We start from the raw sequence: 143,669 nt of genomic DNA, 5'->3' as shown, positions 1-143,669 counted from the left end.
TAGGGGTTCTGATAAGAACATTAATTTCTCACAGTATGCTCACATTTTAAGAGTATTGTTCATTCTACATTTACAGAAATAGAAAATGTGTAGCCTGTTACCTGCAAGTATTGTGTGAGATTTTGCATTGCACAGGCACTGATTTTCCTTTAGAAAGGGGAATGAACAGTCTGTAGTGGCTGAGAGCCTTCTCTGTGGTAGCCCCCTGATTGTGGAATGCTCTCTCTTGTGAGGTCTGCCAGGCACCAACTTTGTCTTCTTTTTGATGTCAGGTGAAGACTTGCATCTGCTCCCTGACATTTGATGGCATTTGACTTTTACTGGTTATTGGCATGTTTAAGCATTTTAACTCTTTCTGTATTTCAATCCCATTGGCTTTTTTAGGGAGATATGTCTAGTAAGTGTAATAAATAAAAAGAAAAAAGATGATCATAGTGGCAGGGCAAAAGCTTGTCTAATGCTGGGATGGAGGTTGTAGGCTCCTTTTAAAAGCCGGGACCTCTCTTTGTTCCTGTGTTTCACTTACCCACTGGTAGCAGCCATTTTTCTGCCTTTATACTTCAGTAGCAAAATTGCTAAGTGACCCATGGTATTTAGGAAGTGTGGACACACCAAGTTGCTAGGCCTCTCAGAATTTAGTGATTGCCTGAATCAGTTCAGGCCAGACAAGGTTCTGATTAATGGCCCATGACCCACCAGTCACAGCTCAGACCATGTATCATGGCTTGGCACATGTTTGACAGAGTCTTGGTTTTGCACGTACAGGCAGGCAGTCGAAACAGGCGGTCTGAGGGTTGGAGTAGACTGCCACATTGCAGATCATGGATTATGTTTGTTTGTTTGTTACATTAATGGCCTGCCTTTTTTCCTTTCAAGGAACTCAAGGTGGCTTACATAATTCCGCTCCTCTCAATCTTATTCCCACAACAACAACAACCCTGTGGGGTAGGTTAGGCTGAGAGTCTGTGACTGGCCCAAAGTCACCCAGTTGGCTCCATGGCTGAGCAGGGACTAGAACCCAAATTGCTTGCATCCTGGTCCCACATTCTTAACTACTACCATTTTATCCTGAGGTGCCCCAAATGATTTCTTCTGCATTTAAATAATCTACCTGGAGATGGAAGGCATTCGGACAATCTGGAGTCTGTGTTCTTTATGGTCTCCAGGAATAAGTGGTAATGCTTTTCCAGGACTGTACCACTTGAGGCTGCAGGTGGGGTTGCATTTCAGAACTGTCCATCTTGAGAGATGGAAATTTAGCATGTAACAGGAAGGCGAGGTTGCATCTTTCTCCTTAATGTGCATTTTTCTTTGCTTAGAGGGATGTCCCTTCCCTATTACCAGAGAAGAGCATTCAAGCATGCTCCCTACCCACTGCTTATTGAAATGGTGCAGCCCAGAAAAATCTTTACCATTTGTTTCTGCTGACTGCATAAACTGGCTCCTTGTCAATTCCTCTCCACCACATCAAAATACTCTGTACCAGCCCATGAGCTTCACAATTTAATCCCTTTATTGATTAGTCTACAATAGCCAGATTATATTATAATTTGCATATAGCAGGGCTTGTGCACAATGTCATAGATTGCATATTCCACAAAAGTTGCTGCAGAAAACCACAGCTTAGTGACTGAACCCCACATGGCTAAAACCTGGCAGGTCCTAATTGTTCTACTAATTGCTATTCTATCTCCAGCACACTGAATGGCTTGGGCTTGTTCATTTTATAGCATGCTTCAATTGCTAAGAGATGCATTGTGTGACTACAGTTATCTGTGGAAATTGTGGTAGACAGCAATGATCACACTTCCCTCCTCTCAAAATCCCAGCCAAAAACACTGGCATTGCAAGCCTATTGTGTGAATATTGTGGATAAAATGCCTTTATCCATCTTTCCCAGCAATTCAATGTGTCTGGCAAGCAATGAAATGTCATCATATGTGACCTCAAAGCAGCTCATTTGTACATCTATAAAAACAAGGTTAATAACACATTACATCTGCAAAAAAGTATCATTTCTATATGGGTTTGGCATCCCAGAACAAATTTTTAGCTAATTCTTAAACATTCATATAGAAAGGGTCTGAGATAGTTTCCCCCGAGATAATTCCCCAGGTAAGACAACTTTTCAAAGAAGTTCCTGCACCTTGTGTTTTCTGGCTCTAAAACAAGAAACCTGTGGATTTCACTTGCTATTAACACATCCTGGGGACGGGGTGGGGGGTGGGGAGAAGGTCCTGAGAAGATTTTCTAAGAAATCTTGAAACACTTAAAAATAATCTATTCCTTAGAACATGAGTGGGCATCTCCAGGTGTTTTAGACTTTGTTCCCAGAAGCCCCTGGCAGCATAACCAGTGGCCAGGAATGCTGGGAGTTGAAGTCAACTTTTTGCTCATTCATGCCCTAGAAGTGCATGTTCAGTTTGTGAACTGTAATCTTAACCTCTTTCCTGGCCTTCTGAAAGGCTCTAAGGTGTTCATAGGCAGTTTTGTAGCAGCCCTTCCAAATAGTTGCAAGGTGAGGTAGTGTCAGAGCTGTCCTGGAGCCATCTGTATTTTGCAACCATATTCAAGGCAGGTCTCCTTCCCTGGGGCAGATTGGATAACTCGTTGGGGCCTGCCCTTTTGGTGGTGTGCTCACCCATTGTGAACATCTAAGCTAGACTTCGTTAGTTCTTGGGTCTCTTTTTTGCTGATATGTGACATATGTCTTGGAGTTAGGTTCAAGTGTTTATGGACAGCTAACAAATCTGGATTTTTAAAACCCTATTAATTTCAGAATCGGCCAGCCCTTTAAGTAACACTTAAGGAAGCAGTTGGCAAGACATAGTGTGGACTTCTCTTGGGGGTGTGAGGTTGCTGGGAAGGGAGAAGTGGGACAAGATGGGCAGGGCAGCTGCAAGTGGGAAGCTGCTGAGAGCATGTGGGAAAGGGGGTTGTCGTGGGGTTGAGGAGATGGGAACAGCTGTTCATGTTATGCAAGTGTGTTTATGGGGCAGCTGACTCCCTGGCTTTTGTATTCATGTTTCTTAAACATGAATTTTCATCCATTTTTATCTAGCCCAATTCTGCCATCTCTTGGATAATGAACCAAGTCTAAGCTGAAAACCTAATATATAGTCTCGCCTTTGAGCAGTGCAAGGGGAAAAGACCCCGGCCTCACTCCTGCATGAAACCAAATGAAACCCGACAGTTCTGGGAGGAAATCTTAGGCCTTAATTGGATAGTTCCATATGGGAAGTACTTTCTATCTGTTTCCAAGAAGTCTATTAAAACTGCTGGGCTCTACTTGGAAAGGATTCAGCAGACTCTGGAACAGGCTGGCCCTGGCCTTCCAAATCCAGGCTTCAATAGATTCTTTAAGCAACTCTGGGCTTTGAAACGATTTCCATGACTGTCTGGAGGTTTTCAGTGAGACATTAGTGATGCCGCTGACTTAGCGGTCAGAGCCTCAGGGCATGGCAGGTGAGGTCTGGCAGAATCTTGGGACAAGCTGATGGGTGTAGCTGGGAGGTATCAGTGAATGAGAAACCTGCAGTGCTTGATGGGTAAAGGCGGTGGGAGGAGTCACGAGTTTGGAACCCTGCTGATGGTGGTAAAGCCCTTAAGTAGAGCATAAATATTAGTTGTTGACAAAAGATACTTGACTTTTAAGGTGCAGGCTTTTCCATGCAAGGCCTGAAAGTATCGCATCTAGCATTTGTGTTGCAATATGTTCTCGTTGTTCCACATTTTGCCTGCTTGTACAGATCTGGGAATGCTTGGCTGACCAAACCTGATGATGCCCTTCTCAGGGTTACCGCTGGCATCCTTTGCTGTGCTGCTTGCTCTTGCCTGCAAAAAGGCCAGCACGGATGGGCGGGCATTAGGGCAGTCTCCGTGTAGCTTGCGCTGGGAAAGGAGGAGTGTCGCTCCAGGAACGTGTCAGCGAGGCTGCCTGGGTCCTGGACAAGCTTCCTGTGGGGGGCTGCGGGTGGGGGGGAAACGGCAGAGCAGGGGCGCTCATCTTTGGCCGCAGGGATGATAGGAAGGGCTGGCAGGACAGAACCGCGGCTGCCTGCGCAGGAGGAGGGCGTGGGGACGTGTGTGTGGAATGCTAGGAGCAGCTCGCGCGCCGACGACTCCACCATGGAATTTGCTCGGTTTCCTTTTGTTTGGCTTCTGCTGCAGCTCGCGTGAGCCTCTTCTGTGTGAGCAGCCTCAGCCAGCGGCCTTGAGGTAAAGAGAACAGTGGGCAGCAGCAGACGGAGGTGTTTCCCAGGCAGGGGGTGTGATAAGAGTTTGAATGAAGGGCGCGGGGGTGGGGGGGAGCTGCTGAAAGCTTTCTCGCCGCCCTCGCCCCAGTCGCTTTGCTTAAAAATGGAAAGGAATGCTTTGGAAGTCAGACACGATCCTTCAGGCTCCGTGCCCCGCGGTACATCACCGTCTCTCCAATTAATATATGTATTTGCACCAGCATGTCAAGTATTGGCATGGCTACTGCAACTCTTGCTGAGTCGGAATCCGCTCCCAGGCACATAGGTCATGCAGCTTTTGGTGCTGTGAACTTGCTTTCCTCCCGTGACGCCTGTTCAGGGCACGCCCCTCCCCTGCTCGCCTCGCGGGGTAGAGCTTTGATTGTTCCAAACTGCACATATGGAAGATATTTAGGCCTGGTTGCTGTTTCACAGAACCTGCCCTAGAGTGAGACTGGAGGCTGCCGTGCATGTATTCCTTACATCCTGGTTCTCTTCACCCTCTATTTTGACTCCCCACCCGCCTCCCTTAGCGCTGTCGCCTCTTGTCAGCTTCAGTGCCTTGAAGGCAGTATGGTGCAGTGGTGAAGAGTGCCCCGCTGGGACTTGAGCGATTTGGGTTCTAGTCCCCACTCAGCCATGGACAGGGTGGATTTGATTTAAATCACATTGATTTAAATCACTAAGTTAGACTAGATTTAGATCATGGCTTTCTGCATAATTTGCACACATGCCTGCCTTAGCCAGAGGAACCTTGTTAAAATATATCCAAACTGAGGCTCGTTTACAGCCTGCTGGTCGAAGTTTTCTCCTCCAGGGAAAGAATAATATGAAAAACCTCAGGCTGTATACAAAAAGATCCAAAGACTCAGCTTTCTGCTCAAAAGGTTTCACTTTCATTTTTACTGCTTGCCCTTCCCTCTTTACACTTAGCTTCTTGTGAAGATCTATTCCACGCCCAACAATCTTCTTACGTTCATTGAATTTTTTGAAACTTAAGATACAAGGGGTTTTATTTATTTAAAGTTTTTATATGCCGTTCCAATACTAAAAGTCTCTGGACGGCTTACAAAAAATAAAGTTTTTAAAATTCATGATTGTTTCATAACACTTTAATATACTTTTTAAGTCTTTTTTTTTTAATTTCACAATTTGAGAAGCTGTCCTGGGTAGTTACAATAGACAAATAAGCTGCAGAAGGTTATTAATCTTGATAGGTAGAAGATAGATATACAGGCAGTCCTTGGGTTACAAATGAGTTCCATTCCAGTGCCTCCTTTTTATTCTGTGTACATAGATTTGCAAAGGAGCAATGGAATTAAGGTATTTTTCTCAACTCTGTATAAAGTTTTTGCTGTGAAGAAGAGGCATGTGATCTCTGCAGACAAAAATTCACAGTTTTAGGAACTGTAAAACCAAACATCTGTGATAGTATCTTCTAGATTGAAAAATTGCCCAATAATCTTACAAAACCACTTGGAGAGCATGACATTGTGAATGGATTAATGGAATTCATTTACCAAAAAATGTAAACATTGCATGAATATACAGCCTCATGCTACCTAATTAAAAACTAATCTGTATTACACGTTGAATAACCTTTGGACTATAATGTATCTTAAATAGAAAACTACCCTTAAATAGATTTTTCCTCAAAAAATATTTTATTTAAAAAATCCAATTTAAATAAATCTGATTTTTAATTTTTTTAATGATTTTTATCCACCCTGGTGAAGGAATTTCCTGGGTGACTTTGGGCCAGTCACAGAAACTCGGCCCAAGTTACCTGACAGGGCTGTTGTAAGGGTAAAGATTCCGAGGTGGAGGATTATGTAAGTCTCCTTGAGCTACTGAAAGGAAAAAAGGTGGGATATAAGTACAATTAATTAATTAATGTAGCCTATGCCTTCTTTGGATTAAAGATGCTGCACTGTTTCTCTCTGCACAATGCTTGCTCTTGTCTGATGGCCTCTCTCCCCACCCCGCCTTGCCTCTTAGGTCCTGAGCAGCCCTGCAGCAGGATGGCCTCTCCAGGAGCCCCGGGGACCCGCATGACCTCTACCGTCAGCATCAACATCTCCACTCCAAGCTTCTACAGCCCCCAGAAAAAGTTTGCGCCTGTTGTGGCTCCCAAGCCCAAAGTGAACCCCTTCAAGGCCGCCAGCAGCGCAGTGCCTGAAAGTGCCTCCGAGCAACCTCTCCCTCCCTATCCTGGGGCCTGTGCCCAAATTGGGAAGGTGGGGGAGATCCCAGTTGTGGCAGCAGTTCCCCTCGCTGAAGGTAAGTCAGTCCCCCAACATTCTTTGCACCCCACTGGAAAAATAAGGGCGGTTCAGCCAGCAGCCTACACAGGGAGTCGGGGATATCTGGAGCAGCAAATCCAGACATTACTTTAAATCTGGGGTTAGCAGCCGTGTTTCTCCTCCATTCCAGTTTTGTTCCAGGGTGGGTACAAGGAGCCCATTCCAGATCTTGTTGGACCCCCTAGGACTACTGTATGGTAAAAGTAATACTGAAAAAGTATCTGCTAGAGATGGATGGTTTGGGCTCATTATTTTATCAGAACTGTAGGCAGTGGGTTGAAAAGGAGAGGCATAAAATTCTGGACTGAGTAGATACCAAATTTACATGATAAAGGAATGGGATTGTCTCTGTGCCAGGTGTGGCTGTCAGAACTGTTTTCCCAAGTGAAGAGAGAAAAATCGATCTGGGGAGTGAAGGATTGCAGTCTGTCTTTCTGTTGTGCAACAGAAGCTTACCTTCCGGAAGCTTTCGGGGCTGTGTTGCTCAGTAGAGCAGCTCTGGGGTTGTTCACTTGCACAAAATAACTCCTGCTGGGGGTGAGTACTAGAGAACTATCAGGAACTCCCTAGGTGGCCCTGGGGCAAGCACAGTGAGCCTCTCCTCCAGCTCAAGTGGGGAAAGTGTGCAAGTACAGCCAAGGTGTGGTCTTTACAACTAAAGAGGCAATCTTTAGTTGTACAGGAGTTCCACAGCAAGTTTAAAAACTGTTTTGAGTGTGGCTTTTCAAAGGCTGTCGAGATCTGGAAGCAGTGCTTAATTTTTTAAGGGAGTGGTGCAGTTGGGATAAGGTCTGCCCTTCTGCCAAGGAAAGAGAAAGAAGGCTGCCTCTTTCTCAAAGCAAGGCAGGCTGCAGTTGCTCAGTGAAGTGCAATGCTCTCCGTATGTGCTCAGGAGCACACATGCTGCTTGTGTGCTTGGTGGCCTGGTCTGTCTTTACCTTTTTAAAACGGTTTCCTGCGAGAGAGTATTCTTGGTTCACACACATCTTAGAAATTAAACTCTGAGGCATTTTGCCCTGATACAGTTGGCCACTACCCAAGGAAGCATCCTTGACTTGATAGCAGGCTTGCCAGAATGTTACAGTCCTCCTTTCCCAAGATATAAAGAGGAAGTGTTTGTATCCTTGAATCTTGCTGAAGTAAACCCAATAATGTGAGGGTTGGGTAAAAGCCCATTTCTTCATCTTCCCAGCCATGCAAAAAGCATTTGGGGATCTTAAGGCCCCTGGCAAGACAAGAACTATCCTTGCATCATGCTTCCTGGAGGTTTATTTGAAGTCTTAGCTGAATTTTACCAATTCAGTTATTAATTTTACCAGGGTTAAAATTACTTTAACCCTGTTAAAATGGAGAAATTTCTTTCTCCATTAAAGAATGTAAATGTCTCTGCTCGTCACTAGTGCTGGCATTCTTGTAATGCTGATCTACCAGTTAGAGCAGAGAGGTCAAAGCACGTCCTTCTTAAATGAATGCTGAATGACCTATGCATGACGCATGCCCGTGGGATTCAGTGGAGACCTTTTGGTAGGAAGTTATCTTACAGTCAGGTGTGGCCTACATCACAGGCTGATCTTTTTACTCCCCTCTTGCCAGCATGCAGAAGCTTGATTTTACCTTGCATCCGCAAGTGCTTTAGCCCTTTCTTTTCTGGGGTAAGCAAGCTTCCTCATTCTTGCAGGGAAAACACAGATGTCTCTGGCTTGGGATTGGGTAGAGTGAGCTTTAGTCTCTACATCGGGGTTGGGCAACATGCAGCCTGCCAGCTGTGTGCAACATACCTTGGCTGTTTATGTGCCCTCCGCCACTGCTGAATTTGCAGTGGCCACGGTGGCAGCAGCAGAAAAAGGCAGAGCCAGATCTTGGTTCAAAACAAGACACACATGGGGCACATGCCTTGTTTGGAAGCAGAAACAAGCCCCTAGAAGGGTGCTTTTGCTACTGATATGTCTCAGTGGCAAATTCAGTGGGGCAGAACTGCAGCCTTGGTGGGGCTTGGGGATCATCGTGGCCTCTGGAGGTTGCCCTCTTGCATTCTGTATCGAAACACAGTGTACTTCCTATTACTTACCCCTTACCTTTTGTGGCCTCTTGGCTCCCCTGGGTATAAACTGTCTCTCTTCCTTACCCACATACTCTCCACCTGGAATCCTGGGTTCTTCTGCAATAAATGTTGGTTCCTGAGGTGCCACCCATCTTTGTTTGCACTGCACCCAGCTAATATAGCTATGTCTGATGATTTGGTTATTGATCTCATTAGTGCAGGCTGAATGTGGAAAATAAACTGACTGTGATGTCCCTTCAGCAGACTGTGGCTTATGCAGTGTTCTGTGTGGTGCATTGGCAACTCAAGGCTGGGCTGGCGTGCAGTGGTGGCTTCCAGTCCCCACAGCACATTTTCTCTTGTGGCAAACAGGCACGGTGTCGCTTCCAGAAAGGGCAGTTGGATGTGCTGGCAGGCTGGATGCAAGGACAGCTGTGCTTTGTGTGGCAAGTGGCAGCTGGAACCACAGAAGTCTCCAGGAAGCCTGAAAAGGCCAAGGCATGCAGAAGTGGAAACCGTGCATGTTTTCATAAGGGGAGCAAGGGGGAGAGACACAGTGGGAAGAAAGGGCTGTTACTTGTCTAACAGATGAAGCTGGCGTTGGTGTGCCTCTCCCTGAAACTCTAGCAATCTTCCTCCCAGTGCACAACAGGCTATGGATGGAATAGTTGTCTTCAGTGGCTGGCAAAGACTTATCTCCGCCTTCCCCAACCTGGTGCCTTCCATATGTTGGATTTCAGCGCTCATCAGCTCTAGCAAGTGTGGGTAATGGTCTGGAATTCTGGGTACTGTAGTCTCAAACATCTGCAGTGCACCAGTTTGGGCAAGGCTGACTTAACTGGTCTGTCTTGTGTGTAAGAAGGACTCTCTGATAGTGTTTGATAGACCCAAATCCCCTCTGCCTCGGAGGCGGCTTTCCTTGTGAGGGTGATTCATATTTGACTTTGTCAGCATTTTGCTAGGCAGCCATTACGACAGGGAGAAGAACGTTGTGGGTCTTATCTTGATGGTTACCACATTTGTGCATACTTGAAACATTAATATTTGAGGAATAAACTCATGAAATTATTTGTTGATGCCTGATGAATGGAGGGAAAAAGTGAAACTGCAGCATAGTTCTTTGAATGCTGTTTGAATGCACTATGAAAGCTTGAGGAGGAGCTGGTCTATCAAAGAATAAATGGTGTGATAAAACTGTTCCTGGACAATGCCACTTCAGACTGCACTTCGTGGTTGAATGTCTTGAACATTTCAATGGCTACCATGACAAGATAAAGGGGTTGTTCTGTCTTTCTCCTTGACATGTAAGGCCTTTTTGTTTGCTTGTTTTTATTTGAGAGCAGAGAGCTTTATCCAAGGGATGGAACTACTCACACTTCCGAAGTCTCCACAGTCCCAAGTTGTACAGTCTGAGAACCATTTTACCATGTGAACTCTTGTTTGAGTAAACCTGTTCCCTGTTTTCACTGAAAGGGCGATTGGAAGGGAGTGTAGTATGTCATCTCTGTTGCAATACAGGAGTAGAATTGCTTTGTCCCCTGGCCCCTGCCTAGAGGAATGCCACAGTCCTCAATTCACTCGATTCAGTTCAGTTCAATGCCTGTTTGAACTTCTTACGACATCTTTCGTTCATTCCCAGTCAAGCTGAAGCCTGAAAATCAGGCTTCATTTAGCATTTTCGAGCAGTAGTGCCTGCATTGTGTTGCAACTTTCTTCAAATACTTGCTAAAGTTTTTTGCTGCAACGTGTAAATTATCTGCTTCCGAGCAGTGTTGTTCCTGCATCACTTGGTGTCCACGACAAACAAATTAGCTGTTCGTGTTTCTTTTGTTCTTCTGTCTCCTGCAAGTGCCCAACCCCAGGGGAGCAATATTGGTAGAGAATTCAGCTAATTCAGCAACATGCTCCTAGCAGCTTTGCTGCTTCCACTATGTATGCACATTGTGTGTTTACTCAAGGGCATACCCAAGCACCAAATACAACTTTCTCCTTGGGTGACTTTTCATTTGTACAATGGTATTGTGGTCTCCAGAGAACAATGTTTCCAGTTTTGTGGTTCTTGAGAGTGTGTAAGATTTGCTGGAACTGCTAAATGGTGAATGGGAAGCATAGCTGAACTCCTGGTTCAGTCTTAGTTCTACATGTGGGACCTGCAACGAAATGTTGCAGTGGGTCCTCTGGTGAAGTTCCCCAATCCACATCCCTGTCTTATGTGTGTATCTCCTAGCACTTCTTCCTAACAGTGTCCCGTGTGTGCCCATGCGGATACAGTCCTCACTTGATTGTGGTTTTTGCAGGGATGATAGATGCCTTTAAAAAAAAAGAAATTACTTAATTCCCCTTGACACGTAGACATCTCCCTCAGTAGCCCTGCTATGTGTAGAAAGTTATTGGTATGCAGCCACCCACTTTGCTATCAGAGGAGATGCCTTGTGATCAGAATATGGGTAGAAGTGAGCAAGTCAGTTGTGTTTGCAGCTTGAACAATTCCATGCAGATTATTCTAGACCTGGAGATGGTATCTTCGTGCCTGGGATGCAGGTGGGAGCTTGCATGGCTGAATTCCCACCCTACCATATAAATTCCTTCCACATAGACAACAAGTTGTCTGGGCTTTTTAGCCTAGTTTTCCATGTGAATACTGATGCTGTTTCTACCAAATATTTCCAAGGTGTGTAGCAAAATCAATAAATCAATTGGATAAATCATATGGGAAGAGGAAGAAATCTTTTAACTGCTTTTTTCTAATATCCCAAGTAAATAAAATTCTCTGCCACTAGAAAGAACAGTTCTAGAGAGGGAATTTGAATTTTGGCCTCAGCACGGAAAAGACCCCATTCCAGGTCACGAGCAGTCTCTTTTCCCAGTGTCAGTAAAGCCATTGCCAGGTTGTTCATTTTCTCAGAATCTTTATGAGAGGCCAGTCTCATTTTATTGTGCCATAAAACTGTGTTGATTGTGTCTTGATTTAAAACTTGTTAGGTCTGGATAAAAGCATTTTTATATACAGTTTTGACCCGTCTTGGCTTTCGGCCAAGACGAACGGAAAACCTGATTATAGATATACTCATAAGACGCATAAAATATCACAGAATACCATCATAACAATAAATTGCAGCAATTACAATCAAAACAAAAGTGATGAAAAGAGAGACATTGCAATAAAACAGGAGCACCTTAAGACTAATTTTACAAGAAAAAAAGAGTATGCTCCAGTCAAGTGGAATGAAAGGATGCCTGGTTGTGTCCATCTTTCTGAAAAATGCTGCCTCTTGTTACTTCTGTGTCCTTTGATCTGAAGGAGGTTGTCAGGCTGTGGGGTGATAAAAGATGCAACCCCCATGCAACTGAGAGCAGATATTTTACCATCTCAGCTAACTCAGACAAAACTGTTCTAGATATGTGAACAACTTTAAGCTTCCCATGTGAGCAGGAGTTTTAACATGGCAGAAAAATCAAGAAACATTGCCCAAGAAGGAAAAAGACTGTAGTCATTTTGGCATAAGAGTCATTTGCGTGCTGACTTCTGTCATTTTCCCCCTGTCGAGTGATAGGTACCTGGTGGGCCCCTTGGGTTCCTTTTGTCTGGGCCCAGTATGGTCTGCAGTCCCAAGAGCTCCTCTCCCTCCTCTTTTGGATAAGCTTGGTTGCTTTTTCCCATGAGAGCTGGTGCTCAGACAAAGGCATCTTTGCCCTACTTTTGTTTGCCCAGGTAATGGCTGTGTTGCATGATATGCAAGAGGGCTGTACCGAAAGCTTCACTGCTATTTGGGTGTGAATGAGATCCCTTTGTCTGCATTGGCTGGAATGTTAAACAGGGTGGCTGGCCCCCTTTTTGTACCTTAACCCCCCCCCATCCATTTATAGAGCAAGTCCTGAGTGCAGGAGAGAGCAGATAAGAGTGCAGGAGGAAGGAGAGAAAGGCAGGTGAGGTGGGATCCCTGAATACTCTTCCTCCCCTAAAGACAAGGAACTAGTGGGTGGTATAGATCCTATCTGCCTGTCTGTCCCTCTCTGCTGTCTTCCCACATCAGTGTCATTTGCTTGGATACGTGGGTGGAAATGATTCCTTTGGTTGTGGGGACTGGTTGCGCAAGGACTGGAGTGGAAGAGAGGATTCCCTAAATTTCTGAAGGAGCAAGGAACAGAAGTGGCTTGTTACTACTTTGGTATTTAAACAGTGGTGGGGATTTCTTTCTATCTAGTGTAGTGGGTGATTTTAGTCATAAAACTGTGTTGTAGAACTTTTTGATCTTAGTAGGACCGAATCAACCCATTCCACCAGTCCAACACAACCATTGGTGGCGTCAGTGTTGCAGAGGCTTCCAGTTACAAGTAATGCTCAATTGGCTTTAGATACGAAAGAGAAGATTTAAGAGGAGCTGGCCAGAGAATGTGGGAAGGAGATTGGTTTGGAGAAAGTGACATTAGAAGGGTAAAAAATTGGGAAGTTTGATTAGCAAAAGTAAGGAGAGGGATGGAGGGGGAAGGTATTCGTCCCCTTGAGGCCTTTGCTGTGGACGAAGGGAGAAAAAGAGCGGTGGTCTTTCCATATTGGTTCCTTCCCGCATACCAACTCTGGGCAGTTCTCTCTCAACCAAGGGAGGAAGGAGAGGGGATTTTCCTCCTTTCTGAATAGTTCTGTTAGCAAAATGGCACCACTGAATCCAACCTGATGCCATTGCAGGGACATTTTAAGAATGATGCATAAAATATTTTTAACAGGGGTAGCCAAATCTTTGAAAATGTGAAATATGATCATGGTAACATACTGCTGATTTCCATTTCCAAAGAAAATGTTGGCGTAACTTGACTGTTAGCGAGAGAATTTGCCCTCTGCTGGTTTTTCTATATAAGTACTAGTCACGTCCCATTAATGGCTTTAGATCTGAAGTATGTAAAACCTTAATAGAACATCCAATTACAATGCACCAGTAATTCCCAGCATTTTATGTTTGTCATTCTGTAAATTATGTTGTGCTATGATCCCTAACCTTCCAATACTGGATTTATTGACAACTGTAAAAATATTTTTGCTGAGATGTTTGGAAGAGAATGGATTATCAAGCTCTGGCAAGTAGCAGAGCTGTCTAAACTGAATTTACGGACTCAAGCAACGTTCAAGAAAGGCCAGCAAACTTTGCTCAGAGTTAGGAGTCTTTTAGCTATTTTAGAAGCACAATACTGCTACTCATGAATGCAACAGCTTTTGTGGTGCCTCAGTTCTCCGTGGTCTCTGTGCATCATGTGTATGGGTTCTGTACCTGCATTGAGCCTGCTGTTGGATTGATTCTATAGCTAAGCTATAGAAGGTAAGGGGATGGTGGGAGGCCCTCCCCTTCCTGTTCCTGGCCCTGAAACTCACTGGGTGTTGGACTTGCAACACAACCTACCTCACAGGGTTGCTGTGAGGATAAAATGGAAAAGGAGATTTGTGTATGCTACTAGGACCCCTTGCAAGAGGGACAAAGTGGACACAAACACAATTGTAGAATAGAAGTTTTTCTAAGCAAAACTTCCACGCAATTGAATGTGGGCTGCTTCCTTGTTGTGTAAAGCCAAACCACACTTAATAGCATGGTCAGAGTTTTTTTCCAGCTCGTGCCTGTCAGTGAAGCGGTGGCAGCAACCTTCTTGCTGCCGCTGCTGTACGTAATGCATGCGAGGGTGTTCTTAGTCTGGCTGCAGCATGCTGGGAGTTGTCGGCCAACACATCTGGAGGGCAGCAAGTTGGGAAAGACGGGCACCTGCTGCTGCAGCCACAGGGGAAGTGCTGCTCTTGGGACCGAGGCCGGCCTCGGAACAGACCCGCAGTAACCCCTCTCCCTCTTTCCCTCTCTGCAGAGCTTCCACTGCCGCCCCCGCCCCCACCGGGCGAAGAGCTGGTTGCCCCCTCCAACAGTGCATTCCCTCCCCCTCCGCCTCCCTTTGAGGAGCTGTTCCCGCCGGCTCCAGAAGATGTCTTTCCTTCTCCTCCCCCTCCCCTGCTGGAGGAGGAGCCTGTGGCCCTGAGTGGGCTGCCAGCCCCCCAGGTGAGTCTTCCGCTTTGCATCGGCTCCTCGTTCCCTTTACGCTTTGGGGGTGTGGGCTCCGGCCGTGCCGCACTGGGGCAGCTGTCTGTGCAAGAAGCACGCAGAAGAACCCCGTGTGTGCATCTGTGCGGGTGCGTGCGTGTAAGGGGGGGCGTGCTGCCTCCTCAGACCTCTGCTCTTCAGTTCCATTGAAACTATGGGAAAGGTTTGCCCCGAGGAACCCAGAACTCTGCAAGTTGTCCAAATGAGGTGCCATTTGCGCAATAGGTTTTGGGAGCCCTGCTTTGGGCTGTGTTGCGTGCTTCTGCATGCTTCTGTTTCTCCCTGCCTTCTGGGAAGGAAGTGCGCTGTTGCCCGCTTGCCGGAGCAAGGGCTGTCCTCGTCTTCTGCCACAGCTCTGAGGGCTGCGATTTCATCAGGCACTGCCCACGTCCCTCAAACGCTTTTTGATAGCCTCGAGGACTAGCTGCTCTTTTTCTCTTCTGGAGAAAAGAAGCAGAAAATGTCTCTGGAAACAGAGTGGGGCAGCAGGCGGTCTCTCCGAGCTCAGCGTGCCCTTTGGCGATGTGAACTTTGGCCTTGGGGTTTCTCTTACTAAGCAGAACAGCCTCTTCCCTTGATGTGCAAGACAGCCGTTGGCTGGCGTGGTGGCTGCTAACCTTCGGACGGGCTTCACGACCTCTCTAACATGCGCCTTCCTTTCTCCTCTGTGGCGGAAGGGGCAGGCTCATGGAAAGATGAGCAGCATCGATTTGGAGATAGATTCTTTGTCCTCAATGCTGGATGACATGACGAAGAACGATCCCTTCAAAGCCCGGGTGAGCCGCTGTGCTGTGCAGGGTGGCCTTCCCAGCCCCTCCTTTGCATGGGGGGCATCGGCCTGTGCCTGATCTGGTCCGGGCCAGGCCCCTTCTCTTGATGTCCCCGCCGTCCCTTTGAGGGACGGGTGGAGCCTTCCAGGGTGGAGCCTTTCAGAAGGGCGGGCTTGCTCTGCGAGCACAACCGTGCAGTCCTGGGGGAGGTTCACCGCCTCAGTGAGAGCCTTTCCAAGTCCTGGGGTTTGGAGAAGAGGCTGGGATTGGTCCTGCTGTGTTTGCACGTATGAACCAGCCTGCACCCTTGTGGAAGGCAGGGGGCCATGCTGACTTCTCTGGCACGCTCTCCCACTCCAGAGCCGCTGGGCCTCTCTCCCTGCTTGTTGTGGCGTGTGCAGGACTTTTCCACACAGGGGTCCCAATATGTAGGCAAAGCCTCCCACAGGACTCCTAGGGGTTCCCCATGCTGAGGGTGGCCTGAATGGGAAGCAGCCCAGGTGCACTGGCCGCCTCTCACCTCTGCTTCCTGGCTTTACTCTTACAGATCTCTCCGGGATCCGTGGCTCCTGTGGGTGCAGCTTCTGGCTCTGCAAGTTCTCCAGAAGCCGTGGCCACACCTAGAGAGGCTCCAGCTCCAGTTTCCGCACCCCCCAGTGCTGCCTCCAACGCCAGCGGGAGCTGCGTGCCCAAGCCCCTGGGAGAAACTGCTCCTGCCCCTCCCCCGTGGGTCGCCTTGAAGCAGCGCAGAGACTTGCCCCCCACGCAGCTCCCGGGCCCACCACCTCCTGCTCCCGCTCCCGCTCCGCCAGCCTTGAGGTACATGCCTCCTCCCCTGGCCACCGGCCCCAAGTTCGTACCCAAGCCAGCTGCTGGGGCTCCTTCAAGCTTTCCAAGACAGGCTGCCTCGTCCCCTCTGCAGCCTCGCTTCCTGGCTTCCTCCGGGGCAGGTCCAGCCCAGAAGCCCCAGCCGCCGCCCCCCGCCTTCGCCTACGCGCAGCACCGGGAGAAGCCCCAAGTTCAGGAGAAACTGCACCCTGCTGGACAGCAGCCGCCTGCCCCACGAGACACGGTGAGGGGTCAGTCTGTGTGTGGACGGAGAAGTAAGGGAGCTGCACAATCACGTGCCGATTGTGCCGAAGGCAGCAAGGTTGACGGGAGGCTGTTCCCATCTTCTCTGGCTGCCATTTCAAAGTGGTGAAGGTGCCTGGGTAGGAAGTCTGGGTTTGGGGCTTGGGGCTTTTTAGAGAAAGGTGAGCTGTTCCTCTCTTGCTTCTCTTGTTATTAAAGGAGATGCCCAGCTGAACTATCTTTCATAACAAAGCCCATGTTGTGGAGCATGCGGCCAGCTGCAGGAGAGGATGGTGCTCCACTTATTTATTACATAGTTCTCCCTTCCCAAGGCTCTGAGCGATTTACAAGACATTAAAACCAACCATTGTTTTGTATTTCAACTAAGAGCAAGCATATTCAATACAACCAAGCTGAGATCTAATTCAGGAAGGTCTGTTGGAAGAGATAGGTCTTTAACTCCCTCTTAAAGGTAGCAGTCTGGAATATCTGAGGCATCTCTCCCAACATGCCATTCCATAGTTAAGGAGCAATCACCGAAAAAGTCCTCTGGGTAGTAGACATTAATCTTACTGAGGTAGGATTCAGGAGGTTACCCCCTGAGGAGCTTAACAGGCGAGGCAGAATGTGTGGGAAGCCTTCCTTGTACTTGTTGCCAGTATTGCAGAAAACAACTTTTAAAAACGAGAGATAAAATTGTGCATGTTGATACATCATCTTCCACACAACTGTTTGTAAGGGACATGGAGGAGACTTCATCCTTAAAAAGAGTTTCTTTTTTCCATCCAGCTGCCAATGTGGAAGGAGCTATTCAGAAACCACCCAGTTGCTTGGCTGTAGGATTCTAGGGTTCTAGAAAAGGGGGTGCAGGTGAGAACATGGGAGGAACCTGCTTGGGAGACAGGCTTCCCGTCACTCAGCAAGGGAGATGCCCCCATTAAATGGCCTTGAGTGCGTGCTCTGGTGTACATGGTGCTCGGGAGGTGGGTGGAGGACCGTACGTGTCTCAAGGACCCTGATTTGTTTGTCTAGCGCACCCCCATATCCTCTGCAAGCACCGGACCAGATCCTCCCAGAGGCAGCTCTGCTTTGACCATGAAGGAGGTGGAGGAGCTAGAGATGCTGACTCAGAAGTTCATGAAGGACATGGACCAACCCCACCATGCAGAAGCTTCCACTTTTGGTGTGTACGCACATGTGTTTGTAAAGGTGGTACGGGGAGGGCATGGGATTTCAGCACAAAGGTTCTGCTTGCATTTTTCTGCAACTGCTGCTCTGCCTTTTAGCTTGACCTGATAAGCACACATTTCATCAGGCATCTCTCCCTGTCGGGGGAGTTTCACAATTTCGTTGGACAGAAAGATGGCCAGCACCCCTGTTTTATGCACATAAAAGGTGGTGATTTATACACAATCAACTTCCTTCCTTCCTTCCTTCCTTCCTTCCTTCCTTCCTTCCTTCCTTCCTCTGCCACTGAAGAACTGTGTGGTCTGTGCAACAAGGCCCTGTCGCGGACCCAGCCAGCTGTCCGGGCCTTGGACAAGCTTTTCCACGTCGAATGTTTCACCTGCTTCAAGTGCGAGAGGCAGCTGCAGGGGCAGCAGTTCTACAATGTGGATGAGAAGCCCTTCTGCGAGGAATGCTATGCGGTGAGCCAAACATGGCTGGGGTGGCCACTCAGCCGTGATCTGGGGGTGCAGGCGAAGGCACGCGGCAGCCTGAGGGCAGGCTCAGAAACACCAGGCCTGTTTCTTTGTGCTCCATTTTCCAAACTGCTGTGTGATGTCTTGACAGAGGTGTAATGAGTTGGGTGCTTCCTGTTTTGGGTTGCCAACCAGCTGGTGTGTTTGCTGGTGCAGTCGGAACTTCACTCTCCTGGCCAGTTGCCTGGACAAAAAAGTTGGGTGTTTGCTGGTAGCTCACCTACTTCCCTATAACAACCTTTTTAAGAGGAGACCCTTCAGAGGTGCTCAATTACCAGAGGAAGTGGCCTTTCATTAAAAAAAAAAAAAACAGGAAAGAGGAAGGGGAAGGCATGTTTTTATTAGGTTTCATTTTTTAATGTTAGTTGTTTTTTTGTATTACATCTTTATAGTATTTCTCAACTCTTGTGGACCACCCAGGCAATGTCAGCTATTGGGCAGTCTAGAAATGCTAGTAGGACTGTAATTCCTCATGAGTTCACATGCACTTGGGTATTTGGGTGTTTTTCGAGTGTGTGTCCTTGGTGGGGACTTTCCACTCAAGCTTGAACTTTTGCCCACATGGGAAGCAGCTACACCCGCTTTGCTGTCTTCCCACTTGGTTTGTGTGTTCAGGTGTTACTGGATCCATCCAGTGTGGAGCTGAGCCACTCCAGCAGCCTCTCTGCTACAAAGGAGGCTTCTGAATTGGGCCTGATTAGCTTCCTTCCAGGAAAGCCACCAAAACCTGTCCTGAACTCTCCTATACTCTGTGCTAAGGCTGAATAACAATTCACTGCTGGGTAGGGGAAACATTTCCTGTGTAGGAGGAGGATTTTTGCTGAAATGGTGTATGTCAGGGATTGAAACGTGTGCCAGCATCATTCCTCTGCAGGGTGCATTACAGCCACTAAGGTCCGCTGAACTGCGGTCCTCTTGCCTGCAGGCCTCCCTGTTGACTATGAAGTGGCTCCAGTGCACTGATGGCAAAGGATGGCGATTGTACGCCCAAGGGATCTTGAACATGTGGTCCTGGGGGGGATTGTGCTCTGCACTGTTAGGGGATGGAAGCGGATTGCTGGAAGCACTTTCCGAATGAGTGCTTTCCAGTGCGTGCAGGCAGGCAGGGCTGGTGTGCACGTTACCTGATTGCCGTGCTAGTTTCCGGGTGACAAGCAGTGCGGCATGTTAAGTTGTGGGCTTGGAAAAGTGCCACGGCTCAGGTAGTGAGTTGCCCGATTTGTAGTCTTCTTCCTCCCTTTCCACTTTGGAAGGCTGATCGTCTTCTTAACTCCCCCCCCCACTTCCACCCTCTAGGGCACCCTGGAGAAGTGCTGCGTGTGCAAGCAGACCATCACAGACAGGATGCTGCGGGCCACAGGCAACTCTTACCACCCCCAGTGCTTCACGTGTGTCGTGTGCCACAGACCCCTCGAGGGAGCCTCCTTCATAGTGGACAAGGGTAACCAGCCGCACTGCGTGGATGACTATCACAGGTACCTCGCCCCTGACCTCGTGCACTGACAGGGCCGGGCAGCCCTCTGTCTCCTCCAGCCCGAGACTGAGCGCCCGGGCCCTCCATGCCCTGCCTTGTGTGCTTGCAGAAAATACGCCCCCCGCTGCTCCGTCTGTGCAGAGCCCATCATGCCAGAACCCGGGAAGGACGAGACGGTCCGTGTGGTGGCCCTGGAGAAGAACTTCCACATGAAGTGCTACAAGTGCGAGGTGAGTGGGCCCCCATCTTTTCAGGGCCCACAGTGCCCGCAGGTGCAGCCCCCCGGTCCGACCAATGACTTCCGCTTTCCCTCTCTTCTTGTCCCTGCGCAGGACTGTGGGAAGCCCCTCTCCATTGAAGCAGATGACAATGGCTGTTTCCCCCTGGATGGCCACGTGCTGTGCAGGAAGTGTCACACCATGCGGGTCAAAGCGGCAGCCTGAGGACCCCGGATCAGGAGATGCCCGTGGCGTGCCTGCCTCGCCAGTCCTCAAGCCCCTGCGCTCTGCCTGTGCTCCCTGCCCCCATTCCTCAAATCATGGTGCGTTTTTACCTAGAGAGCGCCTCTCTTTCTACCCGAGGGCTTCCCTGCTTTTTGGTTATTGTTGCCCCTTCTAAGACAGGGTCTTCCTTAACCCTTTGCTTACTCTGGCCACAGTATATTATTCTAGGTACTGTGGGAAGTGACTTGGAACCGTGTCTTTGTATAAACCCTGCAGTCGTCTTCTTCTCAGTAATAAAGTAATCCTTGAAAAAAGAAAAAGGCTGGAGTCTTCCAACCTGCCACTTCCTCTGTTCAGACTTGGGGCATGAAACTGCTGCCTGTAGTTTTACTTCCCTGGTATGACGGGGCAGAATCTTTGCAGCACGGGTTGGCGATGTGCATTACTCTCCCGGTGGTTCTTTTGTATTGGGCTCACTTGTCTTAATGCTTCTTCTTGCCAGTGAGAGAGCCTTTGGCTCTTGGATTAATGGACCAGTTTTCTGCTTCAGTTCTCCAGAGCTAAGGTGGTCCCAGTTTTTGTCCAGTATAAAGCTTTGGCCTAGGCACCTCTGCACAACAAACTCTCCAAAGGACTTCCTGTGTGTCGTAAGAGTTCGTTATTGGAACTGCAGTGTGATCAGAAATTACCCTAAATGGCTGTTGAGAGAGAAGGCGGTGGGTGCCTTCTGAGTCCCCGCGAAGACTGCTTCCACCGTTTTCTGAATGGTTGCTGCATGCAGCCAGAGCCCTGGAATTCCTTAGCATGGTCGACTGAGCAGAGCCTCCGTTCCTAATCTGCGCCGAGCAGGCGTTTTGGATATTGTCTTGTCCCAGCCACTGTTTTGCATCAATAAACTTTGTGAGTTTTTTCCATTGTAGCTTTTAGCCTTTCTGTGGGCTTTCAGAGTGCATGTGGTAGGGGTGGGGGGGAGCAGAATTAATTATGGCTGAACCCAGGAGTTTGTATTGTGCACTGGAGAGCTCAACACTGCCTAGAAGTAACTTGTCCATGTGCTAAATGTCCCCCTTCAAATACCAGTAAAGCGGCGTGTGGAACCTGCAGCCCTCAGCCTGATTTCAGGTGCATACGCCTCACACACTTTTGGCTGTGGCCCATTGGTGGCATGTGACCTGAGAGATCATACCCTGAAAATGTATTACTATTAACAATCACAAACACAGTAACATTTCTACCTGCACATCAGTCCAAAGGCTTCCTGGGCAGTTTACATATCAAAGTTACAATAATTAATTAATATGTATGTATGTATGTATTTATTTATTTATTTAAAACTTGTTCTTATGCCGCCCCCATCGCAACAAAGCCTCGGGGTGGCTCACAAGTAAAACAAAATATACAAATATAACAATTATACAACAAAAATATTAAAACCCGGTGCATCTCGGCTTAAAAGATTTAAAATCCTATAAATACCAATAAATTAACAAAGTAAGTTTTAAATAAAAAGGCTTTAGCCTGGCACCAAAAAATGACGATGGCACCAGGCGGACCTCTCTGGGGAGCGGATTCCGTAGATGGGGCGCCACTGCAGAGAAAGCCCTCCTCCAGGTACTCACCCTCCTAATATTCAGAGAGGGTTCCCGGAGAAGGGCATCTGTTGCTGATCTCAAGGGGCGGGAGGGAATAAATGGACACAAGCGTTCCTTTAGATACCCAGGTCCCAAGCCGTTGAGGGCTTTATAGGTCATAACCAACACCTTGAATTGGGCCCGGACTTTAATCGGGAGCCAGTGGAGCTGACGGAGAACTGGGGTTATATGAGAACAATGCCCAGTCCCTGTCAGCAGCCTGGCAGCTCTATTCTGCACCAGCTGAAGTATCCAGACTGTCTTCAAGGGTAGCTCCATGTAGAGCGCATTACAGAAATCTAATTGGGAAGTTACCAACGCATGTGTCACTGTTGCCAGGCAGTCGTTCTCCTGGAAGGGACGCAGGTGATGGATCAGCCGAAGCTGAAGGAAAGTGCTCCTTGCCACCGCCATCACCTGAGCTTCTAGAGACAGCTCAGGGTCGAGGAGCACTCCTAAGCTGCGAACCCTGTCCCTCAGAGGGAGTGCAACCCCATTTAGGACAAGGCCCAAGTCCCCCATTCTGAGAACCGAACCACCCACCAACAGGACCTCCGTCTTGTCTGGAGTGAGCTTCAGTTTATTGGCCCTCATCCAGCCCATTACCTCGGCCAGGTACCGGTTCAGCACAGCCACTGCCTCACCTGGATTGGTGGAAAACGAGAGGTAGAGCTGGGTATCATCAGCGTACTGATGATTCCGCAGCCCATACCTCCTGATGACCTCTCCCAGCGGTGTCATGTAGATGTTGAATAGCAAGGGGGACAAGATGGACCCCTGCGGAACTCCATGGCATAGCAGCCATGGCGCAGAGCCATAGTCCCCCAGCACCACCTTCTGAAATCGGCCATTGAGGTAGGAGCGGAACCACCGCCACACGGTGCCTCCAACTCCCAATCCCACTAGCCTATTCAGAAGGATACCATGGTCGATGGTATCAAGAGCCGCTGAGAAGTCCAGGAGAACTAACAGGGACGCACTCCCCGTCTCTCTCCCTGAATAGGTCATCGTACAGGGCGACCAAGGCAGATTCAGTGCCATACCCGGGTCTGAAGCCGGACTGAAATGGGTCCAGATAATCAGTTTCATCCAAGAGTGCTTGGAGTTGTCCCGCCACCACCTACTCTAGCACCTTGCCCAGGAACGGGATGTTGGCCACCGGTCCATAATTGGCAGCCACCTCTATAATTGGCAGCCACCTCCAGGAATGCCATCTCATAATGCAATTACAATACAATAATAAAAATAATATAAAATTACAGTAATGATAAAATTACAGCAATACAATTAATGCATACAATAAAACAATAATGCAATCAGCCACCACAGCTAAAACAATTTCAGAGGTACAGTAAATTATAGTAAATGATGAAGATAAAATTGAACTATTACAATATTGGGAGAATAAAAAAGTTTTCACTTGGCATCAAAGGGAGCAAGGAGTGGGCCCCAGGTGCACCTTTTTGGGAAGCTGATTCCACAGATGGGGTGCCACAGTCAAGAAGGCCCTTCCCCTAGTAGCCACCCCTCTTGTTTCCTTTGGAGGGGGCTCTCTGAGAAGGACCTCTGCTGATTTCTTGGTTTGGGTAGACACATACAGAAGGAGGCATTCCTTCAGATAACCTTCAGATAATCTGGCCCCAAACTGCCATAGCGCACCATAATCCCCAACATTACTTTCTGGAATCAGCTGGTGAGGTAGGAGCAGAATCACTTCAAAGTAGTACCTCCTACTCTTAATCCAACCAGCCTATCCAGAAGGATACCATGGTTGATGGTATCGAAAGCTGCTGAGAGGTCCAGGAGAACCAACAGGGACACCCTCCCCCTGCCTCTTTCCCAGCAAAGGTCATCTCACAGGGTGACCAAGGCAGTTTCCATTCCAAAGCCAGGCCTGAACCCAACTGAATTGTAGCCATCAATAGTGTGCATGCATGAGAGACACTGAGCGAGAGAGGAGGTTCCCAGAATTAGAGGCATCATTCTGATGAGAGAACAGAGCTACCTTTTAGATTTCTCCTCTCATTCGTCTTGGCAAATGTTCTCCATGGTATTTCCTGCCTAAACCTTTTTGATCTTCAAAAGAAGATGCTATTGTGTGAACCACAACTCTGACAAAATCTTTTTAACCTGTCAGAACCTCAAATATGTTTTGGGATTGGGAGTTCGATGTGCTTCTTTCTGTCTTGCTTCATTGTTATACACTAGTCTTTGGGCAAATCATTCTGCGTCTTCAAAAGCATGTGACAAATTTTGGTTCCTGACTGCTGTCAGGGAAGTGTTCCAGCCCTCTGCAACGCGGCAATTTAGAAAAGCAGAGTAATTGCTGTGATGCACGCACAGAGCCCTAATCTCTCAGTGCTGCCTCTTCTGCTTGAGGAGGAAACAAGTCCAGTGGGACTGGTGAAAGTTCAGCTGCGTGAGCACAGGCTGGAGCAAACATGGGCTTGACTCAACGCAAGAACGAAAATGTCAGCAAGGATATTCTTTTACTTTGCTTTTTCAAAGAAGGCTCATTGAAGATGCATCATCCAAAAATGAAGAGCTGGCTTGGTATTACTATTCATCTGTTTCTACCCACTCATTTGAAGCGTCTCCCAGTTCTGGTGTATCACTTAGATGTGTACTAGAAAACATTCTTGCAATTTCTGTGGGTGGGGGCTATACAATTTGTAGCTTACTCAGCCAAAGGCGTCCCCCACTCCACCAGTGGATGGTGGCCTCCAGTGGGCTTGTTTTTAAAGATGTCTGTCTGGAACTGGGAATAGGAGGGGATGCCCATGTGCTACCCAAAGCAAGGAATAATAGAGGGGCTGGCATGCTGCTCTTGGCTTGATGGGATCCTGTGGCAGTCCAAAGGCACTTCTGCTGGGGTGAACAAGGAGCAGTTTCCAGTGCTCATTTGTCTGAGAGCTGATACGGGAGCATTAACTGTTCATCGTGTGGAAGAAGAGCTCTCCCTGCCAGTAACAGGTAGTATTATGTGCGGTTCAGACTGTGTGGATACTTTTCAGTGGTGAAAGTGCAGAAGATCCCTTGAAGTGGTATTGGGTGCAGAGCTCAGCTCCTTGAGAACAAAGCTCAGTTAAAAATAAAGTTGTTGGCATTCTTGAAACTGAAGGTAGATTACTACCATTCTGAGTAATGCCTGGTGAAATTTCGGAAACCAGAGCGGAACTGAAAGCTAGATCCAGCAATCTGTAAGAAAAGTAAGAATGTTTGGAGTTCTGCCATATCCGTTCTGCCCTTCGTTTGTAGCATAGCACGTGGCCAGTATGCTTGCAGAGGGTTACACACATTCACTGAAAGTACATAGTGCAATTCATCTTTCTCTGATACTGGCCTTAGACGCAAGAAGTTGCAACTGTTAAAAAGGATTTTCCCCCTTCTACAGTTTCATTTCTCACTTTCTGTCCTGGATATATTGTGAATAGCCAAGGTCCACAACAGAGGAATCTTGCAAATCTTTGCTGAGCTTTTAACCTGTTTGTTCAAGGGAGGTACAACTCCATTCAACACCCTTCTTCCTACTTTTCTGATGCATAATTTTTGGAGATGAAGTTGTTGATCAAGTTAGTGGTATCACACCAGTTCTGTGCTTCCACTTAAGGCTGCTGCCTGAAACAGTTGTGTAGGTGTGAGAGAGTTCTGCCCACTTGCCACACTGTTCCTAAGTCTCTTTGACTCACATCACCAGTTTTACAGCTTTGCTTTGAGAAGGATCTTTTTCTGTCATGCTGTTACCTTTCCTGAATCTAGAGTCCTTCAGCTTGGAGAACACTGAAGGTTACAAAGGAAACTATCCAGCCCCTTCAGAGAAATTAAGCTTGGAGGAATGAATTTTCCCCTCTGAAGGACTAATTTCACATGTTGGAGGGTGGGAAGGTGGCTACCAGCAAAGCTAGTAGAGTGCATCCAGAAATCCATAAGGCCAAAGTTTAGCAGTGAGACATTAGTCTCTGGTGTGATTACTGTGCACATATTCCTGGAAGGTTTTCTGGGGCTCATTGTACCTGTAAACTTTCTGTTGAGGTCCTCCTTGTAGGTTTGGCCATGAAGGTTATGCAAATAGTGAACTTGTATGAGAATACCAAAGTGTTTATATTACATTTTAATAATTAAAGGGTCACCTTAAATGATTTGGTAAGTCTGATCCACCTATCTGCTTCCCCCTTAGAATTGAGGTCCTAGTCCAGCCTTCTTCAACATGATGTCCACCAGATTTGGGACAATAACTTCCATTTTCACTGATCGTTGTCCATTCTAGAGCTGATGGGAGTTGTAATTCAGATCATCTAGCAGGAACCATGTGAGGAAATCTGCCCTAGAATTTAAGATGTAGAGATGTACAGAGTTTGGCTTTGTTTCGTAAGTTCTGTTGAAGGCTATTTCTGTCTTTCCTTCTGTACTTTGAAGTCACCTAACAGAGCAACAGCCTGAGCTGTGTTTCAGTTTCTTGCTTGCCACTGGTTGCCCCGTCTACATGCTACTGGCAGAGATGAAATGCTGGCCTTCCTAGAGTGGTTTGCAGTCATGGATACTTACCTGGGAGTAAATGTACTCTGAATGCATATGTAGAGGAGGCGGCTCAAAAGCCCTTTATATTCTTAAATTCCTCTTCCCTCACCCAGCATTTACTGGTGCCTTGCATATAAATGGATCTGTGCTTTTATTTGAGTTCCTTTTAACAGTTCTTCTTTCCCTACAGCTATTGTGTGATGTCAGCGGAGTTGCTCATAGTTTGTTACTCCTCTATAACCTTGCCCAGAACAGTCAATGTCCCTGCTTTACTCCTGGGCTTTGTATTTCTGTACTTTGGCAAACTTTAGACTCTGTTCAAATAATTTTCCTGCCACCTAGCTTCCCAGAATTGATGAGGAAGAGGTACCAAAAACCTCGCTGTGGTTTGGTTCATGATGTGATGGCAATAAGCCATGATAGGATTACTGTTGTGAGAATAGCTCACGGGTCACCCAACAAAAGATCTGACTTTTCTGGAGCTTCTCAGCTTGCTAGGCAGCCTTCCAGGGGAATTTGCAGCTAGAGCCACTCTCCTGCCCAGCTCCCCTCCCTTCCCGACACCCGGCAGAACACCTTTTACATTCTTGGTTTTGGTAGCTGCTGACAGGCCCTCCAGAGTGCCCAACCAACACACTGAAGGGTCCGTCAGTGGTTTGCCTCGTCTTTTGTCTGTTTGCCCTGCAAATGGTTGCACAAATAGTTTATTGTTTTTAATATTGAGATTCTGGAAATGCAGGTTTTGGGTATTTTTGTGGATGCAAAAATGGGATGCTAGAATGCTCTAGAATGTAAGAAGTAGGGATGTACAGATTTCGTCTGTGTTTTGCAGGCAACTTGGGTGCCTTTCATTTCTTCATCCCATTGTTACCATAATATTTCGTCCAGGTTTGCCTGTAAGTACTTGGGAGTACAGCCTTGATTTTGAAAGCTATTTCTTAATTTTTCAAGCTTACCCCCCACCCCACTTTTTAAGGGGAGTAATACAGGGAGTAATATATGCAGCCCCCCAACACACACATGTTAAAAGGATGCTAGTCCTGCACAGTTTCCATGGAAACCAATAGGGAAGCGACATCTACAAGCTGTTGATAAATGGGAGCAAAAATTCAAAATTTGATCTCCGTGCCATGAGTTTATTTACAAAATCATACATACAACGCATGATAATTCCAGGCCTGGGTTTCCCCCTACACCCTTTCCTGATACTTTAAATATATAGGCAAGGTCCTCAACTTGAGGAAGCAAAGCTTCCAGCAGCAAGTGATGCCCTGCTGTAAACAAGCCATTTCTACTTCTGACACGAGACTCCAGGAGAGAAAAGATACATACAAAAGAACTAGGGTCGGGGCAGTACCAATGGGGTCGAACCTGCTGTGTGACGACGACAACAGGTGTGCGCTATGGGGACAGAAGGTCTTGGCCCCCATGAACTGTGCAAGCAACAAGAGGGCCCAGGATTTTGCATTAGAAGGGGACCCCCATAGCTGGATATGGCTTTACTGCTAGAATGTCTTCAATCACTGCTTAAAATCGCAAGCACACATTGCTTCCTTGGCAGCTGTGACATGAGACAGGCACAGTGAAAACACAGTAGTGGAGAGGAGGCAGAGAGCCTAGAAGATGCAGGAAACGGAAGAGCCAGGAGCCTGCTTTTGGAAGCGCTCACCACTCATCTGGCTTCATATCTGCAGGGAGCCCCTTGGAGTGTCGCTTCCTGCCCTGGGTAGCTCAAATCCCAGCCTGTGTGCCTTGGGGCCCAGTGAACACGTCACTGCAGCAAAGGCTGGCTGTAGGCTCTGCCACTAGACGTTGGCTGTCCGGGCTGCTGTGAGCATGGACAATGGCAGTATCCCGTCCCGTGGTCCTCTTTTGCCTCTCTCGATGCCGTTGGGCTCAGTGCTGAGCCTTCTCTGAGGCGTGGAGCCTAGCGGCCAGCTTGGTGGGGTGAGACCATCACTCCTTGAAGCCCTGGATGCTGCACAGAATCCGCTTCTGGTGGCCAGGAAGAGTCACTCCCATTTGCTTCAAGTCCCTTGAAGGAAGCAGAAGGGCAGGAAACATTAGCAGCCAGCAGACGTGGAGGGACAACTGCTACTCACACAGTAGAGGGGATTCCACAGAGCTGTGGAGTCCCAGAAAGTACTTCTTTTTTCCAGAGTGAAAAGTATGCGTGGGCAGATAACAAGAAGTTGCTCTCCAAAGTCAATTCCTGCAAACTCAACAGGCCGAGGAATGGCACTGACCTAGAAATAACCACTTTTGTGTGCTGTCTCACAAGGCGGCGTTTACACACTCAGTGCAGGTGGAGGCAGCAGTTGAAGGTGTTACGACAGATCCAAAAATTAACTGTTAATTGCTAATTCAGCTGGGGAGGGGTGGGCTTTTAGGAGTGAAACTTTCTAAAATTAAAAATGATTGAACCAGTAAAAGTGTTGGTCTATTAGGGCATAATTATGGTATACAATCTACAAAGCAAACCGAACACGTTTGAAAACAGTATATTTCTTTGAAGAGTCATGGCTGCTGTCACCAGCACCCTCTGGCCATCGGTCTGCACACCAACAGACTGATGATGATTTCTTGGGTATATGTGATTATTTTCATGTACATCTGTTAAATGTTACGTTCTCCCCCCCACCCCTATAATTTGGGGTGTAATCTTACGTGTGTTTCTCAGGGATGATGTTCCACGGAAATGGGGACAGGATATGCATATGGCATGCCTTGAAATCACACATTCTCTGCACTCTTTGTCACCAGTCCTTTCTCTGGTTCTCCGCCTGAACTTTTGCTTAACACCCAGAAAATGGGCAGGTGAAACATTCCCTCATTGCTTATGTCCCTGCCAGGAAAGTGCTTCTACCTGCTGAAGATCTGCATTTCATCCCACTGTCCCGGAACAAAAGTGGTGATCCTAGGAACAGCTGAAATTTAGCTTTGCAGGGTGATGGCCAGTACCAGGATCAAATAGCTGGGGAGCTATGTGAGCTGTTGTCTCACATGGTGCGAGAGGTGCCAGTTTTGCAGCTAAGATGGTAGCTAAAATCCCTTTGCCAGTCCTGTCTGCAGAAAGTTCTCCACAGCAGTTGTAAAACCTCTGCTTGCATTTATCTGCAGTTCCCGCTTCCCTGGCAGAACCCCAAGCCCACAATCCCAAACTTACTCAGCAGAGAGTTCCAGGACAGACTCCATGGTGTTCAGGCCGGCAGTGCGGAAGTTGATGATGTAGCGTTTCATACGGATGGATTCCAGCCACTCAGGAATTGACCGATAAGGAATCCCATCAGACCCACTGCAGCTGGGGAGACGAAGTGTCACCCTATAGATAAGACAGACAGGTGTTTTCAGAACAAATGTGGCATTTAACATTGCAGAATATGAGGTGACCTGGATCCCCTTCCATCAGACTAAAAAGAAATACCTGCTCTTGTGCGGAGCTTATGGCACCCTGAATTCACTGATAATGTCCTGGGCTGGAATGGGGGAACTGAGGCGTCATTTTCTTCATAGAACCCAGTTCGGCTTAGACACTGTTCTTACCCATGACATTGTCACAAATGCTTTCTTTTGTACGTGATTTAGAAAAGGCACCAAAAGGAGGGTTGACTAGGACATGGTACAATTCTGCAGCTGTGCGTGCAAAGCACAAAAGGGGTACTTTGTATGGAATTCTTCTTGCACACATCATTTTTTACAGGCTACAGAATTCAGTTTTTCCTGGTAGAAATGTTTGTTATGTTTTAGTACAGAATGTCCTCAGCTTTGATCATCCTGTTTCACTTACCTGGGGTCAAAATCAGCCACAGTTCGAAGCAAATGTGGACTAGAGATGAAGTGTTCTAGCTGAACGTGGATTTCCCGGAAACGTGGCCTCCGTGTCCGATCATATGACCAACACACTTTCATGAGCTCATAAAGGATGGATGGGCAGTCAACAGGTGGAGGGAGCCGGTATCCATCCTCTATGCACTTCATCACCTGTCCAAATATAAGGAGAGAGACCTCTGAACCCAGGCCAACATTCTACAGAACAATTTGAGGCTGGAGTTCCTGACACGGCCACTTTCTCGGGAGTGTCAAGTTCAAATGTTGAGAATGTTTTGGAGCTGGGACTGCAGTATTCTGGGCACAACCCTGTCACCCCTGCCCACAATGCAGAGAGCCCCATGAACTCAGAGGCTCATGTGCTTCCTGCGCCCCAAACAAGGTGTGGTGGTTGTGTTCTTGGGCCCGGCTGTGCTTCACACCTTGGTTTGTCTGTCTCTAGCTGGCCACTTCTGGCCACCTGGATCAAGCGCCAGGAAGGGTGAGGGAAGGAAGCTGGAGCCCCAGACAGAATCAAAGCAAGCTATTGGCCTCATCTTTGCCCCCGCATGCCCGTTTGTGTCCTCTCCTTGCTGGCTGTGGGGCCCAGCAGTGGCTCAGCTTTCAGGGTCCCACCTCCAAGTTCACAGAATCTTGAGGCTGGAATTCCAAATAATTCTGTGATACTCCAGAAAACAGGAAGCCAAAAGACTGCATCCTTAGCTAATGAATCCATTCAAAACCTTTCATCACCTAATGATTTTGATTAGGTGACTGAATGATCACCGGGTTGTTGAAAAGTTTGTTACAGTTTGATAAAAGAATTTGGAAAAACGGCAGCTGACAAATGATAACACAGAAAGATATCACCTCCTGTATCTGAGAGGTTAGAATGCCTGTTATGATGCTGTTCACATATGCACGAGTCATTTAAAAACAGACTGCATTTTTCTTTAACACCATTGCAATGGATCCTGCAAAAGTTGCTTGTGGCCAGAAATGCTCCTTCCACCCACTGGAAGCTGCTTTTACCACCAGCTGAACAGAGGAGGGGGCGATCTTGCTGTCGCCCTCCTTGAGCAGTTCTCAAAGTCCCACAAAAATGCACTTTGGAGGGATTGGAGACCCTCCAACACCACAGGGGAAATGCTGCTGGGACATGCAGAGGGAGGGGAAACTGGCAAAAGCCACTTTCCCATCTTTCCAAGCAGAACTTCATGCCTGTGAAACAAAAAGTTCGGATCCAGCACAGTGTTTCTGATCCTGTGAGGATTTATGCCAGTTTAGAAATCAAGTAAGTGCATTCATGAATCATGGGTGAGGCTTCCTTCAATGGGACTATCTGCTGCGGAAACCATGGTCTGGAAGAGGTGGTATCTTGGGCTACAGGAAAGCCTAAAGCGCACGTTCTTATCATGCTCCCGGTCTGCTTGTTGGGGGGACCACCTGTGTTTTCTTCACTCGCTTACCTCCTGATTGGTCATCTCCCCATAAGGCTTGTCGCCATATGACAGTACTTCCCACATGACAATGCCAAAACTCCAGACATCACTGGCAGAGGTAAAGATTCGGTGGGCGATGGCTTCAGGAGCTGTCCATCGGATGGGAATCTTGCCACCCTGTTGAAGAAAGTTTGCAACTCAAATGGGAACAACAGGGACGGACTGCAAGGTCCTCTACCCTTTGCTGCAGGAGTGGGCAGAGGCGAGCTCTCCAGATGTTTGGAAGTTCAACTGTCCGCACAGCCAGTGGGCAGGAAGGGTGAGAGTTGAAGTCCAAAACACCTGGAGCAAAGCAGGGGCAGGCAGAAAACAGATCAGAGGAAGTGTGGCTTCTCCCTTTAAATGTACTTCTGTTTTCTTTCAAGTTTTCAGGTAGAGCCCATCGTAGCTAAGAATAAAACAACTATGCAAGCAATAACCACTCAAACAATAAGCATGGTAACCAAGAACACAGCAGAAGAAATACGCATCTGTCTAAAATATTCACCAACAGCAGCAACTTTAAAGCATTTTACAAGTAAAGTACAAGGTAGCATAAATAAGGTTGCTGTTGTTGTTGTTAGTCGTGAAGTCGTGTCTGACCCATCACGACCCCATGGACAACATTCCTCCAGGCATAAATAAGGTAGATCAACTTAATTGGTCCAATGCCTGTTTCAATAAAAGGGCTTCCCTCCTTATTGCTATCTAATATTTATATTCACCCCTGAATACTGGTGGAGCTCTGTGGTCTAGAGAAGTGAATCACTACTAAAAGTGGGCCTGAGCTACTGCTCATTTGAGTACAAGGCAGTCCGCAGGTTACGAACACCACCTTTTCCTGAGAAAATGGAAATTCATCTTGTATGTAAATGGGATCACAAACAACCGGTCCTCCACATTTGCGGGGGTTGGGGGTGCAGGACCCCTGTGAAAGTGGAAAAGAGCAAATATCTCCAATTCACCAGTGTCCCCTCTTTGCAAGAAGAAAATACCGGAGAGGTTCTCCTCTCCAGATGGGCAGAGCAAGGCCTGCTCTGGAGATCTCCCTCTCTCACCTTTCGCTTCCTCTCTCCCTATGGTGATGCTTTGGAGGCCTCCCTCGCTCCCCTTTCACTTCCTCCCTCTCTATGGCAATGACGATTTCCTGCAGCAATTTTTTTTTTAAAAGTAATAGGCTTTATGGTGGTTTGTTCCTAAGTACGGGGTGTTCCTAACTCAGGGACTGCCTGCACTGGCACAGGTGGATGGCAGGTCTGAGTGTAAGGACTTATGAAAAGGTTTGCAGCATGGTGTGCATCTTCTGCTGTAATTTCCATGAAGAAGAATCTAGGTTGATAGGGGCAATGGACCAGCCTCTCACGGGGCCTTCCTTCATGCTAAGAAACCACTCGCCTGTATCTTTACTGCCTGGAAAGTTGTCACTGAGGTGGAAGCCACCGAGGCATTTTGCCACATTGCATCCACAATCTAAAGGTTTGTGGCTTTTTCATTTTCCCTGCTGTAAGTTAATGCCAGCAATTTTCCCTTTCTCAATTTTTAAGCACGTTTTCACCTTACCTTTGTTTCGTAAGTTCCTTCCACGTCGTTTTCTAAGATCCGAGAAAGGCCAAAATCAGACACCTTGCACTGAAGGTTATGAGACACCAGAATGTTGCGCGCAGCCAAATCCCGGTGTACGTAGTTGCGGTCTGACAGATAGGTCATCCCTGCGGCAATGCCCTGCATCATGGTCACCAGCTGCACGCAACTGAACTTGTCCATGTTCTCCTGAAAAGCACCCATGATGAGAAGATGAGCCTTCTCGTTGTGCTTGCCTGCTTGCTCAGGAAGGAGCCTGAAATTACTGTGGCATGAAATGGCAGCGGCAAGAGGAGAGAAACCTCCATTTGCAGCCAGGAACTGCGCACTTTGCTGATCGGTATGAACTTTCAGAGCTCAGCTATTGCGTTTAAGGGAGGGCTGTAGAACTTGTCATCAACCAAAACAAATTTGCTGGGTCATCAGCCACAGATGGTGGCTTGCCAGATACTTCCACTCTCTTATTTTAACAGTTCCAGACAGATGACAAAACCTGGAGCTTTATGGTGCTCCTGATGGACCCTTGTAGTTGGCTGAGGGGCTACATTCGGCCTGGTGATGAGGGTGTGCAAGAACTTCAGTCCTAAAGCTGCCTTTTCCCTTTAAAAAGCTAGCCTTTCAACAAAAGAGCTCCCAAAGCAGGAAACGTTAAAGCATCAAATTAATAAAGAAAATGAACAAAACAGGAAAAGTAGGACGAATAAAGAAAATCAAGCCGAACTATTGATAGTTCATCTGAGTAGCAAACTTGCCATCATATTAGAATCTTGAATTATTTTACCTCTAACTAAATATTTCAAAATTATTTCTAGTCCCCTTTGAAGAGTGAAAGCTTCTGAAGGTGGCATCCATGGTAAAAGCCGCAGAAAGCGATTCCAATTTTTAAATAGCCATGAGAAGGGGCTTCAATAAAATCCATAAAAAACAAGACTGCATAAAAATTAACAATGTGGGCATTGGCTGAAGACCCATTCGAGAAACGGCCCTACCTCCAGGTAATATGCTCTCCGCTCTCAGGAGGCAGGGGCAAGCAGTGAGGTGGCCATTAATGAAGTTCCCGAAAGGGCAGTCCGGTTCATATGGGGAAGCAGGTGCTCTTTCAGCTATCTGAGTCCAAGCCATAAAGCGCTCCATCTTGGTGGAGTTAGCAAAAAAGGACAGTTTCTGTCCTTTACCTAGACCTAGTATTTACAGAGGTGGTAACCCATATCTGCACCTGACTCACCAGAGTAAAGTTGACTGGGTTTGACAGGGGGTTTGAGCAAGATGATTAAATGATGGTCCATACAAAAAACAACACTGTGCAATAGTATCATAGAATAGTATGGCTGGAAGGGGTCAGAGGGTCCAACCCTTGCTCAGTGCAGGACTCCAAGTTAAACCAGCGCTCTCAGATGGCTGTCCAGCTGCTCTTGAATGCCTCTAGTGTGGGAGAGCCCACACCCTCCCTAGGTCATTGGTTCCATTGCCATACTGTTCCAACAGGCAAGCATCTTTTTCTTGATACTCAGCTAGAATTTGGCTTCCAGTAACAACAGGTTATTAACTGACTGGGAGCCAGGTTCTAGCCTGGCCTTCTCTCTCACCTGCTCATATTAGACATGGGGTGATTTTGTGCATATGTGAAAAAAGGGAATATTTAGAGCAGTCTGAAGAGATACGTATGCAGCCCACACACAAGTTTAGCACCTCAGTGAGATCTAGGCCTAAATGGATGACACATGCCTGAACCAAACTGAGGTCCAGTCACTTACTCGCAAGAAGGTGTCCAGTGCCCCATTTTCCATGTATTCTGTAATAATCATCATTGGGTTTCCTGGATGAAAAAGGAAAATGACCATTGCTGTTAACTTGCAGCTTTAAATTGTCCCCACTTAATTACCCTTCAGTTTGTCAGCGCCCCCCTGGTTTTATCCCAGTCCAAATACAATGATCATTTCCCCCTTCTGAGTATATGAAGAGGCAATATCTGAGACAATATGCCTTTGGCCCACCTAGCCCAGTACTTTGTTCACTCTGGCTAGCAGCGGTTCCCTGGGGCCATGATGCAAGGCAATCCTGCAAGTGGAAACCTGGTCCCTTTGGCATGCAAGGCCAGTGTTTGCCCAACCCTAAACTAGGGCAACTTCACAACCACTGGCCTCACATTCACTGGAGCTTCTCTGCAGTACGGTCTGCTGCCATCCACTGCCACCATCGCCACGGATGACGGCCCCCTCACATCACCAGCACTGTGCTCTTACGTTTGGTGACAACTCCCTCTAAGCGGACAATGTTGTGGTGATTGAACTGGCCCATGATGGTTGCCTCACGCAGGAAATTCCACCATGTTGAATCTGAGTAGGTTGACTTCAAGGTCTTGATGGCTACAACAAGGCGTTCCTTCCCTGGCAAGCGCAGAGTCCCACGATAGACCTCTCCGAACTCTCCTGTGGAACGTCCAAAAGAAAGATGGCGGATATAGGAATGTGTGGAAATGGGATCTCCTGAGCACAATAGCAAAGCAGCACCTAATGACACTCACCTTCACCAATAACAGTCTCAATGGTGACAAGAGAGGGGTCCAGCTCCTTCGTGAATTCTAAGACTCCCCTGCTGGGATCCTCATAGGGCTGAAGGTCCACATAAGGTTTCAACCAGATCTCATCTGTAAGGAGAGTTTTCATTATGAATGATTTCTCCACAGAGTCTGAGGGGAGGAAAATGTTTGTTGGCACAAGAAGAGATGGGCTTTGCATGACACATGCCTATTTCTAACAGACTGACAGTCCCCCCTAGAGCACTTGGTTCAGATGGTGCCCTGCTGGGCAACTTAAACTAGCTGTGCCTCACCTTTCTCCCCTCCAAAATGTGACCCAAATCTTAGTTCCTTTTCTTGACTGGTTCCAGCCATCTAAGGCTTTTGAGACCTACGTTACAGTCATTAAGAAGGGAGCCCAGCCACTGGGTCGTTTTCTGATCAGCTGGGTGGATCACTGACATCGGAAACGGAGGCTATCACATTACTGGACAGACCAACCATCTGTCTCTGGTGTTTACTAGGCAAAAAGTCCCATAAGAAAGACTCAGTTATACTAGAGCATTCCATATGGCCCCTAACTGGACACCAGATGCTCCCTTACAAACATTTCCATCCTCTCTGCAAAAACTTGGCTTTATCCTCTGAGACCAAAGACTTAAGTAGATAATGTGACTGGATAGTTACTGGATTCTTGATTTTATGTAGAATGTTGTGATTGCTGCCTTCCTTCGGTTTTTCCCCTTGTTTCTTTTCCACTGCCCTTGTAAAAATTTGGATATTTGGCTGTGTGGTTTGGAAAGGGAATTCTCACTAAACCCTTTCCCACATGAATGGTTACAAAGCTACTGCTTATGTTTTAAGTCTTTTTAAAGGGTCTGGTAAGTTCTGTTTCTGGGCTTTGGGAAGCAAAGGCCAAAGACTGGGGTACCCCCCCCCAAATGGGGGGGGGTCCTTGGCAATAGGGCTGAAGAACTCTGCAGGCAGCTGGCCAGACTAGGGTGTCTCAGGAGGGACCTTGTGACTGGTGCCAAGTGTCAGAAATTCCTTTCCAGGGAAACCCCAGTGTAGAAGGTCTTTACTCCAAGGAAACATAGAAACAGAGAAAGTCAGAAGGGGCCTCCCAGGCCACCTAGTCTGACCCCTGGCTCCAGCCAGCTCCACTCATGACATGCCTTCCACGTGCATGCCCAGCCTATCCTTGTACATCCTTATCAATGGGGCTTCACCCACCTCCCATGGAAGCCCATTCCATAGCCTCGGGGTCCTAACTGTCAGGAAGTACTCCCTGGCATCCAAACTGAACCTTGGTTCCTTGAGCTTGGCTCCACTGGAATGTGTCCCGCCCTCCTCTGCAGGGGAGAATGGGTCTCTACCCATCTCCGTGTGGCACCGCCTCACGTACCCAGGCTCTTCCTTCTCCCTGTCTCATGACACCCACACAGCCCAGTCCTCAACATAAGACTGGAAGATCTCATGGAGGTAAATAGAACCTGCCCTAAAACAGGCCTGGAGGGGGACTGGGCCAGAGGCAGCAGGCAGAGCAGGACACTGCTGCAGGCAGCGCTTTCCTGAAGAAACGTGTGCAAGAACGGCTCTGCTCAGGGTCCAGTAATAGTTAAGCCCGTTTTGGCTTCCAGTGTTATGACTGCAAAAGCAATTGTGTGTGTGTGTGGGGGGGGGGGGGGCAGGAGGGTCAGCTGGCAAATACTTAGTGTTTTTAAAGCTGTGTTCAATTTTTATTACCATCACAATTACATTTATGTAAACGTATCTGACTATCTGCAGTTACCATCTTGCATGTTCACATTGAATTCGAATTCCTACCTCACTTGGTGTTCCCTAAAGAAAACTGCCCCCACCATGACAGAGTATTATTCATGACTGGCATATATCCCAGGCATTTCAACAGGTTTACCCCATTAAAGCCCAAAGGTGCAGTTTAGGCAGGAGGGAAAAAAAAAAAAAACCCAATCCTCCCGGCATTCTCCCCAAGTCGGCATGGGATTGCACTTCAGCTTTCAGGACCTAGATTCACTCCACCTCTGTGCCTGCCCTCCCCAGCCCCACTGCCACCATCAGCCTTGAAATGGATACAGTGCCCTTCTCAAACGTCCCCTATGGAGGAAAGGACCAAGTGATGCCACTTCAGAAGGGAAAAGCTGCTGGGGGAGGAGGCGGGGAAGTGTTGGAGCAGGAATGAAGGCATGGCAGGGGACAGGAGAGCTTGCTCCTCACGCCCACCACCCTCCCAGGTTTTCCCTCTGTCCACCTTCAAAGGCAAGGGACAAGAGAACACCAGTGGGGGAAGGTTAACTGTCTCCCCTCGCCCCTCCTAATCTCGCTCTCCCCACCACTGAGGTGGCTTTTGGTGCTCTTGGATGCCTGCCTGGTTCCTGGGCAGGCAACCGGCTGCTAAGGCCCCAGAAGTGCTCCAGCACTCCCTGGCTTTTCCCAGCCTTGGGCTCTCACCTCGGTCGTAGCTGGGCTGCTTGTGGCACGGTCGTGCTCGGTGATGCCGAGCTCTCCTGCAAGGGACAAGAACAAAAGTCAGTTGGAAAAGGATGCCGTGAGTCGGAGATGCAAGCACAGCCAATATCTGTGTCAAGAGAATTTTTTCGCACTGCCTCTAGTCCTGGGAACTGCCATCTCTACCTTCGCCGAAAAAGGAAGAGTCCCACAAGCAGACCAATAAACAGCAGGATTCCGAAGATAATTGAGACAATCACTCCTCCAGATGGTGCACCGGTGTCTGCAAGGACAAAGGACAGGTTATTGCCCTCATTCCCGGGGCGGAATGGCCCTATTTGTATGCCTCTGTGAAAGCCCATTTCTTTAATCTCTGGTGGGGCAGTGGGATGGCAACCAGCTGCCACAATGTTGCTTTTCACCCACCCACCCTGGATGCAGTGCAGAAGTGGTCCCCGCACACAGAACAGAACCCCAAGAACAAGGCACCCCCTGCACCTCTTTGGAGGACTCCGTGGGTTAGACTCAGTGTACAAAAGTTTTAATGGCATGTTCCACCCAACAGGCATTACTGCTAGCTCTAATATGGAAGGGGGGCACAGAACTACTTTGTAGCACGTGGTTTAGCCGGGGCTGGCATACATGTGTCCTGGGGGGCACAATCCTGATACACTAAGTGCTTTAATATACATATGAAGAGAGGGGACCCCAACCCTTTTGAGCAAATAGCGTGGGTGGTTTTTTCTTTTATTTTTCAGTCGGTTCTTGTTATTTTATCCATTCCTAGGGTTGGGTCCAAGTTTCACCCGGATCAACAGTGTTGGCAGAAGTGGCCTCCCTGTCCCCTCTTCCTGGCAGGCCCCTGGAAAATGTTGCAAGAGTCACTAGAACTTGCTGAATGGGATGAGTCAGGATGAGAAGGAGAGGTGGAATAGCCAAAACTTGGGGACCTTCCAGAAGCACAGCTCTTGCTGTCATGGGAGACAGGTTTTGGTGCCAGGTTCTGATCTATAAGGTCACCAGAAGGACAGCTGTGAAGTGTCCATCCAATGTATAAATGCTAAATTTCCCCCAAACGCTATCTTTAGTATTAGGATGGGCACAGAACTCTTGTAAGTGGGTGGTTTGGCCAAACCCCAATTACACTTTCAATGCTGAGTGGCATATTAGTAATTTTTCCAGTATATTTTTCATTCCCAAATTCCATTTTCATCACTTTTTAAAGAAACCACAGTTGGCTATTTCCTCTCTTCCTGCCTCTTAAAAGTCTTTGCTGATGTTATTTATCTTGCTGCATCAAGAACCAGATGGAGGGCAGAAAGACATCACACTGCATTTTATGTTATGACTGACTGTATCGTTTTAATCATGTTGTGAGCTGCCCAGAGAGCTTATGGATAATGGGGCAACATGCAAGTTAAACAAATAAATTTGTGCCTGACACAGACAGTTACACTAGTGTATCCCACAGGAAATGCATACAATGTGCAAAACAAGTGAGCAGCCCTAAACCTGCAGCCGGCAAGCATCAGAAAGCCACAGAACCCACTGGCTTGTGTCCCGAAATGTCCAGGGACCAGTACCTGCTCTTCACACTTGGTAGAACTTGATGTAGTATCGTGGTAGTTGCGCGCAACTTGACTGCTATCCAAGTGATGAAGCAGCTCACAGGCACCAACGGGAAGTCATTTGCATGACGTCTTTTGCAACACAGAACTTAAATCATTCATTGCTCCTTTCAGGCTCTGTATTTATTTAAGGGCATTTTGTATCAACACCCAGCAACCAAGTCCTCTGGGACAAAATCAGGCCATATTTTAGTAAGATCGTATTTTGGTTATGCCACTTTGAAAAGCGTTTGCTGCCATCCTGTTCTGTGCTTGCTTGCGAGGACACCGTGCATGCCACAACTGCATTTTAAGATTCTGGGTTTAACATTTGCTCCATTCAGCAGGCTCTGTTGCTATTATCCCCGGGGCATGAGAGGACGGCATATAAAAGTTTTAATTAATTAAATAAATAAATATTTCTTAGGAGCAGCAAACAGCAATATTGACTATTGTGGGAGGAAGGGGAGATGTCCAATGACTGTGATTGGATTTGTAGTTTCCCCACTGCTAGTAAGATGCCACGCCACTGGCACCATGGGTCTTCTCCGAATTGCCTTCTCGGTAGCTTGCCAGGACACAGGTGGGCAGCTTGATGGGCTCCTGGTTCTACTGGAGGCAAGAGGTTCTTTCTTTCCATGGTTAGAATTAGCAGCTTTGGGAAGAAGCGATTTTCACTGGGGAGACGGCATAAAGTTCAACCCCTTCCACCGTGACAAAATTCCAATCTGGATAGCTACTTGCATCGCGTTTGGTCCATTGGCAAATCCCTCTTCTATGTAACAGTGGGGAATTAAAGGCCTACCCTGTGGAAGAGTGCAGAATTCCTGCTCCTGGGAAAATGGTCCAGGTCCCAATGGAGTGATGGAGCGCACACGCAGCAGGTATGCCGTGTCAGGCTGCAGGTTTGTCAGGGTCACCTGGGGTTCCTGGAGGTGCTGCACAGTGTAGTGTTTCTCTTCTCCCTGTGGGAAGCAAACGACTGGGTTGTTTCCTAGGACTTGGGCAGCTCAGGAAAGGCAAGGAAAACATTTTATGGAGGGGATACAGTAGAAGAGTCTGTCTCGCCTTTTCAAAGTACATAACTTCATAGTTCACGGAGCTCTGGCTGCGATGCCGTGTAGGTAGCCAAGTCACAGAGAGGCTGGTATCATTCCGCCTATCCAGGACAAGATTGGTCACGATGACTGGGGCTGTGCAGAAAGAAAGAGGAGAGGGTCAGAGTGTCACATGCCCTTTGCAGGAGGCTGAGAAAGTAGCTAGATCATGTGTTCTCACATCATCGGTTGTGGACATCACTGCCTTTCGTGGCTCAGTGCAGGTAGCACCAGCCTATGACTTCCACAGAGAGAGGGCCCTTGCAGTAGAAAAGCAAGCTGATATATCTAGGATGTTTGGAGGGGCCAGAGTAGAGAAGAGACAGATCTTGCTTGCGGAGCAGTTTGTCGGCAAAGAAGACACTTCCATGTCTTTAGATTATTATTCCTTTGTTCATAATTTGCGTTCTTTGACTGACTGAACTGATACTCAATAGTTGCTCTTTGTTGCTTTCATTAGAAGTATTTTGTTTTAAATACCCCCTTCCCTCCAATTACTCATGAATTTCACTGGTTTCTACCTCAGAACTACCTAACGTCTCCCACAGAGCTTTTGCTATATGAAATGGGATAGCCTGATTTCCTGGAGGAAAGATGGGATCCAAGTGTAATAAAGATTTGAAGGTCTTGTTTATGGAGAGCTTGCAGGCAAGATGGCCTGTGGTGACAGTGGGGGGAAGGGTGGAGCTGCTGAAATCCAGATCATGAGAAAATGGTCCATAGATATGGATGTGTGGGTGAAGGAAGCATTTTTGAAATGGCACACTCCTTAAAGCAAAGAGGCAGAATGTAAAAAGCAGGATATGGAATGGCCCTATGAATTTCTTCAGGCAGTTGCTGTGGCTGGGCAGTTTTTCTGAAACTTTGCTCAGTTCTTAGGAAGAACGTGTAAAATACCCAGTGTCTTCCTGGTGTGAGCACAGCCAATGACCTGGCACACAGCCTTCCTGTCACAACCTGTCTAAGGTTAAGTATGTCCTGAGTGACCTTGTGCTGTGCACTCATGGAGATCAAACATCTTTATTTCACCATTCCTGCAGTGTGCCAACCTGCATCCTCAGAAACAAGGGATGCTTTGCATGTCCATCATGATACCATGGAACAAGGAATCAGAATGCTGCTATTTGTAATACTGCCCTCCAGTGCAGGTCGAAGGAGACTGAGAAAACGATCCTGCTCTCTCTCTGGGTGAGTCTGCGTGTCACGATGACGCACCCAAGCAATGAGCCATGGCGGGGTTGGTGTGCAACCCACGGTGCTCCAACTGGGATTGCCACAGGTTGTTGGTCCTCTTGCTCCCCCTCCCTGCTCAGTCCTCCTGTGCGGATTCTAGCAGATATCACAATAACCAAGTTCTCTTCCCCCTCCTGCAATGATCATGAGCCACTTAGTGCTTGCCGCGGCCTTTTTGCATTTTAAACTTCTTTTCCCTGGAGATTGCAAAAGCCAGCTGTTTTTGCAACCTCTGTTCTGACAGCTACACACAGCCCAAATGCCCTATTGCAACCTTGGAGAGCTGCCTATGTTTGCCAAACATATTTTTATCTTCCCCAATTTCACAATATCTGGCAAAAATATTACTTCAGTTCATATTCTGTACATGCACAACTGCAGATGTTTATGGTTGCCTGAGTATGGGAACGGGGAAGCTCAGGGTGCGCAATGTGTGTGTGTGTGTGGGGGGGGCCTGTGGGTATGTTTATTTGCCCCTTTAGCTACATTTGACAGCTGTCAAAAGATGGGCTGTCAAATGTAACCAAAGGTCCAGGTGATTTTAGGTTACAAAAGTGGGGTGGGCAGTTTGTTCACTCCCTTCATGGCAAGAGCTTCAGGATGCTTTGTCTTCTTGGACCTATGTCCTAAAGGGACCCTCTCTTTTAAACATGCAAAAGTACGAGTTGCCCCATTTACAGGAGTAGTCAGTCAGGAGTAGTTCGACAGGGATCAAAAGTAAACCTCCATTGTTAAAGTAGGATTAGGATATGGCAGGAAGCTATTCAGGACTCCCATCCCTGAACTGCTTAGGACTCTAGTGAAGGATTCACATCCAGATCCCTGCATAACAGTATCTGTTGTAAGCAAGCACACATGCATACGCACTTGCATGTACATACGTGCACATGCACGTACACCTCCCCCACTGCAGTTAGTTAATGGTGGCATAAGGAGAAATACAGCTCAGCTACTGACAGAACTTTCATTTACTTTGCTTGCTCACTTCCTGAGGCCGGAAAGATCTCTTCCCCATACTCACCACAGTGACTCACCTGCATGGCCCACAGACACCCAGACAGGAGAACTACTACTTCTGCGTGAGGCAGGGCTCAGCTCTGACACACCATTATGAGCCTGTACAATGAAGCTGTAATTAGTATAAGCCTCCAGGCCATCCACAACCACACTTGGCCTGGTGAGGCCTAATGCGCTGGGGGAAAACAGCACGCCACTCTCGCAGGGTTCGCAGACCAGGTAGTGGCAGCGTTGACACGAGACGTTGTAGGAGAGGTCTTTGCGGCCACCGTGGTCAAGGGGCGGCTGCCACCAAAGGGAGACCTGGGTCCCCACGAGGGAGAAGCTGACATTGCGAGGAGCCGAAGGAGGGCCTGGGAAGGCAAAAGAGGGAGGCAGTTCAGTTAAACACTTGACCTTCCAAAGAGTTCTGAATCCTGTCTTCAGAGATCTCAAAACTGATATACTCAATGCACACCCAACAGAGTTCTGTGCTGGCCCATTCACCTGAGGGCCAAGGTAATTTTTTTTCTTGTGCTGTCCCTGGGCACAGCTCAACTGGACAAAACATGTTTTATTTATTTCAGCGTAGACAGGGATTGTGTGGCCCTTACCCAGAAAAACAGAGGGAGAAATGGAGAGGTTATTTGGTTCAGTGCACTGGATTCTATCATAGAATAGTAGAGTTGGAAGGGGCCAGAAGGTCATTGGGTCCATTGCAGGACACGGAGTTAAACCACCCCTCTCTTTGTGCATCTGCTCCACATCCTATAATAGCCAAAGTGAGGGATGGGAGTGGCTAGCATGAAAATGCAGATACAATCCCGTTGCTTCACTACAGTGAATGCATCTCAAGGGCTGTGCAAATGGGTCTTGGCTCCCCAAAGGGCCCATTCTACCTCCCTGAAGGTGCTTTTCTCCCATACGGACTTACGGGTGCAGGCGACAGTTTGGTCCTCGGTGGATGTCCGAAAGAAGCCTTTGAGGCAGGGGCAGCCTGTGGCTGCAGGTGAACTGGAGGAGCTGTTTGGGGGACATTTGAGGCACTGCTCCATCTCCAAAGAGTGGCGATAAAACCCTGGTTGGCAGGCTGTGGAAAGGACAAACAGACCATGAATGCTGCCCAAGCTAATGAGAGCTATGTTTGCTTGTCTGTTTGGATCTGAGCAGTGATCAGATCCCTTGACCAAATCCCAATTAAGCTTAGGAATAAATCTTATTACAAAAACAATCCCCCAAGCAGGATCTGTAGAATAGCTTTAGCTATTCCACTGAAGCAAAGTTCCTTCAGATCTACAGAGGTTGTTTCCAACTTGCAAAATTCACAGAGCCCCCACAGCTCTTATCACACAGGCAAATCCACCTCAGAAGTAAGTCTCCTTTGAAGAGTTGGCATTGCCTGTTCAGCACCACCTCGTTTGCCAGTCTGTGTTGCTCTCCTCTCCCCAATACACATCCTTCCTCATGTTTGCTTCCCTATCAAAACCAGTCCAAGGTCTCTCCTGCTGCACCCTCCTCCACCCAGGTGAGGCCGGGCACAGTGTTGCCCAGGACCTTGAGCAGGGATTGAGGCAGCTGTGAGCCACCTGCAGCGTGGAGTTGGCTGGGTATCATGGGACACAGCATGGGCATCATGGTGCACGTTGCCCTGAGATGAGCTGGAGGCTGGCAAGCCCCCTGTAGGTTGTGCTTTCAGCAGGACATACAGACGGGATAAGAAAGAGGGCAGTTACTCTTGGAGGGTCTGTAAACAGGGCAGTGTCTATGCCACAGTTCTACAGATGTGCAGAAAAAGCACAGGAAAACTGCTAGGTGCAGCTGCAGGCCAAACTATTATTTATTATATTTATATCCTACCTTTCTTCCTTAAAGGAAGGTGGCTTACATAATCCTTCTTCTCCTTTTGGTCTTATCCTCACAACAGTCTCGTGAGGCAGGTTACACTAAGACTCTAAGACTCTTCAGTAAGCTCACTGGGCGACTGTCCCAAAGTCACCCAGTGAGCTTACTCTGAGCTTAAACACCTCTTGCATGCAGATGGAATAGACATGGCATTTCCTCATTTATTGTGTGCTTGTGATCCCTCACTCATGGAACTCTGTGGGGCTTTTTCACAATGTGGGCATTCTCCAGGGCCTCTCCCAAGCTTTGCAGCCCATTTCACAGCTTTGTTAGAGCAAGCAAAGTCTGATATTTTTTCCAGATGGTCCCACTATTCAATATAGAAGCCTCTTGCATCTTGTGATTGTGCTCTATGCCATAGCGCCACCTTGTGTTGTATAATGGAACACACAGCAGAAAAATCCCAGAGCAGGGAAAAAACTTGCATGAAGGCTGTTCTAACCCTACTGCAAAAACAAAACACAAAACTCCAGAAGTTAATAACAGGTTTTATGCTTCATGAAAGGGAGGCTATTAATTTCCTCTCTGAATTCCACACTTAGGAATCTTTCCTTTCTCTCTCCCTCTCTCTCTCTTTCTCTCTAAGGAGAGGGTGGTGATTGGTATTAGGGCTAAAACTTTTGACATGCATCTTGAGACCTTATTGGACAGACATGGGCCCAAAATATAAACACAATAATAACAATCTGTGAGGGAGGTACAGAGGGTCTGTAGTTATAGAGAATTTGTATCTTCGCAGGTTATACAGACCTTATGGGATCCAGGTGTCAGTGTAGAAGCCATGTTTGGACCACCATGTCAAAAACTTGGGCTTCTCCTCTTCCCCAGGCGAACAACTATTCACTTATATGGGAGAAAGAGGTATGCATGGGGACACCTCTTCCTTTTCGCCTGGGTGATTCCAGCCTGCCACTATCTCACCCACACATTGCCACAGTCCTGTCCTGGGGCTGAGTGCTCGTTTCATGAGGCTGGTGCGTCAGGGAACATTTGGAACTGGCTTTGGAACTGCACCACCCCATCTTATTCTGGGGAAAAGCAGCTGTTCTAGATGGCTCCCGTGGGGATAAACCAGGTTCCCAGGGCAGCCATTAAAATCAGCACTTTAGGTCCTCATCTCAAACTTTCCCACTGGTTCCCCAGACCCATGCATATCAGAAGGGCCCCTTTCCACCACAGCTTCCTCTTCTGATTCCTCAGTCTCCCCTGCATGCCCTGATTGTCAGCCAAGAGCCACCACCCTGATGGAACTGGTTCTCACTTCTGCAGGCAGAAAGGCAGGTGGGAAATGGTTGCGTGGGCGGCATCAAGGGAGGGCAGGAGGCCTGGGGAAGGAGGCAAAGGTGAACAGGAACATGGGCAGCAGGTGCCAACTGGATTATGTCACCACAGGGAGGGAATGTAATGGAAGAGAGACAATCTTCTTCCTTTTAAAAATATCCCACAAACAAAAAAAGAGACAGCAGGTGGCAGCATGCACTGTATGAAGGTAGAAGCTGATTTTTCACTTGTTTTATCTCCAGACTGACATAAATACACCCATCTTTTCTGAAGCTAAGCTCCAAAGTTTGTCCAAATGTTTGGGTAAACTTGGGTCCCATATGTGGGGACCCAAGTAAAATAGGATTGGCTTAGACCAAGTATTCTCCCTCAGATGATAAAGCTGCACCTGAATGATACATTTTAGAATGCAGATGAGTACCTACAGAGCTGAAATGCATGAAAGATCCCTACACATCAAAGTTGTGTCAGGCAGAGGTTTCTAGGCTAGCTCCCCCTGCTCAGCACATTAGATTTCTATGCAGATATTTTTTTTCTGGACTAACAAGCATTCAACCACGTAAGCCTTCATCTTACATGAGGTTCACGTAAGTGAGAACAAGGCCTGAAAGATTCTTTTCTAAAATGCAAAGAACGCAGAAGATGAAATACATTGGACATGCTGGAAAATGTGAAATAATTCAGGTGCAAGATGCCACCTGAAGTCCAGTTGCTCCTTCAATCCACAAGTTGCTGGGATTGCCCTGTCTTGGAAAACAGGGAATAATTACTTCTTATTAATCAGGGCTGGATTAACTCAGAGCAGCCAGGTTGATTTCCTTGTAGGGAGGCATGAATTGCTGGGTGTTATGTCTGTTCTTTGCCAGTTCTTTGCCCTGAGGCGAGTAATGCCTCTTACAAATAAGCTTCTTGTGTCTATTCCATACATGATGCAGTAGCAAACTTGGATTTCCCACACTTGTCAGCAAGCTGCAGCCAACAGTGGATGAATGAACCTGCCCAAACCACATTTTTGCAAACATGTCCTATGCATGGAGATAGGCCAAATAAAACCCAAATCCTAACATGGGAAGAGGCCCTCAGAGACATCTTTTTGGAACTAAAGTGGATCAGTGAAGCTGTGTCTCCTGGAGTTCTCCGCGTGCTCCAGCAGGAATATCCCAGTGCTATCCGTCTTAGCTCTTTTGCCTGGGATGCTGCAACTAGGCCTTGTCCTCTGGCCTGCAGAAGGCCCAATCCTCAACCCTGAGCCAGGCAGGCAGATGGGAAATGGATGTGTCTGTGGAGGGCCGAGAACAGGCAGAGACACCCCTCCGCTGTGTGGGGGCGGCAAACAGTGGCACCAGCTCAGCCACCACCACCCAGCAATTATCTTTAACAAGGCCTGTATGGACTCATTAAGCAGAAGGAAGAAAAGGGAGCTTCCACCCTTACTCTCACAGAGCAGCAGAAAGCTCCCGTTAGGGAAGGCAAGCCAGCGGGACCTTTCCCTGTATAAACCATACTTTCTCTACCCAGGGCTGTCTCTATATTCACACAACAAACTGTTCCCACCTCCAGTCCACCGTGCTTCAGGGAAAGGAGACGAGCAAGCAGGACAGGGAAGTTTTGCCCTCTCCCTAAGTAGCAGTCTGGCAGTGCCCAAAGCTGTTGCTTTTATTTATTTTAGTATGTATAGGATGCCTGATAGGCCAGGAGTCCTCCCATGGCACCTTATAAGCCCAGAATGATGAACAACAACAACTACAACTGGATACCCTAATAAAATGTCCAACGTTCACAAATACAACAAACAGGAAAGCAACAAACACCAGCATAAAATGCTGCAATAAAAGCCTATGGTAAAAATGCATCTACAGCCCGAACAGTCCAGTAAAATATAATCGGGGGAAAGCAGAGTAAACAAGTACTCTTTCCTAAAACCTTGCAAGGACAGGACATGGTGCACCTGCAAAAGCAATGCATTCCAGAGGCATGGAGCCACTGCTGAAAAGGCCTGCTCTTGTTACAAGCCCGCCTAACTAAGCACGCAGTTGAGAAGTGCTTCTGTGGCTGACCTTAAAGTGTGGGCAAAGTGACAACTGTGAAGGTTGATGGGATGACGTTTTAAAAACGGTGACATTTTAAAAACTAAGCAGGCCTCAAGCTAGTATGTATCCTGAACGAGAGATTTCTACCTGCAAGTTGCTCTGAACTTCCCCACTGGAAAGTCAGAGTGGGAGAGCCAGTGTGGTGCAGTGGTTAAGAGTACAGGGCTGGGACTCAGAAGATCTAGGCTCTAGCCCCAGCTCAGCTGTGGAGCTCTGGGTGACTGTGAGCCAGGCACAGACACTCTGCCTAACCTACCTCACAGGACTGTTGTTGTGAGGATAAGAGGAGGAGGAGAATTGTGTAAGCTGTCTTGAATTCCTTGTCAGGGAAAAAAGGATATAAACAGAACAACTAAAAAATAATTTAAAAAGCTAATTCACACCCATTATCAAAAATTTGTCCTAAATTCTCCAGCAGGGGTCAGCACGCAACCTCCCACCTTTAAAAAACTGGACATTCCAGAACCCCAGACCTAAAGGCATTCCCTATGCCAGGAAGGCACAAACCTGGAGCCAACATTGCTTTTAAAACTGTAGTACCACAGTGACATTGACTCTGTCTCTTGCTGCCTTCTCCTGTTCTTTTCTGTGTCTATGGTAAACGTCACAGCATGGACTATGTGTATTCTGCATCAAGTATGAAAACACTACATAATGTGTTGGGTACCGATGATTAAGGATTTCATTTGACACAGTTTTGCCAGCAAACCCACCTGATTTGAACCCCCCAAACTAATATACAGTTCAGAAAGCCATTATTCTTCCATTTTCATACTTCTCCGAGTTTTACAATACAGTCCTTGGCTCAAAATTGCACTAAAATGCATAATTTAAATTAAAGTGCATACATACTGTGTATTTTAGGATAAAATGCTCAAAATACATGTATTACATACAATAAGGTTAAAATGTGGGTTTTTTATTTTTTATATGTTCTTCTAAAAATTATCACAGATTGATGTGGAAGTTGGATAGAAGAGATGTATGAATAATTTCACTGAAAATAGAAGTGGACTGATCTATCCATCCAGACACTGATCAGAACCAAGAGAATCCCAGTTTTCATTGACAGTACAAGGACAAGTTTCTAGCTCTTATGATTGCAAAGATAAACTTGAAAGTGTGCGGACAGTGCCAGGTGACATGAAAGTTACAAATTAAAGGCGGTTTCAGTAGCACTAGCAAACCTGTCTCTGTAAGTGTGGCACTTAGGTAGCCCAAAGGCTATGATGCAGAGGGAGGAAGGGGGTGAGGGAAGTCAATATGAAACAGCAATAGATCTTACATATGAGTAGTCTAATACAGTATGTTTTTTTAAAGCTAGGTGGCCCTCCCTCCAAGGGAGGCCACAACAAGTTCAAGATGACAGCTTTGTTTCTCATTTCCATCTTTTCTGCCCATCCCAATATTGAACAATACAGATCAGGGCTTTACCACTCCCCCCCTTTAGCCCTTTTCTTGATCGTTTGGAGGGGACCACACCCTGATTCTGGAACAAAGGCTGAAAGGTGTATCTCTGGCATGCTCCCAACAGGGTGGGTCCAGTAAAAGGTTTGAATCAAGGTCTGATCTTGAAAGCACACTGAGGTCTGACGCCAGCCTGGATGCCTGGGACAGAGATATACCAGTAACGCTGCCAAATTTGCATGATTTTTATTGCAAGTCTTGGTAGCTGGGAACCTGAAAAGTATCCAGAAAGGCACGAATTATTTCTCAGTGAAAGGGAAACACTCCTCATCCTGGTACATGGACAGTATATGACAGATCCAACATAAAAACGTGTCTGAGGAAACCCTGCTTCAGAGTGCAATCATACGCACGTGTAGACAGAAAAAAGCCCTGCGACTCCCAGCTTTCCTCAGCCAGGAACACTCCTGAGTTGTAGGCCCCCTTTTCTGACCAAGCATGCATAAGACTGCAGCCTTAACGATGCACGGAACTGCACTCTAGCAAAATGTCCAACCTTTTTGATGACACACCTTCTGTGTGTGTGTGTGTGTGTGTGTGTGTGTGTGGAGTGCAGCGCACAAGACACAGTACACCTCACCCTCACCTGGGTCCCTCTTGGCGAGATCAAACAAGTGGCAGGCAGGTTTATGCTCATTACAACTCTGTCTCTGAGTGCAGCTCTTTCAGCTTCCCCTTCTGTTTGAATGGGAACCATTTGCCTTTGTGGGAGAAAGCAGAAGAGGGCACTGTATGGAGCATAAATCTGTCTCCCTGCCCCTGTTCACTTTGGTGCCTGGGAGCCCAGAGCAGGTTTTATACCATCTCAAGTGTGCCCAACATTGCAGCCTGCGGCAAGTGTGCTGTGAATGCTGGCCATTGCCTTTATGTAAATAGATTTGGAGCAAACAGGCTATTCTCATGCCTGTGCTGCACCCAACTTGAGCTAGCAACTGTGCCTGTCCCAGACATGCCTTTTCTCTTGAGGAAGACCCACAGTTTGATCTTGCCTTCCAACTCCAGCCTCATCACCAGTGTGAGAAGCAAACACTTTTCCTTTGAACTTGTTGTCTGGAGACACCTCTGTCTTTGGCTCTGCCGAAACTGGGTAATGGCGTAGCTCGCATGTCAGCTACTGCCTGGGAGAGTGCAGGAAGGACCTGCCTGGGCAGGATGCGCTCCCTCTCCCATTCCAGGGGACTGTTCACAACCCAGGAGGGTGGGGAGAAAGCAGTAATAGTAGCTGCTAAGTGGAAAAACTGGCTGAGCTGTGGAAGCAGAGGAACAGAGAGGGAAATGATCCAAGGCTGGAACATGTTCACAGCTCTTCATCTCATCCCAGGGACAGGTAAGGCAGAATTCTGCAAGAACTACCAAGCTTGAAGCAATTACCCTGGAACTTCCAGAGTTGCAGATGGCTCTCCAGAATAGGGCATCGCCAGGCAAAATCTAAAGAGAAACATCCTGTGGGGATATGATAGTATCTCAGTATCCGTGCATCACCCCACAGCAAATAAGAACAGGAAAGTAACCGCATAAGAAGAGGTGTGCTGGATTAGATCAAAGGCCTATTTCATTGCAGCATTCTCTTCCTCAGCAGCTGATCCTGACAGATGTGTTGTCTCTGATACTGGAAATAGCATCCAGCCATCCTGACCAAGTAGCCACTGGTAGTGATATCTTCCACAAATCTGTGGAGTCCCCATTTAAAGCTGCCCAAATTGGTAGTTGTCACTGCATCTTGTGGTAGCAAATTCCATAGCTTAGCTTGGAAGAAACACAAAGTAAGCAAGGCGGCATGCCAGCTTCTATTGCTGCAGATGTATGAACGCTTTCGAGTTACACAGAACCCTTAGACAGAGTGCTAACATAAGAAACGTTACAAGAACCCTGCTGGGTCAGACCAAGTGTGCACCTAGTCCAGCATTCAGCTGACACAGAGGCCAATCAACTTCCCAAGGGAAACACATGAGCAGAATTTGAATGCAACAGTACTCTCATGCCCATGTTCCCCAGCCACTGGTGTATGTAGGCATGCTGCCTCAGATAGTGGAGTCATCAGGACAGGTAGCCACTGATCACCTCTTCCAGCATTTGTCCAGTCCCCTCTGAAAGCCATCCAGATTGGTGGCCCCCATCACTGCATCTATACCACAACAAACCCCTAATTATAGGTTTTCTTTTCAAAACAAGCATTATACATTCTCCAGCTACTGTGGGAGAAGATGCCTCCCCACCTGTTCAATCCAGATGTTGGCCCATCCTGTCCTACAGCTAGACTTGGATGTCATTGCAGGTGTATCTTTTTGATACCTGTCCCTCTTTACAGGCAGTCCCCGAGTTACAAACACCCAAGTTACAAACAACCTGTACTCATGAACAAATTGTCATATAGCCCATTAATTTAAAAAATACTGTGGAAAATCTTTATCACCACAGAGAGAGAGAGGAAGTGAAAGGGGAGACAGGGAGGGCTCCAAAGCAGGCCTTCCTGCCCCATCCGCCCAGACAGGGAAATCTCTCCAGCATTTTCCTGCTGCAAAGAGAAGGCACTGGTGAGTTTGGGAGGGGGGTGTTTGGAGATATTTGTGCTTTTCCACTTTCATGGGGGACCTGCTAATGTGGAGGGCTGACTATACACGATCCAAATTACATACAAGTTAGACTGAAAGACAAATTTCTGTCTTCTCAGGAATGGAACTTGTTCATATACTGGAGAATGTCTGCTCAACAATGGGAGAATAGAGAATATGGGGCAGGGGGAAAAACAACATCAGTGAAATTAACTGATTTTTATCCTGGTTTCAGCACAAAGCAGCCAAGGGATTCTAATGGAAATCTACACTGGTGAAAGTGACACACTTGGTGGAAAGCCCCCTCAATATCATCAGTACTGTTCTCCCAATATACCATGGCAAAAGTGAAAATGTGGACTACTGGCTTTTTCTGAATGTGACACCTCTGTAGGAACAAACAAACAAGCAACAGCAGCAACAACATATGGATGGTGGAAGACATAAAATACTTGTCTTCCAAGTATTATTTAGAGGTGACACAAAACTATCCAGCAAGTCAGGCCATCAGTCCATGTAGGTCAGCATTATCTGCATGAGGGCCAGAGGCTCTCCAGGAGTTTCAGCCCTTCCCAGCCCTGCCTAGAGATGCCGGGAAGTGAACCCATCCTCTGCAAGCAAGGCATTCACTCTAGGCCACTAAAAATTGGTGGCATATTTTGAAACCTTTGCTGCCTCTCCATTGTATCAGAAATTCTATGGAGTCTGGGGTGGTAGCCATTTGCTGAATTAAGGGTAGCGGAGTTGGAAATGCGCACACAACCAGTTTCATAGAAGATTCTTCAGCACTGCTTTCACTGAAACAAGTGGGAGCTGCACAAGATTATGGAACTGATCCTGTTTGTTACAGAGGAGAACCTCTCACATGAGGTTATTAGTATTCATGGGGTTAAGATATTTTAACACTAATATCTTACACTGCTATAAGGACAGTTACCTTTTCTATGCAATAATTCTTAAACATGGGGCTTCAGATGTTGCTAGACAACAACTCCAGCCAGCACCGCCAGTGCTCAGAGATGATGTACATCTGGTGGCCAAAAGCTGGGGATGACTTGTGTGCTAGTCAGTTTCTGAATTCTCAAAAAATGGTTTAGGACAGACTGTTTGTGGAATCACATGTTTTATTGGTTGGCTTTAAAGGCCTGTAACTCTATTTACTCTTGTTGATTTTCTTATGATATGTTTGTGACAAATACTGTAACAAACACTATTAATGTTAGGGTGCTCATTCGTGAAGATATCATCTGTACTTTCTGCCTCAGGTTTCACAAGATCTCAGGTGGCCTATATGCAGGTACCACACTGGCCCAGTTCTTGCAACCCACATATCGGTTTAAGGGCTGCAAGACACCTGTTGGGTGAATCTGCATCAGTCACATACAGTTAAATCCCAGAAACCCTTGATGGAAACCAAAGGATGGATATGCCGAACTGGTACGCTTTACAGTCAGAAAGAGAGTGGAACAGATAGTCAGCCTAGGAGTCAGGAAGGTGGAAAGCGTCTGATGCATATGAAACGACAGAAGTCAGATTAGCTGGTATGCCTACTTCAGGTGCATGCTATGAGTATTAAAAATAACAACAGTCTGATTTTTTATAGCCTGAGATTTCCTCAAAGCCCACCTCCTAGCTTGCCCCACTGTGTACTTACCCACACATTTTCCTGAAGCCTCTTCAAAGCCAATGACACATATGCACCGACCCACCGGTATCAGCCACTCCCCATCAGAGCTGCAGTGCATCATGGGTGGAAGTCCCACTTCCTGAACTGCATCCTTTAGACAGGTGCCGGGCACTTTTGCTACTCCTTCAGAACTGGCTAATGTCTCTGGGAAGTGTGCTAGTCTATGCACAGTGCTGGAGCAGGTCTTGTAGTAAACCCTCACAGAAACCAGTGCCACGCAAGCCCCCGAGTTCTGAAAGGCCAGATAGAAGCCACGCTGCTGCAGCTTCTTTATAGAACACACCTCCATGTTCAATTGCAGGGCACCCATCTCAATGTCCCGGGCTGTGAAGCTGCGGTCACCTGCCACAGTGTTGATCTAGAAGAAGAGAGAGTAAGGTTCAGTTTATATATTCCACAGAAGAATGTGCTGTATTTCCCTGAAATCCAGTTGCATGTGAAGTTTTATGTACTGAGATGTCCATTGATTTTACTCTTACAATCAGTCCTTATACCAAGTGTTCCCATCCTGTAATGTGGTCAACAATGAAGTTCAGAATGATGGAAGAATTTTAGATGATTTGCCTAGCATGCAATTCTATGCACGTTTAGACAAGAAAAAGTCCAACCACCCCCCACCTGCTATGTAAATACGTATAGGATTGTGCCCTTAATGACTGGAGCAGTCCTCCTCAATCTGGCCCCCTCCATATAGATGGGGACTGGCTGTGGGTTAGTCTCACACATCTGGAGGTTGGGGAAGACTCAACTAAGTTCAATCCCATCCCCCTATGGAATGCTGGGAGTTGTAGGCCTTTTTTCAGTCTAAGCATGCATAAGAGTGTGCTCATGAAGAGTTACTCAACAGCACTGAATCAAAACCATGTATTCAACACAGAAGGAAAACAGTAGGAGTGCTCAAAAGCACTCCGTGCTGCACCCAATTCTAGCAGCCAAAGGAAGTTTGAACACTTTCTCAAAATTGTTAAGAATAGAAGTGTATTCCCATCCTTTAAAATAAAGATGATATATGAAAGGTTGGGAATGAGGAATAATTCATTCAGCTATTGCCTTTCTGGTTTGGATATATTTTAAATTTCCATATGAATCAGCAATGTTATACGAGTTGGATGGTGTAAACTGGCGACCTGCAACAGTAAGGGGTTGGACCCAACAGTAAGGGGTTGGCTTTCTTGGTTCCTTCCACTATTCTAGGATTCTGTGACAGAGTATCAGCAAAAGAAAAAATGATCTGGAGACTATAATAAATTTGAAGATATGATAGTATAAAAGCAAAAACAAGATAACATTTGAATGAGAGAGATAATAAGCAAAATCCATAAAATATTATTAGAAATGATCAATATGATCCTCTTAAAGTGTCATGGGAAACTGACTTAAGAAGAAATATTAGTAATGAAGAGTGCAAAAATATATGGGATAAGAGAATATTAAAATGCATGTCAGTTAGAATGAAGGAAAATGTCTAGAAATTATGGAGATGCTACCTAACGCTGGTAAAATTGAATTGTATATATTCTAATATATGTTGGAGGTCTGGGCAGGAAGTGGGTATCTATTTCCATATGTGATGGGAATGTGAATACATAATGAAATTTTAGAAAGTGGTTTTTAAGGAAATTAGTAAAATGTTGAATTTAAATACTGAAGTAAATCCTATAATCACATTGTCAATATTTGATAGAGAACAATGGGGATGGAATATTAAATAATTAATAACAAATTTACTAATAGCTGTTAGATTAATGATAGCAAAGAATTGGAAAGTAAAATATAATTATCAGTTAAGTGATTATTATAGAGAAGTTTGGAATATACCTATTAATGACAGGTTAAATTGTGATATTAAGCCGAAAAAGGGTAAGATAAGTACAAACAATTCTGATGCTATTTGGGGATTGTTTATTAATAGAGTATGTATTAATAACAGGAAAGGGTTTTGCAACTTCACAAGATTCGATGTAGTTCTGGAAGGTGAGTGGGGCCTCCAGGGAGAGTAAACAATTTAATATGTAACCAAAGGTCCCAGTGAAGGGATGCACTATTTTTGTTGTTGTATAGTTTTAATTATTTTGGAAAAAAAGATTTCCCCCCTCTTATTTCTATTGTTTACTAATTTTTGTATGTTATAAATTTTGTTTGTTTTTGCTTTTTAAAACAAAATAAAAATAAAAAATTAAAGTGATCTGGAAATGTACTGGAGGTTAAATGGTTTGAAAGAGAACAACTCAGAACATTTCTAACAACTTTGTAAGAATATGCCTGGTCTCTACCACCTTAAGAACTAAAAAAAACAAACACACACCTGAAGGAACTGCAAGTCAGACCTGTGGCCAGCAGGTTCTGACAGGAATATTTACCAATATGATGGAAAAATTTAGAAGAGAGACACGAGCAGGATCCCTCCAGATGAGTGACTTGTCCGTACTTCTTATATTCTGGGTTTCACTGGTTAAAATCCGGAGCCCATCAAGTCCAGGGTCTTTTTTTCAACAGTGGCTAAGCAAATGCCTCTGGGAAACCCACAGGAAGGGCAGGGCAGCCTTGCTCCCTGCCTTCCAACAACTGGTGCCCTGATCTTGAACATGGAGGTATCGTTTAATTAATTAATGACAAATTGCTATCTGCCCTGTAAGAACATGTAACTTTAAATACACCACGGGTGCTTTGACAGGTTTCTTGGGTGGGCTTTGGATGCCCTGACTATGCACCAACACCAGTAAGCCAAGCAGATCCCACAGCAGCTGTGGCAAATCCAGCCTATGCAAAAGTGTCACAACCCATATACAAGAAAGTGTGATGTTGCCAGTGCCCGCCTCTGCCTCGCCTAGAGCTAAATCATGAAGCAAGAGTGTGGGCAGCTTCGGGCACAGAGGTGACCGAACTTGAACTTGGAGGCAGCTTGCACTGAGAGAAGAGGAAGAGGGCAAGTGAGCATGTTCAGGATTCAGCAGAGCTGGTTAAGTGACTAACCTACTATTGAGTAGAAAAAAACAATTAAGGCTCAAATATGTAAAACACTAATTTAGAATTGCAAATCAGGCATGCTGCTAAATTTCCTTTTATGAAGAGGAAATGTACAGGAGATTGCTCTTGCTCAACTCTCCATTTAGTTAACTATTCTGAAACTATCCCATTACATTTTAAACTATTCTAGTCAATCAAGGAAGAATCCTGTTAAATCGGCACACTAATTAGTTTGGCTGAATTCAATCTGATGATTCTAGTAAAGTCACTAGGCCTATTGGGTTTTAACTTCAACCAGATCATGCCCTTCTTATTTACAGATAATTGAATTATAAAAATACAAGTGCATATTAGTTATATTGAAGAGGTCAAACAACATTCTTGGATTTTAACATAAAAATCAGCACAATCATAACGACGAAAAAAACACTGTTTTGAAAACGTGACTGTTAAGAAAGGCAGAAGAGGCCAGATACTAAAAGGACTGTGCGTGTAATATGGATATTTATACCCAAATGCCTATAAGGCAAAAGGGAGCTAAGAGACCTTTCTCCTGCTTTTGCTAACAGATGACAGTACAGGTACTTCCAGACAACAAAAAATAAATTACTGTCTTAATCCCATTTCAGATGATCTCTTGACAGGGCTTTTGTTAGTTCTCAACTCATGCAAGCATTGCAAAGTTGATACTGGATATTGTGCTGTATCAAGTTCCTACACAATGGTTTGCTTCCTCCAGTGGAACACTGCAATGCTGAGAAGACCACACCTGCCCTTTCCTTCTCCTTGCCATTCGCTCTCCTGCAGCTGTTCCATGGAGGGAGAACCCTCTAGGCCAGGCAGGGCAGAGGCATGTGGACAACCATGGTTTTGTCTGGTCTTTGCAGCAGCCGTGAGAACTTGCTGGCATTGGGGAGGCAGCTCTTCATTCGAAAAGGGAAAAGGGAAAAGGGTGGTAGGAACAAGGGGACAGGGACATAGTTTGGAATTGGTGGCACAGTGGATGTTGGAAACTGTTCTGTCAAGCACCAGACAAGTAGTGTCCCTGGCAGTCACATCACCACAAAGGACTAGTTATGTGGCGTATGGGAGGGAGAAGAGAATGACATTTCCAAACATTGGAGGGCTTTGCTGCTGGAGTAGAACAGAAGCACTATTTTTAAAATTTTGAAGGTGTTGTCTGGGACCCCAATGTTCTTTGATGAGTGTGGAGGAAATATAAACAGATCTGGAGCAGGGTGGTTTTGTTTTTGTTTGTTTGCTTTTTTCTGTCTGTCTGTCTGTCTGTCGTTCTTTTGACTGCAGAGGATGTGTGAGTACACAAGCTTAAAAAGAACTCTAAGGTTGAGTTTGGGATAGACAGGGCACATCTTTGGTGGAGTACGAAGAAGGTTTCTGGCAGGTGCCTTGCCAACCTAATCAAGAGGGCTTTAAACTAATTGGTGGTGCAAGAGGCAGATGCCCAGCATTAACAACTATGCCAAGTATTAGGACAAAAACATAAGGGAGAAAGAAAGAAGCAAGGTGGTGCAGGTGGATCCCAGTAATCTGCGGCTAAATACAGTGGGAAAACTGGGAGACACATCATACAGGCCTCCAGTGTTTAGAAATCAATGCACAGAGCATGGGAAATGAGCAGGATGAACCTGAAGTCCTAACACAAGATGTTAAGTATGATGTGATTGGTATCACTGAGACTTGGTAGAATGAGTCTCATGACAGGAATACAACAACAGATGAGTATACCCTATTTAAAAGCAGGTCAAACAGAATAGGACATCCATGATTACACTTGCACAGAATTTCATGATTCTGAGTTAGGAGACTCTTGCAAAAGCTTTTTGATAAGGACAAAAGATTCCTCCCAACTCACTCATGGTAGAATCTCACTGGATACACCCATACAGAAATCCAGTGTACTAGGTTTGCAATCTCCTTCCACATACAGATAAGCAACTTATCTTTACCTTCAAAGCTCTGCATGGGCTTGTGATTTTTGTGCTTACTTCCTGGTGTGTCCCTGCTTATGACCTCCACGACTGAAAATCAGCTGGGCTACCGTCATCCTCCGCCATTCAAAGATTACCTATCCTCTTCAGTGATTCTGTTCATTCTCCTTGACTACCCTTTAGTCTTGGATCTTGCTTCTACATCTACAAATGGTGTCTCCTCTTTTCTTCTTCCTCTGGAAACTCACCGTGCCCTTGAAGGTGAGTTTAGCTTAACCCTTCCAGGGTTTAGCTCAAGTGTCCCAAAGTCAAAACAATGCTATTTCATTTGCACATTGCTGTCCTTGGACTACTCAACATGAGGCATTTAACCTGGCATTTTATTGAGGATTCCTCTTTTGTTTTCTTTTGGGGAGAAGTAGTTTCCTTCATGCAAGGGGTTTTCCTTTCTGCCTTTCTATATATTCCTATATGTTCCATGATAGTGCTGTGGTATAGAGGGGAATTACAAAAACATGAGGCCCCTGTGGAGAGATCCAGGAAAATACTGCATTTTCTTCCTACGAAAATGGTTGTGGAACATGGCAGAGGCCTTGGAGGAGGACTACTTTGTGTAGAAGATGCACATATCCTTTCATGAGTGAGGAATCACAAGTGTACCACAAATGCCTTGTGTAGAATTGCTCCGTGTCTCTTCCTTTCATCATTTATTTATTAGGTATCTATCCTGCCCCTTAGTTAAAATGGCTCTCTTTAATGTCCCCATTCCTAGTTTTTAAACTGAATGGGACATGGACCTTCCTTTTCCTACTCATGAAATTCTGTGTCTGGTAGGCATCATATAAACAAACAAACAAACCAAGTTTTGAACAGCTTTTCTGTCACATCAAGCCCTCAAACCCTGCTGACCTTGGTGAAAAGTGGCCGACGGAACTGGATGCCAACGTCATGCTCAGACTCCATGTAGTAGAGGTTGAAGGTCTCCTTGCAGCTCACCACCTCCCCTCTGAAACTCTTGCAGTCCCGGATGGTGAATGTCAGCTCCACAAAGATGTGTGAGGGGGCCTCACCTCGAAATATCCAGTTGGTGCGGAGCCAGTGGTCAGTATCTCCTTCAGAGGTGACGCTGCAGTCCTGATACATGTACACAGGGGTGCCGTTGATCATCTGCTGCACCTCACCCCACTGCACATGGGAAGGGAGAGGGGAAGGAAGACATGTTAACAGGTCGCATCTTGCCAGTTGTTAATGCTCTGATGGGCTGAATGAAATGGGGAGACAAATATGTACAGGACTGCTCATTAACAAACATTTTCCCCCATTGATCCTCACCATCAATTTCCTTCCTCCCATTCTATTTCCCACCCACTGTAAAGTTCAGCCTGTAATTTCTGTGCATCACAGGTGTGTATTTTTATTGTTATCCTTCCAAATTGTCATATTTACAAAATAAATGGAATGGATTAATGAATGAATGTATTCATTCTGGTGATCTGGTGATCTATATTAATGCTGCTAGATCACCAGATCAGCAGCACTAGAATAAAACGAGGAAGCAGAGAGCTTCCAGAAGAAGGAGGGGGAAAGAGGAATCACCATTTGCCCATTTAGAGAGCAAGGTTCAGGAATAAAAGGGGATGAGAATTAGCCTTGTGCACTGGGTGGTGGGGACAGTCTCCATTGCCCCACAGCCTCTCCTGCTTCTTTGGGAGAAACTTGCTTCCCTAACCAAGCTGGGCAAAGACAGTGGCCAGGCCGTTGTATCCCCTCATGGTATTTTGGGATAAAGGCAGCAACGGGTTCGCTTTGCTGACACTGCCATGCAACCGCACAATGGCTATGTAAGTACCACCTTGCTTTGGAAATCTACTGACAACGGCACATCATGACAGACTTCTGGCTCCTGCTCAGGGCATACCACACGATCTCAGGCGGTGGGGTGAGAAAAAGGCTAACAGCAATTTCTGGGAAAAACTCGGAAAACACTTTGCTTTTAAAGGGGCCATTCTTGGACAATGAAATCCCAACGGAGCCTCCAGCATGATAACTGCATTACGACTTACCAAGAAGTCCAACGTCATCATATATAGCCTGCATTGGCATTACAGGGTTTGATGCTGATACTGGGATTAATTTATGAATACCAGGATGTTTGTGTTACCATCATCAACACTACTTTGTGAAAGGTCACTGCTTATTTTACAGACATTTAACTTTTAAAGCAACTTTCACGGGGTCCCCCCTGCACCCCGCATTTCATTTCGCTCTGTCTTTACTGTTTACATTTCTCCTTCCTCGCCACCCAGCTGAGAACAGAGCTTCATACATCTGGTGAAGTAGATTCTTATCCGTAAAAGCTCGTAATAAATGTGTTAAGCTTTAAGGTGCCACAAAAGCCTTAAGTATTTTTTGTTCATAGGGCAAGGAAAGGCAAAATGAAGGAGAGTCCCATTCAGAGAGTCCCAAATAATAAAAATTAAATCCCTGCATAGAGAAAACTGGAATGTTAAGTAGAAGAGTGATTTCAAACCTTTCTTCATGACATGTTAGGGCTTTTTCAATATATAGGGAACTAAATTTTTTCAAGTGCAAAGAACCAAGTATTGCAGCTGCATTAAAGATCCTCTTCTCCCATATTCCTGGGCTGTCAGATCTGCCAGGGAGGCCCTTGGTCCCATCACTCTTACAGGAGGGCCTATCCCAAGGCTCTAGTAGTCCCTTCCTAAGGAGGTTCAGTTGGTGCCTTCCCTGTTAGGTTCTGGAAGCAGGAAAAACCCTTTTTGTTCCAGCAGGCATTTGGGAATGGTCTGGGCTGGTGAGTTTGTGCTGGATTAGTTTTACTCTTTAGATTGCTTGTAGTGTTTTTAATTTGTATAATAATGTAATATGCATGTTGTACAATTTGAATGTCTGATATAATTATATTTTTATCTTGTGCTTAATTTTGAATGTTTTAATTGTGTCAGTTTTTAATTCTATAAACCACCTTGAGTCACAATTATTGGGAGCAGGTGGGATATAAACAAACATGAATGTAAACATAAACACAGTACATCCCCTATTTGCAGTCTGGAGAAATAAAGTCCAGACACAGATTTACCACCTGAGTACAAACTAAGTTTTATTGGGTCCTAATGAGCAGGCAGATGTTATGGTAATAAGAGGAAAGCCTTCTGGATGAACGTGGCAGCACACAAGCTGTGCAGAAGTTCTGCTTTGATCCTTCTAAAGGGGATAAAATGAAACCCGCCAGCTTGAGTACATGGCTGGGGCCATTCTGAAAACTGTCCACCCTGGACAACTCACATGTGGGAGCAAAATCCTGCAAGTCACAAGCCCATGGCTTGCAGAGTGACAGCTGGGGTGGACAGGCAGCCATGATGGAAGCTCAGCAAATATACCCTCCTCACCTGCTCAGCAGCAAGCAAGCTGGTTGCTGTTCCTCACCGACATCATCCGAGAGGTTCAGGAAACGGATGATCAGTGCAGGGTGTGGGAAAAACTCTGTGTTTCACAATCCATATTAGTGTAATGCTCTTATTAGGCCAACCCAAAGATCACAAAAATGTGCACGCTTTCAGGATATCCAAATCTCTTCATCAGGCAAGGTATGACAGAAAATAGGGTGCGGGGTGGAGGGAAAGGTGGTCAAAGTGCATGTGTGGGTGTTTTGATTAAGGTGGTGGAGTTTAAATGCATTGACCAAGATTTCTGGGTACCACAGGAACATCCTGGAGCAAGTTTTTTGTATTTAGATAGACCTATGGATTTACTAGAAAAGAGGAAAAAATAGACTTCCTCATTTTGGGGAAAATATAATATGGAAATTGTTTTTTAATGCCAGTCCTTCAGCTGTAGGAGAAGACATTGTATTACAGCAAAAGAGATATCCTGTGTGCTGTCTAGTCTAAAGTGGCTTCCATTAGAAACAAACAAGTTTATTATGAATATTCCAAATCACAGTTGCTTTCCTTGACAGGAGGAGAACGCTGGATTTGCGGGCTTACTGACACTGCAAGCTTAAATTGGTTGGTATAAAATTGCCATGGCATCCCTCAAAGGATCTTGGGAATTACAATTTGGGGGGTGGGTTATGAGATTTCTTTTTTAGATATCTGTAGGCCCTTGTGAAATATGCCTTGTGAGCTATGGCTGAATGGCTTGGGCAACACTAACTGCACCTTGGTTTGGGCCAGCCAGTTTTGCCACATGAGGGTCTCTGCCATTATTGGAAGCACTTAGTGAGGCTGAGCAGGCAAAGCGAAATGCTTAGAAATGTCTTAGAAATATTTGCTATTGGTGTATGAATATGATATAGAGGTTTAAGCTGGGATAGAAAAGGGACTTGGACTGTCCCATTGTGTCTTACCAGTGGACTGCTAGTTTGGGGTCTAAACCATTCATATCTATGGATCTTAGACTGCCTCTCATTCAGCAAAAACATTTGTTCCATGTTCATTGGATACTGCAATGGCTTTTTAATAAGAGTTTGTCTAATTTAGCCAATTGCTGGTAGAGCAATGCAGTTCATGCTTCTTTTAAATACATTTTGACAAAGTTCAGTAGTTGCCTCTTTTAGGGCAGAGATTATTATATGGATAAATTTTGTACTCGAATAATCATGAATATTTATTAAAGTACACATTATTTAGAATTATTTATTAGCTTCATAGAAATTAACATATAGTTAGCATAAATGGATTCTCAGTGCCCTTTTGGGCAGTTAAAAGACTAGTATTACAATACTGGAAGCTTAAATACGCACTTTCTATCACAGAATGGACTGAAGAACCTGTAATACTTTCAAAATTTGAATGCTTGTGTATAGATGCTACTTTCAAATGGGTACTTTTGTAACTATCAGGTCTGTTTTTGTTGAAACTATATGTAGCTACTAGTGAGGTATGTTTCCATATATATATATATATATATATATATATATATATATATATGCTGTGTTTGTGTGTGTGTGTGCACGCGCGCGTGCGCACGCACATGCTATGAAATATAAAAAATCATGTATGTATATTAATAAGAATGAAAGAAAAGAGGTATCACTAGCCCTTTTAATATAAATAAAGGGAATGACTGTTTAACCAGTTTTTAAGTTTTGTGTCCCTGAAGAATTCACGCTCCCCCAACACAGATACACATTTCTTGTCAGGAATTTTGTAATTCTGACTTGGCCCCTAAAGGGGTTCCTTTAAAATGAAGCATTTGAAAAATTATCTTAGAACAAGCAACTGGTGTATTTTTAAGAACTCGGGCTGCATGCCGAGACAGAAGCATAGTGTTTTTCTGGAAGCTTCCTGCAGCCTGGTACAGATGGATGAGTTGCTGTAACTGCCTGAACTCTCTGTCAGAGATTACACACCAGCTGCCTTTCCTCCTCAATCCCAGTGTAAAACGATTTCTAGAGAGAGCAAGGTGTTTCTCATGGAGAGCACAAAGGCCAGGTAAACGGTACCCAATATGGATGAAAAGTGATGGGTGGCATTTGTTAGAATCTGTAGGCAGAAAAGCAAACAGATCAAGTGGAAGGCTTGTATTCCTGCCCAGTCATTCAGTTTGAGCTCAGTAGTTTTTAGATCAACAACATCAGATTAATTAATACCATGATGTCTTACAAGGTGAGGCCATGATCTGGCAGCAGAATACATCCTGTACATATAGATGGCGCCAGATTAAATCACTGGTATTTCCGGTTAGAATATTTCAGGCAGCGGGGTAACCCTTTGCAGGACATCCTCAACTAACAATTAAATTAATATTAATATTTCCAGGAAAAGGATGTAAAGTACTTTTTAAAAGGGCCCCAGGAGTTTTTTTTAGTTAAGGTGAGTTAAATGAAGAAAAAGTTCCACTGCTGAAAACCGCAAAATCGTATTGCATATAACTATAACAACTCTTAAGCTATCATCTGAAAACTTGGCATGCTTGACCGATAGTTGTGCAAAATGTTGAACTAACCCAATGAAAGTTGCCACTGGTACAGCAAGCTGCACATTGCTGTAAACTGACACTTTTTACTCCAAGCTGAGGATTGGCATATTATAGTGATGCACATTACTGAAAACTACTGAAGTACATTATTTGCCTTATTGCAGAGGTTTGCCATTCATTGTTTAGGTGAAATTCTGCATACCAGTTCAAAAGTTATTATTTTGCTCCACCAAAGCCTATGGCAGCAACTTATGCTGGGCATATTCCGTTTCACTCTGAAGCTAGAATGCTGCCAGTATCCTAAGGCTCCCAGAATAATTATCTTAGGGAGGGCCGTTGTGTGCAATGCCCAATTACTATCATTATGGAAGGCAGCAACACAGGATGAGACTGAATGTTACCACACAGATTGGGACCCCAGCATTGTGGGAAAAGAGACTTCACCCCACCCATTGTGTTCCCCATCTGGATCAGTCCCCCTGTGCCCGAGGCATTCAGTTTTTAAGCAAGCTGCAAGCATAGGCTTCAGAGTTAAGGCCTCTGCCCTGTCACTTAAGGTTCTGGATCCACATATGGTCCCGTCCCATCCCATTCTTGCTGCTATGTGCTGCGAAGTCATCCCTGAGTTATGGAGGCTGTATGAGTGAAAGCTCTTCAAAATGTCCTTGCCTTAACAGCCCTGCTCATCTCTTGCAAACTCAACACTGTGGATTCCTTTATAGAATGGATCCGTCTCATATTTGGTCTGCTTTCAGAAAGGTGGTGCAAGGCCCTGATTCTATCCCCCACAAGACTACCTGTCCCTTTTTTAAAAATAACCTATTGCGACCTTATGGAACAATCCAAAACAGTTGCAACAAAAATGCAACCTATTTTAGTTCTCACTTTCTGGTTGAGAATAGGACATTCAAGGATCATGTCTCACACAGTTCATATATTACAGTGAACATTTGCACTATTGTACACCCATTAAAGTGGCCGTGGGAATCTAGCCCAGTGCAATCATTCACAACCTGTGTAAGCTCTACACATGAGAAGGGGAAGTGGGGATGAGTGTGCTAGCTCCACCCTCTTCCTCACCATCCTCATTGCTTTCAATGAGTCAAGGGTGGCTGCCTGCCATGCAAATTCTCCTTGAGCTTTTAGAATTTGGTTTCTTTCAGATAAATCATGATTCCTATTAGTCAATTATTGGTAAACTTGCAAAAAAACAAAAAACAAACCCACACACAATCAGATTTAAGTACAATGAGGAGGGGACAGGCCTGCTAACATTGAAATTATGCACATCCTTTTCAAACCCAGGAAAATTCAATTCTCAAAACTCCTGCTGCTTTAAGAACAGAATTCATGTTGGCTCAAGTTCCACAAAGCAAGAAAATTGCAAACCAAGGGTGATGCCCTGTCTGTTGTGCTCTGTGATCCGAGAGATACTGCAGTGCCACAAACTGTACCCAATTACAATTTATCCTCCTGCACAGTCAGAGGCAGCCTAGCCAGACCACAGGTTCATCCCTTCACTGAGAACTAGGCTCTAGTTGCTCTGGAAAATGTGATGAAGTAAGAAAAAACAGATGTGCTTTTCACTGAAAGGTCCTCTTCACCTTTCAAAAGTGGGCATTGAGCCCAGAGAAGCTACCTGCTCCAGGATGGGAAGCAGCCACAGTTCAGACAGTACAGCTCAAGAATAATGAGATAACGTGGTAATGCTGTGTGTGTGTGTGTGTGTGTGTGTGTGAGAGAGAGAGAGGGAGAGGGAGAGGGAGAGGGAGAGGGAGAGAGGGAGAGGCTGTCCTCTTCCTTTGGCAGTCTCTGATCTAAGCAGTAGCATTTATTCACCTGTATGCGTGGTCTATATAAGTGAACACATGCTGCATTGCAATCAACAAGGACAACATAAAGTTGGTGCTTTTCATGCCTCTTATTATTGATTGGAAGTATTTTTATCGTACCGTTTCATAGATCAGAATGACCAATAAAAACAGACAAGATCAAATCCAAAAGATGCAACACAAAAGGAAAAGGGGGTAACAAGGGAAGAGGAAAACATGTAAACTGAGGCTCTATGTCTTAAAGTTACATGGTAGCTCTCATAAAGACTTCATATTAGCAGCCATGGTTTGCTTGCTCACGCCTACAGGGCTTCTGTTGCCAGCACATATGGCTAAGTTTGTTGTGAAGTCTGAACCTGGAACTCCGGTTTGTCTTTCCCCAACAAGTCGTAGCTGGAACCAGGGTTAAATAAGATCAGATCGCAGATATATAACCTGACAACCTACCATGGGTGATCAGCCATGGTGGGTTATTGTCTCATGTGAACCCAGCGCAGTTCTTGCAGGGTGCTTTATTTTTCAAGTGCAAGATACCCTGAGAACCCATGTCTTGTTTTATGGTTGTTGATTCCCATGGTGGAATCTGGCAGGGTGATTTTATGGTGGGTTGCCAAGAACAGTGAGAGAACTGCCTGGCCAGGGCAGCAAGCCCCCTCACGCCACTGCCACCCTTTCTCATCTCTTCCCAGCACTTTGTGCCCATTCATGACTTCCAACGTGTAACAACAGCCTACAAGGAGTTCTGCTGCAAAGGCCTCTGGGATACGCATCAGAGCTGCCAGAAGGTCTGAGGGGGAGTGAGAGGAAGAAAAAAACATGGCTGATGTGACCCAGGAGTCACCTACCAGTTATGTGGGTGATAATCTGCCAGTTGAAGACCACTGGTTTAGAGGAGAGATGACCAATCAGGGACATGAGCATAGGATAGTCCAGTCTTTCATTTAAAGATTCTGAGGACGGTGAGCTCCAAAGCACTCCATCATTTGAAGATATTAGCCTCTCTCCCCAGCACTGCCCATTCATATTCTGACATCTGAACAACTAGACTAGACAACATGTACTTGAGAAAGTTGGAATTGCACCACTTCTGGTAACTCAGCCAGGTATGCCAAAAAACTTGGTTTTGGAGAGTAGCTAAGAGTGTGAAATCCCTAGCACAAAACTGCCCTCAGCCATGAATGAACTGGGTAGCCTTAATCCAGTACTATTCTGTCTTACCCTCAGGCCCTCGTCTATAGCGAAGAGATAATAGAATTGCCCTTTTACAGAATCACATCTGAGACAACGCATGTGAACAGTTTTCAAGACTCTAAGGGTTGAATTCAATGTTAGTCCTACTTAGATGCATTAAAATGAATAGGCCTCCATCTGTCATGATTTCTTAACCTACTTTCATTTCAGTGGGTTTACTCTAAATAGTCCTAACATTGGATTGAACCTTAAGGGCTGTAAAAATATAATAACATTTCAATGTAATTAAACCCATGATAATTTAGGTTTAATATTAACTAGAGCTGCAAGCTTTGATCTTTAATTAGTAGATTAATCAACTAAAACGGGAACCTATTTTAATTTAGTAAGAGGTGCTTTAATTAGCGGGTCTACAAGTTGTATACATGTTGAGAGGTTGATGATTCTGGCATGTAACTATAACAGAGAATGATAATTAAAATATTAAAGACAGCTTTTCCTTCTGATGATGAGCTTTCATTTATGCTGTTGTAAACTGTCCAGAGAGCTTTGGCTGGGTGGTATATAAATTAATAAAATAAAAAAAGTTCTGAGATATAAATTAGGAAAAGCCCTGCTGGATCATACCAGTGGCCCATCTTGCCCAGCATTCTGTTCACACAGGAGGCCAACCAAGTGCCCACAGACTTCCACTACTGGATATGACTACATTAGCACTCTTCCATCCAAGTTCCCCAGGAACTGGAGTTCCCCAACATCCTGCTTCTGATACCAGAGGTAGCATAAAGGCACATAGCACCAGTAGCTACAACTGTACCTACAATGAAAAGCAACCAATTGCCACTGCATGTTAATGCAAGACCTGCCCCGTTACTCTTTTTCAGTCTCTAGCAGTGGTCCAGCAGCTGCTTCTGGAAGATGGAACCATCCAGCACAGGGTTTCTGAGCACTAGGGCTGCACTGAGCTACATGGCTGATACTCGCAGCTGAGAGATCAGCCCGTCCTTCGTGACTTTTTCTGCCTTTTCTTTGTTCAACGATTGACAAGTACATGTCCTTCTGTTATCACTAGGACTGTCTCACACATAAGAACTTGAAGTATGAACAGGGTATCAGAGGTCATTATATCATGTGTTAATGAATTGTTTTGTTCGTTTAATTGCAAAGTTATGCCCAACCCATCATGACCCCATGAACAACATTCCTCCAGGCTCTCCTGTCCTCCACCATTCCTTGGAGTCCATGATGAATTGTTAGCTTATTTTATTTATTTAGGCAGCTAACACAGCCCTTCTCCTCTCCCTTCTATCCTCATAACAACAATCCTGTGAGGTAAGGTAAAGGTTTCCCCTTGACGTTACGTCCAGTCATGCCTGACTCTAGGGGGTGGTGCTCATCTCCGTTTCCTAGCCAAGGGAGTCAGCGTTTGTCCACAGTCTCCGCGATCATGTGGCTGGCATGACTAAACACCGAAGTGCACGGAACGCTGTTACCTGCCCACCGAACTGGTACCTTTTTATTTACTTGCATTTGCATGCTTTCGAACTGCAAGGTTGACAGGAGCTGGGACGGAGCAACGGGAACTCACCCCGTTGTGCAGATTTGAACCAGTGACCTTTTGATCAACCAGCCCAGCAGCACAGCAGTTTAAAGCACTGCACCACCTGCATCCCTTCTGTGAGGTAAGTGAGGCCAAAACTTGATGACTGACTCAAAGTCATCCAGTGGGAACCTTAACCTGGGTCTCCCAAGTTCCAGTCCAACATTCTAACCAGTATGGAGCCATTTTGGTGTAGTGGTTAAGAGCGCGGGGTTGGGACTGGGGTGATCTGAGTTTTAGTCCCCATTCAGTCAACTGGGTGACTTTGAGTCATTCACAGACTCTCAGCCCAACCTTCACAGGTCTGTTGTTGTGGTGATAAGATTAAGAACAGGAGAAGCAGGAGCATTATATAAGCCTCTTTGAGTTCTTTGTAAGAAAGTGGAATATAAATCTAACAAACAACAATAATAAATAATAAGCACTATACCATACTGGCACTCAGAGTTCTCATTACTTGTGAGCCTGCACTATGGTTTAAATATGGCTTGTTAGCCATGGACAACCCAGGAAGAGAACATATAGTTGTTACTAAGCTGTGATGTTTGGGTTCATAGTAAATAACCATTAGTTAAACCATAGTACAATGTTTGCACATGATGACAGTCCACAATTCAATGGCAACACATTCTCAACCTATACTCTGGGCTGTCATCAGGTGCTAACCAGGTATCTGAATCTTAGATATTTTAACAAGTTTATGATGCATACGCAACCTGAAGAAACAATGCAAATGGTAAAAGATGACCATTGTTCATACCAGTGTTGGGATGGATTTGTATCCTACCATACGTAAGATTTAAATGAGATGGGTGCATCAAGAGCATTTTCTCATTATTAGGAATACAGGAAAACCCTGATGAACGGCACAATGCTGACCCAAACCAATGCTGGATAACATACATTATAGTGAATCCACAACCCATCGCAACTCCTAGCTCTGTTGTGGAAGTTGACAAGGTGGAATGAAACCACACTGGAAGAGGAATGTGCAATAAGCCATTCCCCAAATGTTAATGAGCAACCTGAGTTTCCTATGCAAGGACATGTCATGTTTCCTAAGGAAGCACCAAGAGGCTTTCCAAATTGTACTGCAATACTTGTTGATCTGGTGACCAGACAAAATACTGTGGGTGAGGTTTGTCTTGTTTGTTCTGAATGACTAGCCTTTGCAACTCCCCAGCACTACAAAAAAAGAACCAAGTTTGCCTTGCTCTGTGTAGAATATCTGAACCGAATACAGCAAATATGCCCCCCAAACATAAAGGGTCATTAAACAAGCAAGCCAGTGTGATGACAAACTAATAATCCTCACTCATCAAGCTCAGACATCCCTGTTCCACAGCTACCCTGCTCCCTGGAGGCAATCTGCCATCCTCAGGACAGCCTGGAGTACAGATGCAGTTGCTGCTCAGCTGATGGAGCCAAGTATGGTGCTTCTGAGGCTGGGATTTCAAGCTGGGATCCCTCTGCCAAAAGGAAAGGATCTGCTGAACCCTTGGTGGAGGGTTCATAGATGAGGACCAGAGCACACACACTGCATGTATAGGAACCAGTGGGGTGTAGTGGTTAACCCTGAAAACCTAAGACTGGGATTGATGATCCAGTTCCAGCCATACCATCTCACCCAAACCTACGTCACAGGGCTGTTGGAAGTGTGGGAGAACCACATAGGCTATTTTGACGAAGGGGTGGGATAAAAACGTAATGTCCTAGGGTCAGCCCTGGCATCTCTCAGCCTGAGGGCCTGGAGAGTCCCTTCTACCCCTGCAGACATGACTAGCCTTGATGGACCGTTGGCCTGATTCAGTAGATGCCTGCTTTATATACTAAAATGAAAGGTTCTCAGCAGTGACTACATCTATTCGTTATGGGAAGGCACCAGTGCCTTGGGAACTTTGTGCATCCACTCACACTGAAGTGCCACATTATTGCCATCTAAGCTACTGGTGCGCCCTGCTGAATTCTGTGGTGTGGCAGCAAAAGGTACTGGTGGCTTGCTGCCAAATTTTGCTGCTGGCTGCAGAGCAGTAACTAGGTCAAATGTAGCTTTTAACAATTCTGCAGCAGTAAACCCATGGATTTTTTTGCTGCTGCAAATTTGGCAATGCAGGTGCAGGCAGTGGCACATGCAGTCTGTTCTATAGGCTTATAAAGCAAAGATATCCCCACCTTACAGAAAAAGAAGAAAAATCAGGAACATGAGAAACTGAAACCTGTCGTTTCATATTTTCAGAAGTGCCAGTATAAAAAGTAAGTGCAGTGATGCCTTTTGAGACACAGGAATGTTGCTGTAGGAGAAAAGTATTTAAGCCAATTGTCAGGTATTAAATAAACAAATTTGAAAAGAGGATGATGATTTTGTTATGTTTGGCAGAAGGTGGATCGAGAAGAGGAATTTTTTCTCCTGGAAGCTTGAATGCCTGAATCATCTTTGGAGAAGTCTAAATTAAACGTTGACATGTTCCAGCCCAAACTTGTCTCTCTGTTTTGGCAGCGATGAACTTTTCCTATGTCAATCTTGAGCCTGAATGTACCCCTATCACCACCCTCACACGCATACCCTCTGCCTGCAGTCAGGAGACCTCCCAAATCAAAGCAGGCCTCCACTTGAGATAAGTACTTCTGCCAGGAAAGGCACAACCATTTTGCTCCCCTCTTTCCCTCTGATAATAACCCTTCACAGGCAATTCCAGAGCAAAGTCAATGGGCCAAACTACCTATCAGAAGGGGGGGGGAGCGTTTCCCAGTGTTACTTTTACTTCATAAAATAAAAGTGGGGGAAGGGCTCTGAGGTGAGCATTGGTGGGCAGGAAGAGTGTGTACTCATCTCTTTCCCTGCCCACTAGTTCTCCCCCTTAGATGATTTTAAAACAATTTCCTCCCCCTTAGCAGGCATAGGAAGGGTTAGGAATGTTTCTCCCCCCTCAACACTCCTGTGGCCCCCTCCTCATATTCCCTGAAGCTAGGCAAACATGGACTTGGAAGTGCATGTTTGCTGAGCTAATACATAGATCTCTGTGCACTTTGAATAATTGGCAAGGAATTGATTATTTGTGCAGAGTTTTATCAGTGGTCAGAAAGAGGGAGGAATGTTGTATAAAAAAAGAAAGAAAAAACCCTTTTTCTGGAGAGCAGCTGGAAAGCTGCATATGGCATGGGACTAGAAATCATCTCTTTCTTTCTTTTTCTGTGTTTTCAGTGAGCAGAGAGAAGTCACACAGCACAGCAGCAGGGAAAGCAAGGTCCTGGTAGACGGCAGACCAGTAACAGAACTATAGCAGATCCCATGCAGTCTTTCTTCCTTAATTCAAAATGTGTGTGCGCAAGCGTCACTTTTTGGTGATAAAGTAAAAGGCACTCTGTACATTCTTAGACACACTTTAATTTGTCCCTATGCATACTGGGGGACTCAATCCTCCTCCTCTCTCCTGTTTTTGATGGCAAGTTTCCCCCAGCAGTTTGCTTATGATTCTCAACAGAGTCCCATGTAAGCTGGTGGTGCTTGTACATATAGATATCACACACATTGACCTTCTTCACACATAATGCCAAACCATCATGTTGTTTGTTGAAAGCTGGCTTGTTGCATCCAAACCCACTATGGCTTATTAACTAGCTACAAACCACAAGTGGAAGCAATTATTTGTTCTTGGCTTATGCAGTCTGGCTTGCTTAAACAATGACATGTTGTGATGTCTGAACCCAGAACTGTAGCTTAGTCCTGGTTTGCCTGTGCACCTTTTAGCCCAGAATAAGATGTCTTAGCATGAGCAACTTGAAATCAAAACCTTTCTGTAAGTTGCTGAAATGGGCAGGAAAAATATTAACCTGAAATAAGAAAAACAAGCAGTAGTTTGTCTGCAGGACAATTAATGGCTGAACTAAGAAACCATGGTTAATATAAAGCATGGCTTATTAACTGTGAACACAGTCTGATTCACACGTAACAACAAAGCGGAGAATGGATTCTTGTTCAATCATGGATTGTTATTGAACTGTGGGTTGCTGTTATGTGTGAACCCTTTACTACGGTTTGTTAACCACAAACAGCTCTGCATTTACAACTCAATGACAAATCATGAGCTTTCTTTCCAGGCTGTTCATGATTGTGAGCAAATTGCAACCCATGATTCAACAACAATGCGTAGTAAACCCATATCCAGGCTGTACTTTGGGTTGTTGTTACATGCAAACCAGGCCTTGTCTGCATCTTTAAAGAATATGACTAGCTGAAAATGGAAGGAGACAATGTTAAATAGGAAAGGTAAAAGGAGGCAGGATGGGAGTACAAAACTATGATCCACGGAAAAGACCCTATCACCCCACTTTCATCACCAGTTCAATTTTAAACTTCCTGTCAAGTACATATATTGCTATTCACTAATAGCATCCCTGTGATATTTCTCCAAGAGAGCTCCTGTCATTACAGGTTATTATTTATTTTAGAAGATATTATGCCACATTTTTAAAAATTAAGCAAGATCTGCCTGCAAGCTCTTGGCAGCTCTGCTGCCCAGTGACCTCCCTGCCATGTCCCCGGAGTGCTTCCAGGCACACCATAACTTTCCTTAGAATTGCTGGAATGTGTGCCTGTGTGCAGACACTTGTATCCCTACCATGAACGCTGCTCTTTCGACAATGCTTCTGGAAGTTGTGCAGGCCCACCCTACTATTCTCTGCAAAACATGAATCAAGAAAGCAAGCATCTGCATCTAAATGCAACAAGCACATGCACTCACTCATGCTCATGCAGGCACGCACTGCTCTGAAACAGCAATATCAATCTGCATGATAAAGGCTTGGTAAAGGCTTGCCCAGATTTTCTGCTGCTCCCACACTGTTATTGCTCTTAATGTCATTCAGTGCAAGCAGGTGACTAAGGTGAATGACTGAGACAAAGGAAGTAGTGACTGAACTTACATGCAAAACAGGCATAGTTAGTTGGCAGCGTAATTACATGAGTCACTTAAAACAGGCTGGATCTCTGTGTATGGTGGTTACATGCTCCTTTCCGTGCGAATGTGGCTACGCTAGATCACCCTGAATAATCCACTGCGGGCTTGCCCTCATGATGGTACATGTCCATCAGGGGCCATTGCTCTTGCAGTACTGTCATCTACAAATCTTCTTACAGAGCCAAGCCTGCTGCTGTTCAGTCGTTGCTGAGAGATTGAATGCTCCTGTATGTGAAAAAAAGCTTTGTGAAAGATTAAAAAATAGTTTGCCAATGAGAATATTCTAGCCTAGCTTATTGTATTACATGTTAGTTTTGCTGTGGTTTTGCATTCAAACATCAGCCTTTCATCTGCAATTAGAATTGGAACAGTCTGAAAACAGATGCATCATGGGGAACTGATGAACATGTCTTTTGTCTTTTAAAGTAACCCCACTTCACACTGTGGTTCCTTTGACGACAGCCACTAATCAGAGCACTCGGAACATGGAATTAACAATGTTGTGTGAATGTAGGAATGCTACTTGTGACTGTTCCATTAGGAAACCCCAGTAAAAATGGCTGAACACAGTTTCCAGTTCTTGTCAAATCCTTTGAAACACTAATTGGAAATACACATTTTGCCAGCAGGGGCACACACACTGATTGTGTAATTCAAGAGGTTAAACCCTCCTCTGTCTGAAGCTTTTTGGGCCCACCAGAAAGGAATCTTCTTGGTCTTAAGCTGCTTCCAAACTAGAATCTTCTTGTGCAAACGCCCTGCCAAATTCTACAGGAGATCCAGATGTCATTATCTTCCATTTGTAACCCTCTTCTGTTTCCCACTGCGTCTTCCTTTTTTCTTACCACAAATGATCTGTTAAGGAGAGAGGGAAGGTATGCCTACAAAATTCCTTTTGATTAGTGTTGATGGGGGCCAAAGTTCAGAGGTAAACCTCTATACAGTGGTGCTAAAGTGGGTTAAATTTAATTTGCCATTCCGCTAAACTGGACTCTTTTAGCGTTCCGTGGCTGCTATACTTCTCCATATTGGTTCGAAAGAAACATCACTGTCAGTGGCAGTAGAAAGTGCCATGGGCCACATGAAGCTTGCAAGCCATGTGTTGCCCACCCTGCGTTAAAGCAATCTAAACTGCTGGCCATTAGGGCATCTTGCAGTAGCAAAAGGTACTTTCTTGAGTCTCAGTCTTGTGTCTTCTCAGGCTCAGCTTCATTGGATGACGCCATGTTTTTGCACCATGCATGAATTTAGAAGCCCTAGAAAGCCCCAGTTGTTTAACCTTCCTGATAATTTTGGCTGCTTTGTCATGCAACTTTTCCAGCAGCACAGTATCTGTTTTGAGATTGAGACAATTGGAACTTGACAGGTGTAAGCCACATGGCAGAAATATATAAGAATATATACTGTGCTCAGTTCTGGGCACCAAAAGCGAAGAAAGATGCAGAAAAACTGGAAAGGGTTCAGAGGATGGCACCAAAAATGATCCAGGGTTTGGAAACACCGCCCTTTGAGGAAAGACAGAGAACTGGGCATGTTCAGCCTTGAGAAGAGAAGTCTGAGGGGGTTTATATCATTCCTTAAGTACCAGAAAGGCTGCCACAAAGAGGAAGAACAAGTCCTCTGTTTGCTCACACCAGAGTGCAGGGCATAGAACAATCAGTTCAAGTTGCTACAAAGGAAATGTTTCCTAACCATCAGAGTGGCATGACAGGGGAACCAATAGCCTAGGGAGCTTGTGGTTCTCGCATACTAGCGACCTTCAAGGCGAAACTGGATAGTCATCTGAGTGGGATGGCGTGAATCAGTGTCCTGCAATGGCAGGGGGTTGGACCTGACGGCCTTCTTGGCCTCTTTTGACTCTTCTCTGATTTTATGGTAAGAACAGTATGATACTGGAAGGTTCATTTTTTAATCCCCTTCCTAGTAATTCTTAACACAGGTTATACCTTTTTCACAGCTGCAACAATGTTTTTATTGAACTATCACAAGTCCCCCAAATCTTTTCCCTGGTCAGTCACTGAAGCTCAGACTACTTTTTTTTTTTTTAATTTATATCCTGCCTTTTTCCTACAAAGGGCTCAAGGCAGCTTACATCATTCTCCTCCTCCATCTTATCCCCACAACAACCCTGTGAGGTAGGTTGGGCTGAGTGTCTGTGACTGGCCCAAAGTCACCCAGTTGGCTCCATGGCTGAGTGGGGACTAGAACCCAGGTCGTCTGAGTCCCAGTCCCATGCTCTTAACCACTACACCACACTGGCTCTCAGTTATATATATACTTCAGTTATATATGTCAGGTTGGGGATTTCTGCCACAGTATACCTCACATCAAGTTCCTTACATGGAGTGGTGTCTGACATTTTCCAGATTCTGGTTGGAGATCAGGGAAAATTTTCCAACTCTTAGAGCTGTATGATCCATATGAGGGCCTGTTCTTTTATCCTATAGTTGCAGAGTTTACTAAGGGTGTTTGATCATAGATTGTTGAAAGCTTTTTGAAAATCAAGGCATACAATGCCTACTAGATTACAAGTATTCATATACTTTTTGATATTCTCAAACCCCGCCCTGAAATATAGATATAGAATTTCCTTTTGCCATGTTGGTTTATCTTATGCTAAATTTCTTCTATATGCTTGATAATTTATTTTTCATATACTATGCACCAATTTGCCTGAACAGGCAGTATGTTCACCAGTTTATAGATTAATTGAACCTTTGTTAAGATGGAATGTTAGGAATAACCATTTTACAGGACTGAAGAACTACTGTTGTAACGAGAGAAATCCAAAGTGTTTCAGTGAATGCTAGGTTCAGGGTAAACAGCATTACCATAAAGATCAACTCTGTTCAAGTTCCAGCTGTCACCAGAGTGGGTGACACCGAGAGAGGCCACAGCCTGGTGGTACAGTACATATGTTTCTGTTTCAGCCCGACAACTCTAGCTATAGCAGTGCAGGGCTGTAAAAGGCCATTCTGCCTGATCCACAGATCATTCCCGACCCACAGAAATGTCCAAGGTGGTAGAACAGGATACAATAACCAGCCCCATTCCTCTGACATTTTCTTCAGTCACCAGCTCCCTGGCCAAATCCTGGAATCCGTGGTTCTCCAAGAGTGCTCATCAGTGGCATCTTCTTAAAGCAAAGGGAAGTAATGAGTGGAGTACTACAGGTTTCAGGCCTGGGCCTAGTGCTCTTCAACATTTTTATTAATAATTTGAATGAGGAAATGCAAAGAATGATTATCAAATCTGCAACTGATACAAAATTGGGTAGAAAAACTAATGCTCTGGAAGAGGAAAACCCAAAGTGATCTTGATGAGTGCTAAGCTGAAAAAAACAGGATTAAATTTAACAGGGACAAATGCCAAGTTACACACCTAGGAAGAAGAAACTAAATACACTTTTACAAGACAGAAGATAATTGACTCATCAATACTACAAATGAGAAAGATCTTGGAATTGCTGTAGATCACAAGGTGAATATGAGCCAACAATGTAAAAACATTCCAACAATGCTACAAAGCCCTATGAAGAGAGACAGGAAGAACTGGGTATGTTTAACTTTGGGAAGATTGAGGGGAGATAATATAGCACTTTCCAAATACTCAAGGGGTTGTCACACGGAGGAGGGCCTGGATCTCTCCTCACTCATCCCAGAGTGTAGGACACAGAATAATGGACTCAAGGTACAGGAAGCCAAATTCTGGTTCAACATCAGGAAGAACTTCTTGGCTTTAAGAGCAACACCACAATGGAACCAATTACCTAAGGAAGTTGCGGGCTCTCCTACAGTGGAAGCATTCAAGATGCAGCTGCATGGGCTTTTGTTGGGATGAAACCTAATGGCCTTATTGTCCCTTCTAATTCTTACTGTTCTATGATCCCATAGTACAATATTGAAAGAACAAATACTCAGTTCCTGTAATGCAGTTACTGTGTACCTTACTGTGCTTTCAATATCTGAATGGGTGGCACACAGACACCAACTTCAAATGGATACTTTCATTGCAATGGATCTTTGTACATATGTTCAAAAGGGGCAGGGGGAACAGCTCAAAATGGACCTCTGCACTAGTACGTGTATGTAAGATTTAAGCATCACCTTTGCTCCCTAAATATAAGTCAGACAAACATGCTAAATCAGATACTAAACAACTGAGGGTACCGGGAATTTGGAGGAAAAGCACTATTTCAGTTCAGATTCTTTGATATACCAGTCAAATTTCCACAGTAAAAGAGATCTTTATAAATTACTCAGATTATGCAGAGCCACAAGGAAACAAATCTGGTGCAATTTCAAGGTGCCCGAGATAGCTGCAGGTAACTTGGCTAAACCAGACTAACCTCTGCAAGGGAAAACAAAGCACAAAACACACACTGCAAGAAGCACAGGATCTCTCAAATGTCATTTTTCCTCACCACAAATACCATGAGTAATGGTTGCTATGCAAGGTATCCCGGGTCTCACACCCTGAGTTTGGGGAGTGAACCTAAGGACTTAAGGAGTGGTACCAGTTGGAGCAACAGTGGCAGGTGGAGACTGGAAGTACTCTGTGGTTTTTGTAAAGGAGATTGCAAGTTTATCTTATCTCTGGTGCAGATAAATGGTCACCCAGTTTCCCATGGGCAGTAAAACAGATTTATTATGCCTGTCTTAGTATACATCTCTTGGTTGTTCTCCACAGAAAAAAGAACGATACTCTAATAAAACCAAAAGGGTGGTATTTTGCCCTTCAGTGTGGGGAAGGAGAAAAGACTGAGAATGGAGCACACAGAAAATGGCCTGCCTCTTTGCTTTTGGCTTCTCACCATGAGATTTAGGGTGCTTCCAGATTAAGCTTTTCTAACACAGTTTCCTTGCTTTAGTCACAAAATTTTACAAGGGATCCAGATGATGAGGCCTTCTTTTCATAACCCCACCACATCTTCTGTCTTCTTCTTACCACAGAAAAGCTATTAAAAGAAAAAGGTAGATAAAGTCTTCTGGCTGGTACTGCCAGGAATCTCTCTCTGGGAGCACCAATAATGCCCTACACTGGACAACTTGAAGAAGCTAAACAGCTAAAACTTGGGGCCAAGCCTGAAGTGTGGAAAGCTCAAGGGTGAACCACAACCCGCCTGAAGCTTTATTGAGCCCCAAATCCACCCCACCCAATATCCAACCTTGTTTCTGAAATGAAACAAAATGACATAAATGGGCGGCACTCCCCTTCCTTCTTTGGTCTGGATCTCCCCCACCCACTCGTGGCAATTGCTAAATGAACTGATGAAAGCGGCAACAAGGAAAATCAATCAAGGGAAGACGCGATGCTTGTGAAGAAACCATTGTCATAGGAGGGATGTGTTAAATGTGTTGGATCTGCTTTGAAATAAGAACAGGGAGGTGAAGATTTCCTTGGAATGCAGAAGGTTATAGTACGTAGCTGTGAGGAAGACAAACTGCCAAAGAACCACTGTGGGAAACAAATATGTGAGGACAGGTACAGTGATGAATGAAATCAAAAGGCAGGAAATTTGAATTCGCTGAACTGGGAACATTCCCCAGTTGTCTGTTGGTCCTTTATTTGAAAGTTGTGCGTCTGAGTGTGCATGTGTGTGGATTCTGGCTCCTAAAGAACTGACTGGGTGTGGGGTGCATATAAAGACAGGCCCAGCACAAGGAGAGTTAGACAAAAGAGACAGAGGCTCAGGGAGGACCACTAGCAAAGTCTGAAATCGTTCGAGAAGGCCTGGGAGAGAAAAGGGGGGACTACTGTGGCAGCCTTTGACACAGAGGTGCAAACTGAATGTCAGTCGGATGTATTGAAAGCAAGTGAACATTGAAGAAGTCTTAAAGAAGCCTTGTAGGTGCTCAAGCATATGGAAGCCCCACCTAAAAGAGGACAGTGGAATCCTCACGGCTGTTCAATAAGTCAACTGAGGTTGAAAAGAAAAGAAAAGAAAAGAAAAGAAAAGAAAAGAAGGCTTTAATATAAGCAGTTTTTTCAAGCTATAGTCATATCTAGCTTAGAAGAAGTCCTCTAAAAAATTAGCTTGTTGAAAACACTGTATATTATATTTAATACAGCATTTTCCTGTGGTGATGTATTTATAATGCCAAATGCAACCTCTATCTTTGTATTAATTATCAGAACTTATCAGAAATTATCAGGACTGCTTTTTGTCCCATACTTGAATCTAGCTATTGGGTTCCTTGCAAGAGGCAAAAAGGCAGGTTAAAATGCAATTAGTAGTAGTAGTAATAGTAGTAGCAATCACCAAGAAACCAAGAGTTCATATTGTGACAGTGGACAGAGGCTAATGAATAAGTAGTAAAGAGTAGGCATTTCCGCCTAGAGTAAGTTACTAGTCCTTGACAACCAGGAATCATTTACTGGTATGGGGATTAATTGCTCTTCTTCACAGCTTATTGTCTTGTGGTGGGATCATCCTCACAAGTTGGGGTCTGGTGGTGGAATAACCCTTGTCATCATAGCTTCTGCTACAATTTGGTTGTAACAGTGGTGGAATATTTCAAAGAATGGGGGTTCTCACCAATGCTCTATCAGGAAGCTTTCTTCCTGATGAGGGAACATAGGTCTTCAAACAGATTTTGGAAAGAGCAATGAGCAACACTTTAGGTAGAATGGAATGGATAAAGAAACAGGAAAATGAACACCACTAACAAGATACCCCTGCTGCTGTTTATAATTCAGCATTCTGTCCAATGAAAATTAACCTGGTTCAGCTTAATCTTGCCATCTAAACCTGAGCCATACAGGAAGGCCCTAAAATGCTTTTGGGAATAGCTAGGTTTGGTCTAGTGCTACCATTATTTGTCTCAAGAGAGTTGGACAATTTATGCTTGCAGATCTCCCAGGACATTGTCTCAGTCACTAGTGCAATTATATACCCTCACAAAATATGGGAGAGGACAATGTGAATCCATCAAAGAAATCAGCATTCATAGCAAATTTGAAACTGTGGAATCTGGTCTCAGAAAATCCCAGGAATTTCTAGGTGACTACAGAAAGTGTTTGGTCCTCTTTGTGTTTTTATTTACACTTCTGATCACATTATACTAATCCATAATTGGTAGTCTATGGTTGGAACTGAGTCACATGCATTCATTTTATTAAATTATGTTTTCATTTACATTCTGAATAATATTGTCATACACCTACTGCAGTTTCTTTAGTTGCTTGACCTTTTAGCCTACTTTTGCAAGAAGCATCCTCAGAGCAATGGCAAGACACATGAAATGGTCAAACCAGTTCACACTAATAACATTGAGAATGGTATTCTTCCACAAAGGTGACCACTTCATACCACAAACAGTCTTGAAGGTCCCACTCAATTTCTAGTTGCTGTTCAGGGAAAGCACATGCATTTAGTTCTCTCCACCAAAATTACAGGGCAACAAACAATACACACATACCCTGCATCTACTGTAAATGTGCCTATGAACTGGATAGCTAAACTGGGATGCAAATGTAAGAGATGATATGATTGAAAACCTACTTGTGTGATCTCCAAGATTACACAAGTAAAAAACAGAAAAGCAATGGAAGAACATTAAGGGCCATAGAGGTGAATTGTTTACCCTCCTATAGGCCTTCCCTACTAGGCAGAAGTCCAACTCCTTGTTTTTATCTTGAGTCAAAGAGCTGTCAAATGCAGTATTCTTGGTTTCGGTTTGGGGGATCCAGAAAAAAAGATGCACTTTTACCTCAGTGTAGGTAAATAACAGGAAGCTTCATTACAAATCAAACTTTATGAATCAAGTCATATTCCAGGGCGGAAATGAGTTGAAGGGAATGCCCATAAACAGGCACAAGTCATGATGCAGCAAAAACTGCCTGATTAGTAAAGGTCAATCGCCTTATCTTGCATTGCACAGTACACTAAAGAAACCACTACAAAGGCTCCTGTCAGAGTCTTGTTTACTTAAATCATGAGCAAAATATGTATTTTTAGACAGGGGGGGTTAATACTATAAGGATCTCTTTAGGGTGCAATGCATCTATGCACTTAGACACACATACATGTGAAATCTGCACTCCATCAGCACAAGAAGCCCAAAGAAGCACACATGTCCTGTAAACTGGGAATCCTGGAGTGTTATTCTGTGCAAATGCCACCAAGAAATGCTGAGAAGCTCCCCCCCACCACCACCAGCATTATTTTCCTCTTAAAACCCTCTAACGGTGTCTGATGCATATCAAGACAAGAGGGCAAGCCAAAAGTTCTCTGAAAAGCCCCTACTTTGTCAGCATAGACATTAATCAGGCGAGGCACCAGGGAGAAGAAACCGCATTCAGATTAGTCTGGTTGAAGCCTCTGAAGGGACAGCGCTTTTCTCCCTTCGCATCTGAGCTGCCAAGTGATTAGGAGCAAACCACACCCTCTGCTCTCCACGCAGACTAGGTGTCCCTGTGCTCCTTCCCTGCTCTCTGAAAGGGCAGCTCTAAATTACCCAAGAGCTGCAGCCTTTACTCTTTGCTCTTGCCAAGGCCAGCGGACATGTAAACAATCTCTCGGGCACACAAGTATCAAAGGGTGATGTCAGGCCGCCGACACTTTGCCTTTGTCTGCAAGGAAATAATTGACAAAATTTGTGATTGACGCATGCCTGCGGCTTGAATGCCAGCTAGAATAGCGGGGCAAAGAAGACTGTTGCACAATATTTGTTGAGAAGGTTGCCTGGCTACAATATCCAGTAATTACAAGAATGTCTAGATAGTGACCCTAATCTGCAGGAAGCATATAGCCTGTCAGTTGCACCCTGGTGCAATGCTGATTAAACATTGTGTTATGAGCCACTTGAGAAGATCTCGCCATGGCTCAAGATGGCCTGGTAACTTCCACAAACTACCATGATGTGTTCTATAAATGGCTGTCCCTGGAGGACAGTGGGAACTTCAGTTGATCCAGGTGCTGCTTAATTACTAGCTAGGCCTGTATGCACGGGCTGAATTGCACAGTGCTAAGACAGCTATTGTTCCATGGCTGCCACTTAGTTTGTAGTCTAAATTCAAGAAGCTGGTTTTGTCTTCTTTGTATGACATGGCTTCGGACCAGGGTACCTTGAAGAATACAACCACCTGCATGAACTTGATGAGGAATTCAGAGCATTCCCAACAGGGCTGTTCGCCAGATCCCTTTCCTGTCTGAAGAAAGACGTGTGTTCAGAAGGAGCAGGTCCTTTTCTGTGGTGGCACCCCATGTAGAAAGCTCATTGCCCTGCAACATGCCTTGCTAGCTAGCCAGGTCCTTTCTAGCCCCCAGAAACCACATGAATGTTTTGTTTCAGTGGCTCTGGGAGTTCATTTATTTATTGTTTATTTTTTGCTGCTTTGTATTCAAGTTGGACATGACCTTGAATAGTAGCAATAATTTCAGTGCTGGAAGTTATGGTTGTTAGACTCTTAGTATATCCAAAATGGGATGGAAAGTTGGGAGAGGACGGATTAAATAATAAACACATTTTCCAAAGGTGATCAACAGGCAGGATGAATGCCTCAGGTGGCATAAGCAGCTGGACGTGGTTAAAAGTCATAGAGCCAACTGGGTGAGTTTCAACCAGTTGCACACTCTCAGGCCAAACTACTTCACAGGGTTGTTGTTGTTGTGGAGATAAGCTTGAGAGGAGGAGAATAATGTGAGCTGCTTTGAGTTCTTAAAACAAAAAGGCAAGATATGCAGCTAATAAATAAATATGAGTTCCTGGCAGGCCTGAACAGGAGGAAAGCGGTCTGTGTCTCAGACATAAACCTTTAACAGCAATTCTGGCTAGTTTGCATTGGCTGCCTGCATATTTCTGAGCCCAGTTTGAGGCACTGGTTTTAACCAACCGAGCCTTAAGTGGCTGCAGTACCTGAAGAAATGATCAACATCAGAGGCCTTCCTTTCAGTCCCAGATCCAAGGGAAACTCACGAGGATGGCATCAAAGGGGAGGGCATTCTCGATGGCAGCCCCCTGATTATGGAATAATCTCCCCACTGAGGTCCACCTGGTGCCAGTGCACCAGGCACCAGGTGCATTTTGTTGGCATCAGGTTAAGACTGCCCTCGTACCCAGACATTTAAGAGTATTTAATCACATGGGATGGGGTATTTATGCCAGCTATCTTTTTAACATATCTACTGATTTTATTGAAATTGCTTCTGGGTGGTCAATGCTTTTAAATTTAATATATTGAAATGTTATCTTGTAGTTTATTCCTTTTTAACTTTTATTTACTTATTTTCATAAGTACATTAAGAAATAAGAAATATATAGGAAAAAATGCCAAGGGATATCCCACAACTATAGCATATAATTTCAGTATCTGAACATGTTCATAAAAAGGTGAGAATTTTTGTTTGCTATGGTCACATTTAAATCATTCATTTCTTAATCAAAGATTAGTTTATAAAATTATTTGTGAATTATATCATAGCTTGAGTAATAGGATAAAAATCCCTGACATTTGTAAGGAATCTATTTTCTTTAGCTTTGGTTAAATTGCTCATAATAAGCTTTCTATATTTCAATGAATTCTTTAGCTCGTCTTCTATTAGTATAATTGCTTAGTTTTATCATTGTTGCATACTCAGCTTGTTTTTCCAATCTTTGACAGCTGGACTGATATTAAACTCTAACATAATCTCTGGAAGAATTTCTGGAATGATACTCAGTAACATGTTTTTAGCATTCATGTTTTTCATAGGAAAGTCAATTTAACCATTTTCTGCATTTAGGTTGTTTTACTCTGTGTGTTTGTCGTTCATAATTTTTCTGAACCAACCAGAGAGCTGTGATTATTGGGTGATACAAAAATGAAATTATTATTCTTGTGGATGAGGATGATCTCATGCTCGCGGTCCTCCTTAGCTCTCTACTGCTGTCTGATCCCTGGCGCAATAAACTAGACTCACCCAAGGTGCAGCCTCAACATTAGAGCAGCACTATCTCAAACTGTGGAGTTGACACATGGCATGTGGGCTGAAAAGGAGGGTTCCCACTGCATCTTTCTGCCAAACAAATAAAAGAAAACATCCCTTGCCTGCCTCAGTTTTGGATTGCTAAAGCAGCTTACTTGTTGGACACTGGTGATCGGAAGATGTTGTTAAAGCCTGGAATACCAATCACACCTGACCTACCAGTTTGAGGGCAGAGGGCCATCCATGGGGCCGTGGTGTGGGGAGAGATGAAACTTTTCAGCCCTTTGCCCCTGCCACAGTTCTGATCCCAATCAGGAGGCTATGTTTGCAACCTCCACCGGGACAAAGGCTTCTGCCGGCACCCACAGAAGCTTGGTTCCCAATGGCCAAAAGCAGGTAACTTGGGAATATTCCACTTAGGATCTCGTAGAGGAGAAGGATTAAAGCTCACCTCCCACATACAACATGGTTCAGATTCGATTGCCCCCCACCCCAAGATGGCTGTTCAAACACACTGGAGCTGCCCCAGCTGACATCTCAGATGGAAGGAGGGGGCTGCCGCACCTGGAACATGATTTGGCCACAGTCAGACTTTCCCCAGCTGGGGGATGCTCAGGTGCCTGGATGCCTCCCTGCCCAAGGTGCCTGGTGGAGACTTTTCCTCCCAGCCCTCAGTTTGAGCACCTTCGCCTCCCCTTTTAGGAGAGCCTGTTGTGTTAACAGGCATTCCACTCAGCTTGTTAAGGGCTGTGATCATAACAGCCATAAGACGTGAGCGATAGATGGATTCTGGTATGTTGCATTGTGTTCCCTTCCAGCTTCATTGCTTAAGTGACAGTGGTGGACCACCATACCAGATGAGTTTGCTTGCTGGTACAGCCACACAGAGTCCATCAAACCAAATCTCTCTGGCCATTGAAGCCACTGTCTCATGCTACAAGTACCCAACCAGTACCTGAAAGCTCTTCAGGCTTCCCTGTACTTATCCAAAAAATACTTTGACATCAAGAGCTCCAATAATTCAAATCTGTGCTGGCAGATGCCCAGCAGAGTAGAAGGTGTGATAGAAGCAATGTTTGTCTCTCCTTCCTCCTTTCTGTTGCTCGCTTCACTAGATGTGTTTCTGACTATGTTTAGTGAAGTCACAGGGAAAGGGGTGGTGGTGTTTCTACAGCAGTTCCCTCCCTCAATTGCACCCTCACTCGAGAAAGCTTGCATGGTTCCTTCTGCAGCACTGAAAGGGGTGGGAGATGCTCCCCATTCAGATTTCCCTGCCTGAGGTTGTAGCAGTGTCTATAGCATTGGAGAGGAAACTCTTAAAACTCCTAAGGTTCCTAGAAGACCCTTAAGGGAGTGTGGGATTGTTAAATCAATTTATTTTTAATTAACTGAATCTGTGTATAAATAAGTATGACAAAATTACCATCCATCTCCGGGGCATAGTTGAATCTGATCATGTAAAAGGAAGTTTCTGAAATTATTGCTCAAGCTAAAAGCTATCCCTTTGTAGGGGAGAAAAACATATCCACAGCAAATTGGAGGCAAATGGCAGCAGTTCAGAATCTTCAAGTTTAGCCTGCTGCATTGCAAGAACATCAAAAAGGAAACTAAAAAGTATGTGACAATTCCCAGAGGCGATGGAGATTTACAGTGCATTCCAAAGAACTCAAAGTATAACCAGGTAGTCTTACGCAAAGCTGCTTTTTAAAAAAATGGTGCTTCTGATCTCACTAGGAATTCCTTTTGGATAAATCTCTTCACAGAAACAGTGAGGACCCAGCTGCAGGGTGAGATGTGAGTAATTAACATGTATCTTATAAAAGCATGTGTGCCTTTGTTCCCTCTTCTGATTGAAAGAGGATAAAGAAACAGCAAACATGAAAGCCAGACATTCAGGGGCATGACCAGATAATGTATTAATAAAAAAAAGAGTATGAATAGACATGAACAAATTAACTTGTCCAAATCTTCCCAAGAAATACCCTTTCCTTCCAGAACACAGCATGGACCAAAATGAGAAAGCCACACGGGAAACGCATGTGGGAACTATTGATTCATAGCTTCCAGTACAACAAAGATATATATTGAAATAATGAGGTGCTTCACTGTGAGCTTTTGCTCATGGAAGGTTCAAAGAACGGGAAATGTTGCTCCAGATGGGTGTAAATGGTAGACTGAAGAAGGCTTGTGTGGTGAACTAAAGCCTGGGATATTAGGGTGTCTTGAGAGCCTGGGCTGAGGTCTCACAGTGAAACTGAGCCAACAATTAAGATTATTATTAGAAGCCCAAAGCCAAAGATTAAGATTATTATTTCAGGAGTATAATACAGTTTAGCTTTCCTTACTCTGCAGTTCTTGGTTATTTGCATCCCTCTGCTAAGCATTCTCTCACAGTTTGCCTTTCCTTCTCAGCCTCCACCCTCTGGCCTTCACCTCTTGTTCAGATCACTCTCTGTTCAAGCTCTCTTGCTCTACCTCCGTATCATCACTTCCTTGGGCCTGCTTTGCAAGACCTGCATCCTCCTTTCCAAGGCTCCTGCCCCTCCTGCCCCTCCTTTCCAGCCTTTCCAGCCCATCTTGCCCTTCTTTAAGATCAGAGCAGCTCAGCCAGCGGCAGCAAGAGACCTACCAGCAACACGCAGGCAACTCAACAGTTGGAGGCTTCACCAGGAAGGTCTGCATTTGAAGGCAGACTGCATTCAGCTCTATTACAAGGCATGTAGTATCTACTCACCCCAGAATCCGGAGGATCTGGCAACCAGCCTAGCTCATTTTCAGCAGTACTTGTGTCAAGAAGATTCACTGAAAATTAAAAAAAAGCAAACAAACATTAGGGCAAGCTTAAACATTTTAAGTCAACCTAAGAAGAACTGTGCTAGGTCAAACTAAAGGCCTATCTGGTCTAGCACTCTGTTCACAGAGCAGCAAACCAGATGCCCTGATGGGAAGCCCTGAGCAGGACTTGAGTGCAATGGGAGATGTCTGCTTGCATTCCCAAGCAACTTGTGTTCAGAGGCATCCTGGCTCCAGTTCTCCAGGTATCATGACTAGTAGCCACTAAATAATGGGACACCACTATTTTCTTCTGTTCTGTTGCCATAGAAGAAAATTAAGTCTCCTTTTTCCCAGAGGAAGGCTACCACTCTGGAAATCACTGGTGAAGTCTGGGGAGATGCTTCTACTTCATCGCATGCTGTGTGTTACTTCTCAGTTTGGCCACCTTCTTCCGTAAGGAAGGAAGCCTGTGACCTCCTCTGCCCCAGGTTCTTGCTGAGCTGACTGGACCTGCACACCTGAAGGGTATATCCCACAAGAAAGGGCATCTATTACGAGCAAGGCCAAAAAAGGAACTAGGTGTGCTTAGTCTAGAATAAAGACAGTGAATGTGTGTCGGGATAGTGGTGAGATGCATCCAGTGACAGCGCGTGATATTCAGCGTTGCATGAGTGGACTTCTGCTTTCATGACGGGACTTCCTCTTCTTCTCATCCCTGCTTCCTCTCATCTGTAAATAATCACTCATCCCTAATAACTAGAGCAGAAACCTATGAGCGTTCAGAACATTTTTCTCTGTAGATCTTACTGATTGTCTAACTGCTTACCAGATAGCCTTTCATGATTGACATGTACTGGTACGAAAGGAGCAGTTCAGTGGGTACGGGGTGGACAAACTGGTAGTCTCTAGACCTTGCCATGCTTGCATCAGAAATGTGGAAGGTGGGGCAGTGTTTTTCCTCACATTCTGCACCTTTTCAGCCTTTAGTTTCTCGAACATTTCCTTCTCACTGCTCCCAATGAAAGGGCACTAAACTGTAGCAAATCTAGGGTGCAGTCCTTCCACCCATTCTGAGGATATGTTAAGGGTATTGTATCAATCTAGATAGGAAACTTGGAATACCAGAATGGGCAAATAACTCTGTAGCTACAGAAGGATGGCATAAAGGAGGGAAAAGCTGCCAGGCAGTGACCCAGCACACTGGTATGGAGACAGAGCAGGAAAGGCACAAAAAGTGGGACGTTAGACCCATACTTCACCGATTAAGGAACTTAATTTTACAAACTACTGCCTGATTCTTTAACAATTGCAAATGCCTCTTGGTGGGTTGAGTCCAGATCTTCTCTGGATCCTCCTCTGCATTGCCTCCTGTTTGCCTACTTGCCTAGAAAAGCTACAGCAGTAGACCTTCCTGCCATCACAGTAGCTTAGTCGATTTCATAATCTGACATCTGACAAAATAAGGGCGATCAAGAGATGGCCGCAAGTCTACATCCTGGAGGCAAACATTTCACAATCAACATTCCAAATTTAAATTCTGCACTCAGAAATCAAATGGAACTTGTTACATTTGGGCTCATAACAACAACAAACAACAACAACTTTTTTGCACAACGTCATTTCAGCCCTGCTAGGCACAGCCAGGGACTTCAGATAGAGGGGAGCTTGTCCTTGCTGTCTCCTCTCTCTTTTGTAAGTCATATAACATCTGAGCAGTGGTTCATGGATCTCAGTTGCCTCAACACAGTTATTCATAGACTGACAGTAAATCTCAGAAACTTTACCTGTTGCACTTTGTGAGTTACTGACTCACACTGTATGTTCCTCACATGAATGAACAACTCCCACAAAAAGGCCTCATGAGGTGCCCATTAGTGTGGTACGCAAATCTAAACTTATCTGGGATTAATTAGGCTGGGAAAATGCTATCTTAGCACCAAGAAGTCGTGTTTTCTTCACAGAAAAAATCAGACCTAGCAAAGGGATAAGAAGTGACAGGGACAAATTACCAGAACAACAGATCAATTAGTATTGCCTCAGGAAACCAACCAGAAGCAGGAATGAGAGGCCAGGGGATCATGAGAAATGCCTCACAGAATGAAGGAATGTACAAGCATCTACACCATTCGGTTAAAGCAAAAGCAAAAACTATTGAGCAGACATGAATGCACTGAGTGAGCTACTGAACGATTCTATAAAGACATGACACGTAAGAACGATGGAATGCCAGTTAAGCTTAAATCCCAATAAAACTTCAGATGGAAATCTGACTTTGGCCTTGTGCAAACGTAAGCGTGGAGATTAAGAGTGCCTTGTGGACTCAGCCCTCTCCATCCCCTCCCTTGTTGCCTTTTGTGTGGGCATCCTCTTCCCAGTTTCATTATCAGAGCTATGAATAGCTTCATGGCTACACCTGTGTTTTCACTCACTGGAGCCAGCATCAATCCCACCTTTGCAGCCAGGATTAGAAGCAACTTTGTAAACTGTGGTTTGGGCCTACTCGATGGGAGCAGTTTTCCCACAGGTTCATCCCTGTATGGCTGTAATAATTAAAGACGCACAACTATGTGGAAGGGACCAATCAAGTAGGCATTTCCTACTCACTCTGTAACGCTCATTGGACTTTTTCACAGTGCATCATTTTTCTCCCACTGGCCCTGTCTCATATTTTTCTTAGGTTTCTTCCCAGTTCTTATTCCTCCTTCCTTTTACCCTTTTGAATGCCATACTATTCACCTTTTACCCTCTCTAATGCACATTTTGCCACACTCCCACTTCTTTCCTAACCCTGTGCCCCCTGCTTCCTGGAATACATCACCTTGACTCTGGTTCTGGGTTTTCCACCAAGCAATTCTCTTCTCCCTAAATAACTTCCCTCTTTGGATGAATTCTCCAGCATACTCTGAAGTTCCTGCCTTGAATCCTGTCCACACATCTTCTCAGCCCCATATAGGCTTGCACAAGGAGGACTCCTGTCTTTTGCACATTTCCTAGTCATATGGTAAGAACTGATGCAACAAATAGTTATGGACCCACAGGTTCTATTCAGAACCTGCACTGGACACATACTGTGATGGGACAAGGAAGGATAGTCTGCGCCTGTCAGATAATTCTTCTTTTCCTTTCTTTTTTGTCTGGTCTTTTCCTTCAACTCGTTCTTGCCCTTGTCTTCTTGACCCTTGTCATTTTATTCCTTTCTCTGTTTTTCCCTCTAATTCCTTGGATTGTGTTGCAGCAGCCTTCAGTGTTCCTCTCTTCTCTCTGGATTACTTTATCCTGGATGCATCATACTCTGATTACCTGACTTCCTCTGGAACAGCCTCATCTATCTGTTATTTATATTTACTCTTTAGGGAGACTTTGGTACAAAACTAATTATCTTCCTAAAGTCATTATTTGCTTTCTCCTCCTTTTTCAGTCTCATTCTTCTAATGCTAAACTGTCATCTTATTTGTTTCCTTCATATACAAATTATATAAAATTACAAAAAATGAACATTTTAGAAACATTCCCAGAAGGGTAGCCCATGTTACCCTGTTGCAGGAAAAAATGAAAACAGAAGTCCAATAATCAAGAAGTCATGTAACATCTTTAAAAAACAATGACTGTATTATGGCATATACATTGAAGTCCACCTCATGAGATGTATTAAATTTTATCTTCAGAAATTTTATTCTATTTACCAGGACTTGAACAGAGAATATAATTTCCCCTTTTGCAACAGGTTAAAATTTACTTTGCATAGGTTACTGTGTTATCACTAAAGTACTGAAGTTGTGAGCTGTCACTATACTTATTCCACATATATTTAAACTGTATTTATCACTGTGCATTTCAATACCACTTAATATTTATCTAATATATATTTTTGCAACAAATGCAAAATTAAAAATTTGAAATTAAAAGCAGCAGATCCAGAATTAGAATATATGTTATGAAAAAGCAAGTCATCTTTTTAAAAAGCAATATTATGCATAAATCTAGTAGAAACACAAAGTAATTAAACATCTCTGGGCTAAAAGTACTCCAAGCCATATGGATATTATAGGACATTGCTTCCCTAAGATTCTTTGGCTTGTTCTCTTGAACATTTCCAGGAAAACAGTCAAAAAGATGACAACATTTTGGTGAGCAATCTTTTGGCAGGTGCGTGAATGCTGCCTGCCAAATACTGGAGAAATTGAAACCTACAAATAGCAGATTAACAGAATAGGAAGAGAATAATGATGAAAGTGTCAATAGTGGTTGCAGTGTATGCAGTACTCAGTGCAGTCAATTTAAGTCACAAGGAGGGGTGGATGTGACTTAGGGAAACAAAAATACCCATGTAAAAGTCTGTGCACATCAATGTTTTTATGCAGATGACTATACACAACATATTCTACATGTATTATGTAATACAGATGGTGTGATGGACCATTATTTATTTATTCACTGTATTTCTAGGCCGCCCCATAACCCGAGGGTTCTCTGGGCAGTTTACAAGATGCTAAACCAGCATATAAAAATACAATCAATAAAATAGATAAAAACAATAAAAGTAATAAAAAGTTATACAAGGGGATACAGAATAAAAGATAATAAAAGCTATAATATATAATATAATCTGTGTTTCTCTTTCCTAACTACCTTTAATATGTGGCTAAACTACCCTTTCCCACTCCCAAATGCTTCCCCGCAGCCACTGCTATGCTTTGATTCCTGTGCCCGCTGCTCCATTCCCTTCTTGCCTCAGGCATTTGCAGTATTTCCCAAGGGCCAGTAGACTTTTGCCCCGGCACAGAAACTGGGCAGTAGGGACATGCCTGCCTCCGCTTGCCCCAGAACCAAAGTTCAACCACTACTGCTGCCTCAGCTGGTGAGGGGTTCAAAGGGAAAGAGGGAAGGTTGCAAAGGGCCAGGGGCTAGGACAGAGGGCTTTTGATGCTTCCTGCCAGGGAACTTGAAATAAACGAAGTTACTTCCTTGCTTTATTTCCATGTGGGCCTCTCTGTCCTTAAAATACTCAGCATTTCTTACAGTGACCTTGTAAAGTAGGCCAGATTTATTATTCCCAAATTACAGGTGAGAATCTGTGTCTAAGGCCATCCACTGAATTTATGGCTGAGGTAAGGACTGAACCAAAATTTTCGCAGCTCATACTCTTGGGTGTAATCGCATGCATGTTTACACAGAAAATACCCCACAACTCCCAGCAATCCTGAGCCAGCATAGCTATCTAAATCTGAATAGCTTTGCAATCTTAGCCACTGTACAACACAGCACCAACTCTCCATGTACAAGCATTTAAATGGGTGATTTTGATCTGGCACTAGATGGTTAATACCCCAGTCCCATCATTTGTACTGTAACAGCTTGGCTACCCGACATTTAGTTGCTGCAGAAGTACCACATTTTCCAAAGGGCCATACAGAACATTGCTGTAAAATCCATACCACTCTGTAGAACAGTTCTACAGAACCATTTCTATTAAACCAACATTATGAAACACGTCCAATGCAACAACAATAATTCATTTTTCCCCCTCAAGATGACATTAATTTTACACTTCTGTTGGTTTTGAACTCTCTGGGGATGCCCATGTTACATGCAGGTGCCTTCGGGGACCGTCTCCATAAATGAGTGAGTGTTGTAAAGCAGCGCATGCTGTGAAAGCATGAGAGAAAATCCCAGAAGAATTGATCTCCTACTGAATCCCAGCTACTGTCAAGTCTCTGAAGATAATCTTATCTGCTCCTGTTAAGAAGACCTGCAATCATCATACACTGTTCTTTTAAGCTTGGATCATCTCTGCCTCATGCACTCTAATGTGACAGAGATAGAAGAGGAGATAGCATTACACAACAATGCTATCACACCAAGGATCACTGCACTGACAGAGACCTCCCTGGGTTACACATCACTAGAGGCTCTTCTCTACTCTGCAGTAGTCTCTTCTACGCCAGTTAAAGACATACCAAAGAAACATAATGGCCCTATGAGGTACCACCATACTGAACTGTTCAAATGGAACATCCAAAAGACAAAGTTCAGGGGTAATGTGCGTGCGCTTAAATGCATGTGCATGACACACAAGATGTAGCTATGATGCGTTGGCTCTAACATGCAGCTTCTCACAAGCCAGATGTGAGTCTGAAACATGAAGGATAGCAACTGTGGCAGCACACAGTAATATCATTTTCAAAGGGCATTCCCAAAAGCCAAAACACAAAGTGATTTCCTGGGGCTAGGTCCCCAAAAGCTAAAGCTCCCAGATAATGGAGACAGTCGGAACATTTATTTTAATTTATATATCTACACCAAACCTCTTAATTGCAGAAATTCATACAAAGATGTGACTCTCTCCATCTATTCTTCTCTCTCCTGTTTAAGGATGGCTCTCCAACATAGCAGGCTGCAACATTCCCAGCCCTGCTACTGGAGATCCTTCTAGCTGAAGGTGGCAGGGACCGAACCTGCATCATCAGAGGTACAAGCCTGTGTCAAATGGGCCTCTTGGCTTGCTGATCCAGTGCCCAGAGTGGATGGAAGAATGCCTGAAAAGATGCATGGGGTGGAAGAACCCAGCTATGCACTTCCAAATGCACAATCCATCCCCAAACTTTGCTTTAATATGCACCGCAGCAAGGCTGTGAATAATAAATATCTAAGAAACAGAGATGGGTGAAACCACGCACATGCATTCAATGGATACATCTGCATCTTTCAACTATGGGGTGGGTGGGAAGATTAGAAGGATTCTGGCTTCGGCAAGGGGCGGCATAGAAATGTTCTAATAATGATAATAATAATGATAATAATAATGATAATAATAATATCCAGGGAGCTTGCCATAGTCATGTGGCCCTCTTCATGGCCCCAGGCTCTGCTGCCAAACCTATCCATGGGCCAACAGGCATGATGGAAAAACAGTGTTAGCTGTGACTGGCAGTGCCTGGAGACCTCTGTGTGGGCTGTGAACAGGGTGGATGATCCCACTGGGTCCCTCCTGCCACTCTACTGTCTACTGGAGGAGTGTTGCTGGGTATGCATTTGTGTGTGTGTGTGTGTGTGTGTGTGTGTGTGTGTAAGATCTTATCTATCCCATTCATAATTTTGTGTCGTTATTTTGGAAGCTCTGTCTGTAATGAATACATTGGTCAACCATTTGTGGGGTGGGGAGACCTGCAGATCAGGCTTTTGTATCGGAAGGGAAGAAATGGCTTCCGTAGGCAGCAGTGAGTAATACCATGAGGGTGCTTTTCCGAGCAAGTTCCACTTTTTCTCATACACATTCTGAGAACTATGCGTGTGGATGGAGGGGGGCTGCACTGCCTCAGCGGCATGGGGCTGTTGCCATGGTGCAGCTACCTTCCTGATGGAACCCGGTTATAATCAGGTTCTGAGCAGCTACAAACCTTGGTATAATGAATGCCAAGATTACAGGTGCAAAAGCAGATCCGCTCAAAAGACATCTCATTAGTAGGCACGAGCAGACTAGGAGATTCAGATTAAGGATGCCCGTGTTATAAAAAGCCCAAGTATTATGAACAATGACACATCATATTTATGAGCCCCTTATGTGCAAACTTTATTAGCATCTCCACTAGACAAGGAAAAAGCCTAATAGAACTGGAAGCCAAAAGGACAGACATCGAGGCACTAAGAGTTACCCTGCAATGTGAGAAATCACTGAAATACTGTGGTATTTTGATTACATGTGAAATATAAATTTAGCTTTGAAATGCTCTTCATATTTGTGAACTCTTGCACCTGAGGTTTCATAAATTGCTTCACAAATTCTCAATTCATTGACCAAGCTATTCATTGTTGGTTAATTTCCATCTAGTCCAGTATTCGATGCTGGGTAATGTCAATATTTCAACAATCTGGGCTTAAAGGTCATTCTGGCACACGTTGCCAGCGACTTAAAGAACAATGTAAACCTGCCCACTCTGTCCCATGAACTTGTAATGCCCAGCTATTTCCACTGAAGTGATTTTAATCACCTTAACCATAACCAATGGGGCCCATCATGATCAAGACTTTGCCACTTCTTCGAGTCCATCCCTTGTGACCTCTCAGGGGTCATTTGTTCTCCCCAGGAGCTAGAGCTGCAGAAAAGGATGCCATGAATTGCTGGCAATTGCTAGCAGAAAATTCCCAGTACTTTCCTCAAACTTGCCCTGGTCTCACTCTCAGTAGGAGTGCAAAAACATCAAAGGTCATTGCAATCAAATATCAACAGCTATTATGCTATTGTGCAATTCTCTCCCCTCCCCCCTTTCAATTATGCTTTCAGGGCAAAAGACCAAAGCCAGATGCTAGCTTGTTGGGAGACTTAAGGCACAATCCTGTGCAAGCTTAGGCAGAAAAAAGGCTGAGGCAGGCTGGGAGATGTAGGCCTTTTTTTCTGGCTGCAATCCCAAATACACTTACCTGGGAGTAAGTCCCTCTGAACCCAATGGGACTTACTGCTGAGTAGACATGACCAGGATTGCACTGTCAGTAGCATCAGGAAGATGAACACCTTGAAACTTCTTGGTGACTCTTAGCCACCAAGATCCACATTCGGCCTGCCCCAACCTGGTGCCTTCCTGATTATTTGGATGGCAAATTCTAGCATCAGCAATGCTGGCTGTGGCTGATGGGAGTTGACACTCAAGACACCTCAAGGGCACCAGGTTGGGGAAGGCTGCATCGCACAGTGCCGAGTGAGGGTAAGAGTTGAGGACCAGAGAAAGATGACACTTGGACCACTGCAGAATGCTGGATTTTTGTTGCTGGGACTGGGAGTGGGCACCATTGCCCAGCTGTCTCTCTGGCACAAGAACCTTGCCTTTCAGCAGACGCTCCACATTCTTCAAGGCCCACGAACATCCTTGCCTCTCCTGGGATGTTATGACTCACTCCCCACAGGAGCTATTTCAGGAGGACCTTCTACTCTACACTTTTGACCCAATATGCAGGCCTGATGATTAAAAAGGGCGACCCTTTTTTGGGTGATACTGGGTCAGTGGGGTGGGAGCATGGAATTGGGAGTCACCCGCCAGCACAAAACCTGCTAGCCGTAGCACAAGCCTGGCTGAGTGCTACGTGCAGGCAGAAGTGACAAGGCTCTGGTTTGCTCTTGGATTGTAATGTTATGCATGCTATAAGGCTCCTCTGGTGCATCTCACCCTTCCACACTTGCCTACCCAGGAAATGGCACTATTACCCATTCACCTCCATGTTTATGAAGACTCTTGAAGGGATCTGAGGCCACCAAGCCAACCAAGAGCCCTTTCTTAAAAACAAAGGTCCAGAGCTTAAGACTGAGTTTGCATCGGTTTGAAGAATATTTTGTTTACTGGACAGGGTGGTGTGCTGATCTTTCATTGATTCGGGTTTGCATCGCCTTCCAGCTGGGTGGGAGGGGAAGAGGGGGAGAATGTCTGAGCTCTCCAGCCATGTCAAGCAGGGCCATTTCACACGTTTTGGAGCAGCAATGCCAGGCCGGTGGTTAACGAGTGTGCCACACTGTTACACCACTGGATGAGATGGAGGCTTTACCCTCTTGGCCAGTGCATGAGCAGGCGGCTTCCTAATTCCATCTGCTCCCCGTGCGAAGTCACACAGAGCACAAGTTTCTGTACGCTCCTGAGAGAGCTCCATCCTGATGAAAGGCGCCAGCCTTTGGCCTTTCCCCTCGTCTCAGAGCAAAACGTCCCTCCCTGCCACCTCCCCGGCCTGGGACCCTTCCCGCGCCCTTTCCCCTTGCAGAGTGCCCTTACCTTCTTTACCAGGTATCTCGTGGGGAAAGGAGGCACAGAGCAGGACCAGGAGCTCCAAGGAGAGCCCGGCCCTCCTGCCAGGAAGTCCCAGCTCCATCTCCCCCGTGGAGGCAACCTGCTCCCAGGCCCTCGCCCTGCTGCTGCTCCGCTCTGTCAGGCTGCAGCCCGCTCGGCTCCTGGGCCAGGGGCCCTGGGCATCTGGCCCTCGCGTGGGCCCTCCGCGCAGGGCTTTCTCTACAGCCTCCAGATGGACTCGGGCTCGTGCATTGCAAAATCTGCCTGCCTGCCTGGCCCAGAGTTATGATGAAAGACTAAAGCAGAGGAGTGGTGAAACCAGTTCTCTCCCAATCAACTCCCTTGCTTTACTAGCTTTAAAGGGGCTGGCCCAGGACTTCCCATCTGGCAGACAAATAAACTCACCTTAAAGGTAGCCACCTTTTCCTGGGATAGTCCCGCTCTGCCTTTCCCGCAGGCACGCGCAGTTTGTGGCTCAAGCGCGCCATCTTGTGGACCTCTGCCGACGGTTTGGTTCTGCTCTCCGTAGCATCTGCCTTTTAAGTGACTTTTCCTGAAGTTAGGCTATTTATGCATGGACACAGTCCAGGTCATCCTGGATTTTATGCATGGAAAGAAGCTTCTGGTGTCGGTATTCTGTCGGAGTCATCCAAAGGTGTCCCTTGTACCTGCACCGTTTATACACACTTGAAGAACAGAACCACTTCATCTCCCTTTCCTCCCCAACCCTCCTTGAGGAATCAGTGGAAACATGTGGAAGTACTCATGTAATACATTTCTGAATAAATGAAGGTATCCCCCCATTCTCTATTGCTCAGATTCCCACTGTACACACAGCCCAAGTTCTCTGTGGTCAGCTGGGATATTCTAGGAAGGAGAGTCCTATGCAATATTTTGAAAATATCCACACACAAAACAAGATTCAGAAATGGAGGTATACATTTTCCCTTTAAAAGTCATCTGTGGTCCTTTTCCATCTCAATTTCTAACCCTTCTCTCCAGACCCAGTTGGCACAGGATAGTGCGTTTTCTAAATCTCCTGGATCATGCAAATGCTTCCCACATCAGAGTGGTGTGAGGAGATTCTGGGTTGAGAACTAACCTCGCAATCAGCGCGGTAGAAGCAATGTGGAGCTTTCATACGTGACTGAAGTTCTGCCAAGTTAATATGAGTTTGCATTTGTAACCTTGTGAGTAAAGTCTTATCAGTGAAAAGGACCATAGACTCTAGTTTGTAATAGAAATTAATTATGTGGTTTATTGATACACAATAGTAGGTACAGAAGCTACAGAGGATAGTCTTTTAGGCCTGAAGAAGAAAATAGAGAAAACCCCAGTATGATGTCATAAGCAAGGCAGTGTGATGTCAACAATAATAATTAAGACATACTAAAATGTGAATCCATAGGAGCAGTAATTTGAATCACTGGCTAAAAGGAATAGCTGACAAAGTTTCTAGTGATAAAGCAATATATGTGATTTCTAGGCCCTGCTTTGCATCTCCTGTTAATACTTCCTCCAGTCCATCTATTTCAAAAGCATCTTAAGTTCCCTAGTTATTCTAATATAGCATATTCACTCCTTTGAGAATTCAGGTAATGTAGTGTGATCGTTCCTGCCTTCCTTTCAGTTTTGCCATTTTTGCTTTTCTTCTTCATTTTATGCCTGAAAATGCAGAGGCAGTCCTGATTCCTTCCTTGGCGATACAGTGGAGGAAAGGGTATGTTATGTTACCCTCAAACTAATATTAATAAACAGCAAGGTAGCACTGCAGACAAAACATTCTTTTTTGCTATCAGGTCAGGCCTAGTCCCCCGTCTCCCCACCCACCCAAAACTGCAAGGTTTTGTACTGTGAAACTCTCTTTTGAGGTTGTCTTCAATAACTAGTGTAATGTTAAAAAAATCAGTCCTGCATTAAGTTTTCAAATCTTCAAATTTCTTTCCATTGTTGACTTGCATGTCAAGAACAAACATTGACTATGGAATCCCAGAGGGTTTGGGGACATGTGCTGGTGCATACGCTTCAGTAATGTGGGGACACTGGCCAAACTTTTTAGAAGTTACCATCAGTCCATTGCAGCAGCAAGTGTAAGACCAAGGTAGACCCAGTACTTCCCTTCTTGTGGAAGCTTATTTAGTAATACTGATATTCTCCTTGAGGAAGTCTTAATAAGCTTCCGAGGGTCCCCTGGGTTCCTTGGAACAGAGTATAAAAACCAAGCAAGCTCCAGCAATAACGTGTCTTACTCACTGCGGTGATATGTGAGTTTAGACAAAGAATGTGGCCTTTGATCCACCCAACAAGCACTTGTGAGTGATGGGCATGTGCTGAGTATCAGAGAAATATCTTCATTTCTGATAAGTAATGAGCATTTCTGATGAGTCATGAGATTGAGTTAGGTCATTTCAGTGTAAGCCTCTTTTTCTGCTTCCAGAAAACTTTTCTCAAGTTTTTAAGGCTGACCTTTGTTAATGGTGAGACAAATACATTGATGAGATATGATTTCCGTCCAAAACTAACACTGAGCTCAAGTTCATTTTGTCCATCTGTTTTTATGTATGATGTCTATGTAAGCCTCATCCCCTCACAGGGGGAAGAGTCAGGACAAATAGATCTGGGACCCAGCACCAGCAGCTCTGCATCGTTTCCTTTAAGGCTTGATCTTGCTGTGTATCACAAGCAGGCACTTGCGCACTCCATATGCTGCTTGCCACAGCCTTTGACCTGAGAAAGTTAGGAAAGAAGGAAGGAGAAAAGAGAAAAAAGTTTCAGGAATTGAGTCACACAACACAGCAACCCATTGTGAGGTGCTACCCGCAATGGATTATAATGTTGTGTGAACAGGAGTAATTCCCACTCTGTGGTAACAAGGTACCCCAAAAGTAGTTTGAAGGTAATGAGCTACCTTGACAAGCTGCGGTTTATTCTAGTAGCTGTTGTACCCAGAATGGGTTGTCTTGTCATTTAGACTCAGAGGACCAATTTGGTTTGCAAGAAACCAGCCACAAAGCCCTCTGGCATGAGTGGCAAACCCCCTTTTGTTCCTCTTGGCATAGACTCCTGGGCAACTGCCAGTGCCACCCCTCCGCCAATGATCAAGCGGCACTTGAGGGGTGCTGGTGCTGCATTCTTCCCCACCACCTTGGGTTTGCTTTTTCTTTCTTCATCTTTTTTCTCCAGAAGATCATGAAAGCCAGCTGTCAAGCCGGCTTTGTCATTCTTGTTTTGACAGCTGTAGGCAGTCCTTTCAAAGTGTCCCAGTGGCCCATGGTTGCCAAGGCTTAAAAAAATCCACCAAAATTGCATGAAAAATAGCTTTTAAAAAGTTAGGTGTTGTTGCACAACTGCTTAGTTACTTGATTGTGGGTTCCTTCCTTCTTTCCCTCCAGCTTTTTCAGAATGGGGGTTAATGAGAGCAAGAGATGGTTTGTAAAAGTGACAGAGTTTGGGATATCTGATACTAGAGGATTGATGCAAAACATACCATATCAAAATTCCTACTGTGAGGAACATGAAGGAGCAAACCCCACTGATACACTCACTATATACGTGAATGAGGCAGGGGGATGCAGAACAATGAGGCTGCCATCATTAAGCCTAGTTTTGCACAGAGCGGTGACTTTCCTACATATGCTCAGGCTAAAATTAATATCTCGGTTTGCTAATATAAAGGCTATCATAGTTCTCTTTATTTCCGCCTGACTCACATGTTCTTCTTAGTGCTAGAAACAGAATTAAGTAGCTGCTAGACTTTATATTTTCTAGAAACTGTTTATGTTTCAACAGCCCTCACATATCCATGAAATCTGTTTTGCAGCAGACACTAAACTAAGTCTGCCAAAACTCCCTCTTCCGGGCCAAATGAAACATGATCCCACTGGCCCAAGGTCTTTTGCTGGCTGAGGTGAAGGACAAGATGGTGCTCCTTCTGTTTCATGTACAATAGCAGTGGCAGATGGTGGGGTAACATCCTCCCTTGCACTCAGAGGCAGAAAGCAATCAGAACAGGTCTCTTCTCCTTCACCTTGCTGCCACCTACCAGTATCTGCTGCCTGAGGCAATTGGTTCAGGCTGTCCGCTAAAGGCAGGGCCAGTCCTGCATGCATCAAACAGTTGCAGTGCAGCATGCACAGGTGCCCAACAACCCTGAGAAAGCATGGCTGAAATGTGTCCTCCTGGGCTTGCCATTCCTGTAAGCATTCTGCATTGCTACAGCATGGTGATCTAGTTGCAGGGATGGTGTCGGGGCTGGTTCACAGGCAAGAGAGACTGCTTATGAGTCCATGGGCAGAATGGCAAGGAAAGGGCAGGAAACCTTTCTGTAAGGTGAGAACCGGTTGGGTGAAGATGGCCCAGCTGATGGAACCGGCAAACTAAGCCTCCCCCAACTTGCCTCCCTCCAGATGCGTTGACATGTTGGTTGGAGATGTTGGGAGGGTACGAGGAGGCTGTGGGAGGTGGAGCTGTGGAGGGGAAGAACACCAGAAGCACTTTGGGGCAGACTGTGGCCTGCTTCACGTGGAACAACAACCCAGAGTACAGGCTAAGCATGGGTTGAATTGTGGGTTATTGATGCAACATAGGTTGTCAATATGTGTGAATACTGCACTATGGTTGAATATGAACAACTGGGAAGAAAACCCATGGTTTCTTGTTGGCTCGTGAACTCTGGGTTGTTCATGGTGAATAACCCGTTGTTAAACAATAGTGTAGGGGTTGCATGTCTAACAACCCACCACTTGACAACAATCCGTATTCAGGATTTGCATTATGTGCAAACCAAGTCAAACAGAAAGAGAACGAGGCATGTGCTTTGAGTACTGGGAGGACAAAAAAATATTGGGAATGTTTTGCTGCCTTCTTTTGGGATATGATGGGAAAGGGGCAGTGGATTTACTGCCTGGCAGGACTGTATATAAAATGTTGTCTCTGGCACTTTTCACCAGTCGGGGAAGTGAGAAGCACAAACACAGTATGTGATGAGGTAATACACTTCTTGTATTACTTCTCATATCATTTACCAAACTGGCTTTGCTTTCTTTTCACCTTCTCCTGCAGCAAAATATGTCTTTATTACTACAAAATGAAATAAGTTACAGCTTTAAAAAGGCAAAACAATTGAAGGGATAAAACTTCTAAGATCCAGGCATAGTCATACTGCATGAAGATCAGCTGAGATCAAAGGAACATACCTTAGGCATATCAAAGTTCCCTTGATTGCAATGGGCCTGTTTTGAACATGGCTAAATCTGGAAAGAATGCTATTTGAATGCTGTTTACTAAACCTATCTTTAGTGATAGGTTTCTGTATACACTTTTAACATGATCTTTGCTAGGGATAAGAAGGTCTATTTCCTCAGTGACTAACATTGGTGCCAACATTTCCTGCTTATTTTGGCAAGGAATTATACTGATTTCTCTTGCATTTATATTATTTTTATATTATATTAAGGAATTATATTGATTTCCAAACTGGAAATGGAATATGAAAACAAAAACAAAAAACAGAGAACCATATGAAACAATGACTTCTCTTGCTGAATTTTCTTGCTGAAGTCCTGCTGAGTCAAGCAGATGCTCAGTCTAGCTCCAAAAGGGTCAACCAGATGCCTCCAAGAAACCCAGAGGGCAACATTGTGGAAGCGAGACTGTGACACACATAATGTCCTCCAACTATTTGTGTTCAATGCTGCACTGCCTCAGGTTATTGAACTTCCATTCGGCTATTATGCAAATAGTCATTAACAGATCTACTCACCATAAATTCATTTAATCTGCCTTTAAAGCATCTAACCCAGCAACCCTTGGCATATTATGCTACTGCACATTCCACAGGTTAATTTCATGTTGCAAACAGAGATACTTGCTTTTCTCTGTTATTTAATTTTATGTGTCTGTATCCCACTGTTTCGCCTGCAGAGAACCTAAGGCATCTTACATAAGTTTCCTTTTCCTCTTCATTTTATCTTCACAACAGCTCTGAGAGACAGTGACTGGCCCAAATCCTCTGATACTGTGGGTTTTAGTGAAGCTGCACAGTTTTGTTAGAAGATCAATAATTTCATGTTTCAGTTATTAAAGAGCACTTGTGTGTCTATGTCACAGATCCAAACATTTTTGGATGGACATGTTTGGAAAGTTCACACAAGGTTCTGGGCACCCCACATATGGCTGACTTCCAGGGGAGGGATTGCACCCATCCCCAGAAGGCAAAGCCATAAGGCTAAAGAAGAGTAACTTGATCAAGAACCAAAGTGCGAAACAGAAAGTCATTCTTTGGCTATACAGTTTACTGTTCCACTAAACCCACTTTTACAAGCTCGAAAGGCCCGGAGAGACATAGTTTGTCTAAGAAACTGACTCAGGGCAGAAAATGGGCAGAACCTGACTACACAGAAGAAGGGTAAGAACTTCCAATGGCAAGTCTCATATTTGCTCCCAAGGCACAGTATTACGTACTCACTGCACAGCAGGCAAACAAAGGATATTCAGAGAAACAAATGCATCTACTACACACATACTTCCACACAAACACCCAGGCAAAAACACTTTGCACCAAAACAAATTGTGGTAATTTTGCTTACCACAATGTTCTTGGTTTCTAGTCTCAGTTTCAGTTTTCTGTTTCTATTTATCAATTGGCAGAAAGGCATCTTGGGGTAACCTAGGTTACAGCTGTGTTGGGTTTCCTGTTTTTTCAATGTTTTTGAACACTGGGTATATTTGAACTTATTGTCTGAATAAAATCTAGGTAATTATATTTCTTAATATCACATAAATACAAAAGCACTATTTTATGTGGTGTCTGCTAACTACATAAATTTTGAGGGGGGTGCCAAAATCTAAAATGAAAATAAGTGACTACATCATACTCTGTGGACCCCTAGTTTATTTAATCATATTTAAATGGGGAAAATGTTCCTATGCTGATGTTATATGGACTTCTAGTTAAACCCTGCCTTCAGTCTAGCGCAAGAGTGCATCCCATCCCCTTTCCAAGGGGAAAGGAGTTTTGAGAGCTAGCTGAGCCTGTTTAAGACCCCTCCCCCACAACAAGGACATATTGCTGGGAAAAGTGCAAAATGTGGACAATCAGGGCAAGAAAGAAAAACATGTGGATCTGTTAAAAAAGGGGATTAAATCTCACCAGCCACTTTTGTGAGCAAAGATCACTTGTGCCTTCATTTTCCTTTGACAGTTTGCCCTTTGACAGCTGTCAGATAAAGCAATGAAAAGTGTCCTCTTTGTGGCAGTGTCCAGTGTTGATACCTGCTGCATTTTGACAGCAAGGACCGCCCCCCCCCCCCACACACACAACCCAAGCCATTGGCTCAGCTAAGGCTTCAAATCTCCACACTTGCAGAACTGTGTATGTCTCAGTGATGCAAATGCTGTTCAATTAAAAAAAGAAGGTGGGGGAGGGGAGGAAAAATTGTGCACATTGTGAGTGCAATTTCTTTTCTTTTCTTTTTAAGGTGTGCCATCCACTGAGAGCTACTCAAACGTGCTGTTTAGGCACCTTAAACCTTAAGTGCTGTCAGCATAAAGTTTTAAAATAGGGTGTATTGTCATAATGGAGATCTGGCGCACTGGCCACCAAGCCAACAAAATGCGGTCAAAGGGCCAAAAGTGCTGTCACAAGCAAGTGGCTCATGTTCATGGCAGGGGGCATCTGGTCACTGCTGGCCACCTGAAAGTGACGTGTGAAGTGACTGGCGAGCCGGGCAAGAGCAGGAAGGAAGGTCTGCCACTTTTGCCACCTGGTTTGCCGGCCACTTTCCAGCTCACATGGTACAACAATCCCATGTGGGTATAACAACCCATAGACCAAACCGTGGGTTCCCAGTGTGGCTTCTTGCATTCAAACGACCAACAACCCATGGGGTCGTCTCACCCCTGAAAGGTTTCTGTGTTTCTGGTGGTTTTATGAATCCACTGAAGGGCTGTAGCCTTTAGTCATCTAGTAACATCTAGGAGCGACTACTCTGAAGTGCTAGATGTGGACCTGCCTTTGAAGACTGCTTGGAAACTTCATTTAATTCAAAGCGGACTGCCAGGCTGTTGGCTGAGACTGGTCAGGGGGCTCTTGCTGGTACTGAAAGAACTTCACTGGCTCCTGGTGTCTTCCTGAGTACTGTCCAAAGGTCACTTGCCTTTACAGTCAGGCATCTGAAGAACTGCCTGCTCCCGTGCCAATCTGCCCATGCACAGAGATCGCCTTTGGAGGCTCCCCTCCAAGTGTGCCGCCATCTGAGATAATGTGGACCATGGCCAGAGATTCACAGAGGCAGCAAAGGCATGGTAATTCTCCCAGGCTTTTCAAAGTGTTTTAATGTATTTTCCTTTTTTAACAACTTATGTTTTATTTGCACATCTTATCTTGCTTCTATATACTGTCCCTGAAGCTTTGCTGAAAGGCAATAAACAGATCTTTCCAGGAAATAGTTGTGTGCTCTGTTACCCTGCTTCTGTCTCTCCTAAACAATTCCTTCAGGTTTCCAAATATCACCCCCACCCCAGCAAACCTGTTTGTCCCACTGTGTCTGGAGCCACTGCCAGTCTGGAGGGACCTGGGTGGCAGGGCCTTGGGTGGTGACCCCCTCCCCCCCTCCGTGGGACCGCTGGGTTCCCTGGCAGTGGAGGACCCTGGTGCTCCAGGCAGTGCTTGGACGGAGCTGCCAGTTTCATTCCTCATTGTGTGCCGGAGCAGCATTGCATCCTGCGTGTGGCTTGTGGGAGGGAATGTAAATGGCAGCTGGAGAGAAAGGGAGGCTTCAGCACTGGACCTGGCCAGGCTGCCAGGCCCCTGGGAGCCGCCCAGACATGCCAGATGCTGGTGTGACAATGGGACAACAGAAATAAGCATCTCTGAACTGTGAGAACCGCTGCCTCTCCCAAGTCACGTCCAACTGCCTCTAAAACTTTATTGGAAAACCACGTTGGCTGCAATCCTATGCCTACTTAATTGAGCTGAGTGAGGAGAAGGTCCACCTGTGCAGACAGGTACCTCTCATGCCACTGAGGAGCACTAGCTGTGACCCCCGAGGCGATGGGGCCCCACCAGGCATGCTGTGCTCAGCCCGGTGCTCGGCAATCCCACCGTGTTGCAGCCCCAGGTTGGCAGCAAACACCAGCTCGTGGTGTCTCTCCACTTAGGGCTCTTCTTTGCTTGCTTATTGTCAACATACAGCAGTCCTTGCATTCCTGCCTCCTGGTCCAGCGGCTCCCGAACTGTGCAGGCCCCTGCTTGAAGGGATCCCAGCTGGCTGCGCCAGTCTCTTTTTCAGCAGCTTTCTCACTGCTCCTTTGACTTCTTTGTTCCTGAGACTGTAGATCAGCGGGTACAGCAGGGGAGTGATGTTTGTGTAGATGAGCGCCACCATCTTGTCCCGGCCTGGAGAGTAGTTGGACTTGGGCCGGACATACATGAAGGTGGCACAGCCGTAGTGTAGGGATGTGACAGCCAGGTGTGAGGCGCAGGTAGAGAATGCCTTGCTCCGGCCAGAGGAGCCACGGATCCGCAGCACTGCCCCGGTGATGCAAGCGTAGGAGGCGAGGATGAGGAGGAAGGGCAGCAGCAGCAGGAGCACGCAGGCTGCGAGGAGCGGAAGCTCGCTGCTGTAGCGCCTCGTGCAGGCCAGGTGGAGGAGGGCGGGGATGTCACAGAAGAAGTGGTTGATGCGGTGGGAGCCGCAGAAGGGCAGCTGGAAGACCGCCACCGTCAGCCCCAGGGAGACCGCGAAGCCGCCGAGGCAGCAGAGGAGAGCGAGCCGGAGGCAGACCGCCTGGCTCATCACGGCCGTGTAGCGCAGCGGCCAGCAGATGGCCACGTAGCGGTCGTAGGACATGGCCACCAGCAGGAAGCATTCGGCCCCTCCCAAGGCCACGAAGCAATGCATCTGGGTGGCACAGCCCACGAGGGAAATGGTGCTGGTGCCCATGCTGGCCAGGTCAGCCAGCGCCCTGGGGGCGATGACCAGGGTGTAGCAGCATTCGATGGCAGAGAGCTGGCCGAGGAAGAGGAGCATGGGGGGGCGGGGGGCCTCGGCGGCCACCGCCAAGAGGATGAGGAGGTTTCCTGCCAGGGTGGCCAGGTGGACCGCGAGGAAGCAGCAAAAGAGGAGGGCCCGCAGACCCAGCAGGTCCGAGAAACCAAGCAGCAGGAACTGCATGGTTGCCCCAGGTGAGGTGTGGTTACTCCTCTCCATGCAGCTTCTGCGTCACACCTGCAGCAGCAGACACAGGGAGACAGAGCCCCGCATGAGGGGAGAGGCCAGCAGCTGATGGGCACGTCTGTCACCCAGATTCCTGAGCAAGCGGGCAAACATCGCCTCACACGGGAGACGCGCCCGTGCCCAGTGCCTCTGAATGCGGCCAGCAACAGTCTTCAGACCGCGGCCCCCGATTGTCCCATACCCTCCATGGCTACTACTCAAGCGTTCTTCAAAAGACCGTAAACTATGAGTAGAGAAGGTATGGCAAGTTGGCAGCCCATCCGGGCACAAAGTCCCCGAACGTTTACCTGCTCTTATACAAGGCTGACCAGGGTGTGGTTAAATCAACAGCAACAGCTGCATTTTGGATAGATGTTATCACATTATGTGCTTGCCAGGAAGGCTGCTCCAGATGATCTGTCACTGGTGGTTTCTGTGTCCGTGCAGGACATACGGTGTTAGTGACGGTTTTGCTATCAATTTTTCTGTTGCATTTTGTAAATAGAGAAACAGCCAAGGAATAACACAAAAATGAAAATCGAACAAGGAAACCAGTAATGAACATTTTTCCCAACAGTCTGTTCAAGGGGAAACTGGGAAGCTATTTGTCAGCGGCCAGCAGCAGGAAGCAAGAAGATGTGCAAGACCTGCAAACAGGGAAATTTTAATTATCACCAGAAAGGCGCCAAAATGAATGAAACTTAGTTGAGAGTAAGCAGTCTGGAAAGATCTTGGCACTGCTTGCTTATACAGCAAAATATCACGTGCTATGGGAACCCTCTATTTTAATCCACTTACAGCTAATTACCAAAAAAGTGACATTTCACTTGGTAGAGCTCGTTGTGCACAGTTTCTGGTTGTGCACTGACAGTATTTAGAGGTGCTGCAACAGCTGTGCAAAGTATGGAGGGCAGCCGTGTTGGATTTGTCCCAGATGAAGGAGTGTGGGCAACAGTGGGCACTTGATGCCAAAGGGTCTGTGCAAGGAGTGGCTTACAACTCCTCTCCTTCTAGCTTTCCCTGCCTGCCTTGGTTTTATGCAGCTTTCTCCCTGCATGGCTTATTTAAGGACTGGATCCAGACTGGCTGAGGGACGCAGCTGCTTAAAGCAGCAAAGAGGGGAGGGTGGGCTTTGCCTCCTTTGCTTGCAGATTCTCTTTTGCATAGGAGAGACCTTCACGCTACTTTTCATGCAAATAGAGCGGGCATACAGATGGCAGACCCATCGTGTCTAGTTTGGCCTACAGGAAACAACAGAGAACATCAGAAGTAGCTATACAAGCCCTGAAGCCTCATATAGAAACAACAGAGAAAAACAAGCTGGGCCTTTGTGAGCCTGATCTGAATTCCTTGCCTATATTACTGGAGTCTTAACCTAAGAAGAATAAGACAGGCTGGCACTGGGCATGGGAAAAAGAAACCAAGGGGAACCTGTGCCCGAAGCAAGGCAAGGCAAGGCAGGCAGGAAGGAAGGGGGGAAGGAAAGAACGCAAGAAGAACTTGAGACTGAGGTTTCCTTTTCTGACCAAGACTCTTGTCCACAGCAGTGACTGGCCAAAAATTTATAGGAAATGGATCATCAGGTTCATAAGGCAGAAGCCCTTCTAGTGCTTTTGGTCCACAGAGCCAGATTTACTGCTTTGTAACTTGGAGGTGGCATTTAGCAGTGGTTGGGTTTTTCCTCAATTTGGGGTGGAGCCCTCCATCCTCCAGCTAAGCTCATGTGGGCCGGCTTACTCTGGGACAAAGACGACTTCAGCGGAACGATGTGTTGTTATAAGGAGTACTGCCTTTGGGCCATTCGGGATCTGCACAAGGCAGGGTCTTCGGCTTCATGGTGCAACTGCAAGCATTGATAGTAGGAGGTGCAGTGCTTCCCCATTTGCACCCTCCATGCTGCTCATAATTTTAGAATCACTCCCCCGCTCTGTAAGCTGAAATCTTACACTCACTCACCTGGGAACAAGCCCCTGTGACTGCTCCTGAGTAGACATGCCGTGACTCTCACTCCGTGCTTGTGGGATCTGGTGCACAGCTGCTTGGCCACTGTGTGAACAGAATGCTGGACTAGTTCACAGAAACACTGAATTATAGAATGGTAGAGCTGGGAGGGACCTAGAAGGCCATCAAGTCCAGCCCCCTGCTCAATGCAGGACTTCAGTTAAAGCATGCCTGACATGTGGCTGTCCAGCTGCCTCTTGAAGGCCTCCAGTGTGGGAAAGCCCAGAACCTCCCTGGGCAACTGGTTTCATGGCCGTTCTGCTCTAACAGTCAGGAGGCTTTTCCTTGGAATCTGGCCTCCCGTAGCTTGAGCACATTGTTCCCTATCCTGCATCCAGGCACAATTCAGAGGAGATCCTGGCCCTCCTCGGTGTGGCAGCCTTTCAGGTACTTGTGGAGTGCTGTGATATCCCCCCTCAGTCTTCTCTTCTCAAGGCTAAACATGCTCAACTCTTTTAATCTCTCCTCATGGGGCTTTGTGTCTAGTTCCCCAATCATCCTTGTTGGCCTCCTCTAAAACTTTTCCAGTTTGCTTGCATCTTTCTTAAACTGTGGAGCCCAAATCTGGACACAATACTCAAGATGGGGCCAAACCAGTGCCCAATATAGAGGACTGAGTATCTCATGTGATTTGGAAGCAATGCTCCTGTTAATGCGGATGAGCCTCGGTCCGATGGAGCTGGGCCCTTTTTATGTAAGGGAACACAATGTAAGCCAGTCATCTCTCCCTGCATCACCCCCACCCACATGCAGACAACTAAGAATCCACAAGCAACAACATGCAAGGACAGAAAGTGCTGGAAATATAATGCAGCTTTAACGTACAGCAAAAATACTTGGTCTCCCTCGGAAGACTCTGTGACAGACAGCAGTGTCCAGAGAGAGTTGAATGCAAATCAGGAGAGATGTGAACAAAGAAAAGCCTTGATAAGATTATGCCTAGATAATTAGACAGATGACAGAAGAGAGAAAAATGTAGCTCATGCATATGACATGGTGGAATTAATTTGGTCAGAACATCTGCTATACCCAAGAGACAAGCAGGCATATAGGAATGCTCAAAACAAATTTCAACATTTTCCTAATGGGAGAATGTGCAATTTCTGAGCTCTTTGTCTCTGTAAGGACCAATCAAGAAGCCCGATAATGTACACGTTCCTAAAAATGGCCACAAACATTAGAGTATATATTGCATTAGATTAGAAAAGGGAAGTCAGAAATACCTTATGATTCATTCAGTCTCATTTCCTCTTCTAGAATGGAAATGCCAAAACAAAACAAAACAAAACAGAAAAAGAGACTCAAAGAAGTGCTTCAAATTTTCCACTGGCAGTGGTCAAACTGCAGGTAGTCCATCATTTACCAAAGTTGCAAAAGCTGCTTCAGGATGTGGAACAGAGAATTGTTGGGTCAGATGTGAAAACGGTATGTCTAGCTTACCCCTCAGACGTCCCAGTGAAAGCACCAGTGCAGGCCCCGGCTTTCTTGCAGCTGCTATTTATTTCTGCAGCTTCTGTTAAAGTGAATGTAATTGGAGAGGTCATCGTTGCTGGTGGTCTCCATGCACTGGTGCGACATACCCTCCTTTTCTTTACCTGGGATCTCTCAAGCCTTCCATTTTGCCTGCGGGGAGCCCTCTGCCTCTTAAAATGGGTAGCCAAGATTAAGTCTTAATTATTAGGCAGCTGACAGGAGAGACATGAGTGTATATCATGCATATGCTATGGTAGAATTGATTTGGTCAGAACATCTCCTGCAGCCAAAAATCAAATGGGTCTATATGAACATTAAAAGAAAAATTCAACTGGAAACTGTAATTTTTGAGTCTGCAAGTTCAGTATGAGTAACTGATTCGCTCTTGGTCTACAGTTCTGCTTCTTCATAAGGTCCTAAGAATGGCCAGAAATATTAGAGTGGATGTGATAAAGCATTTAAGCAAGCAAGCAAGCAAGCAAGCAAGCAAGCAAGCAAGCAAGCAAGCAAGCAGACCCTAATTCCATGTAACGAATGAATTGCTTCCCACTTATCCAGTCACACTCCCTGTTGTAGAAGCAAATGTCAAAAAACAACATAAAAAGAGAACTATTGTTGATGTAACTACCTTCTTCTTCTAACCTTCCATTCTGCTTATGAGTCCTGTGCCACCTAAAATGACAGAACACGAATTGGTATGGGCTATTGGCCAGCCTATGCTTTCAAATGCACTTTTCAATCTTCTTAAACTCTTTCCTACGTATATCTGTTTTTCAGAAGCAGTGGGATTGTGTGTGATGATAAGTGGAGCCATTCCTGTTCCCAGGGCAACTCCCACGGATGCCCCCCTCCTTGCAACCAGGCAGCATTTGGCCAGCGTGAAAAGCACTTTTTGGAGAGACAACTGGAAGCAGAGAAGCTGTGGAGAGAGGGGATGCCGGACACCTTGCTCACTGGCTGGTCTTGCCACTCCCTAGCTTTGCTTTTGAAGAACTGTGTTTGGAATTTTGTTGCCGACAGGGGAGGTGTGGGAAATGGACTGGTGGGGTTAAATGGTTTATTTGTTTATTTACTGTTTGTTTGTTTATTATTTATTTACTATTTATCTAGTTTTATTTACAACACTAGGCTGAGCATTCTCTGGGTGTCCCACAAACTACCCTTTCTGACAGTTCTCCGCTTCCAGTGGCTGCCTCCCAAAGTTGCTCTTCATTTAATAAGAACACACAATTTGGACATTTCTCTATAAGCAACATGTCACTCGGCTCAACGACTACCTGTCCTCCATGCAAAACATAAAGTCTGTTATAAAAACAGCTCAGTTCTAGGAAGCAGCATTTTGCAGCTCAAAAATGGTGTGGGCATGTGGTCCTAGCCCTTTCCCCTCTGATTCCTTTTCTGCCACAACTCCCTCCAACGGTGTTGCAGGTGCATCTTCTGCAACCTTACCTTAGTCATATTTTGTATGGAAGAAAACAGGGCATTCCTCCTCTTGGAAATTCTTTTCATTTAATTTGCAGACTGAGTTGGACAGCAGCCCATGCCCCATTCTCTTCCTGCTGTGCCATCGTCACCAAGAACATTGTGCCTTCTGCAGGGACAGGTATGTAATTTCCCTTACTTTCCCACTCCTTATATTCAGTGCATGCAAGAGGGCTGTCCTCCTTCTTCCCAAGCTTTGAGTGCCCTCCCTTGAGAACCCTCTGCAGAAATGATAAGCAATTTTGACTTTCCCAAAGAAAGAGAGTTGGATGTTTCCCTTCTTATAAGCACTAACAAGAAAAAGTTTGCAGCAGCTCTAATTTTTCAGTCAAGGAAAATGATCCAGCTTTAGCTTTGTTTGAAACTTTGTTCTGTCCTAAAATATTAGGACATAAATCCATAAAATATTAGGACAGGGAATTGAAAAAACCTGGTGTAGTATCACTTGTAAAAATTATAAAAACATTCTATAATGAAGTGGATACCTCTCCCCCACACTTAAAAGTCTTTTTTAAAGCACCTCTGCCAATTGAAAAGAGCCCAGACTTTTCGAAAAGGATGAAGTATCCTTTAAGTGAATAAAGCTGGATCTGGGGGGAATAACAGAGACACTGGATCAGACTAAGCAATAAAAAATGAAAGATCTTTAGGGCATTCATCTGTGCAGCTGCATAGTGACAGACCCCCGCAAAGCCTGTGAAGTACTCTGGATGGGACCCTTCTGACCACTGAAGTAAACCTGTTTATGATGTATGGGATCCATGTGAGGAATCTATTGCAATGCACTGTAGTATTACTGTTATTATCAGGATCATTTTTCATGTTTCTTACTTTCCCAAGCATTATGAAGTTCCAGAAGTGGTTCTGGGTTTCTTTGTGCAGAAGAATGGCTGGGGACCTAGGATGAATCTCTCATTTCTGCATGCTTACAAAGGAGCAAAACACTCAGGCAGGGAGGGCTAGCTTGATTTCTCTTCCCTCCCCATAGGGAACAGCATCGGGGAGACCCTTCTCCCCAAGTCCCCTGTTGCTGGCCAGCTGCAAAACCCCACCATTTCTGCTTTGCTCCCTAACTTCCAGTTCTGCTGCTGCTTGTGTCAGCAGGTAGCGGTGGCAGAGAAATGCACCACAGATTCGACTGAATGAAGACTAGTAGCCTTCTCCATGAACGTAGCAGTGAATTTCCTAGTTTAAATGCTTGTGTTGTGTGAAGGAATACTTCCTTTTATCTGTCCCGGGTTTCCTGCTGATCCGCTCCATGGATGACCCTGCCATCTAGTACTGTGAAACAGGGAAAAAGTGTCTGCTTCTTCACTTTCTCCACACCATGCATAATTTTGAACACCTCTGTCATGTCTTTCCTCACTCAACTGTTTTTCTAAGCTAAACAAGCCTGGTTATTGTAGCCATTCCTCATAGGGGAGTAGCTGCAACTTCTGGAACATTTTTGCTGCCCTTCTCGGATCTTTTTCCAGCTCAATAAAGTACTTTTTCAGGTGTGGTGACCAGAACTGCACCCAATTTTCTAAGTGTGGTCCCATCACACATTTGTATAATGGTAGTGTGATCTTGGCAGTTTTATTGTCAATTCCTTTCCTAAGTATGCCTAAGTTTGCCCTTTTCACAGCAGCTGCGCACTGAGTCAACATTTTCACAGAACTGTCCATCACCACCCCAAGAACCCTCAGATCCCCTCAGCCTATACTTGATGTTGGGATGCTTTGCCGTGACCTGCATTATTTTATACTTGCTTACACTCAGGGCCTTTTTTGTCATCAAACGCACCGGAATGGTGTTTCGGCACCTTTTTTTCCGATGGATTTTATGAAGTGATTTTGAATCGCCTGTCAGCATAGCAGGTCAGCAGCAAACATCATTAGCATAGTGCCTGTGGGCTGCTTTTGTGTCCACACCGCCCGGCTTGGGACGCTGCTCGGCTTGGGATTGGTGTGTGTGGTCGCACAAGGCGGCAACGTGTGCTCCGGCACCTTTTTTTTTTTTTTACAAAAAACGCACTGCTTACACTGAACTGCATTTGCCATTTGGATGCCCCGTCTCCCAGCTTGGAGAGATCCCCCTGGATCTCCTTATGATCCCTTTTGGTTTTCACCACACTGAATAGTTTGGTGCTATCCACAGACTTGGCTACTCCACTGCTTACTCTAAATGCCACATTATTTATGAATAGGTTGAAAAAGATTGGTCCTAATACAGAACCCAGCAGGACCCCACAGTTTGCATCCAATAAATTATCAATTATTCCCACTCTCTGCTTTCTGGTTTTAACCAGTTACTGATCCATAAGCGGACCCCCACCCCTTATGTCAGGACTGCTAAGTTTGCTCAGGGGTCTTTGGTGAGGGTCTTTGCCAAAACTTTCAGAAGTCCAAATAAAATGTTTATCAGATTACCCTGTCCACATGTTTATTGGCATGCTCAACAAACTCTAATAGGCTAGTGAAATAGGAATTAGTTTTGCAGAAGCCATGCTGATTCTTTTTCAGCAGGACATTCTGCTCTATATGATCAGGCCCTATAATTTCCTGGATCTGCCTGGAATGGTGTTACATAAGCCATTCTCCAGTTTTCTGGTAAAGAAGCTGATCTTAGGGACATGTCATATGTTTTTGTAAGAAGGCCTTAACATGTGGGAGTTAAGTAAGTCAAGAAGTGCTGAAAGATGGAGTAACAGCAAGGAATTATTGCTCCAGGGTTACTCATCCCAAAGGACTAGAGAATCTTGTTGTTATGGTTGGCTTGAGGTTGCCTAGAGGGTTCACTCAGCCAGACCATACTAATTCCAGCTCATTCAGGTCTAAGAGGAAGAAACCTCCACTTTACAATCACTTTTATTTATTTATTTATTTCATTTTTATACTGCCTAATAGCTGAGGATCTCCAGGCAGTTAACAAAACTTTTTAAAAATACAAACATAAATTAACTTAAAGCAATGAAACAAGAGCAACCGCAATGGAAGCAGCACAGGAGCATAACAGTGGCACGTGGTAAAATGTAATATTAAAAATAAAGTTAAAAAGTTGAAGTGCTGGGTAATTAAAAAAGTCTTCATCTGGTGCCAAACAGAATACAAAATGTGTCAGTTTCTCATCTATTTCTCATCATAAGTCAATTCCATCATATTTCCACATTGATTTCTAGTTTTACAATGGAGATTTGCATTATTTTTAAAGTATTCCCCCGAAATACTAATTTCCGTATACATTTTAACCATTTTTTAATATATTCTAGCCCACTTCCTGCTCAGGCCTTGCCAAGCAGGCTTGTTCAGTATATCCTTTCCCTGACATGACTCCCATGTGTCACTGGATAGGAAATAGGGCAAGACATTAAAGGGCCATATCTGTGACACCTGAACCATGTATCACTCTGATGACAACAAAACCAGAATTCTCTGTGGGCTGTTGTAATATTTCAAAAGTTAACTCAGATGTGTGTTTATGAAAGTATCTTAAGAAGGGGCCAGCAGAGATCAATTAAGAGAATGCCATGAGGTCCTTTTGGGTATAATTAAAAAGTTTGTCTATGAACATACAAGTGTAATTGCAAATTAAGGGACTGCTCAGGACACGTACTGAATCTCTGCAGTACTCACTAAATTTGCAGCAGCAAAGCTGTTTCACTTCCAGGATGCAGCCTGGGGGACTCTGGGGTCTTGTTGAGAACAATAATGCTGAAGTCTTCAAGAGGTGGATTTAATCATAAGCTCTTCCCCTGCTCCCAACCTAGTCATTGCTGGGGGAGTCTTCAATCTAAATTTTGGTGCCGGGAAGACACTTGTGGACAGAGTCCAGAAAATACCAACTTAGCGCCACCAGAAGATGCACATGTGGAATCTCTGTAATGAGTATTCCAAGTGGAACCCCTGCAGTGAGTATGGGATTAATACTCGATTATTCTTTTTAAGTGGTTTTATAGGGTATAGATTTAAGAACTTTTTTCAGGAACTGCCCAACTATGCTGAGAGTGTTTTCTCTCTTTGAGGAATGTGACATTTTCCTGTCTTCCAAGCATCCTGTCTTCAAGGGCAGCGGAGAGGCTGACAAATAATGCACCATGACTAATAATGCACCATGCTGAAATACGCCTGTCATCTTGGAATGCAACTGTGACTTTCCTTTCCAGTTCATTTCCAACTCAAGGAAATGCCTGAGGTTCTGCACAAAAGACTTAATTTTATCTATAAATGAATGAATGTATTTATGTTACTTTGTAGTCCACAAAATACTACAGCATTTCTAGTAAGGACAAAGTATGTAGATCAGGAATAGAGTACAATGGGACAGAAATCTTGGAAGTGAACATCATCCATCAGCCAGATCATAGATTCCTGCCAGAGGCAGCAACGATTTCTGGAAATGAAAGGACAGATCTATCAGCAAAGAGAATCCAGGATAAGTAAGTAGAATCCCTACATGGAAACAGCAGAGCCTATATACCTCTGAACAGCAGATCTGGGGGACAGACAACCAGTAGCATAGCGGAGCCAAGATTCACAGGGATGACGTACTAGGACTTTTTGATTAGCAGTGTCTATGATATTATTGGCCACTCCTTTCCCAAACCGTCCTGTTCTGATCTTACCTGCAATCCTCCTGTGAGGAGGGATGGAGTTTCTCAGCAACAATCCCCTGGTTTACAAATAACAGTAACTCACTGGTTTAAAAAGCTTTGCCTTGCCTGCTGTACAACACAGCCCATGACTGACTGCTTTGCAGAGCTCACAGAGCATGACGTGCAAACCCAGACTGGTTTGCTGTTGGTTTCCTGTTAGGTTAACCACTGTTCAGGGGTTAAATAACTCAGTCGTCTGGGTTTGTACACCATGCTGCACAATCGAGCTGGCTCTGCTAAATTATTATTACTATTGTTATATCGAATTTTATTTTTATATAGCCCAAAAGTGATATAAAACCCTGGCTGGTTTGCAATAGCAAATAAAACACAATAACATACAATATGAAGTACAGATAACAATAACATCCTAAAAATTACATGCAAAAAATTAAAAGCCAAAATTAAAACCAAATGTAAAAAGTGACAATAGCTTACAGGAATTAAAATGGCAAGGCTGGTTAAGCAATTGACATGATGACCCCCCAAAATATTGAAGCTAATTAAACTCCTGGTCATAGGAGACAGACATAACCTCGTGCTGTTAAGACAGTGGAGCTGGCACCGGGAGCTTGTTTCTTAAATTGGGGGCTACCACTGAGGAGACCCTCCTCCTTACTGCCAGCAACCAAGCCTGCCTCAGAGGTGGCATTCGGACGTAGGCCCCAGCGCATAAATTTGGCACTGTGCTCTTTGCGACTCTTTGGGGTATCTGTCTAGGCACTCACTTGCATGCATAAACACACAGAGATACAGACTGACACATTTGTGAGCTCCCAGTGTGGCTACAGGGACTGTCATGTTGAACTCCTGCACTTTATTTCTGTACAACATTTATAAACCTCTCCACTTCTGAACTCATTCCAGGGCAGTGAACAATAAAAGATAACAAGAATAAAACCAGTGTATTGAACATTTTGTTGTAATAAACATGGCTGGTCAGTCAAAGAAGGCTTCTGGGAGTAAAGATGTTTGCAGGATAATTTCCCTTTCTTTTTGTGAGTGGTCAGAGGTAATCTACTAGACTATCTGATCCAGGGAAACAATTGTGATAGTTTCTGAATGCACACCAATCACAGATTTTTTCTCTACAAGCCTCTTAGGTGTCCCAACCAGTCTTGGAAGACCTCTTTGACTTTCTTAATTCCTCAAAGTGAAGATGAAGGGATTTAGAAATGGAGTCACAATAGATGTCAACAGGTCCACCATTTTGTTCATATTTGTGGAATAGTTTTTAGATGGTGGTGCCATAGCCAATGACCACCACAGTGTGGTGTGAGGCACAGGTGGAGAACATCTTTTGATGGCCAGTAGCAGATGGGATCCTCAAGATGGTAGATATGATTGCAACATAGGATGCTATTGTCACAGTAAAAGAGCTTAAGACAAACAGAATTGTAAGAAGGAAATCCCAGAGCTCAGAGTGGTGAGTATCTGAGCAGGAGAGTCTGAGCAAGGGGGCATTGTCACAGAATCTGGTTGGATCTGCAAAATGACAGGAGGCCCCTGAAAATTGATGGAGGGATCATGGAGAAGAAGGAAATCATCCATGATCCCAAGGCAAGCTGGATGCAGACACGGCTGCTCAGGAAGGTGGAATAGTGCAGAGGGTTGTAGATGGCAACATAGCAGTCGATTGACATTACAGCCAGTGGAAGGAACACTGTGGTTCCCAGAGAAAAGCAGAAGTAAAACTGAGTCGGACACCCACCAAAGGAGATGGCTTTCCTTTCAGCCATCAGATATGTGAGCATCCTTGGGATTACTGTCGTTGTTACCATCAACTCTACCACAGAGAAATTACACAGGAAAAAATACATAGGAAAGTGAAGTCGGGCATCCAAGCAGATCATGACAACAATAGCACTATTGCCACTTATCAGGCACAGACAGAGCAGTAGGCATGGTGCAAACAGAACGTCTTGCAACTCCTGTACAGTCAAGAGCCCCATCAAGATGAATGGTGCATGTGTGATTTTCCATCTTCCTGGCTCGTTGGTGCTTCTTTCTAGAATACAGAATAACTGGGTTAGTCTTTGCAGGACTGGGGAAAGGACAAAATCCAATGTTTTCTCCGTCGGCTCAGACCTAGCACGTTCATGCAATCCTGCAAACATGTAAGATATATTGGGGGAGTGAGCAAGTGGCAATGGGGAAAACACAGTCCAGTTTCTGGAAGATACCTCCATGTTCAGGATGGTGGCATAACCTCAAGCAACCTGTGGAGATCATCAACAAGATCTCTCCAAAGAAGGTGACAGATGAGCAACAAAATGGTAGGTAGTATTTAGACTGTGAAAAGTGGTGCTCCTTGCGACAAAAGAATTCAAACAAAGGAAATGACCCTCCCAGCCCAGTATACTGCTAAAGAACATTTCTAGAAGTAGCTTTTGCTGTGCTCTTGTCATTTCATGCTCAGTGTTGCTTACAGGTGTTTCAGAGGTTGTCATCATCATCATCCAGTTTCATTTCCCATTTTTAAAAGCCACTATGCAGAGAACTTGTTTTCCCTCTTGGAATGTGGAATCGCCCAAAGAGGCAGAAGAACAGGAGATTCCGCATCAGAACAGGCAACACAATGCACTACTTCAGACAACACAATTGATCAATGGCACTTACGACCCCAAGATGTCACAAGGGACCCTGGCTCACGTGGCTTTTTAAAAAGGAGTGAACAACATTAGTGGAGTCTAGGGCTATCCGGGGTCACAGAAGCAACATGGGAACTCAAAGTACAGAGGCGGAACACGGCTGGGGTACAAATCTGGGGGACAGGCAACGGGGAAAGCCTGTGAGCAGCATGACCATGTGCACCTCCTCATGGGCCTCCTCCTGTTGAAGCATTTGAGTGGCCAGTGCTGGAAACCGAATGCAGGATTTGATCTAATAAAGCTCTTCTTAAATTCTGGTGAAAGAGAAAGAGAGCTGTGAGAGAGGGAAGAAGGAAAATGAGAGGGGTAGAGAAGGACTTGTGGACTCAGAAACAAAAAGAGACATGTAGTGCTAACATAATGATATTAGTTTCATAAGGACAGGTTCCCAGGCCATGGACCATGTTGGGTAAGCTGTAATTCAGGAGGAGGGACTACCGATCCAGTGTGACTGAGATAAGAATGAATTATGAATAAACAGCACTGGAATTCTCACTGAGAAAAGGTCAGGTGAAAAGATACTTCCCCTTAAAGAGATTATGCAAAGCAACCCTCCCAGATCCAGAGACACCTGGGAATTACCTCATCAATAGCAGCCAGCAAATACAGGCAAAATGCTGCTGTTGTTGTTGTTAGTCCCGACCCATCGCGACCCCATGGACAACATTCCTCCAGGCCTTCTTGTCCTCCACCATCCCCCGGAGTCCACTCACGTTCACACCAACTGCTTCAGTGACTCCATCCAGCCACCTCATCCTCTGCCGTCCCCTTCTTCTTTTGTCATGTATTGTTCCCAGCATTAGGCTCTTCTCCAGGGAGTCCTTCCTTCTCATTAGGTGGCCAAAGTATTTGAGTTTCATCTTCAGGATCTGACCTTCTAAAGAGCAGTCAGGATTGATCTCCTCTAGGACTGACCGGTTTGATTGCCTTGCAGTCCAAGGGACTCTCAGGAGTCTCCTCCAGCAGCACAATTCAAAGGCCTCAATTCTTCGGCGCTCAGCCTTCCTTATGGTCCAGCTTTCGCAGCCATACATTGCAACTGGGAAAACCATAGCCTTGACTATACACACTTTTGTTGGCAGAGTGATGGCTCTGCTTTTTAGTATGCTGTCTAGATTTGCCATAGCTTTCCTCCCCAGGAGCAAGCATCTTTTAATTTCTTGGCTGCAGTCCCCATCTGTGGTGATCATGGAGCCCAGGAAAATAAAATCTGTCACTACCTCCATTTCTTCCCCATCTATTTGCCAGAAAGTGAGAGGACCAGATGCCATGATCTTAGTTTTCTTAATGTTGAGTTTCAAGCCAACTTTTGCACTCTCCTCCTTCACCTGCATCAAGAGGCTCTTTAGTTCCTCTTCACTTTCTGCCATGAGAGTGGTATCATCTGCATATCTGAGGTTGTTGATATTTCTCCTGGCAATCGTAATTCCAACTTTCTCATGATGTGCTCTGCATATAAGTTAAATAGTCAGGGCAACAATATACAGCCTTGCCGAACTCCTTTCTCAGTTTTGAACTAATCAGTGGTTCCGTGTCCAGTTCTCACTGCTGCTTCTTGACCCACATATAGGTTTCTCAAGAGACAAATAAGATGGTCTGGTACTCCCATTCACATACTGCTGGAGCCTAGCTTGTAGGATTTTGAGCATAACTTTGCTAGCATGTGAAATGAGTGCAATGGTGCAGTAGTTTGAACATTCTTTGGCATTGCTCTTCTTTGGGATCGGAATGTAAACTGACCTTTTCCAATCCTGTGGCCACTGTTGAGTTTTCCAAATTTGCTGGCATATTGAGTGTAGCACTTTTACTGCATCGTCTTTTAGGGTTTTGAATAGCTCAGCTGGAATACTGTCATCTCCACTAGCTTTGTTGTTGCTCAGACTTCCTAAAGCCCATTTGACTTCTCATTCCAGGATGTCTGACTCGAGGTCAGTGACCACCCCATCATGGTTATCAGGGACATTAAGCTCTTTCTTGTATAGTTCTGTGTAATCTTGCCACCTCTTCTTAATCTCTTCTGCCTCTGTTAGGTCCCTGGCATTTTGGTCCTTTATCATGCCCATCTTTGCTTGAAATGTACCCCTCATATCACCAATTTTCTAGAAGAGATCTCTGGTCCTCCCTATTCTATTGTTTTCTTCTGTTTCTTTGCACTGTTCATTTAAGAAGGCATTCTTATCTCTTCTAGCTATTCTCTGGAATTCTGCAATCAATTGTTTGTATCTTTCTCTTTTTCCCTTGCCTTTTGCTTCCCTTCTTTCCTCAACTATTTGTAAAGCTTCCTCAGACAGCCATGTTGCTTTCTTGCATTTCTTTTTCTTTGGGATGCTTTTAGATGCTATCTCTTGTACAATGTTGTGAACCTCCATCCATAGTTCTTCAGGCACTCTATCAGATCTAATTCCTTAAATCTATTTGTCACCTCTACTGTATATTCATCAGGGATATGGTTTAGCTCATACCTGAGTGGCCTAGTGCTTTTCCCTACTTTCTTCAATTTAGGCCTAAATTTTGCAACAAGAAGGTCATGATCTGAGCCACAGTCAGCTCCTGGTCTAGTTTTTACTGACTGTATAGAGCTTCTCCATCTTTGGCTGCAGAGCACACAGTCAATCTGATTTCTGTGTTGACCGTCTGGTGAGGTCCATGTGTAGCGTCGTCCCACCTTTTTACCTAAAGAAAACAGACATGGTCTCTCAGCAGACAATAGAAAAGGCATCAACAAGCACCCACTAACCAATAGCACTGGTCTGGGAAACCACCATGGAACCTCCCCCTTCAGCTACAGATGGGACAAGCACACGGACCAGGGACTTGGAAAATGAAGCTGGGTGAGCTCTGAGCACAGACCTGGTGCCCAGCCTGGCGTGTGAGTGACTTGCACCTGTCCCGTTAATGCAAGGGGCTACTGTGCAAGATAACTGACAGCCAGGGAGTAGGCTTGAATTCTTTCTCCCTCTTTCTAAGGCTGTTAGGCAGGAGCTCTTTTATTGGTGAGAAGTATAGAGTAAGGCCAGGATGCAGTAGGAAGAATTGCTGCCTAGACCACATCAGGTTACAAGCTTGTGCCTGCTCTCTATTTTTTGCTGAATAATGTTTCCTTTGCTTCGTGCTGTGTCTGTGTGAATGCAAAGCTACTGCAATGCATGCTCTTTCTGGCAGCATGTCCAGGACCCTGGCAAACCATCCCAAAACTTTCAAGGAAAACTAGTGGGCAAATGTCTCCTTTGGAGGTGCATTGCCCCTCAAGTTTGCTGGGTATAATAGCCATGGGGTGTGGAAAGAAAGCACTACGGGATGGCAGAGAAGAAATAACAGGGAGAAGAAATAGCAGTGAGAAAAAGGAGAGCATGCTGTAGCATGCAGAGAAAAAAGGCTGTTACCAGAGTGGGGCTAAAAAGACAGAGCTGGATTCGTTATGTAACAAAAATGCTTTTCTGCTCTTAATGCAGCAACGTTCCCCTCCCAAGTTAATAAAAATATGAAATGGGCTCTCTGAGTGACTGGATTTGTACACTACACCCTGCTATGGAAGATCAAGAATGAAATGATGCACATTGGGTTACAAAATCCCAAGGTCAGGAATAGGCTAATGGGATCTGAGCTGGCAGTAACTGAGCAAGAAGGAGATCTTGGGTTTGTGGTGCACAGTTGGATGAAAATGTTGTCCCAGTGTGCAGCTGCTGTGCAAAAGGCTAGCTCCAGGTCAGGTATAATTAGGGAAGGAATGGAAAATAAACCTGCCAAAATCTTACTCCCCTTATATACATTCTATGGTGCAATGAAAGATAGAATGTTGTGTACAGTTTTGCTCAGCACACTTAAAAAGGGATCTTGTAGAACTAGAAAAAGTGCAGAAAAGGGCAACTAACATGATTCAGGCTTTGGAGCAATTCTCCTGTGGGAAGGTTAAAGCTGCTGAGGCTTTGTAGCTTAGCAAATTGGCAAGTAAGGGGACACGTGGCAGGGGTATAGGGAATTATGCCTGGTGTGGAGCAAGTGGGGGTGGGGAACTTTTTCTCCATCCCCCATAATGCTCAAGGAGTCACCCCACAAAGTTGATCGGTGGGGAATGGCATTCATTGCTGTGAGAAAGGATGGCCACCCATCTGGAGAGATTTAAAGGAGACTGGAAGAGAAGGTGGTTAATGGCTGCCATTCTTCATAGCTCTGTGCTACTTCTGGCAACAGAGCCATGTGCCCCAGGTGCTGGAGAACATGGGTGGAGGGTGCTTTTGCACACCCATATCCAGCTTGTGGGATCCTGTGGGCAGCTGGGTGGCCACTGTGTGAACAGAATGTGGGGCCAGATGGACCACTGGCCTGGTCAGCAGGGCTCTTCTTTGGAACATTATTGGCTGGCTTCACTACACCTCCCATGTGCCGTTGCCTCTAGTGCAACAGAAAAATCTCCAAGGATCTTGAGATTGCACACTTTTTACTAATAAAACCATATTTCTGATGGAACATCCCTGGCTTCCTGTTACTGCACAGCCCTTATAAATGTCTATCCCTGTTTATAAATGTTTATCCCTGTAGCCAGTGTGGATATTATATCCAGAGAGGCAGTGCAGCTATAGGTGCAAATGTGTGCTTTTATGCTGCATGGCAAGGTCAGCTCCTCCTCATACCTTACTTTTGCACCCAGTGCTGTTGCAGGTCACCTGTCTTTCCTTCTTGCCAATTCATCTAATTAAATACCTGGTGCTGGTTAGGTTTAAGAAATCAACATCCTTAAATCTTTAATCCTTAAACTGGAAAAGTGGAGGAGCAGTGGGGAGAGGGCCAGGATGCCACAAAAACTGCCTTTCATCCCATTCCCACTGCTTGAAACAATGGTTCATGTTTAAAAGAAACCAAGAAGGGTTCAAACAATCAAAACCAATTAGCCTAACCAGCACATACCTCATCAGTTTCTTCTTTTGAACAATTCTGAGGATCTGTGGAAGGGAAGGAGGTTTTCTATCACTTCTTTCATGGCTCCTTTTATCTGAGCCCCTTTGCTTGAAAAGCAGATGCTTCCAATCAGAAGGATTTAACAGAGTAATTTTAGGGAGAACCTTGCAGAGGTTGTTCCTGACTTCTCACAATCCCAGCAATTTTTTGAAAGCCTCACTACAATTTATTTTACTAGACACATTGTAAAATAGTAGACCTAAAACTCTTCTTCTAAAGGAATCTTCTCTTGCTTTATATTTTCAATCTGCTCCTATTCAGTGTATATGTTCTTTGTGTGGTTTCTCTCCATGACCTTTTTAATGCAAGCGTAACTCATAATTTGTAATGCATAGAAAACAATGCACACATTTCTTATTTTTTTTTAAAAAACATTAAAAATGTTCTTTAAAAAGTGGGACAGTGTTTCTGATTTTGTACAGTACTGATCATTTAACAATCTCTTCCTTTATTTAAGCATCTCCCTTTTATTTTAAGATAATTTAGCAAAGACCAAAAGAACAGTTATTGGTGTGATGAAAGAAGGAAGCTACTGTCTGCATAAACTATGCAAAGTTTAGTGAGGAGAAAATAATAATTTCTAGTTGGAGTTTTACACATGCATTTAATTAGTAAATCTATGTTTGGATTACTTGCAAGACAATCTTTTGATAGGATACAGAATTGATTATAATGGATCTAGGGAAGAACAGGATGGATGGTGCAGCTCTTACTGTGGAAAGATAACAAAGGTTAAATTGGTTTAGCTAAGATAAAAGATCATGTCGCAAATTGTTTGGAGATGATTCTAAGGTTTTAAAAGAAAGAGACTATGTTCATCCTACCCCAATGAGGACTGAAAAGATGCAGTGGGTTTCAACTCCAGGAAGGCAGAGTTACATTAAAAGTTAGAGTAAATATTTTGCTCAGCAATGGAATAAATTGCCCAAGAAAATGACATAAGATTCTTCTTTGAGGGGAAAAATGTGAGCCATGAACTGCAGCTGCCTTGGTCCAGGGCCAGCAATTTCCTACATTTTCAAGGACAATTGTGGTCCAGTACAGCCAGATGAAACCCCTTTGAATATCCAGCCCTTATAATTAAAGTTTGTTGATACTCATAGACTGAGGCAGAGGGCCGGAGTGCCCTGCAAACAATTTTCAGGGTAATAAATCTACAAGAGGGGACTTAGAAAATTAGAAATTTACTTACACATCTATGAGTCATCTAAACACTCACTTTTGTGAGACAGGAATTGGAGGGCTCCCTCCATGGTTTAAGAAGGGAGACATGCAGCTGCTCAGGTATGCGTCCAGCAGGAAAAGACCGCCCAGTTTGTCTCTCTGCTCAATCATTTTTAAAAAAATTAATACACGCACATGCAGTCTATTCTCTTGTGCTGCATCTAAGACATTTGAAGCGCCTTGTTATTTTCAAGGTGCTGCACACAAGCAGGAGATTTCTGCCCCAGATTCTTCCAAATGCAGTGAGGCATGTCAGCCGGTTCCTTTATAATAAACCTGTTATCTATAATCTGCTTTCTATACCCAGGAGACTGCAGAGCGGCTGTGTGTGTGACCTGGAGGGGGGGGGTTGCATTTCTTGGGGCACCCACAGCAAACCTGGCAGGTCAAGAGCCACCTCTGGAGAGAACAGGAGCGTTCCAGCTCTGTGACTGTTCTTACCTGGCCTTAGCTTCTCCTCCCAGCCTATCAGCCTGGATTCTGAGCACCAATCAAACTCTTTATTGGTTCTTTTTGTGATTTATCACACTACGATCTCTGTTCTATAACTATTGATTTTCTATTCAGCCAATTAACCATCATGCACAATAGATCGATCCACTGTCCTCATGGATTCTTTTGGATTTGTAATCATTAAAACAACACCATGGATTAGCATTTTCAGTGGGTCTGAAAAGGACGTCACTTGTGCATCAAGGTGTGGATGCCTCTGAGCAGGGCCGTCTTAACAGCACTATGGGCCCCGGGCAAAGCAGTGTACTGGGGCTCCTACGACAACTACAACTACTGTTAATTTGGGAAGTTTTCCAATTTTCCAAGGGTTGACATACACAGGTTAGTATGGGGCCCACGGGCAAGTGCCCATCAGGCCCATGCGTTAAGACAGCCTTGCCTCTGAGGCCTGCTGATCTGGAAGGGACAACCTGCTCTGTCCCTTGCTTGACCCTCTAGTTTCAAACAATATTGACTGCAGAGCTATGCTCTGGCAGAGGGTACTGCAAGTCTCAAACACATTGAAAAAATAATAAAAATAAAAATAAATTAATTAAAATTAATTACAGTAGTTATGCATTTAACAGACAAATGATCCTGAGGTGTACATTCTTAGGGTCTCCTTAGTATTCCTAAAGAATTTCAGGTTTCTAAATGTCATGCTCTTTAGGTTAAAGTGCCAGCTGACAAACATCCTCTTTATTATTAGAGATTTGTATATTGGATTTCTGTGTTCTGCATTTTAGCAGTTCTGGTCTTTGACTTGCTAGTTTTGGGGTTGGGTTTTGTGGGCTAAGAATGTGTCACCAACTGCTTCTCCTTGCTCTCAATCCTTCCATGAACAGGAAGCTATTCGTTATTTGTTTTTCGGCGCCAGGCTAAGACCTTTTCATTTAAAACTTATTTTAATTGTTAAATTATTGAATTAATTAGGATTTTAAAATTTTTAGCCAAGAATGCAGCAGGGGTTTTTATTTTTTTTTAAATTGTTATATTATTATTATTTATGTATGTTTTTATGTATTCTTTGTGAGCCGCCCCGAGGCTTTGGTGCGATGGGGGCAGCATAGAAGTGTTTTAAATAAATACATAAATAATGCAGAGGTCCGACCAGATGAGACCCATTGGCTGCATCCGCATATACAGGTAAACCAGGATTCCTACTTTCTCCTGCTTTGCTTTCCCACTCATCTAAAGTGATACCATTAATGTAGAAATAATAGTTTATTATGGCATCCAAATGTGGGGTCTTGGTTCTTGTTCTCAAATAATCCAAGGCCCACAAATCAATAATAAGGTCTTCTCATTCATATAAAGCCAGGTTAAGCCAAGAATCCTGGCATATTGTTAGGTGTCAATGCAGCCATAGGTCTGAGACCAAAGAACTGTGAGCAGGCGCAAGGGTGCGAGAAGCGTTCTGCAAATGTTTGCAGAATTGCTAGTAGATTTCATGCACTACAACATCTTTGAATTTAGTTTCACTTTCTTCAGTAATTTTCTGGTGCAAAGTATAAAACAGCCCTTTTAGAAGTAGATACGTGGCACCTCCACCACATGGAATGGTGCCTTGGGGCGCAACCGTCCTAATGGGTCCATAACAAGATGAGCAACAGAGCAGTCTCTAAAGTCCAGGATTTGGTGAGTCCCCATCAGGCAGCAAGGATATTGGCCTTTAGGATGCAAATCAAGATGAAAACCTTGATTTATCTCCGCACCTTGTTGATTCACAGATGTAAACTCCACTGTGTTTCTTTTTCTGCTGGGTTTCACCACTATTCCATCCCTACTATTTCAGTAGTTCATTTGTCCACTGCTGTCCCGTTCCCTTTTAGCTGTGCAGAGCAGTTCTGAGGAAAGCCAGGCTCACGCCCATTCAGCTCAGACCATCACCATCTTTTGCTCGTTGAGCTCCTGCTTGCCCACATGGAGTTCTGCATGCATCTTATTCAATGGTGGCTCTTAGTTCAGACCTAAAACAAAGCAGAAGTACACATTTTCTGTGCTCCTAACAATAGTATTGCATTTCCATGAATGAAGCGTCACTGGAGACTTTTGGGGCTGCACCCAGGTTTGGCCTCCTGAAAGGCAGAGGGTTGCATTTGTGGAGGGTCTCTGCTCGATTTCTGGGTATCGCCCTCCCCTCCCCTCCCCACCACACCCTGGCTCACTCTGCCCAGCAGGGCCTCTTGGCTCTCATCGGCCATTTTCAAGAGCCTGGGGGGGCTGCTATGGGGGAGGCGAGGCCAGGGGGTCCATTTCCTCCAGTGCAGTTGGGCTAGCTTGACTCTGTAGGTCACCCATGATGTCTGTAAGAGCTGCTCATTTACCAAAACACAAGCAGAGAATATTGGAGGCAAACAGATCAATAACCATCAATAAAATACTCTCCCCCCATGAAACTGTGTTAAATTCTGCAAAATGAATTTGAACACATACTATGAGCACAGTTGTATTTTAGCACGACAGACTGAGTAATAGAATGGTTGCTGCTATTTTGGAAAACAGTCCTTGGCTCATGCATACATATGTCAAATTATAAGAAATTGGACAAGCTGCGAATAATTAGGAAAAATCTCTCGAAGCCTCCAGGGAGCTCATTAAAAGGCTGTCCTTTGAAAATAAGATTGTAACTTGTACATACGGACCTGATTTAGATGGATGCCAAGTTTTCCTAGCAGTCTCTCACTTTGCAAGTTTGTTTCTTTCTCTTCCAAGAGGAAACCTTGAAGGCTCCAGGGTCTTGTTTAGTGCTAGTGATGTTGAAACCTTTAAGTGATGTATTTAAGAATTAGTTGTTTCAAAAGCTCCCAGGATCAGTCTTGCCATGAGAGTCTTTGACCTCTGAGAAGCCATCATGCTTCATATCTTGAAGACATCCACTCAGTGCAAAGCAAGCTCTCCATGTATGAGATTCCAAAGAAAGCAAGAGAAAAATTAAGGGCAATGACAGACCAGTCTTTACACAATTTAATGAAAGGCTGTTTTATTGAATACTGCATGTTCTTCTGGAAGGATGTAAAACTGGGAAAGCAAGCTGCAGCAGGTTTGCAGGAGTATTGCTTGTGGTGGAGGAGAATATTTTGGCCTGCACTTTTAAACAAACTAACCAAAGTCACACTTCATATACAAAAATGTAGATCTGAGCACTGTCTTATTTATTTATTAAAAACTTTTCCATCCCATCCCATCACAGATGTCTCAGGATGGTTTACAGCAACATTAATAAAATACAATAAAAACAGAAGTAAAAGTAGCACAGCATCAAGTGTTTGGTGTAAAACCACAAATTAAAACAATTTAACAATTAAAATATTGGGAAAATAAAAAGGTTTTCAGTCCTGATCTACATATTGTGCATCTCTCCAAATGTTGCAATATGGTCCTCACATCAAAAATTGCATGTAAAATGTACCTCTTAGGGAAGTTGTGTACCAAAATACACAGTGCCTCTCAAAAATATTTAACCCACGTTGACTTTTCCACATTGTATTGCAACTTGGAACTGAAAGGATTTTAGTTGTTATTTTTACCACTTGATTTACACAAGATACTCAGCACTGTGAAGGTACAAAGTATGTTTATTGTGGTACAAAGTTAAGTGAACAAAATTAATTCTCACATTGTACAGTGGTACCTCGGCTCATGAACGCCTTAGTTCACAACCAAATCAGGTCACGAACAGAAATTTCATAAAAATTTTTACTCAGGTCGCAAACTCCACATTGGGTGATGATTGCGATCGCGCCCGTCTTCCCTGCATGGGCACAATCGTGGTCATGCTCAGTGGGGGGGGGGGGGGGATGGCCATGATCATGCTTGGGGGTGGGGAGATGGGGGCGATCTTTGTTGTTCCTTGTCACTTCGTTCTTTGTCACTTTGTTTCAAATTTTTGTGATAAAAAATGGATACAGAATGGATTAACCTTATTTACATTGAACTTTATGGGGAAATTTGACTTGGGTCACGACCAGTTTGGATTGCAACCAGAGTTGTGGAATGGATTAAGTTCGTGAGCCAAGGCACCACTGTATCAGCATTCAGTCCCATGAGTCAATACCTCATAGACATACCTTTGGCAGCAATTATAGCTGCAAGACTTCTTGGGTAAGTCTCTATCAGATTTGTACACCTGGATCCTGCAATGTTTGCCCATTCTGGCTCTGCCAGGTTGTATGGAGGTTGCTGGTGAACAGCATATTTAACGTCTTCCCACAGAGTCTCAATTGGATTTGGATTAGGGTTAGAAACAGAAACTTAGAAACAGAATGAGACAGAATGAGCCTCCCGGGCCTTCTAGTCTGACCCCCTGCTCCAGCTGGCTCCACTCATGACATGCCTACCATGTGCATGTCCAGCCAGTCCTTGCACACCCTCACTGGTGGAGCTCAGGCTTAGGCTTAGGGTTTCGACTGTGGCATTCTCAGACATTCTGGTTCTTCTTCTTCTTTTTTAACTGCCAATGTTGGTTTGGGTGTGTGTTTAGCATCACTAGCCTGCCTGAAAGTGAATGTTTCTGTCTCTTACAGGCAGAAACAACTTTTCTTCTAGAATTGCCCTGGATTTAGCTTCATCCATCTTGCCTTCAGTTCTGACTAGTTTCCCAGTTTTTCCTTGGTAAGAAAATGCATTCCCACAACAGGATGCTGAGGAGTCTTGTGGGAATGGTTTTCCCAGGGCAATGGACACTGTTGGCTTTGCCCCACACATATCATTTTGCAGTAAGGCCAGGCATTTCTGTGAGAGAAGGAAAATTACTGTTACCAAGGAGAAGAATGATGGATTACTAAAGACCAGAGCAGAAGACCCTTATAAGGCTAAAGACCAGAGTAAGGAGCTGTATAAAGAGATTTGTAAATAAGAAGTAGAAGTAAGTAGACAGGTTTGAATTAGTTACTAAGGTAAGCAGACAAAGATGAATTAATATGTACTATAACTAAGTTTAAGCACAAGAAGAATAGTATTTCTCACATCAAAGTTCTGAAGAAAAGAAGTCAGCCTGAACACCTGGAGAGGGTGGCCTTGGGATGAGCCCTTCCACCTCTGCCATCTCCATGTCTGCAGCCCTCCCTTCCCAGGGTTCCCCTTTGAGGTCCCCCTGGCCCTGAAATACATCCCAAGAACAGCTCCTCTTTCATTCCTAACACTTTCCTCCTCCTTCCACCACCTCTTCTACAGCTTAACATGTAAGCAAGCTGGCTTGGCTTACTCAATGAACCAGCCAGCAATGCCCTCCTGGAGGGGCAGCCCCATCGCACAAAAACCCCCCTTCCTTGCGGAGAGACGAGGTCTCCCCCAGTTGGCTGCTTTGCGCCTCCAAACCCTAACTCAGGCCAAGGGCCTGCCCCGAGACCGTTTTCGTCCATTTCTGAATGTGCTGTGAGGAAGCAGGTGCAAGCTGCTGCTGGCTGGCCTTGGGAGCCTCTGCATCTGCGTGCCGGCAAGTGCACAGGCACAGTCCTGCAAGTTACACTGCTGTGGTGGCCCCGGGGTTCCAGGTGCTCGGGTGTCAGCCACTCAGTTGGAGAAACCAGTGAAGACACAACGGAGATGGAGCAGCCAGCCATGGCACAGGGAGCGGAGGGAGTGTGGTGGCCGCAGAAAGGGCAGAGGGGCATGCGGAGAGCCCTCTTAGCAGAAGCACCTCTGGTACAATGCGGGAAGGCAATGGCTCCCTCAGTTCACGCTGTTAGACACATGGCTTGTTGTTAGCCCTCTTCTCCTTCTCCAGTGGGAAACAACTGCAAGAAGGAAAGGGCCCTTCCTCCTGTTTGCCAGAAGGGTCTCTGCGTATCTCTGTGAGCCTGTTAAGGATGTTCCCGTGTTTCTCTGGGAAGCCCTTTCCAGGTCACCATTTCTTTTAGGGCCTCCCTCACCTTCTCATTCCTCAGGCTATAGATGAGGGGGTTGAGAAGTGGTGTTACCATGGCTGTCAGAATGGCCACCACTCTGTTGGATTCCAAGGAGGGGCTCTGTGCTGGCTGGACATACATAAAGATGGAGCTGCCATAATAGATTGTCACTACAGTGGCATGCGAGGCACAGGTAGAGAAGGCCTTCTGCCTCCCAGTGGCTGATGGAATCCTAAGCACTGTGGAGACAATGTACATGTAGGAGATGGAGATGAGCAGTAGGGTGCCCATCAGCATTATGGAGGCGAGGAGCACGTCAACTAGTTCAATGAGGCGTGTGTCAGAGCAGGAAAGTTTCAGCAATGGGGTGCTGTCACAAAAAAAGTGGTTGATTACATTTGGGCCACAGTAAGGGAGCTGAGCAATCACCACGGTTGGCCACAGGATGTGCAGAAAGCCACCCAGCCAGCAGCCAAGCACTAGAGAGATGCAGACCCGTGTATTCATTATGGCAGCATAGCGCAGAGGGTGGCATATGGCCACATAGCGGTCCAGAGACATCACCATCAGGAGGAGCAGCTCAGTGGAGCCCAGGAAAAAGTAGAAATGGCACTGAGCGATGCAACCAGAAAACGAGATGGTCTTCTTCCTAGCCAGCAGGTTGGCTAACATCTTGGGGACAATGGCTGAGGTGAAGAAGATCTCTAGCAGAGAGAGGTTCACCAGAAAAAAGTACATGGGGGTGTGAAGATGGGGGTCTCTCATCACAACTGTAATGACCATAAGGTTCCCCAAGAGGGTGAGAGTGAAGATTGCACAGAAGACCACAAACAGGGAGACCTCCAGCTCATGTACTGGCGGGAAGCCCAGAAGAATGAATTCAGTCACCCTCTGATCAAGACTATGATTGTCACTCATCACAGCTGCATTCATTCCTTGCTTCACCTACGGAAATGAGAAGCAGCCTCTGTCCAACAGAATGAATCACTCACCAGGCCATCAAGGAGAAGAGAAAATGATTGAAACTCTGTTTTGTGTGCAAAGTAATTTACTAGAAATGAAGATGAAGAGTCTGAGGGAGTGATGAGGTGAGCTGGTAGCAAAAAGAATTTCTAGTAGCTGTGAACTGAGACCACTGCTCGCTGAAGGAGTCACACACAATCGCTGTGCTTTTAGATTTGTTGAAAATTGTCCATGTGCAGTTTTAGAAAGCAAATGCCTGAGAAATAATGTTCCAGAAAGAGAGCAATGTTAGTCTTTCAAATAACAGAGTCTTGAGGTGTGTTGAGGACTCTCATGTTTATTTTCTCTTGGAGCTGTCAGAGAGTTGGGTAAAATTTCTTTCATATTTGGTGGAACTGTAGTAGCTACAAAAATATTAGCAAACCATATTCTTATGTATCAAGGATATACTAGGATAAAGATTCCCTTATCACCAACTCTTACTTTATTTTTATGAATTTTGGAACATATCCTAACTTGTCGCAAATATAGTGACAATAGGGACATTATTTTACATGCATACACTCAAAGTAGAAAAGGACCCTTTACTCAATTTATAGGAATAGGAACAGCATTTGGAATTTGACTTTCCTGTATAAGGTAATATATTTTCAATGGTCTTGAGAAGGGAAGACTTCTTAGAAAAGATTACAAAAACAATGGTTTCCCATACCTGTATTGTGGGAATTTAATGAAACCATTGGATAATTTACTACAGAAAATTCTTGTACTAATCCATAGTGGATTAAATTTATTTTCTCTCTCTTCTGTTGCTTTTGATTTTGTTTTTGCCTAAGTCTTTGCACTCAAGACTCTTGTTTCATGAAGCTCTCTTTCTTCCAGGTCTTTAGTAGAATAAAGTGGAGCACTTCATGTGGAGCAGTGAATAGTACCTTGATGTCCACTTACCATTGATGACTCAGGTTCCAATTCCTCCCTAGCCATCAAATTTACTGGGTTGCCTTGAGCAATTTTTTTTCAGCTAAGCTTCCCCTGCTTCATCGAACCGTGGTCATGAAAAAATGAAGTAAGAGTGATAAAAGGACTTTGCAGACTAAAGTGCCATTGAAGTAGCAAAATAGTCTAGCTTTAAGCTTTTTGTGCAGTACCTTTATACAAAGCAGCAAAATTTTGACTTGCTGTGTGCTGAGCCATGATCTCTGTGGATCTTACTTGATAGTACCCTTACAGGCAGGGCGTCAGTGGAAGTAGGCTTCTGTGTATGACTCACTCTTCTGGATCTGGACCTCCTGCCCATGGAGCAAAGGTAAAGAGACTCAAAGTCCAGTGAAAATATTGTTCCTGACTGGGCTGGGGGTGGCAAGTTTACTCCCGAAACAGAAAGGTGGTGCTGTCAGTTCTGTAATGATTTCTCTGGAGAGTCCAATTCTATTTCCTTCCCTCCCTGTCCCCCTCCCTGTTGGTGTCAGTGCTGATCTTCTGTTTGACGAACAGAGCCTTGGGTGTGCATATGAGAAGGGCAATGAGAATCTTCACATTTGGGGCCATAGTTCTTGGTACCAGCTCGTCACCCTCAGTGGTCCCCTATCAACAGCCACTGTACATGGCTCAGCAGGGGAAGAGAGGGAAAAGCAGGGCTGAGATACTGCCTCCTTTATGAATTGTTTTTATTCAAGCTGGTCATTAAGAGAACTATGTAATGGTAGGAAATTGTGCTTGAATGTGTTTGATTCCCTCTTCCCTCTGCATCTCGTTTTTCCTTTGTGTCATGCCATTAAATTGTAAGTGTACAGGCAGGGTCTGCCTTGTTTTTAATATTTGCTCAGCATTTAGCAAATTTTCAGTGCTTCATTAATTCTTTATATCGTAAGCCATCCTGAGATTTTTGTATAATAGGATGGCATGCAAAAGCTATTAACAACAACAATAATAATATCATCATTTTATTAATATTATCATTATTTTAATGATATCTTTGTGCACTGTTCTAGTGAACCTTTATTGTTCACTGATGGTTCTTGGAAAAGTGCTGTCTCAGGCATAACTTATAATTTGCATTAATTCTTCCTTTTTTATTGAAACAACCCATGCTGTAATTTTAGAAGTACTCTATTGTTCTTATTTTAACTAATTGTAATTTTGTGTTTTATTGGCTGGTCAATGAACAAATAAAGAATTGATTGATTGATTGATTGAAAAAACCCATTTCTTTGGACATTCTTGATGTTCCATCATTGCTATGATCCAGAGAACTAGTCATATGAAGCCAATGATAATGTTGTTTGTTTCCCTTCTACTTCTTTCTCTGTCACAAATGGGCAACAGAGGTTGTTTTGCAGTTTTCTAAAGTGTATGCATTGACTAGAAGAAAGCCCTGTGGATTTCCATTCAGAATCAGGGAATTAATTCTTCCCTGAGTATCAGTTTTAGAGGAAAATAAGCAGGTACCTTTTAGTCAACATGCTTTACATCAGTTACCATACCATCTGTGCACCTTGAAATAAGAAATGCATGGCTAGCCAAGCTATGACACCTTTCGCTGAATCTGGAAAAGATTCTTTTTCACATAACAGACTTCAGTAAAGTCTTCATTAGGTTACATTAAAAAAAATATCCTACAGTTTACTGGAGAGTAATACATGCATCAAACACATGGTCACACTGACTATAATGGGTCTTTCTCCCAGGTGAGTGTTCATAGGATTGCAGTCTTAAAATTATTCTTCCTATGCACCATTTCCTTTTGCATTGTCTAATAGTAAGAAATTAAAAAACAAGTTCTCACCTTCGATTGTGCTCCAAATGGGATCTCCTTACCTGCATTCAAAACTTAAAGGTGTACAGTCATTAAAAGCCATCTGTCTCTGTAGGGAAGGTATCTCAGAGGTCCTTTCCCAAAGGAAGATAAAGATGTGAATATTAAAGATCCTGATATAGATAGTAATTAGTCATTGCTCCCAATGGATAAAAGTGCAATGATGACTATGCAGCCTCCAAATATAGATGAGCTCTCATTACAAAACTTTCATTTCTTAGGGCCTTGCATTTTGTCAAAATTTTGGTGCCTATAGCAGCACCCTGCATTTTTCACTGTTTTGACTTTACTACTTAGCCACCGCTCTTAGTTCTTCTGTAGTTTAAGTCAAAGGGCAATCTTGAATGGACATACTTTAAAATAAAATAATAACACGTCCTCTCTCTTTTTTGGGTGAGGGGTTCTCATGAGAAGTTAAATCCCTAGGGAACTGAAACCACATGCTGTGGTTAAAATCCCTCCATGCCTGACAGATTCGGTGCCTCTTTCCCTTCCTCTTCCCCACTGCAGGAGAACCGAGATGTCCCCTGAGCCATGCTACGCCATTTTGCACTGGCCACAACTTGACTTAATGGCAGTGGGTGGTTGGAAAGATTTTGAGAGCTGCCATTAAAGGCACCCTTTCTGATCCTTTACTGGGGAAACCCATAATAAAAAAATACTTTGCAGTGGGTGCCGCATATGCAGTAAAGGATATGCAGTACTGTGTCCGTGCAGACCAAGTGTCCCTGGTGAATTGCCACTTCGGAGCTTACTGTTATTTTTTCTTTCAGAACTGTTTTTTTTTTAAAGATGGGGGAGTGTGGAAAGCACACTGTGCAGTGGAATGCTTGGGTTTTGGGGGTGCACTCACTTTCCCAAGTGTAGATGATAAAAACACACAAGGACCCCGGTAAAAATCTCCAAGAAGTTGTGGGGTGGGGGGGGGGGGTGCTAGGAAGCCCTCACGGTCCTTTTGGATTTGGAATTTACTCTGAGTGGATTGTAGCTCAGGAGGCGGCAGAACTTCAGGGAAACCTCAGTGTGTGTGTGGTGGGGGTGAGGCTTGTGACTGAATGAGAGAACTTCTGCCAACAGCGCTTCTGCCAATCTTTGATTCCCCCTCCCCATCAACACCTGTGGGTACCTGAGGCACCCCCTAAACTGGGGAACCCTGCTGCCCAAGGGGAAGCAGCTCTTTTCAGTGAAGCATGGTCTCCCAGGGCTTTGCAAAGAACTGGCTGGTATACTTTGCCAAGTTGGCTCCATGCAAAGTGAGGAAGAGAAATAGGGTAATTTAAAGGGGGGGGGGGTGGATGTTTGTATTTTGATAAGATTTTATTGCATTTTGCTGTGTTATTTTTGTGATTGCTGTAAACCAGCCTTCCCCAACGTGGTGGCCTTCAGAGGCATTTGGAGCACAACTCCCAGAATTCCCATTTAGCAGGAGCATCGACTGGGAATTCTGGATGTTGCAGTCCAAATGTGCCTGCAAGGCACAATGTTGGGGAAGGCTGCAGTGAACTGGCCAAAGATCTCCATCTATTGGGTAGCACAGAAATGAAATTCTGATTATTACTGTTACTAATATGTTGGATGATAGGAAATGATGACAGATTAGATAAGCCATGGTCTGAATTAGAATCCTCATTTGAAGAAAGGTATTAAAAAATTAAGAAAAATTGGTTGTGATCTTACAGAAGGTAAATTATATTAAGGTAATATGTGAGAGCTGAACAAAAAAAATGTAGTTTTTTTTAACAAAATATAACCTTGAAATTAAAAAGAATTTGAAAAGGTGATAAGAGAATGAATAACTATCACTAGAAAATTGTAAGTAGAGATATTTTTATGCTTTATTTAGAAGAACTTATTTCTAAGATTATTTACAAAGAAAGAATTGAAAAAGGAATACCTAAAAACATAGAGTGAGCTCACTTAGTGACTCATGTAGAGGAATACTTTGCAAGATATTTTCAGTTGAACAAATTTTGTACAGCAGAAATAGCATTTAGAACAGGTACTCTTAATAGTTCATATTCAGGTTATGCACAAGCTATTTAGTATGAGTTTATACATAAATGAAATTATTGAGTATAGGTACTGTAGAATGATGGAGAAATTTATTATTGTTGACAAAGCATATGAAGGTGATCAAGTGGAGCAAGGTGGCAGTGGATAGGTAAAAATGAGAAGGCTTCAAATTAGATTCTAACAAATGTTTTAATTGCATAGATTGCCATGTAGCCATAGCTGGCAATTTATATTTGGCATGCAAACAGAAAATGACAAATAATATAATCACAAAGGACAAGGTGATTCAAAGTAAAAATTACCCTGTCTGTCCAAATCCAAACCAAATGCTTTCTTGCCAGTATTTAAATCTGGATTTCCTCTAGCACAAGGCAACAAATAGGCCTGATGGTACAAGGCAAGGTAAAGTAATCCAAATTACCCTTTTTGATCAAAAGTTGCACTCTTTTCAAAGATATTGAGTAGAACCCAATATAATTTAAAAAGAAAACAAAACGTAAAGGTTCTGGAAATACTTGCCAGGTGTTACTAAAGGAATACCACATAAAATAAAAGAAAAAATAAGTTATTACATTCATTTTAAGTGTATTTACCCAACCCCATAGATTTAACAGCATAGATGCCTAGCTGTCAATGTCCCTTGAAATTTCATTAATCAGACTTACTCAAATTTAATGTAATCATTTTTTATATATCTCTTGAGATAAGTATGCCCAAAAAGTAATAAACTTAGCACAAAGTCTAAACTGGGCTATTATCTGCAACAGACATGAGTCTCAACTTTGACCAGTTAATAAAATAACCAAATAACTATCCAAAAAACATTAATATCTGCATGAAAGCTGGAACAGAGACTGGAGTCCCAAAGTAAAAATAGAAGATAATCAGCATGGAGAACAAGTCTATATTCTAAAGTATTATGCACACATTCATGAATAATAGGACTTTATTGAATGACAATTTCCAGGGATTCCAGATATAAATGGAGTATCACTGGAGAAAGAGGACATCCCTGTCTAGTACCTCTCTCAATTTTTTTTAAAGGACAACCCTCACACAGGACTCCATTGGTCCTAACTCAGAGTTTTATAGAATCATTAATGCATTTCTGGAGGAAAACCAAAATATCTCAATATGGCAAAAATAAATTTCCAAGACATTTTATCAAAGGACTTTTTTGCATTCAAATAATTAATGTTAGCTCTGTTCTACTTTATTGAATTCAATCAGATCTACAACCAATCTAAGCTTATCAGCTCCCTGCCTATTTTAATGAATCCCACCTTATCTGATTGGAGTAACTTTATAGTCTGTCAGGTAAAATGGCAGTTAATATTTTAATATCAATATTAATCAATGAAATAGGTTGATAATTAACACAGTGGATATGATCCGGTTTAACAATTATTCTAATGAAAGCCTCATTAAGTGCTGACAAAAATGAACTCAGTTAAAAAAATGGAGGAACAAGCAATAAAGCTTGGGAACAAAAAGCTAGAAAATGTTTTATAGTACTCAGGTGGAAATCCATCTGGGCCAGGTGTTTTCTCTGTTTTCTTATTAGTTACTGCTTTTGTAAGTTATTGCTTATTTCCTTAACCCACAAGGGCATCATGAAAAGCTTCCTTTGTAACATATCTAGACAGGAAAGATTATCCTGACAATAAAGCCCATCAATATCTTGCTCTGGTATTTCACCACCATTGCAATACAATTTTGAATAAAAAAATTGAAACTGAAAATTGATATCTTCAAGATGTGTATGTTAAAACTGAAAATTTATACCTACAGGATGTGTATGTCTCTTGACACTATAGTCTTCAATAACTGAACTAGTGTTTGAAAGTTTTGCTTAACAAAGGTGCTTTACTGGGCTGTTCTCCATTCTCCCAATATGTTTGCCTTAAGCAAGCTACAGCAAATTTTACCTTCTGTGAAAAAATTGCTATCCAACTCAGGTTGCACCTCCTGATAAAGTTCTGCACCTGGAGAGGTAGCAAACTGACTCATAAGTGTTTTCAACTCTTAGAGCTATTTTGTCATTCCTGTAAAAAAAAATTTATGAGAAGCAGAAGCAATGATTCAGCCATGGGTGGAAGTTTTAATAGCTTCCCATTCAGTGGAGCGTGAATTTGCTGAATGCTTATTGATTGCAAAATATTCTTGAAGCTAAGCAAGAATCTGATTCTTAAAAGATTTATCATTTAAAGCACCAAAGATGAGCAGGGCTTGGACTATTTGTAGGTAGCAGGTCCAAACAAACTGGGGCATGGCCTAATATTGCCAATATTTTAATCTTGCAGTCTCATGATAAAGATGGGAAAACAAACAAAAAATCCAGCTGGAAAAAATTATAATGGACAGAAGATATAAAGGTATGAGCCAACAATGCGATGCAGCTGCCAAAAGGGCAAATGCTATTTTGGGATGCATGAACAGAAGTATTACTTTAAAATCACGAGAAGTAGTAGTTCCCCTATACTCCTCACTAGTCAGACCTCACCTGGAATACTGTGTCCAGTTCTGGGCGCCAATCTTTAAGAAAGATTCAGGAGAATTAGGGTCCAGAGGAGGACAACAAAAATGATCCAGAGTTTGGAAATACTGCCCTATGAGGACAGACTGAGAGAACTGGGCATTTTCAGCCTTGAGAAGAGAAGACTGAGGGGGGACATGATATCTCTCTATAAGTACCTCAAAGGATGTCACAAAGAGGAAGGTCAAGATCTCTTCTTGCTGATGCCAGAGTGTAGGACACGAAATGATCAATTCAAATTCTGACAACCCAGATTTAGACAAGATATCAGGAAAAGCTGGAACCAGCTGCCTAGAGAAGTGGTGGGCTCTCCCACACTAGAGACATTCAAGGCAAAACTGGACAGCCTTCTGAGTGGGATGGTGTAACTTGGTGTCCTGCAGCAGTAGGGGATTGAACCTGATGGCCTTCATGGCTCCTTACAATTCTAGTATTCTATGAAGGTATAATTTATATTAACTGGATGCAATATTTTTCATGGGTCCATGAGGCTACATTCTGCCAATAAGAACCTGAATAGCTAAACGCACCACTGCTTGCCTCTTAGGAGCCAATGTGTTTCAGGAGGGGATCAAAGATCTCATTAAAATCCAAATACACATTGATCAAGGACATTACTTTCCAATTGTGTTTTCCAACCAGAATCCAAAGCCAACCATCAGGATCAATAATGGCGTGTTGAACTGAAAACAAAAGTAGTTTATAGATTAAGATAAATACTTTAAACCTGGTTGAAATATCTATTGCATAGACCACTCCACCAAATCTCTTATCAGTTGATATGTGTCTGATGCCATCTGGTGCATTTCCTGCAAAAAAGCCTTTAGTTTAGAAAGCACTTTCTTCTGTTAAATTGAAGTCTGCAATCCCTTGACATTCCAAGAAGTCGTTTAAAGACAGAACTATTATGAACGCATTGTTTGGCCTTGTTCACAAACAAACATTGTCTTTTCTATTAAAAATAACAGTAGTAAAACTTTAGAATAATTCAAGGTATAAATTATGGATAATACATTTTGTGATGGCTTCATTGTGCCCTACACTCTTAAAAATAAAAGCAAAAACCTCACCATGTAAAATAAAACATAATAAATGGAACTTAATCATTATTCATTAAGTTCATTAATGAATCATTAAACAGAACAAAACAAAACAAAGCAAAACAAGCTTTTCAGCTCCCAGAAGGGCAATGGTACAACTCACTGGAGAGTTAGAGTAGAAATATCATAACCTTCAAACTGACTAACAAACAAAAAGCGTAAAAGACAGAGACAGCAACTGAGAGGGAACCTAAGAGGTGGGTGAGGGGAGGAGAGAGAGATAGAGAACCAAGTCAAAACATAGCAAAGCAGAAAGGAAGATGCCAGAATGCCCGGAGCTTTCTCTTCCCAAAATATGTAAGCCATGATTGAATGCCAGTCAACTTCTGAAAAGATCAAAATTAAACAGAAACTTTGGCAGAAGCTGAGAAATCAGAAGTTGATCTCTGCACAGAATGGGAAGCTTGAATCTCCACAAAGAAAGATTCTGCAGTTTCTGGGGATCAAAACTTTTTCAATTCATCTTTGAATTCCACTGTAAATAGAACTGGGTAAGTGGTACAGTATTTTAGATTAACACCTTTTGTCATTCTTTGAGCTTTCTCAAATCTTCTCCTATAATCATCATAATTATTTTGCGAATTGTGGGACCCTAATGAAGTTGTACCTTCTGCTTGGCTGTATTGAGGAGGCATTCTTTAGTTGATACACAAAGAAACTTGACAACAATAGGTGTCCCTTTCATTCCCCAGGTAGTACCAGAAATATTATAAGGAATAAGTACCAGGAATATAATAATCAAGGTGAAAACGTATTTGCAGTTCTAAAACTTGACACAGGAGCAAATCTACATATTCTATCAGCCTGACCTCCAGAGGCTGTTCATGCTAGCCAAGCACTCTCAAACTGGTCCTCTGAGAGGAGTAATCTGTGGAGATAGGGTGCAGTGTTTCCACAATACAGCATTCCCAGCCAGACAGGTCAGACTTGGAATGTGAGATAAACTGGGGAGAAGGGGAGGAAGAGTTGGCAGGTGACCCAGCAAAGTCAAGATTAACAAGTGAGCTTAGGCAAGTAGCAAGCTGAGAACCAAATCATCTTTGACATGGCAGAGGGAGGGAGAGACTGTAGAACAAGGGAGGAGGAGATTGACTTTCTAGACCCACTGAGGTGGCACCAAGCCAAATGGTGGACCAGTTACATAATGTCAGACATTTCTGCCAGTTGCACCACAATCAATGAGAACCACCCTAATGTCAGAATCAAGACTCTGGAGAAAAGAAAGGGAGGAATGGCCATTTCAGTTTGGAATCAGCTCCTCACATGAGCAGAAGCTTCTCCCACAAATTGGAGGAAACATAACCTTGATTTATACAACTTTTTAACAGGTCTCATAGAAAAT

At 44.7% G+C, this 143,669-nt stretch overlaps 5 protein-coding genes across 7 annotated transcripts in view; 1 reads left to right on the top strand and 4 right to left on the bottom strand.

Moving 5' to 3' along the window:
* Positions 1–21,033, top strand: part of ZYX (zyxin) — a 22,452-nt gene extending 1,419 nt beyond the window's left edge. For 2 of the 3 annotated variants that reach the window (XM_044439617.1, XM_044439614.1), the window contains exons 2-10: positions 6,234–6,515; positions 14,424–14,611; positions 15,331–15,429; positions 15,971–16,495; positions 17,527–17,677; positions 17,974–18,143; positions 19,494–19,672; positions 19,781–19,901; positions 20,004–21,033. In XM_044439617.1, coding sequence (XP_044295552.1) covers positions 6,257–6,515; positions 14,424–14,611; positions 15,331–15,429; positions 15,971–16,495; positions 17,527–17,677; positions 17,974–18,143; positions 19,494–19,672; positions 19,781–19,901; positions 20,004–20,114 — 1,803 coding nt within the window. In that variant the 5' untranslated portion in view covers positions 6,234–6,256 and the 3' untranslated portion in view covers positions 20,115–21,033. The remainder of the gene's footprint in view (positions 1–6,233; positions 6,516–14,423; positions 14,612–15,330; positions 15,430–15,970; positions 16,496–17,526; positions 17,678–17,973; positions 18,144–19,493; positions 19,673–19,780; positions 19,902–20,003) is intronic. The other variant, XM_044439616.1, reaches the window with a different exon arrangement.
* Positions 21,034–27,396: 6,363 nt separating this feature from the next.
* On the bottom strand, positions 27,397–98,107 carry EPHA1 (EPH receptor A1). The gene is made up of 18 exons (XM_044439609.1): positions 97,908–98,107; positions 88,115–88,182; positions 59,857–60,132; positions 53,999–54,389; positions 43,987–44,142; positions 43,091–43,426; positions 40,795–40,919; positions 40,532–40,691; positions 38,306–38,402; positions 38,123–38,178; positions 35,657–35,779; positions 35,376–35,561; positions 34,887–34,948; positions 33,112–33,321; positions 31,540–31,689; positions 30,051–30,244; positions 29,430–29,585; positions 27,397–28,298 (listed from the first exon to the last, which is right to left on the bottom strand). The coding sequence occupies exons 1-18, from the start codon at positions 98,002–98,004 to the stop codon at positions 28,220–28,222; spliced, it is 2,922 nt and encodes a 973-aa protein (XP_044295544.1). The 5' UTR covers positions 98,005–98,107; the 3' UTR covers positions 27,397–28,219.
* An 8,997-nt stretch (positions 98,108–107,104) lies between these two features.
* Positions 107,105–108,133, bottom strand: LOC123028033 (olfactory receptor 10AC1-like). The gene has a single exon (XM_044439477.1). It carries the CDS (start codon positions 108,131–108,133, stop codon positions 107,105–107,107), a length of 1,029 nt encoding a protein of 342 aa, XP_044295412.1.
* A 10,735-nt stretch (positions 108,134–118,868) lies between these two features.
* LOC123028032 (olfactory receptor 6V1-like) lies at positions 118,869–119,845 on the bottom strand. Its single transcript, XM_044439476.1, is given in 3 exon segments — positions 118,869–118,965; positions 118,967–119,203; positions 119,205–119,845. Coding segments are annotated over 3 exon segments (975 nt in total).
* A 13,010-nt stretch (positions 119,846–132,855) lies between these two features.
* LOC123028031 (olfactory receptor 6M1-like) lies at positions 132,856–133,818 on the bottom strand. Its single transcript, XM_044439475.1, has one exon. The coding sequence runs from the start codon at positions 133,816–133,818 to the stop codon at positions 132,856–132,858; it is 963 nt and encodes a 320-aa protein (XP_044295410.1).
* Positions 133,819–143,669: the final 9,851 nt, after the last annotated feature.

The sequence above is a fragment of the Varanus komodoensis genome, unplaced genomic scaffold (genome assembly GCF_004798865.1).
Source record: "Varanus komodoensis strain SLA01 unplaced genomic scaffold, ASM479886v1 scaffold35, whole genome shotgun sequence".
Taxonomy (NCBI): Eukaryota; Metazoa; Chordata; class Lepidosauria; order Squamata; family Varanidae; genus Varanus; species Varanus komodoensis.
Note: the sequence above shows the minus strand (reverse complement) of the source record. Positions and strands in the feature narration are given on the sequence as shown.

Bases quoted from the DNA above. Each gene is read 5' to 3' on its own strand.
- EPHA1 (XM_044439609.1), bottom strand. From the start codon at position 98,004: ATGGAGCTGGGACTTCCTGGCAGGAGGGCCGGGCTCTCCTTGGAGCTC. The intron at 60,133-88,114 runs GTGAGTAGATAC...TCCCATGTGCAG, and splicing joins CAGATCCTCCGGATTCTGGG to TGGGGTGAGGTGCAGCAGAT. The intron at 35,562-35,656 runs GTGAGTGTCATT...GACGTTCCACAG, and splicing joins TGAGACTGTTATTGGTGAAG to GAGAGTTCGGAGAGGTCTAT.
- LOC123028033 (XM_044439477.1), bottom strand. From the start codon at position 108,133: ATGGAGAGGAGTAACCACACCTCACCTGGGGCAACCATGCAGTTCCTG.
- LOC123028031 (XM_044439475.1), bottom strand. From the start codon at position 133,818: ATGAGTGACAATCATAGTCTTGATCAGAGGGTGACTGAATTCATTCTT.